Source organism: Ctenopharyngodon idella, chromosome 18 (genome assembly GCF_019924925.1).
Source record: "Ctenopharyngodon idella isolate HZGC_01 chromosome 18, HZGC01, whole genome shotgun sequence".
Lineage (NCBI taxonomy): Eukaryota > Metazoa > Chordata > Actinopteri > Cypriniformes > Xenocyprididae > Ctenopharyngodon > Ctenopharyngodon idella.
Genome location: NC_067237.1, coordinates 18,037,580 through 18,181,758, shown reverse-complemented (window position 1 = coordinate 18,181,758; position 144,179 = coordinate 18,037,580). Strand labels below are relative to the sequence as shown.

General features: G+C 36.2%; 6 protein-coding genes and 1 long non-coding RNA gene across 8 annotated transcripts; 4 read left to right on the top strand and 3 right to left on the bottom strand.

Annotated features, from left to right (window-relative positions):
- Positions 1 to 28,521: 28,521 nt before the first annotated feature.
- nucb2b (nucleobindin 2b) lies at positions 28,522 to 38,568 on the top strand. The gene is made up of 13 exons (XM_051871329.1): positions 28,522 to 28,685; positions 30,797 to 30,922; positions 31,249 to 31,356; positions 31,446 to 31,578; positions 31,822 to 31,925; positions 33,586 to 33,771; positions 34,971 to 35,061; positions 35,141 to 35,199; positions 35,307 to 35,399; positions 35,494 to 35,583; positions 36,215 to 36,385; positions 37,555 to 37,615; positions 37,715 to 38,568. Exons 2-13 carry the CDS (start codon positions 30,797 to 30,799, stop codon positions 37,804 to 37,806), a joined length of 1,314 nt encoding a protein of 437 aa, XP_051727289.1. The 5' UTR covers positions 28,522 to 28,685; the 3' UTR covers positions 37,807 to 38,568.
- On the bottom strand, positions 38,553 to 47,019 carry si:dkey-10o6.2 (uncharacterized protein LOC100124608 homolog). The gene is given in 7 exon segments (XM_051871332.1): positions 38,553 to 38,750; positions 39,773 to 39,883; positions 39,971 to 40,116; positions 40,203 to 40,356; positions 40,832 to 40,898; positions 40,990 to 41,114; positions 46,774 to 47,019. Coding segments are annotated over 7 exon segments (903 nt in total). The 5' UTR covers positions 46,882 to 47,019; the 3' UTR covers positions 38,553 to 38,558.
- On the top strand, positions 42,599 to 44,872 carry LOC127500269 (uncharacterized). The gene is made up of 2 exons (XR_007926291.1): positions 42,599 to 42,766; positions 43,757 to 44,872. It is a non-coding gene; the product is annotated as an uncharacterized LOC127500269 (long non-coding RNA).
- A 1,649-nt stretch (positions 47,020 to 48,668) lies between the features above and the next one.
- nat10 (N-acetyltransferase 10) lies at positions 48,669 to 64,489 on the bottom strand. 2 transcript variants are annotated; one of them, XM_051871327.1, is made up of 29 exons: positions 64,362 to 64,489; positions 64,004 to 64,127; positions 63,830 to 63,921; positions 63,286 to 63,457; positions 63,084 to 63,206; positions 62,934 to 62,995; positions 61,094 to 61,208; positions 60,906 to 61,013; positions 60,691 to 60,824; positions 60,478 to 60,571; positions 59,235 to 59,333; positions 58,875 to 59,011; positions 58,667 to 58,791; positions 58,373 to 58,523; positions 57,837 to 57,933; positions 56,738 to 56,854; positions 56,549 to 56,650; positions 55,842 to 55,916; positions 55,581 to 55,697; positions 54,307 to 54,440; positions 54,156 to 54,204; positions 52,860 to 52,956; positions 52,595 to 52,705; positions 52,332 to 52,504; positions 51,113 to 51,232; positions 50,845 to 50,943; positions 50,314 to 50,387; positions 49,046 to 49,126; positions 48,669 to 48,958 (listed from the first exon to the last, which is right to left on the bottom strand). In XM_051871327.1, the coding sequence occupies exons 2-29, from the start codon at positions 64,115 to 64,117 to the stop codon at positions 48,853 to 48,855; spliced, it is 3,078 nt and encodes a 1,025-aa protein (XP_051727287.1). In that variant the 5' UTR covers positions 64,118 to 64,127; positions 64,362 to 64,489; the 3' UTR covers positions 48,669 to 48,852. The 2 variants fall into 2 exon arrangements, with proteins under 2 accessions (XP_051727287.1, XP_051727286.1); XM_051871326.1 differs by having other exon boundaries at positions 64,254 to 64,404.
- A 704-nt stretch (positions 64,490 to 65,193) lies between these two features.
- caprin1b (cell cycle associated protein 1b) lies at positions 65,194 to 81,219 on the bottom strand. The gene is made up of 18 exons (XM_051871328.1): positions 81,052 to 81,219; positions 80,352 to 80,531; positions 78,005 to 78,067; positions 77,832 to 77,918; positions 77,251 to 77,489; positions 75,996 to 76,078; positions 72,803 to 72,952; positions 72,650 to 72,702; positions 70,979 to 71,062; positions 70,518 to 70,685; positions 70,321 to 70,429; positions 69,140 to 69,201; positions 68,912 to 69,019; positions 68,654 to 68,797; positions 68,136 to 68,289; positions 66,194 to 66,397; positions 66,003 to 66,109; positions 65,194 to 65,720 (listed from the first exon to the last, which is right to left on the bottom strand). Exons 2-18 carry the CDS (start codon positions 80,529 to 80,531, stop codon positions 65,634 to 65,636), a joined length of 2,082 nt encoding a protein of 693 aa, XP_051727288.1. The 5' UTR covers positions 81,052 to 81,219; the 3' UTR covers positions 65,194 to 65,633.
- A 7,821-nt stretch (positions 81,220 to 89,040) lies between these two features.
- lmo2 (LIM domain only 2 (rhombotin-like 1)) lies at positions 89,041 to 94,559 on the top strand. The gene is made up of 3 exons (XM_051871076.1): positions 89,041 to 89,546; positions 91,079 to 91,294; positions 93,953 to 94,559. Exons 1-3 carry the CDS (start codon positions 89,506 to 89,508, stop codon positions 94,173 to 94,175), a joined length of 480 nt encoding a protein of 159 aa, XP_051727036.1. The 5' UTR covers positions 89,041 to 89,505; the 3' UTR covers positions 94,176 to 94,559.
- Positions 94,560 to 110,434: 15,875 nt separating this feature from the next.
- Positions 110,435 to 136,344, top strand: alx4b (ALX homeobox 4b). Its single transcript, XM_051871312.1, has 4 exons — positions 110,435 to 111,855; positions 121,279 to 121,592; positions 128,822 to 128,950; positions 130,918 to 136,344. The coding sequence occupies exons 1-4, from the start codon at positions 111,525 to 111,527 to the stop codon at positions 131,233 to 131,235; spliced, it is 1,092 nt and encodes a 363-aa protein (XP_051727272.1). The 5' UTR covers positions 110,435 to 111,524; the 3' UTR covers positions 131,236 to 136,344.
- Positions 136,345 to 144,179: the final 7,835 nt, after the last annotated feature.

The window sequence follows — 144,179 nt, the reverse complement described above, 5'->3', positions numbered from 1 at the left end:
ATAAATATATTTATATATATAAGTATAGTATAGTATAGTATAAATAATATAAACATTTTTCCATGTGGCACAGATCGGATGACGACACACAAATGTGTAAGCGGGGAAAAAAGCACATGGATTTTGAATATTTTCAGTTCGGTTTCATTCATAATGGAAAAAAAAAAATCTGATATGAATTGGATACGTGCATTTTCGTCTGACGTGCAAGCGAACAGATCGGATATTCCCGTCAATGCGAGTCGTATGTGATTGAAAAAGCAACTGTGGGGAATGACATCAACTCAAGTGGACAGACACCAACCGCGATCACATGACTCTTACAATGGGGCAATGGAGGACGAAGTTTCAACCCAATGTTTTGCTGACCTTTAAAGATGATGTGGAAAGCAAAAGCTTGTATTATCATTTCCGTTTTTATTTCTTTTCGGCCTAAGTTTTTCTATCTTGGGTTGTTTCGCCTAGTGTATATAGTGTAAATCCAGATATCTATGGAAGCTTGTTTCCACCACTAAATAAATAAAAAAAAAAAGGTAATTGTGACTTTTTATCTCAAAATTCACTATTGCGAGAAAAACAAGTCAGAATTGCTAATTATAGCCTCAGAATTGCGAGATATAAACTCACAATTGCGAGAAATAAAGTCAGAATTGCGAGATATAAACTCACAATTGCGAGAAATAAAGTCAGAATTGCGAGATATAAACTCACAATTGCGAGAAATAAAGTCAGAATTGCGAGATATAAACTCACAATTGCGAGAAATAAAGTCAGAATTGCGAGTTATAAACTCACAATTGCGTGATATAAACTTGCTATTCTGACTTTTTTCTCGCAATTTCAAGTTTATATCTCGCAATCCTGACTTTTCTCAGAATTGTGAGATATAAACTCGTAATTGCGAGTTATAAAGTCCAATTCTGAAGAAAAAAAGACTAATTGTGACTGAGAAAAAAGTCGGATATGGGTCACTTTTAAAAGAGCATGTAAGCTGGTCATCAAAAAAAAAAAAAAAAAATGGATGTAGTCAACAAATCGGATTTGGGCATCAAGACCTGCAGTGTAAATGCGGCCTAAAAGGTTCTATAAAGATTTTAGAGTGTTTTTTTTTTTGTCTGAAGAAAACGAAAGGATGCCCTCAACCAACCATTGTTCATTGTTCATTGTTCTATATCAGGGATTTCCAAAGTTATGTCAACCAAACCCCTTTGACCTAAAATATTTACTTGAAGTGCCCCTTGATTTGAAGTTAACATTTCAATAATTTAGTAACACATTTGCATGTTCACAGTTCTCTGATGGTGGTTAATGGTCACATGACATGCAGGTAAACAAATAATTTCATATTTTTTTTTAGTAGGTGTTTTATTTTGAATGTTATTATTTTAGAATTACTTCATTGACATATTTATGATTAAATTACTTATTAGCTTTTTATTAAACTGATGAACCCTCAGTTTTCTATATGTTGAAAGCGGATCTGTAAGGGTACGAGAAAGCATGTTGTTTTGCTTTTTATAGAAATAAAAAACATTTAATTCAGTTGGATAATGGTCGCTTCAATTGTAAACTGTTGTGAACGTCTGCTCTGCTCATCCAGCACGAGCTGCAGAGTCGCACACAGTGCAGCAGGAATCAGAGTTCACTGATCACACGGCGAGAGTAAGGCGAGATGACTGACAAGACCATGGTGGAGGATTTGTTGCACATAGCATCTGATAAATGTCTTATCTTGTAGAATGCCCGCTTAGCACCGCCAATCCCTATTCACAGAGTACAAGCGATCACGAATTCGAAAGCAAAAGTAAAACGCGAGCTCCCTGATGAACGCAAATAAGGCTACATACAATAGCCTGTCTCCCAGTATCAAACCTATCTTAGGCTGGGCTGTGTATTTGTAACCACCTCTTAGCTCTGGTCTCTGTTTGCACTTTGAATATTGAGAAAGTACTTTGAATATGGTTGCACTTATTGTTTGCATTTAATAAGACTAAGAAAAAAACTGTTATTTATTTTTGTTATTTATACTGTTTTTATTTCTCTGTCCAATTTGTGGAAAGGAGTTGAATTAGGAGGTCACACACAGCCTCAGTCAGAAGTTCTGTAAGCTCATAATTCATGTACAATAAGGTCTGAAGAGACTCATATGAAATCATACAGAAGAGAAGCCAGTCAGTTGAGTTTGTGGCAAAACCTTTTACAGTTCTTGTATATTGTTGTCTTTCAATGCATATGATAATTCATACTCAACATTCATTACAAGATGATTAGTTAAACATTTCAAAATGCACCTGCTGACTATTTAACCAGTCATGAACTTTGTCATTGAGGATTTCTTAAAAATACTGTGCAAAAATCTTGTCTCATCTCATTCTCATGAATCCAATCTCGTGTCTCGTTTCGTGAGCTAAGCGTCTCGTCACAACCCTAGTGGTTGTAGCAAATGGCACCTGACAGTTTCAAAGTGAAAGTAAATAATATATGGGAAAGTAAATGTCACAAAATCAGTTTTTTCACTGAAATACAACAGAGCACTGCACTTCAGCCACTTTAAGCATTATGTGTCTTAAACTCACAATTGCGTGATATAAACTTGCTATTCTGACTTTTTTCTCGCAATTCTGACTTTTCTCAGAATTGAGATATAAACTCGTAATTGCGAGTTATAAAGTCCAATTCTTATGTGTCTTATCCTCTAATGATATATTGTCAACATGATACGATACATTTAATAATAATAATAATAATAATAATAATAATAATATGATATATTACTGATATATACTGTATTGTCACCTGCAGCATGTCATATTGTTGTCAGAGGCAACAAACCCATCAGACTGAATGAAGTTACGGTTGCTATATTAATTAAATTTGCAAAATAGGATCAGCTGCAGACATTTAGATGAGTGATCCTGCGGGTGTCACTATCACCTTGTCGCTGAAGAGCTTGTATTCACAGCTATCTACTTTAAGCTTCTTTTATTCATTTGGTTGGCATAAAAATGCTATTTGGGATTCTTGGCTTTTTTAAGGTGCAAAAAAAAAAAAAACCCTACACAACATGTAGGCATGTTATTCTTTCTAAAAATACCTAAATCTACTGGAAATCCTTGATAATGCCCTATTAAATTTGGTTAAAAAAAAAAATAGTCAAATGCTTTCCTGAATCATTAAATAGATTCCACCTCATCATTTACTCAAGATATATTTAAAAAAAAGTGTCTCCACACAATGAAAGTCAATTCTTCTTTTTTTCCCCCTGAACAATAGTTTAGAATCTCAACACACAGCAGAAACTTTTCTGACTCTTCAGCTGGTTGACTTTAATATATTGTTAGAGTATACTTTGTTTTCCTGTGTACATTGTTACTTCCAGATCCATTATTGATTTTAAACACTTGGTATGTATGAGTAATTTAAAAACACTAAACTATTTTTCGTTCAGGGGCTCATGACTGCTTGGGGGTCTAAGTTATGCTTGTTAAGTTGAGGGTAATCACATATTGATCACTGGCTATGTAGCATTTCATTAAAATTGCACTTGACACTGCCATTAACCCTGGATCCCTCAGCAATCTGTGTAAATAGGCTGGTGAAGTGCTGTACTTCTGTTGAGTGGCATTGTGCCCGGATAGCTACAGTATGTTGTCTGTTTTTTGTTTATGTAGGTGAACTGCTGCACTGGTGAAGAAATTACTTAAAGTCCCCCTGAAATCAAATTTTAAGTTTCTTAGCTTTTAGTATGAATATGTTAGCCTTAAGGTTATGAATAAGCTGGTCTGTTCCAAAATCTCCATTTAGGAGATATAAGCATTCAAAACTTACAGTCTCTCACTTTCGCTAAAATGGATCACAGATTTTCATGACGTCACCACGCACTTCAGCTTCTCATCAAATCTTCTGTCCAATCAAATGCTCTCTAGAATCTGAAGTCCCGCCCCCTCCTACACTATCAATAGACACTGAAGCTGCGGCTGAAATCGGTCACTTGTTCACACATTTACTATATTTTTTACATGGTGAATGGCACATAGTGCACTATAAAGAGAATAGGGAACGATTCAGACAGTGTAAATATGCTTTCCATTGACGCAAATGAAGTCTGTTTTCGTGTTAGTGTCACGTGAACCGCCGCAGCGCCAGCACAGTCAGCTGTGGTCCAGAGACACGAGAACACAGAGCGGATCATATCTGCGAGTCGGCTCAGACCACAAATGGTATCGGATCCATTTGAATTCTGCACAGAATGCTGTATTTTAAAGCGATATGGAGGAGATTAGGAGGAGAAACGGTTAGAGATTAGAAGGAAACTGAGGTTTTACCGAGTTTAACGGCTCTGGCCGAGCTGTAGTATAAGCAAAACGCTGTTGGCTATTTAAAAAAAAAGGGGCGGAAAGTGGTAACTAAATACATTTACTAAATACAATACCATCTCATGCCAACTTTAAGTAGAAATCAAAGAGCGATGCCTCGCAATACAAAAGATTTTTTTTAGCTGGGCAAGACAGCCAACTTTGTCCTCAGTTGATTTTCTGACAATGAAACATGAACAATTTACAATTATATTATGTTTTATCTTGTAACTAATTACCCTAACTTGACCAGATTGGGTTATAAATACTGAGCTGTTTACGGAGGAGGGAGATAAAGTTCTAATGGTGGCAGTAAAAAAGACAGGCAGAGTGGGCAGAAGAAACAGATGGTTAGTGCTTTGGAGAGTTGGAGAGGAAGGTTGGCATGTCTGAATCTAATGCCATGCAGTAGAGAGAGGCGGCGCGTCAATGATTTAATGAAGTCCTCTCCTCACCTACTCTAGAGAACCGCTTTAATCTAAAGCCATCGCTGCACAGCTCTTCTCTGACAGGTGCAGGAAATGCAATCAGCATTACATGCTGCCCCTGAGAGTGCTCCACTAGAGTAAAGCCATGAATTAAACGCCTTTTCCACTGTTTCCATCTGAGGCCTTTCCCCGTCTCTCAAACTCAACATACATGGCAGATTACAGTAAAAGAACATGACATCCTGAATAATTAATTTCCTGAAAATAACAATTATTTTGAGTGGTTTTCAAGAACACGACTGCTAGAAAGGGAAGAGTAGAGTAATAATCTATCCCAGCTGTGAGCACAAGTCATTTGGCAGTGTTGATATTTTGGCATTTTGAATAAATATTAATTCTTTTGCATGACTGTATGCACTGACTAAAACAAAGACGAATAATGTGCCATTATGCTTAATGCACTGCTTGCAATTTACTAATGGGTGAGAATTTTAATAGAATAAATGACTCAGTTACTCATTAATTTGTTGTGAAACAGTTTGTAAGGAGGAAGTCAGCATTCTTCCCTCTTGCATTCAGTGTGCATTTACTGATCACAGCTATAAATACAATCTTTTTTGGCAGCAATTGGCCAAAGGCAAGATTTATGCGGCCGAAATCAACGGATGGTGTTATCTGTGCTGGACAGTGGGGTGAGTTGGCCAAATAAGGTTATGTCCCCCAAAATAATGAGCCATTTTTCCATTAAAGTTGTTATATATTAATGTTTTCTGTCCTCCTCGGTTATGGATTATGGTTTCCTTTTAAGTTCCATTTCAGTAATATTGCATATTAATGTTATTTTTATTATAAATAAATGTATGCATAAAATGATATTTATTTGTCTGTTGTTGATCCTCTTTTGATTTTACAACATGTCTTCCCAAAGGGAAACACTTATTTTCTTAAAGTAAAAAAGGTTTTGTTAGTGTAACCGTTTGTGGAATTTAAAAGCTTCCTTCACCCGTATGGGGAATGATCATCCTTCACACTAAACATGTTGAATTACCTAAGGGAGTATGAAAATCACCAAAAACCTGGGGATTCAGTGGTCCAATGTAAACCTCAGTTATGCTATCTTTCATTGCTTTAAAGGCTCTGAAATGCATGAAATATAAATTGTCTTGGAGTCAGAGATACACACGATGGAAGGCTATAACAGTCAGGGCTATTCAACTGAAAACCCAGAGGAAGATAGAGACAGGGATAAAGCAGATCACAGGAAGAGCTCTCTCCAAACAAGTGCACTGAAATCCCATTATCCAGTGTAGATGGTAACCAGTAGCAACACATTTACTTGGTTGTAAAACAGTATTTGCATAGGATACAGTGAGCACATTCCACGAAAGAGCACAAAATAGAGCCTGAAATGCATAAAAATGTTTCTTTATTTAATAAAGTTTGATCAGTGCTTTTCAAAAAATACCAACTTCAAGAGGTCAAACAAACATTATCCATTTTATGTTCTATATTAATTTTGTCACAAAATGCAAGGCCAAATCTTATTTCTCTAATAAAAGATAGTGAATAAGTCCAAAAAAAAAAAAAAAAAAAAAGTGTGAAAAGTGTTTCAATAATAGATTATGCATAAATTCTAACATTAATTATTTTATTTATCTAATAGGTCTTTCAAAATAACGGAACTGTGTCTCAAATATTTAAAAAAAAATTAGTAATAAGTACCGTATTTGTACTGTAAACATACTAGCACCATTTGACCTCTGATACAGTGACCGGACTTTGGCCCAAACTGGCCTTTAATACACCAAGAACGATAACTATAAAGATAACGATAAAGATATACTTCTAAAAATTGCACTGTCTACACCACAGCTATAACGATAACGATATAGAGAAACGATATCGTGGGGATCTCTTTCAGAATTTTTTTTTTTTTCCAGCTGTTAACAATAAAACACTGACAGCCAATCAGAATCCATTCAAACTTAAGAACTCGCGCATTTAAAATGGTGGACGACATTGCAGAGAAGTTAATTGCCAAGGTCCAGAAAAAGCCACCACTGTTTGACAAGTCAAAACTCGTTTTCAAAGATATTTTAAAGAAAATGGATATATGGAAAACAATTGGTCATGCCTTTGGAATAAATGGTGAGAAGTATTAATAATGAGATCATTATGCCAGGCTAGCAAACAGTGTAACATAAAATTACCTCAGGTATCCAGCACTAGTTTCGGCAACATTATTGTCTTGCTTCCTTTGAAGTTGAAGTGAAAAGGTCTAGGCGTTGTTTTTATTACACTATATTGACTTCATCAGCTAAATTCACTGTTAGATTAGATCGATTACACTAGCTATTAACTCGAAACATAGCATATTGAGGACATCTGCTGGTTAAAGCCGTGTAAACGCAACAAGAACTGCAAAAACATGTTGTAAACACTATAAAACCGCAGCGCTTGAGCTTAGAATAAACAGACAGTTATTGTTCGCTGGTGTGGACGCAAATATAGTTATCATTCTTGGTGTGAACAGGCCTTAACACAATAATTGCTCATTACGATTCAAGAAAATCCCTATTTATATCGGCTCCAGAGTCCAGACTGAGCCTTTGAAAGTTCCCCATTTTGTTTGAGTCCATCAGTTTCAGTCAATAAATCAATGTCAGACTGAGATTTGTTTGCCCCAGGAGAATGGGACACCACTGACGTCCTGTAAATTGAATGAAAATAAATTCACAGCATGTCAGAATTTTCTAGATTAACTGCACGAAAATTGCATGCCAGCAGAATGCTATATTTTCAAACACATTTTCGAGTACGCTGACTGAGCATCATACAAAGATAATTTAAAATGATTCATTTATGAGTCATTAAGTTTGATCAATTATTCATCTATACAGTATTTCACATTTTCCACTTCATTCATAAAATATGTGACCCTTATTAGTCGCAATAAAGTATTAAATGAAATTGTCTGCCACTTTACTTGAATAACATTGACTAATAATTGTATTTGGGTCAAGGTCTGGTCACTGTAGGCCCATCAGAGGTCAAAAAGGTGCTTAAATTTGACTGCTCAGTCAAATAACAGAGCACGCTGTATGGTTGATTACAAAAAGCTCTGCTCGATGCAGGATTGTTTGTGCCATGTCAGCTTTGAAGAGGAAGTTTAATTATATCCCAGAGGAACACTCACAGTATCTCCAATACAGTGAGGTCAGTTCCTGCGTTCCACTCTTCCTGTTATACTTGAGGTAAAAGATCATTAGCATTCAACTCAGCACAAAGCAGCAAAAGCACAGGCTTATTTGGCCAATCTTTCGTATTCTTTTGAGCAAGAGTCAAGATGGTAAGATAGATTCATCGGCATTTTTATTGTGCGAGTTCTGAGAAAACAATTGTGTGAGAGATCCAACATCCTGAACTAGGTTTTTCTAATCATAGCGGGATACACTGTACAAACATTAGATTTGGTATTTTATCCCAAATGTCACTGCAAACATATTTATGCCATTAAAATTCTCTAGCAAGAGCTGACATGCCGCAATCAACTCTCTCAGAGAAGTTGATGTCACAGAGCATCAGTTACGACTGCTAAAGCGAGACGTATTTCAAAGACGTCTGAGTCACTTCTGTAGCGCTGGGACTTGCAGCATTCGTTCGGCTAGGGTCAATTGGAAAATCGTGTTAGGTTTACGTCTAGATTTGAATGGCCCTGCTTACCGTGTCCTTGCAGCACCCTCGATTTATTCATCTGTAGTATATTGTCACCTCCTCCCCCAAGGTAGTTAGAGAACTTTTGTTTACGTGAAGTCAGAGGATCTAAAAGAACATTTTGCAAGTGCTAATCAAACAGTCTAAGAGGTTGTGATACCTACATATGAAACTGTATCAAAGCATGAGTCCGTGTCTCTGTTCTTCAAAAAGACCACTGGCTACCAACGGCACCTCATCAGCCAATATAAAGTGGAGCTGTACGCATCAGTTCACATTTAGGTATTTTAATTAACAGCATCGCTGTCAATTAATTTTTCATTCTCTAATTAGCACAAAGGAACTGCATAGGATTCATCACATTTGACAAATTTATCAAAGAGCCTGTAATGACCTATAAGGTAGTGCCTTGTATGGAGAAGTGGGGGGGGGGTATTATACATTTAAAAAAAATAATCAGTTTCAGTGTTTTAATGAGAGCCTGTTGGAGATGATGAAAAATGTAACTGATCAGGCCCACACAGAGACTGTGAAATCTAAGCATTCATTTTTTTTTTTTTTTTTTTTACACATCCTCCACATACACATCTTTCTTTCTTCAGTCGAAAAGATATTAAGGTTTTGAAAACTAAAATAAAAATGTATGTACTTTTTAACCACAAATGCTCGTCTTGCACTGCTCTGCGATGCGCCACGCATTACGTAATCACGTTGGAAAGGTCACGGGTGACGTAGGCGGAAGTACCGATCCAGTGTCTACAAAGCGAACGTGCAAAGACTAAGTCAAACTGCCTTTACAAAAAAAAAAAAAAAAAAAAAAAAAAAAAAAAAAAAAGGTAAAACAACAGTTAGATGATTTTGAAGTTAGAGGAGAAAATGAGAGTTTTTCGCCCTACCGCGGTACTTCCGTCTACTTCACACATGATCTTTCCAACGTGATTATGTAATGCGTGGCACATCGCAGAGCAGTGCAATATGAGCATTTGTGGTTAAAAAGTATACAGGTGCTGGTCATATAATTAGAATATCATCAAAAAGTTGATTTATTTCACTAATTCCATTCAAAAAGTGAAACTTGTATATTATATTCATTCATTACACACAGACTCATATTTCAATGTTTATTTCTTTCAATTTTGATGATTATAACTGACAACTAAGGAAAATCCCAAATTCAGTATCTCAGAAAATTAGAATATTGTGAAAAGGTTCAATATTGAAGACACCTGGTGCCACACTCTAATCAGCTAATTAACTCAAAACACCTGCAAAGGCCTTTAAATGGTCTCTCAGTCTAGTTCTGTAGGCTACACAATCATGGGGAAGACTGCTGACTTGACAGTTGTCCAAAAGACGACCATTGACACCTTGCACAAGGAGGGCAAGACACAAAAGGTCATTGCAAAAGAGGCTGGCTGTTCACAGAGCTCTGTGTCCAAGCACATTAATAGAGAGGCGAAGGGAAGGAAAAGATGTGGTAGAAAAAAAGTGTACAAGCAATAGGGATAACCGCACCCTGGAGAGGATTGTGAAACAAAACCCATTCAAAAATGTGGGGGAGATTCACAAAGAGTGGACTGCAGCTGGAGTCAGTGCTTCAAGAACCACTACGCACAGACGTATGCAAGACATGGGTTTCAGCTGTCGCATTCCTTGTGTCAAGCCACTCTTGAACAACAGACAGCGTCAGAAGCGTCTCGCTTGGGCTAAAGACAAAAAGGACTGGACTGCTGTTGGGTGGTCCAAAGTTATGTTCTCTGATGAAAGTAAATTTGAAAGTAAAATCAGGGTCCCAGAGTCACACAATCCACGTTGCTTGAGGTCCAGTGTAAAGTTTCCACAGTCAGTGATGGTTTGGGGTGCCATGTCATCTGCTGGTGTTGGTCCACTGTGTTTTCTGAGGTCCAAGGTCAACACAGCCGTATACCAAGAAGTTTTAGAGCACTTCACGCTTCCTGCTGCTGACCAACTTTATGGAGATGCAGATTTCATTTTCCAACAGGACTTGGCACCTGCACACAGTGCCAAAGCTACCAGTACCTGGTTTAAGGACCATGGTATCCCTGTTCTTAATTGGCAAGCAAACTCGCCTGACCTTAACCCCATAGAAAATCTATGGGGTATTGTGAAGAGGAAGATGCGATATGCCAGACCCAACAATGCAGAAGAGCTGAAGGCCACTATCAGAGCAACCTGGGCTCTTATAACACCTGAGCAGTGCCACAGACTGATCGACTCCATGCCACGCCGCATTGCTGCAGTAATTCAGGCAAAAGGAGCCCCAACTAAGTATAGAGTGCTGTACATGCTCATACTTTTCATGTTCATACTTTTCAGTTGGCCAAGATTTCTAAAAATCCTTTCTTTGTATTGGTCTTAAGTAATATTCTAATTTTCTGAGATACTGAATTTGGGATTTTCCTTAGTTGTCAGTTATAATCATCAAAATTAAAAGAAATAAACATTTGAAATATATCAGTCTGTGTGTAATGAATGAATGTAATATACAAGTTTCACTTTTTGAATGGAATTAGTGAAATAAATCAACTTTTTGATGATATTCTAATTATATGACCAGCACCTGTATACATTTTATTTTTTTTAGAAAATGACAGATTGTTTCGCTAGATAAGACCCTTATTCCTCGTCTGGGATCATGTAGAGCCCTTTGAAGCTGCACTGAAACTGAATTTTGGACCTTCAACCCGTTGGTAACTGTTGAAGTCCACTATATGGAGAAAAATCCTGGAATGTTTTCCTCAAAAACCTTAATTTCTTTTCGACTGAAGAAAGAAAGACATAAACATCTTAGAATACATGGGGGTGAGTAAATTATTAGGAAATTTTAACTCTGAAGTGAATTAATCCTTTAAGGCATTGGTTCTCAAACATTTTGACTCCTAGGCTTCCCATTGTCCACAACAATATTCAAAGGCCCTCATGTCTTTTCCAGTTGTTTGATTCTCTGGATAAGGATTAAGGGTAAGAATTTAAAAAATATTTTTATTCAAAGTTTATACCCTATAAAATATTTCCATTATATTCATAAAATGCCCCCCTGGTTGAGAACCACTGCTTTAGTACCATCTCTTTAAAGGGATAGTTAACACAAAAATGAAATTTCATTCCAAACATGTAGTAATCTCTTCTTTCTTCTCTGGAACACAAAAGATGATACTTTGAAGAATTTTTTTTTTGTTTTGTCTATACTCCTACAATAAAAGTCAAAGCATTCTTCAGAATGCCTTCTTTTGTGATTCACAGAAGCACGAAAGACATGCAAGTTTAGAACGATATGAGGGTGAGTAGATGATGATAGTTAACCATTTAGGAGCTCATGTTGACATGAGTTGCCACACACATGTAGTGATAGCAGAGCTTTGTGCATAGTAATGAGCCAAAGTTCATGTCTTGAAAATAAAAAAGTACAACAACCTAAATAATGTTACTGTGAAATGTGCAGTAAACTGTTTCAGAACACACACACAACGCACACAAATTCTAATACCCAACTATTCAAACTCTCGGAGCTCTATCAAGGACTCCAACCAGCATTCCAGTGCTTTTTCCAATATTATTATAAGCACTTTTTTGTTTCTCTCATTCAAACTGTTTACCATTTTTAATTTCAGATTTCAAAAGGAGTATTTATCCATCTTACTATACATTATATGTTTGTTATGTTGTTTTGAGTGTTTTAATTCAAGTAATATAAATTTATATCAGCTCTTTTTCCAAGTATTTGCTATAAAAGGAATATTATTTGATTTGAATTTGTACTTTGAATATAATTTGAAGTATATTCTTGAATCCTCAGCTGTCATGTTTAAGTCCAGATTTTCCCAGAAAATCAGCACAGAATAGTCCTGTTACCCTTGTAAGAAAAGAACTGCACTTAATTGTACTGATTGTGCAGACAGTATAATATTAATTAAATAAAAGGCCACTTAAGTGTTCCTAAAGACAGTACACTTTCACGACTGTTTTAAAAAGTGCACTGTTTAAAAGACAATAGAAGCAATTATGAAATTACATATAAAGATGCACTTCAATCATTTACTCGCCTTCAAGTTATTCCAAACCTGTATGAATTTCTTTCTTCTTTCAATGTGTAATGTAACTGTCTGTGAATGTAAACGGTCTGCAAAGTTGTGAAGCCGAAAGTGCACGATAACTAAAGTTATCGTTTCTCAAAAGAAAGAATCGACTCTGAACAGCTTAAACGAGTCATTAGGACTTCGAATCCCACTTGGCTACACATCACAAAGTAACACATTTGCCTAATGCCCGCCTATGGTCTTCATTGGCTCCCTGCGAACGACATCTACTCAAACGCTGTAGCTGTTGGTGTTGTATACATGTCGAGAAGATGCTGTTTTCAGCTCAGCAAATTCTCTTTGTAAACACTTCCAAAGGATGAGGATGTGAAGAGTCAGTGGTTAAAATTACCAACAGCAGAATAATATTTTCACGATTGATTCTCAAATCTCCATGAAGTCTAAATGGGATTTACAAAATGCCATTAAAGATAGGACAGTAGCCACTTTATATGGACCTACTTGCTCCTCAGAATCACTACCTGTAAGTATGATTAATTATTGATGTATATATTTTCTACTGGGTGTTCAAAATACGTAGTTTTGTGTTTTACATTGTGCTTGGTCTCCGGCTAACCAGCTAACTCACGTTATCACTGTCTTACTGAAATACTTCTGCTAATCATCTGTGGCTCACTATTACCTAAAATTGTGTCCATTAATACAGATTGTCTGTCGTTCTTACTACTCTGAGTAACGATAAAGGATGGAGCAAGATTTGTTTTACAAACTTTAATGTTAAAGGGATAGTTCACCCAAAAATGAAAATTTGATGTTTATCTGCTTACCCCCAGGGCATCCAAGATGTAGGTGACTTTGTTTCTTCAGTAGAACACAAATGATGATTTTTAACTCCAACCGTTGCAGTCTGTCAGTCGTATAATGCATGTCAATGGTAACAAAATCTATGAGAGTAAAAAAAACATGCACAGACAAATTCAAATTAAACCCTGCGGCTCGTGACGACACATTGATGTCCTAAGATGATCGGTTTGTGCAAGAAACCAAACAGTATTTATATAATTTTTTACCTCAAGGCAGTTTAAAGGATTAGTCCATTTTCAAATAAAATTTTCCTGATAATTTACTCACCCCCATGTCATCCAAGATGTTCACGTCTTTCTTTCTTCAGTCGAAAAGAAAATAAGGTTTTTGATGAAAACATTCCAGGATTATTCTCCTTATAGTGGACTTCAATGATCTCCAAATGGTTGAAGGTCAAAATTACAGTTTCAGTGCAGCTTCAAAGGGCTTTAAATGATATCAGACAAGGAATAAGGGTCTTATCTAGCAAAACGATCGTTCATTTTCTACAAAAATACAAATGTATATGCTTTATAAACACAAATGATCGCCTTGCACGTGCTTCCGCTTTCTGTATTCTTCAAAAAGCTTACACTGTATGTCCTACGCCTTCCTTATTCAACTTACGTAACGAACGCGGCGCCAGTTTGGAGAGGCCAGTCCACTATAAGGAGAATAATCTTGGAATGTTTTCATCAAAAACCTTAATTTCTTTTCGACCGAAGAAAGAAAGACATGAACATCTTGGATGACATGGGGGTGAGTAAATTATCAGGAAAATTTTATTTGAAAGTGGACTAATCCTTTAAATTACGCCAGACGCCTCACGCACCGGATGCCATGCGCTCAAGGCAGTTGGACATAGTGGTGTATTAGAGGTAAAAAAATTATATAAATACTGTTCAGTTTCTCGCACAAATCGATCGTTTCGTGTCTTAGGACATCAATGTGTCACGAGCCGCAGGGTTTAATTTGGATTTGTCTGTGCATGTTTTTTTGACTCTTATAGATTGTGTTCCCATTGACATGCATTATACGACTGACAGACTGCAACGGTTAAAAATCATCATTTGTGTTCTACTGAAGAAACAAAGTCACCTACATCTTGAATGCCCTGGGGGGGGGGTAAGCAGATAAACATCAAATTTTCATTTTTGGGTGAACTATCCCTTTAAATCAGTCATTCACGTTAGAGCTTGGATAACATTAGCACTATTATTGATACAGTTAATGATACAGTTCCCACATGTGCACCTCAATAAATTAGAAATATACACATCAGTTTGTTGATGGACATGCACTTGTTAATGCTGATGCAGAGGAATTACAGTTGCAACATCTCATAATATATGTCAAACTGAGTAGTGCATCACTGAGAAACGTCCTGCTCAAGTCATCCTTGTGATGGAGGTTTGGGTTGAATAACTAGTTCTTCCAATATTTCATCATCGGACTCGCACTCGATTGATATGGTAAAATCGACGCCATCATTACTGTCTTTTCAGTGTGTACAATCGCTGAGCTCCGGAAGCCTCAGAGCTGAATCAGTTATGATAATGGCCATTTGTTTCTGTACGCGGTGTAAGTGGTAGACTAATCACAACAGACTGGGCCATCTGGCCAATCAGAGCAGAGCAGACTTGTGGAAAAGAGGGATTTAGAGAGACTGATTCGACGAGTTGTTTGAGAATCAGTGAAAAATGTTGTGATGTGCAATGTATATTACGAAAAAATAAAAGCATTTTTTGACCGTGTTTGCATGTAAACCTGTTATAGGAGACCTCCAAAACAAAATTAAGAACCTTTAAAAAAGCATAATGGGGCACTTTAAATTAAAATAGCAGCATATGACCCCTTTAATTGCAAATGGCATGCAATGACATGTCTGAAAACATTACATTAGGTTCGCCCTTAAGCATATTCTTTTAAAGTATATTATTTTCATAAATACTGTTAATGTGTACTACTTCTTCCCAAGGGTGGGCATGCTGATTGTCTGCAAACTTTCTCTCACAGATGAATTACTCACATTTATGAACAGAACTACTTTGGATGAACCAATATGTGGAGTTGACGATGTCTCGAGTTTCCTAAATCAAACTTGCGACTCATCTGCACCCTGACTATGACAAACTACATCCCTTGAGAGTTTCACAAAGACACAATGTAATTTTTTACACATCATTAGGCTACCCAAGCAAACCTCCTCAACAATAAACTGTTGCTCTACTGTCATTACAGTCTTCCATTTCGTCCCCCTCCACGCAGGAGAGCACACCCATTCCCTGTGCATTTCAAAACAGATGGTGAGAGACGGATATTGATACAGTCATGTGAACTGACTCATCATGGAAGTAATTTATCTTAATTGAGAACGGAACCTTCCCGGGGTGAAAAATGACATTAATTTACTATATGATTAAGTGAATAACCGACTAAGGTGGAATGAAGATCAAGAGCCACGAATATGAGCCGTGAATATCATTTTTAAAAAATGTACTATGCAATGTAGGCCACAGGGCCTGTTACAAATTTGCTTTCTACCATCACTCTTTTATACGTTCCTCTAAAGTTCTGCCAACCAGCAAAGTTCTCTGATAGAGCTTCATAAAATTACATGTAGATTAAAAAGGAAACTTAATTAATTACGGTGCCTGCCAAGCTACATTCCCCTTATGCTAGAACCACTCTGGTGTTCAATGCAACTCAAAGCCTGTTCAAACGGTCAGTTGGACAGCCAGAAAAGTGCACAGGCAAATTGCACTGGGCAATACTGGCAGTGCAGGAGAGAGACTAGAACATGGCCTCCCATTTACGAAGCCTGACCCTATTTTGTAAGCTGACTGGCTGTGTATGAAGGGAACGATGTGAGGTCGGTGTTGTTTTTGTATGGAATAATAATGAGCGGAGCTGTGACCGCTACTGCTGATCCTGCATGTGTTGCCAGCATTTGGGAGGAACAATAATAAATAGAACACAGGTGTGTGTTCGTGTATGTAAGCGGCCATGTCCGCCGCCCTTTACCTTGGCAAATGGTTTGCAATTGTTTTATTGTCTGGAATAATCAGGATTCACGCTGTGATGCGCTGCGGGTCTGAAATCTATTTCTAGAGGCTAACAAATAACTAACACGGAATAAAAGCACAGCCAGACTGTTTAAGAGGCCTGACCCATTTCGAGAGGACTTAACAATGCACATGCTCCCTCCGTCTCGCTCTTCCTCCACCCACTGCTAACACTGCAGGTCTAATGTAGCATGAGTCAAACGTTACAGTCGGTGCTCTAGGGCAGGAGAGCTTCAGCCCATTAAGTTAACAGAGAGCCACACATCAAGATGAGGGGTGATAGAAAGCATAAAATGTTGGACAATTTGTTGAAAGGATCAGACGACGTATACGCCATGACAATGCTACAGAGATTTCTCATTGGAAACACAAGCAACTGCTGTATTGGTGTTAAATGGTGCTGAAATTTGGGTTTATTTATTTATGCACTACTTAAACAACAGTCCATTGACCAAAGTGCTGTACGTTTTAAGAACCACATACAAGGACAATCAACCATAAAAACATAACAATAAAACCACAGATAACATAAAATAAATAAACCCCACAGATGGAATATACAGCCAGTTGTGATTACCCTGCCGCATCAAACGCTAATGCGAGGAGATATTCTTTTATCTTGCGCTTAAAAGTGCTTAGTGTGGGTGTCAATCTGAGGTAAAGAGGTAAATCATACCAAAGTTTAGGAGCTGCCACTGCAAATGCTCAAACGTACTCATTTTTCATCTGGTCTTAGGAATTGTTAAGCCGAAAGTATACTTCATTTTTTTACGTGTATGCAAAAGCACAGCCTTGCAAAGTATACTTCATTATAACAATCCATGTAAATATATTTGTATTCTTTCATGCTAGAGTTGTACAAGTGAGGGTACTTTCTAACCTCTTCGCACAATCTCTCGTCTATGTAGGGTGGTCCTCAAGAGAACACCAAAACTAAAAAGTGGACTTTCTTCGGGTGCTTTTTGATAAAATAAAATGGTCACGAGTGCTGCAAATATTAAACGAAAAAAATAGTCAAAGCTGGAGACACCTGGGCCATAACAGATAAGGGAAAACAACATACACGTATTAGAATGTCACTGTTCGCATGTCTACAATCCCAGATCTCCGATGAGTGAATGACTCAAGTTGACTGTTGCTTTTTCGCATCCGGAAATTGGCGATGATGCAACTCAACCACTTGGGGTAGATATTGGAATAGTGCAACAGTGAAACCAACAAGTTATGACCATCCATCTTCCTAGAGTTATTCCCGCTCATTTGCAGGGTCTGCTTAATACACAAACATTTGATTTGGCACAAGTTTTACGTCAGATGCCCATCCTGACACAACCCAGCACTGAGAGTGCTGGGACACATTCACACTCACACTCAATTTGACATATCCAATCCAGCTAACCTTCATGTTTTTTGGACCGGACAACCGGAGGAAACCCATTACCCAACCGGAGGAAACCCATGCTAACACGGGGAGAACATGCAAACTCCACACTTAAATGACTCCTGGCTCAGCCAGGGCTCGAACCGGGGACCTTCTTGCTGTGAGGTGACAGTGCTACCCACAAAAACACAACTGAGTCACAGGAAATTAATTACTTACTACAATGGAAGAGAGTGAAGGTGCGTCATCCATCTTTTTTTTTTTTACAGTCTATATGAGAAAGACGTGTTCTGACTGCTGTTTTCAAGTACTCAAGTCACTTGCACATGCGCTATTGTACGCAGACCGTCCGCGTGGCCTCAAAAAAAAATGGGCTGTGCGGACGTCCGCAGACCCACCTATTGGCGAAAATTACATCATGTGGACCGTGCACGGACGTGGAAAGCCGAAGTATACTTTGTGCTTTAAGAGTACCTGTTAAGAGCCTCACAGCAGCATTTTGTATCAATTGTTAGTGGTTTAATAATGATTTGTTAATACCCACGTATAGTGAGTTACAGTAGGCTAACCTTGTAAAAAAGCATGAATGACTTTTTCTAAATCACGTTTGGACAAAAATGGTTTTACCTTTGCTATTAATTCCAAGTAATAAAAACAAGATTTAACCACAGACTAAATCTGCTTCTCAAATTTAAGATCATTGTCAAAGAGCTCCCCCAGATTTTACATACTGGCTTGCAAAAGGGAGCTAAGCTGCCCAGATTAGAAAAATTACTTACTCCTGGTTCTCCAAACCATACTACTTTTAATAAAAAATAAATAAATAAAAACTACCCACACAAACACAATAAAACGTTGCACATGAGCAGAAAGGCAAAATTACATTCGCCTCTTGTCTGACAAAGCGAACTGTCAGTTGGAAAAAGGGTCAGACTATTTTCCTACCAATTTCCAAGTGAAATCACTCTTCAGCAGAGTGTCAAGGCATGTATTTGAAATGCACTGCGGTCCTTTCCTGGAGAGCAGAATTCCAAGTCACTTGAATTTTATTTGAAAGCCAAGTGCCATATTTGAACAGTGACACTTCAAAAGCTTCTCTGTTTTATTGTAAGACACCAGATCTTTTGGGAGAGTCTTTGATATTCTCATTGAAGCTGTATAGACACCTCTCTCGGCTCCACATGATGAATACTAAGGTAACTTGGAGACATCGATATGAGAGTTTGTTCCTTTCATCCAATCATGTCAAGTCATGAAGGGTAAAGCTTCATTTAAAGGGTTAAATAAAGAAATCAAGCACATCTTAATGTACTTTTGTAGATTTGAACTTTTTTGTTGAAGTTCATCCAGTTCCTCCAACATGATAAAACTTCTTATCCTTGGGAATCAAATGCAAGATCATGGGTTCAATTCCCAGGGAATGCAGAAACTGATCAAATGCAATGGCGTTTTAGTGCGTTGTTATGCAAGAAACACATTCACGACATGACTTACACGTTCATGTAACATTTACTTGTGTATTTGTGTCTTTTTGCGCAGATGCTAGCTGTAATATTACGTTTATGTTGTGTATATATCTGATAACTTAATCTCATAAGATGTTTCTAACCTGCTAGCAAAGCATTTCAGGTTACTGGTTTTCATGGTATGTTTACTGTTTATTGCCAGCTTTTTTCACAGTCTGCTGATTAAGCAGCCTAAAATCAATTACCTCAAATAGTCAATCATGGGTTGGCACAAACTGAAGCAGCAGCATCCACTGTGGCTCTTGTATATTGAGTTTGACTTGTTTAAGGTATCGCTTGGGAAAGCAGAAGTGGTGTACTTTAAAGGAACACCAAACAGAACAGCAAATGCATGATGGGAAAACAGACCTGTTGGCACACAAAAGAAGTCCATTAAAGACAGAGACCCCATTTCATCACAAGAAGAGCTCTGCAGCACTGGAAAATCTAGACGCTGAAAATTAACATCCGTGGCTCTGTGAACACACATCAAACATCAAAACACCTTCTGACGCCTGTACTAATATAACAACACTATACACACACCAACATTCACAAACCAAACCGTATTGAAAATATAGAAAAATAAAAATGAAAAAACAGTCTCCTTCACCAAACACACAAATTTTAGGGGGTGCTTTGATTAAATGACTAACGATATGGTGTATCGATGCAATGTGTATATATATATATATATATATATATATATATATATATATATATATATATATATATATATATATATATATATATATATATATATTTTTTTTTTTTTTTTTTTTTTTAATATTTAAAATTTTAAAGATGCACCTTTATTTTGACAGTCTCATAGCCACATCTGCACACTATGGAAGCTTGTTTCCGCCATGAAATTAAAAAAAAAAAAAAAAAAAAAAAGATTTTTTTTTTTCCTTGCAGTTTATATCTCACATTTTTTACTTTTTTTTCCCCTCAGAATTGCGATATGAACTCACAATTGGGAGTTATAAAGTCAGAATTGGGAGTTATAAAAGTCAGAACTGTGTGAAATTAAGTCAGAATTGTGTGATATAAACTCTCAATTGTGTGTTATAATGTGCAATTGTGAGGGAAAAAAGACTGACATTTTTTTCTCAGAATTGCGAGTTTATATCACGCAATTCTGACTTTATAACTCGCAAATGCCGGTTTAAATCTCACAATTCTGAGAAATAAAGTCCGAACTGTGAGAAAAAGTCACAATTACCTTTTTTATTTTTTTATTTAGTGGTGAAAACAAGCTTTTTTTATAGTTCTTCTTCTGTATAAATGTATTTTTTCAACAACTGGAGTACTTAAAAGGTACACTATGTAAATTTTTAAAATGGTTAAACAAAACTGCATGCATTTTGCAAAAGAACATTATTTTGGCTATGCTCCGGCTCTGCGTGACTGTGCGACTGAATATGGTTATCCCTGAAGACATAACTGTAGCTGAAGACATTACTGTATCTTTACCCATTAATAGATACGGTACTTCCTTGAAAATAAATTCCAGCACAGCGCTACAACAACCTTAATGAAATGACCCTTCACAATAGATAATGCTTTACGATGAGCTCTGTTAGAGAGAAAATTTAATCTGTTCAATAAAATATCTTACTCACCTGTTGAGTAATAAAAACACCATCTACACGCCACTTTTACAACATTTCAAAACCCTCAGTTCTCGCCATCTCTGAAAAGCAAAGCCAATGTTGATTCTTGTTTTATTACGAGCTCTGTCTTGTTCTCTTTTTGCCAGCAGACTCTCCTCTATTCGGCATTTGTTTAAAACGGGTTATTCTGCAGAGGTTTGAGATTTAGCTGCTCCATGTCAAACTTTCTCTGTGACAACTAACCTCTGCACTCTCACACCAGACTTTTCTCTATTTACGGATATGACGCAGACATGCACAGACGAGTAACGTATTTACACAATTTCCCACGATAACCATCCTGACAGGTCTAAAATATCAAATATAAAACACTTATAACAGACTTAGCATAGTGAATCAGGGTAAGACAAATGATGTATTGACTCATTATTTAAATGTTGTTCTTTTTTTTTTTTTTTTTTTTTATAAATGTTAGGCCTAGTGTACCTTAATTTTGTTTTGTATGTATGTCCTATTGGGGATAATAGATTTGCACATTTTAGAGAGCACAGAAGAAGGCTAAAAGTGTGTGTGTCCTGTATCTCTTCAGAGAAGCTTGGGGGGAAAAACAGTGTTTGTCACATCAACCATGGAAATCAAATCAGAATCCATAAATCTCACTCATAACAACACAGGATCCACATAAGCGCACACACACAGACATAAAGATGCACGGTCTCCTCTCAGGACCTATAAATCAAAGCCGAGCTGAAGCAGTACTCCTCCTCTATCCATCTGCATTGTGAAGTTCTTGCCGGCCGTTTGGCCCCACAGCCTTGTCAGCACTTCACACAGAAGTAGGCCTACTCCTGCGACTCCTCGGACCCACATGTATATATTCATTCCGATCACAAAGGCTTATGCCTTATTTATACGCCTGCACAGACGGCACCTTTAGCATCTGTGTGGGGTGTTTAGTTGTAAATTGCTACAGCCATGCAACATCACAGAAGCCGCCTAGCTATGGAAATATGGGTTGATGCCTGCACCTTAAAGCACTGGAGTGTTACTGCAGGGATACGCCACACTTTTTGATCTTCGGTGTATTAGTAAAGTATGTCAGAACAGAGACTTAAACCTTCCCACTACTAAACTCTCACTATTTTTGCTCTTTGGTTCAAAATGTTTAAGAAAATGTTTGAAGGACTTTATTCTATTCATTTATAACTGGTAGATTTCTGAACTTCTGAGATGCATGATAATCATACATCACTATATAGTCAACAATACAATAGGGTTAAAAAAACAAACAAACATGAGATTAAATTAAAATTTTGTGACATCTAATTTAAAAAAAAAAAAAAAAAAGTTTTAGGATTTTGAACATTATTAAAACTGTTATGATATGAAATATTACAAATATTTCAGATTCTGCATTGTTTTTCACTCAAATTATTATACTGAAAAATGTATATACAAGTGGATATAAAAAGACTTTTTGTAATGTAAAAAATGAAACAAATATAAATCATATCAGAACTTTCCACTGAAAACCAAAGTGAGCCCCCACAGATTTTCTATAGGATTCAGGTCTGGGCCATTCCAAAACATTCATCATGCTATAAGTTCTCATTTTCGATAAATATATATATAGTATTCTCTTGTCTCTCGTTATTTCTTGACTTTTTCAATGTTTAAGTGCTATAATCAGGTCCCCGGTGCATCTACCAACCTTTCTCTGCAAGCCTTTCTCTGCAAGCATGTGAAAAAAAAAGCTGCTCAGATTTAGCTGCCCTAGTGATGTAGGAAGGGGATCTTATTATAATATTACCGCCCCTTAATCTGTTTGTTTCCACCCACAGTGCCGCCATTTTGTTTTCGCAAGCGACAACGGTGTACCAGTTCATATTTTTTATGAACTGGTCCATATTATTCTCTATATCAGTAAGCACTGTTTCTGAACTCCCCGAAATGCATTGACTGTAGTATTGAGTTTTCTTCCGGGAACAAACACATCACAATATTCCTCATTTAAATAATTCCCACCCTAGGCATAAACAAAAAAGGGGGTGAGGGTTGAGTTGCATTAGTAGTGTGTTGAAACTCATGGTTATGGTAAGAGGCGTGATATTTCCAAAACATGCTCGAAGCAGTTGACCAATCACAACACACTGATCCAGCCAACCAATCAGAGTACATTGTGCTTTTTGGAAGGAGGGGTTTCATAGAGACAGGAAATAAACAGAGCAATACTGACAGACTGGGAAGAGAGGTGAAAAATAATGTGCTTTTTGAACATTCAAACATGAAAACCAGTGGTGTAGTCTATGTGACATGCAGGTATACGCCGTATACCCACTAGGAAAGGTCAAGAATTTCAATATACCCACTTAAAAAAGCATGAGGATACGTAACCATCCAATAAATCGCAATGAGCATTGTGCTTTGTTGCTTCTGACCTGAAACAAAGTCTCAGATTTCAAATTCTGCCCATTTTACTATGGGAAAAAAAAACAAAAAAAAAAAAACATAAAAATCGTTTTGGCACTGTTTAATGTTGCGTAGTGAAGCGCACGTGAACTGATCATCTCCTCTGCTTTAATACCAGTTACAGCATGAAATAAATATGAATGAACATCTGAAGGGCATGTTAAACGATACAGTACAACTTGCCGAAATCCGTATCATGTCTCGTGTAATCGCTCAATTAGTGTTTTATATAAATATATAAAACAACCGTGGCAAGACGTTAATAAAACAGCTTGTAAACAATGTTACGTAACGTCACATTTACCTCAGAACATATTCAGTGACCATAAACTCATTAGTCAGCTAGAAAAATTAACTCTAGAGAGGAGCATTTAGCTAAATATGCACCATATTACATATTAATTATAATTTTTAATGTTCTTCAATAGCCTATATAATGCATGTTTGAATTAATCCATCAAGTTGACAGCCACCATTTAAATGTTAATATTTCAAAAAATGAATTGGAGTAGAAATAATTTTAAAGTTAGTAGGGCTATTATAACTGTATTATTATCAAATTTTGTGTCATTTAAGTTTGTATACAAATCAATTCATTTTAACCTTCAATATTAATGTAGTACCAACTGATTCCATGTAGATTTTACAGCATTAGTTGAGATTTTTTTCTTGAGAAAATTTGCCTTATACCTGATATACAGTACATCCAAAATAACTGATATCGAATCAAATTGCAAGCTTGTGAATCTTGTGAAATGCATAACTATCATATATGATGACAGACTGGCAGGAAATGGTGCAAAACAGGAAATAAAGTACAAACAGGGTGATATTGTGACATACTGATAAGCTTCATCTTTCCATTATTGTTAAGTTGCAACTTGCACTCTTAAATGTGCATTGAAAATGGCCAGCTGATAAAACCTTTGCTCCAGGGACCATATTCATATAACATCTAAGGCTAAATGTAGATCTTAACTGGCTGAGTTAGATGGTGATTGACACTAAACAGTAGAAAATCAGCCCAGTCTCTCCAGCTGTAGATGTCATTATGGCCCGAGCACCGATGGTGTGACGACCCTATTGTAATTGCTCTGTCTATTATTCTTCTTCTCCATCACATTTTTGAGGGCCTAAATATGCTCGAAAACTCATGAAACTTTACACACACACCAGAAGAGGAGAAAATTACTTCTGATATGGGTTTCAGAATTAGGTGTGGCAAAATGGCTCGACAGCGCCACCAACAAAATTTAAATTAAGCGCCCTTCGCGCTACGTTTCACGTACAGGTATGAAATTCGGTACACACATGTAACAGCCCGATACCTACAAAAAAAGTCCCGGGAGCAAAATCTGAAACCCAACAGGAAGTGAGATATTTTGAAATTTCTCTGCAAAATGTTTGCCATTTCCAGACATACTTTAACGAACTCCTCCTAGAGCTATAATCAGATCAACAACATTATATTTGGTCAGTCTAATCTAAAGGCCTTTGTGACGTTAAATTGCGAAGATCTAGAGTTTTCGTTGAAGGGTGTGTCCATAGCGGCCTGACAAAATTCTATGTTTCACCATGAAACAGGAAGTTGTTGTAACTCGGGCATACAATGTCTGATCTGCCCCAAACTTCACATGTTTGATAAGAGTCCTGACCTGAAGACATCTACATGCCAATATTCAGTTACAGTCATAGCGCCACCTGCGGGCTACCTACAGTGGTTCAATATTAATATTACAAAGCGAAGAGAATATTTTTGGTGCGCCAAAAAAACAAAATAACGACTTATTTAGTGATGGCCGATTTCAAAACACTGCATCAGGAAGCTTCAGAGCGTTATGAATCAGCGTGCCGAATCAGCGGTTCGGAGCGGCAAAGTCATGTGATTTCAGCAGTTTGGCGGTTTTACATGCCATCCGAATCATGATTTGATACGCTGATTCATAACGCTCTGAAGCTTCCTGATGCAGTGTTTTGAAATAGGCCATCACTATATAAGTCGTTATTTTGTTTTTTTGGCGCACCAAAAATATTCTCGTCGCTTTATAATATTAATATTGAACCACTGTACTCACAAGAACTGATTTAAATATGTTTTAAGTACATTAATGGATCTTGAGAGAGGAAATGTCATTGCTGGCTATGGAGGCCTCATTGAGCCATCGGATTTAATAAAAAATATCTTAATTTGTGTTCCGAAGATTAACGAAGGTCTTACGGGCGTGGAATGCCCGTATTTTTTGGGTGAACTAACCCTTTAAATGCATGTCACCCACTGTTGCGAGGGCCCTTTCAACACTGTTTACAGCTATAATTGGCTGTTAAAGTCTTGTGTTGCTTATAATAAATTGACATGTTGATAACACATAAGCAGTCATTCAGAATGCTCTCAATTACATGTAGCTTAGATCAGATGCATACTACATGCATTAGTGAGTGTGGTGGTGCTTATGGGGTATCGCTCTGGGACGTATGAGTCTGGGAGGGGAAAAAAATAAAATAAAAAATTACAGTAAACTTACTACAAAAAAACTAGACTACACCACTGACTCCCTGACCAGTTTTCTGTCTTCTAATCAATTTTGGAGGGACGCCCTGTTCACGATAATGTCGCTGTGCCATACTTTCTCCACTTGTTGATGACTGTCTTCACTGTGTTTCTTGGTTTATCAAATGTCTTGGCCCTCACCTGAGGGATATCTTTCAACAATGAGATCCCACTGATGCTTCGTAAACTCTTGTAGTAGCATGCAACCAAGAAGACAACTGAACACAGCCATATATCCAATTATAAAAGGGTGTGCACACTTATGCAGTTATGTTATTTTAAGCTTTTATTTTTATAGTTATTTTCTCTAAAATGTGTTACTTTGGGTTTTCAGTGGCTTTGCATAGGTTGTAATTTTTACACTGAGATGCAAACATTTTTCACATATGAGTGTGTAATAAGTCTGCAATTAGGCTTAAGGCTGCAATTATTTGATCTAAAATACAGTAAAACTGTAATATTTTGTGAAATATTAAAAGCAGCATAGACAAAAAGATCATTTCTTGGGGTTTATAATATTTTTAGAACCAGCCCTATTACATATTTATATTATAAAACGACTACAGAATTGCAATAAAAATATATAAAATTAGAAATATGCAAAACGGATGCATTTTACTAGTGGTCTCAGAAATTATATTGCATTATTTATTTTATTCAAATATTTCCAGGCACAGGAACAGCCAGTTTAATTATGTTGCTCAAATGTCTTTGTTGTTTCGTAGATTAAATCTACGAAAACCACCAGATGGCTCTATTGACTATATCTTTAGATAAGGTTCTTTAAACAGCAGCTGTTTTCAGGAGGTTATGAGAACAACATATGCTCAGGGTTAGTCAAGGTGGGGAACAAATAAGAACGGTGACACTGACCTAGATGACGCCGTTCTGCAGTATTACAAAAGCAGTACCTGAAATTATCTTTCTAACTTTTTTAAATCCAGATATAATGGAATTGGGTGGTCTGCACTTAATAAAGCTGATTTTCCTGACAACATTACCTAGAAAATACAGCATATAAAATCTAATTAATTCATTAACTAAAAAAGAGCTCAGCAAAATCCATCCAGATGGCATCAAATACACAACCAAAAAAAGTATTATCTTAAATATGTTTAAAAAAAAAAATAAAAATAATAAAATAATTTAATTTAATGAATTTAATAAGCAACTTTCCAACTAACCTACCAGGTCTTATTCTTTATAGCTGTTAGAAAGTTAGAAATGCTTAAGCTGGACAGCTGACTGCTCACAAAACAACTATAGAGGTTTAAGACAAAACGAGTAAGAACAAATGCCAAACACTCAGCAAGCTCAACCCAACAGAAGTAAACAACAACAACAACACAGCAACCATTGCTAAACAACATTAGACTGCAGCAAAGCAAAAGCAAACTTCAACAACCTGACAGCTACAGCAGTCTTCTTACAATGAAACATCCAACACAGTTTGGCAGTGGTATGATCACAGATACAAAGACATCAAAATGAATTGATTTGTTCATTAAAAAAGCAACTTAATCTCGTATATGTCTTTGTGTTCGGCACTGTTACATGAACAGTGACTCAAAAGCACTTGATGCCTGCTAAATGTTTAGGAAAGGGCTGTAGTATCCCATTGGTAGACTTTAAGTGCCATCTAATGGGTAGATATGGACATTACAAAGGGATAGAGAATATCTTTTTACTAAAATGTTTAAAAGCCAAGAATGTGTAGTCGATATTGTAAAGATATGATTTACAACTAACCCTACCACAATTATATTTACTACAAAGATACAACAGCAATCTATCTCTAATCTAAAATAATCTCTTTCTTTTTTTATCAAAATGTAATTATGAACGTCAAACAAAAATAAAAAATAAGGCTTCATTCCCTACTTCAAATGCCTACATTTCAAGGCATTCACCATGTGCATTATTGTCTAGTTTTTGGGAAATATACAGACATTTAACAGACTCAGAGAGGAAAGATAATGAGGGAATGGACAAAATGTCTGAGGAAAAATATTGAAAAGAAGGCCTTCAAATACTCAAGTGAGCAGGATTTTTTTAAATGGTATCAACTAACCGTCAAGTGTCATATTACTTGACACATAGAGATACAAACTGTAAAATAAAAAACAATTTTGAATTGTTTTATTTGAGCCCTATGAGCCCAATTAATTTCTGAGGTAAGTTACAAGTACGTTATGTTCCTAACTATTTGATTGTTTACGCTAAACCAAAGAGTGCCTGTGTATATTTGTTCCGTCTGTGATGTAGCATCATAACCCACCTTAACAAACACAACCAAGATAACAGTTGAGTCACAACAGTCGTTGTAATGGTTGTGTCGTTTTGCCAAAAGAAGCGTGAATGACACTCAGCTGCGTAAACGGTGGACTAGTGAACGCCACGTACCTCTTCTAACAAGTGTACTTGAAATGTTACCATGGAAATTTTTGACAGACAGATTACATGTCCAATAGCAGACCAGCGCTCAAAACTCAAAGGAAAAGCGCGACGGTTTCTCCAATCACGAGAGCGAGGGGCGTGGCTCTCTCGCAGAAGGCGGGGTTTACATTAAGGAACTGCGTTTAGGACACATCAGGTAAAACAAGCTGAAATTAATGAACTGTCAGGGCGGTTAGCTGAAGGCTTGATCCAGGCGAAGACAGCTACATTGAGTTTGCGAAAACTACTCTCAGGGGATCTTTTAGGGTAGGTGCTCACCTGTTGCGTCTTACAATGTCAGCTGCTGTATGCTGTTACCACTGATGCTTAAAGACATATGGTGGAGTAATATAGTTTTGTGGTCAAAGACATTAGTACCTAATGATTGCCGATATGATTTCAGTCTGAACACATAGTTTGGATTTATTTGCTCGTGATTATTGAAAATGATGTCTTGCCTGTTACAGGGAATGACAGGGCTTATCTTACACGTGCTAGTGACGTCACGCTGTGGTTGTAGGGAGTTGTTTGAAAACACACTTATAGCCGTAATGATAGTGATTTAGTGTGTATATAATTGTTCACTTTAGTAATGATGATTGGCCGTTAGTGATGACACCTGCTGTTAATGTGGGTGAGACTCATTTATTTATTTATGTCTGGAACATTAATACAAATTGAATTGTATTTTGTTATATTTGTTTTTGTACATGATACCATTGATTCTAAAAGTACAATTGCTTTTGTTTATACAACTAATTATTTTACTTGGAAAATATCATATTCATGTAAAGAAATGGGCTAAAGCTTAGCCAAATTGTGGACATTTTATAAAATAAATTAAACGATATGGTGCTACTTTACACAATATTATAAAAAAAAAAAAGGCTTATGTCATTTTAATTTGGTTGATTAATTGTTTTACAATTTTACAATATTTTTTCTTTGTTTATGCACGTTTTTTTTTTTGTATATTTTATATTTTTTATATTTTGATATTTGTTGTGAGATGTATATGTTTGTACTAATTTTGTACATAATTGCATAATAATAATAAAATATTATTTCTAATTTTTAATTTTATTTATATATAAATAAAATATAAAAATATAAAATATATATATAAAATTTTAAAAATATATATATTTTTATCTGTGTGTGTGTGTGTGTGTATGTATATGTATATATATATATATATATATATATATATATATATATATATATATATTATACTACCATTCAAAAGTTTATAAAAATGTTAAAAATATATATATTCTTATCTGTATATATATATATATATATATATATATATATATATATATATATATATAATTATACTACCATTCAAAAGTTTGGGATCTGTAAGATTTTTAATGTTTTTAAAAGAAGTTTCGTCTGCTCACCAAGACTGCATTTATTTAATTAAAAATACAGTAAAAACAGTAATATTGTGAAATCTTAATACAAATTGTATTGTGAATATATTTTACAATGCAATTTATTCCTGTGATCAAAGCTGAATTTTCAGCATCATTACTCCAGTCTTCAGTGTCACATGATCCTTCAGAAATCATTCTAATAGGCTGATTTGCTGCTCAAGAAACATTTATGATTATTATCAGTGTTGAAAACGGTTGTGTACTTTTTTTCAGGATCCCTTGATGAATAGAAAGTTCAATAGAACAGCATTTATCTGAAATACAAAGCTTTTCATTATACAAAAGTTTGGGGTCAGTAAGAATTTTTATTTTTATTTTTTTGAAAAGAAATTAAGGAAATTAATACTTTTATTCAGTATGTATGCATTAAATCAATTAAAAGTGACAGTAAAAACATTTATAATGTTACAAAAGATTATATTTCAAATAAACGCTGTTCTTTTGAACTTTCTATTCATCAAAGAATCCTGAAAAAATGTATATATTGTACACAAATATTTTGTACAATTGTACACAATAAATGTTTCTTGAGCAGTAAATCAGCGTATTAGAATGATTTCTGAAGGATCATGTGACACTGAAGACTGGAGTAATGATGCTGAACATTCAGTTATTTTAAATTGTATTAATATTTCACAATATTACTGTTTTTACTGTGTTTTTAATTAAATAAATGCAGCCTTGGTGAGCAGACGAAACTTCTTTAAAAACATTAAAAATCTTACAGATCCCAAACTTTTGAGTGGTAGTGTATATATTAATGTAAAAAATTCTGTATTTTTATCTATAGTTCTTGATAATTTGAGATATAATTTTATCATAAAATAATATACTAATAACTAACAATAAATAAAAAAATAATAATAACAATAAAGATAATTCATTCTACAATGTTATCAACATCAGAAATGACAGTGGTGATGTTCTTGTCTTTCACAGATGTGGGGACCGTCACACTGCTGTTTGATACTGTGTCTGTGGGCTGGTTTGGATGCACTGCCAGTTGCTGTAGATAAAACCAAAGTGAGCCCTTCAGTAGAGGAAATGCAGCCGCCTAAAAATGAAGTAAGTAATATGATTTATTACATTATTTATTATTATGACTTTATAAAGTTAACTTTATACTAGTATACAAGTCTTTATACCAATGTGAGACATTCAAGTCTAGTGTTAGAATGGGTGTGACGCTTCTCTCTGATATGCAGTTTGAAAACTTCAGACAGGTTTGGTAAGCATGCATTATATATAATGTGAGGAGTGTTCAACCTACACAGGCTGGCTTTATTGCTCAGTCCTTTTGCAAACATTCATTATCATGTAGATTTAAAAAGATTTAGTTCCCCTAGTCTCCTTTTTACTTCAATGTGTACATCTAATTTTAATTCATTTAGGACACTGGATTGCACTATGATCGATATCTCAGGGAGGTTATTGATTTCCTGGAAAAGGACCCACATTTCAGAGACAAACTTCATAACACAGACATGGAAGACATCAAGGTACTGCAGCACTTTATTTCCCAATTTTACTTTGCAGAGGTTAAATCAGATTATCTAAACACCTCTAATTCCTTATTTGGTGAAATCAGCAAGGGAAGCTGGCTAAAGAGTTGGACTTTGTCAGCCATCACGTGAGAACTAAACTTGATGAGCTGAAGAGGCAAGAAGTGAACAGACTGCGCACCCTAATCAAAGCCAAACAAGACATGACTGGAGATAAAGGTAGCACAAAGCACAACTGTTTTTGTTATTGCGTAGTAGCATATTGTGAAATGTCCTCCACCATCTCGTTTCTTTGTTTCATTTACGGCCGGCAGGCTCAGAGAGCACAGATATGGAAGGATAGTGTCTGAGAGTGTCATTCATCAAACTCTCCATATCACAGTTTACTTTATAAACCAGTAACTCTAGCCTGCTGCAAAGACAAGAAACATGAAAAATGAGATGCTTTCAATTTCCCTCAAGGTATGGCAATGGACCACCAAGTCCTTCTGAAACAGTTTGAGCATCTGAATCACATGAATCCACACACATTTGAGGTGGAAGACTTGGATCGCCTCATTAAATCGGTAGGGTCTAAATCTGACTTCCTGTTGGTTTCATTCTACACTCACTAATAAATGTTGTCACACATTTGTGCTTGGGGCATAAAAGTACATTTTTGGCAGGTGAAAATTTACTGGTTATAAATATTTACTACCAGATTATATATTTAAAAATAAAATATTTTCCCGAAGTCAAAGGGATTTTATTGATTTAGCTGTTTCTCCTTCCGTATTTGTGACAAAAAATGCAGGTAATTTATCGCAAACAGCATCATACGAGAAGAGCCAGTCTCTATCTCTCTGTGAAACTGCACTTGTCACAGAAATCTTTTAATATTATTCCTGTAGCTCAAACAGTACAGCATGATGCTAGCAACACCAAGCTTATGGGTTCGAATCTCATGGAATGCATAAACTGTATATAACATGTACACCCTGAATGCATTGTAAGTTGCTTTGGATATGAAAATGTACATTTTCACTTTGGTGGCTTAAAGGATTACTTTTCTTCAGAATTAAAATTTCCTGAAAGTTTACTCACCCCCATGTCATCCAAGATGTTTATGTCTTTCCTTCTTCAGTCGAAATGAAATTAAGGTTTTTGAGGAAAACATTCCAGGATTTTTCTCCATATAGTGGACTTCTACGGATCCAAATTGCAGTTTCAGTGCAGCTTCAAAGGACTCTACATGATCCCAGATGAGGGATAAGGGTCTTCTCTAGCGAAACGATCAGTCATTTTCTAAAAAAATAAAATAAAAATGTATATACTTTTTAACCACAAATGCTCGTCTTGCACTGCTCTGCAACGTGTCACACATTACGTAATCATGTTGGAAAGGTCACGCGTGACGTAGGAGGAAGTACCAATCCAGCGAACGTGCAAAGACCAGTCAAACACCCTTTACAAAAAAAGGTAAAACAACAATTTCTAATGATTTTGAAGTTGGAGGAGAAAAAGAGATGGGAGTTTTTCACCCTATCGCGGTACTTCCGCCTACGTCATGCGTGACCTTTCCAACGTGATAATGTAATTCGAGGCGCATCGCAGAGCAGTGCAAAACGAGAATTTGTGGTTAAATAGAATATACATTTTTATTTTTTTTAGAAAATGGTTGATCGTTTTACTAGATAAGACTCTTATTCCTGGTCTGGGATCATGTAGAGCTCTTTGAAGCTGCACTGAAACTGACATTTGGACCTTCAACCCGTTGAACCCCAGTGAAGTCCACTATATGGAGAAAAATCCTGGAATGTTTTCCTCAAAAACCATAATTTCTTTTTGACTGAAGAAAGACAGACATAAACATCTTGGATGACATGGGGGTGAGTAAATTATCAGGAAATTTTAATTCTGAAGTAAACTAATTTTTTAATGTGTCCAAGATTAATTTCTGATGATAAATAAAAAGGAAAAAGTTGTAAAGAAGACTTGTAACAAGACTCTTTTGATGTCTGAATTGCGCACATCACTTCTTCAGCTAGGGTCAGGCAATAATTCTTACATTTCAGCTCCAATCATACAATGTTACAGGTGCTAATAAAGTTACTAGTCAAGTAGCAAGTTTTATTTGCCAAGTGCAATTCAAATGCCGATTTTGGATGGAGATTTACACAGTGAGCTGTTGGTCTCCACATCACACGTTTACATGTTCCTTTCTACTTGTTTCCTTTTTTTGTTAAGGCCACTAATGACCTGGAAAACTTTGACAAGGACCGACACGAAGAGTTCAAGAAGTACGAGATGATGAAGGAACTCGATCGGAGGGAACATCTTAAGAAGCTGGATGAGGAAACACGCAAAAAAGAGGAGGAACAATATGAAGAGATGAAGAAGAAACATGCAGACCATCCCAAAATCAATCACCCTGTAAGCTAAAGACACACTCCTTGAGCTACTATTATAATCAAATGAGCTAGTTTGTGATATTGCTTAATTAGAAAACTTAATTCTATTATAATTGTTTAATTCTATTATAAATGGACGCATTTTCACTAGTGGTTCAAATGTTTGGAACCCTCTCTATGTTTGATGATGTTTAAAGTTGTATAAAATGGAAATTCACCCAATCTATTTTCTAAATGCGTGTTATTGATTTTATAGAGTGCTGCACGGACGATGTATTTTTGTAGGCCAAAACCCAGAAACGAGTTAGTGTTTTAGCACTATGCTTGAAATAATGTCTGTGGTGAACTCCAGATATTTTCACGTTTTATTCTACAATGAAAAATACATCAGTAATATCCACTTTTACGTGTGGAAGTTGCTAACATGTGACTAAATGGGACTACAGAGGTTGTCGGCCATCAGCCGAACAGATAAACTCATCTACTCCGCTTTCATAGCCTCGTTATGTTTATAATCACTCTTGCAAACTATTATAACTCTATAATATAATGTTTAAAACACTATTATATAATGTTTTAAACAAAGACTGAAATAGTTGTCGGAAGCTTAGTGATGGTGACGTTGAAGTCATGTGTAGTTCGTTTATAGCCTACGTTTAGCTTTTGACTTCTGCCGATTGTATTTACACTTCAAAATTCATAAAAGTTATGTTCATTTGTGAAGATTTTCATGTAAGAATCATAAGCTTTTGTTAGTCACAGACCTTATTTTCTGCAATAATCCAAAAGCCAATGGAGAAATCCTATTGAGTTTTGTCGAGGGAACCAGGGTGATGCTAACTTGGGTTGACCTACAAAAATCTGGCATCGCCGCACCACTCTATTGTGAACGATTCAATCATTTTTTCACACTTTTTGTTTTCTAACTTGTCATTTTTAATCAAAATGTGACGTATGCAGGACTTCTCCAATCATTTTGTCCGCATAAACCCCTCCTTTCCTACAATCGGCTGCAAGTTTGCGTTCCCTGTTTTTCTTTTCGATAATACGTTTCACTTCGTCACAATATGAAAGAAAAGATCTGTTGCGTTGTGTTAGTATGTTTCTGTTACATTTCATTTTTAAATGCTGGATAGTTAAAGGTTTTAAGTAAATAGCATTTTAATCATAAAATCTAACATTAAAATATGTCATTGTTGAGGATTTGGTCTGTATAAATAGGGTAGTCAAGACCAGTTGAAAGAGGTCTGGCAGGAAGCCGATGGTTTGGATCCCAATGAATTTGACCCGAAGACGTTCTTCAAACTACATGGTGAGATCACTGAGCCTCTCCATTCTGAACACAGTAGATTATACCACATCACGACTCTGACATCTGTTTGCTCTCGCAGACACTAATGGAGATGGCTACTTTGATGAGCAAGAGCTCGAGGCGCTGTTTACCAAAGAGGTTCCACTTAATAACCTTTCCATTCAGAGCTATCACAATGGTGAATCTTTGAGAATGACGTGGCTTTATGGGGTGCTAAATCTGATGTTTGTCTCCACCATGTTCAGCTAGAGAAGATCTATGATCCCACACGTGAAGAGGATGATATGCTGGAAATGGAGGAGGACAGACTTCGTATGAGAGAGCATGTGATGAATGAGGTGGGAGCATCATAGCAGGGGAATGGATTCGCTAATGATATTATTTCAAAGATGTTTCACTTGTAATTATTTTTTATGTATTGTCTGTTTATAGATTGACACTAACAGAGACAGGCTTGTTTCACTAGACGAATTTATTACTGCCACAGATAAGAAAGAATTTGTAGAGCCAGATGGATGGGAGGTAATTCTTTAAACATTTTTAGTCAATATGAAATTAAAATCGACCCTATTTGTGAAATGCATTTCATGATCTAAAATGTTTGAAAGTTTGGGTCAGTAATTTTTTTTTTTTTTTTTAAGAAATTAATACTTTTATTCAACAAGGACATACATTTATTAAAGACATTTATAATGTTACTATCTCTTATCTTTCTTTATATTTCTTTATAATGACTTCTATCTCATACAAATGTTCTTTTGAACTTTCTATTCAATAAAGAATCCTGAAAAAAATGTATTATTGTTTTAATAAAAAAAAATTAAGCAGCACAGCTGCTTTCAAAATTGATAATAAATAGGACTGTTTCATATTAACATATTAGATTGATTTCTGAAGGATTGTAACAAGGCCTGAAAATTCGGTTTTGCCATCACAGGAATAAATTACATTTTAAAATACAATACAATAGAAAGCAGTTATTTTGAATAATAATACTATTTCACAATATTACCATTTTAACTGTAGTTTTGAGCAAATAAATGCAGCCTTGGTGAGCATAAAACATTAAAAAATCTTACCGACCCCAAACTTTTGAGCGGTAGTGTAAAATTGTCTTCTTTACATAAATGTCTTTTGTCTTCTTCCTCTTGAGACTGTAGACCAGAATCCAATCTACACTGAAGAAGAGTTGAAAGAGTTTGAGGAGCATCTCGCTCGAGAGGAGCACGACCTGAACCTGAAGACAAATGACTTGCTGAAACAGCGGGAGGAGCTGGAGAGACAACAGGAACAGCTTAACGCCCAGAAAATGGAACTACAGCGGGTAGGAGATCAACAGAAACTAGAAAAGACTAACTTGCACACAGACACTGAGTGAGAGATACACAAGTTCCCACAGTCCTGGGTAAACCTTGTGAAAAGTGTGATTTCCAGGCCTGGAAAAGTCAGAAGGGGATTTCGCACTGGGTAATTATATTTTCCTGGTTGTATTTGCACCACCAGTAGGAACTCTGCCATGACTTTAGCCTGCCGACAGCGACGTCATTTAAGCATGGCATTCGTGCGCTCGTGAGTTCGAGTCATGTAAGTGGTTAAATATACTTTCACCTCGGCTCAGAATGCTTTTATGACGTGAGATTAATGTAAACACAGCCCACTGCAGACACCCTTGTTATTCGCTTCAACCTTTTCAAACTTTATGAATGATTATTTTAGGTTTAAGTGGTGTGTGTAAAGGAACCAGAAGCAAGCAGAGTAACGTTACATGTGTTTCTAAAGCACGTAGTGCCATCTGCTGTTAAAAACTAAGCTCAGAATCGATTCGAGAGAGAGTTGCGATACATTCAGAAAATATCAGAATCGTTCCAGATTCATTGTATTGTGAATTGATAATCTATGTATTGTCCCAGCCCTATTATCAACTACATCTACACACTTTGTGTGCGTTTTGGCCTTTCATTTACACAATAACAGCGTTTTGGGGGCCTGAAAATGCTAACTTTTGAAAACGATACCGTTATCATCCCTACAAAAAAACGGTAAAGTCACGCATATGTGTATTACATGTTCAGTCTATAGTCATATAATGTTTACAAAGTGACATTGCCATCTAGTGGCCTGGCATGCATAATACAGCATTTTTAGACGTTTTTGCGGATCTGTGTGAACAGGGATCATTTTGACAACATTGTCATCTGTACACTTTCAAAAACGCAAAGGAAAAACTTCTGTTTTTAATTACAATGTTGTCATGTAAACGTAGCTTTAGTGATGTTGTTGCTATCTGATAAGAGTAAATCTCAACTTTTGAGTGTCTATGATCAGTTGTTGCACTGCATTTATCTTATTCTGATATTCTTGTAACTAAACTATTCCCTTTTTAAAACATAATGGAAATGTCTTTAAGCTAGTACTGCCTCATCGCAAAACTTTCTAACATATTAACCTCATTCTATTGATTATTCGCCTATTCAACCTGTTTGTTTTCTTTAGGCAGTAGAGCACATGGAGCAGTTGAAAACACAGAAAACAGAGCCTCTAGTGCAGGCCAAAGGTTGGTGCAGTTCTTTTAAATTTTGGGGGTCTAAGGCATATGCCCTGTCATATGGAACAAATTATTGATTTTCTATCATAATTGTTCTTTGTTTTTTAGCAAATGCAGTACCTTCCGCTGTGGAGATACTACCTGGGGACACTCGGCCGATGTCACAAGGTCACCAGCAAGATCTTCCTGCACATTCTTAGCAGCTCAAGCTCTTCTCAGTGTCTGTATTGTGTATGTCTGTTGTATTTAATGTCAAATATTTTCATCCTCACTTTCAAAAGAACCATTTACTGTCTCTTAGCAAAGACCTTGGCATTCCTTATTGTCAAACACAAAACAATATTCACCAAACTTTAGCTATGGTATCCCAAAGTATGTAATTAGTTAACTATTCCCACTTTTGTCTACATTCTCTTAGCAAATGTGCAGATAGTTTGTGAGGACAGGGATTGTACTTGAAACTTTTGTTTAGAGAAGTTAATTGTTTTTCTGTATTTTTATTTTTTGTCTGATTTGCACAGACATGGTCATATTTAGTCATATTAAATGCTCAGCATTCCTACTGTACTGCACTTCCAGTACTAAAAATATAGGTGTAAAATTAAGTTGCAGATTAATATCCAACACAGGATAACAATAACAACATCACCACATATTTAAAAAACAAAATCTGGCCTGTATTTAATTCAATGACAGGTATGTATATGTTTTTGCTTTAGCTTCAGTTCAAAGTCAATCTTAGATGTACATATTCTCTTAAAATTAGTATGAATTGCTACTGCAACACCAGTGATTTATTTCAAGCTGTTTAACATGCTTCTTTATAGTATGGAATTAAACCAGTATTCCACTATATAAAAAAGTATGCATTTATAAAAATGTCCAGAAATCCAGTGAATCATGTTGTTGTTGTTTTGTTTTTTGTTTTTTACATACAATTATAAAATTCCACTTAAACCAGATTCGTTTTTTTGCCGTAGGTATCATTAAACCTTGACGTAAAGTAATCAAGTGTCTTAATAGGAGGATATTTATTGAATCCAACGCAGCATTTAATGATGGACTCATCCTCTGGTTGTGCAAAGAAGGCCAAAGACTGACGTGTTCTGGAGTCACCTGCAGGGGGCAGCAAAACCCTGTGAACCTGAGGGTTTAATAAAAGAAGAGAATAACAGAAAAGAATTAAACAAACATTTGCCAGTGCAACAGAGTGTATTAGTGCCTGCTCAGTTTTTCAGTTGCGTTGGTTCCGGAATTATTTTTTCTATTTATTTTTCCAAATAGGGATTTTTAAGTCTTAGTTAAAACATTTTAAGCCATGAAACAAACCAACCAGCTACGAGCTGAATCACAGCATTACAAACTTTGATTTGAAGCAAAAAAGTATTAGTAGAAGTATTGTCCAAAAATTGGACAAAAAGACAAAGGTGCAAGACTATGTACTAAACGGTCATTGCTCCGTGGTTCAGTTCTGATGCTCACATACCCACTGTTGGTGCTTTCAGTGGTGGACAGGGGTCAGCATGGGCACCCTGACTGGTCTGCAGCTATGCAGCCCCATACGCAACAAACTGTGATGCACTGTGTATTCTGACACCTTTCTATCAGAACCAGCATTAACTTCTTGAGCAATTTGAGCTACAGTAGCTCATCTGTTGGATCGGACCACACGGGCCAGCCTTCAGTGAGCCTTGGCCACCCATGACCCTGTCACCGGTCATGGGGTCAAGGGGTGTCAGTTAATAATGTTAGGTACATTGTTATGGTTTGCAAGACATTTATGATTTTATTTCAAATGAATATTAAAATGTGAGGTTAACCTGATAAAGAAAATAACATTTGGTTGGCCAGAAAAGCCATTTTTAAATTATGAATTGAATATATATTGCTTCATGGGAGCGTAACCTTCTGTAGAGCATCATGGGTAATGTAGTTTTTTACCAAGAATTCCACTGTTAAACACAGTTATTTTAAAAATAAGAAATAGAGTGAATAAAGTAAAGATGGCTTCCATGAACAACTTCAGAGCTCACAACAGGTCTTGTCTTTAAAGGTTTATTGGTTATCATCAAAAATCTATTTCCCTATGGAGAAAATGAATGGAGTTTTACTTCCGGAACCTGTGGCACTATTAAATGAAATGCCATATTAAGTAAAGAAACTTACCACAGACACATACACATCGCTGGTCCACCTTTGCATCAGGTCTGCTGTGTTAACTAGAACTGTTCCAGGAATACATGGAGCTGAAACGAATTCACCAGCCCGGTTCTGAACCTGGAAAACCAAACATACTGTCACATGCATACTAAATGATAAAGGACCACATTAAACACTTTCCTTTTGTCCTATATTGATATTCACCTGCAGTCCATCCTCAGTGCTTTGGAAGAGCAGAGTGATGCTACCATAATCAGAGTGTTCACCACAGCGCACCTGATTTTCCTTCACATGTGTGCTGTCCACCGGAGGATACTAGAGACTCCGTAGTGTGGTTCCATTCCCAAAACCTTAAAACAAACCACATCATGAAGGTCTTGCAGGCCTCCCAGCCGTTGACTCACTGGGATGAAGAAGTGCATATAATTGTACGTACTTCCAATATGCTTATGTTCGTTGACAAAGACTTCAGAGTCCAGGCCCAAACCAATAGCCATCAGTCGGAGCACTCTGAGAGCGAGTTCCTTACAGCGCAGGAAAAATGATACCTTGGCATCTCGAAAATCACCTACTTCTTCTGAAGGCCAATTCTGAGCGCATTGAGAGTGGAGGAATATAAAGTTTACAATCACAGATGTTATAGGGTTACATTAAGTTTCTTAATGTTAAAGCTAAATACATTTTTTCCTCCCATTTCATGTATTTATTTATTTATTTATTTTACTATCATGCTGTCTATTTAGAGGCTCCTTATGAAACAAACATAGAAAAACCACGGCTGCATCTGAAATTGCATACTCTGTCACAGCTCTAATTACGTAGAGGAGGGGCGGGACTATCAGACTCCGATGCTGAATGACAAAACCTTATAAAATTCTTACAAAAAAATACTTCAAATAAGTGCTTACATAAGTGATTTCGGATGTCTAAAGAAAACACAGCTTTTGTTGCACTTTTGACTCAGAAAATGTAGAATTATAACCCACTATTGTCAACATCATGCTATGGTTAAATCTTTGAGAGACAGAAAAGAGATGAGGGAGATGAGAAGAAATGGGTATTTACAATATCCTCTCTCAAAGATGTTGTATTAAACGCCTCCTTCAGATCACCGGGGCAACGAGGATTCAAACTGTGAAATGACAGGATTTAAAACCATTAAAATGTTTCTCCATCACTCGTGAGTTTTGCAGTAATGCTTCAGAATGCAGAGACTGACGTGCCTTTCAGTTTCTATCGAAACCCAGCCATGGTTTACATTACATGTGTAATTTCCCCTGCTGAAAGGCTTCTTCTTGTTTTCTGGCAAACAGAAGAACTTCTTCGAAACACTCATGACTTTTTCCACCTAAAACAGTGAACAGCGAAATAATAGACAGTCAGCTATTTCAACTATAGAACTTCTCTTAAGGCGGCCATACACTGTGCGATTTTTGCCCAATTTTGATCCAATTTCTGAGTCGTACGACCAATGTAGCAGCACCTAACCCTGGTTGTAAGCCTAAACTTCACATAAACTGTAAACTTGTCCCTCAAATCTGATTGGTTGATTGAAATGTTGTTCCAGGATCAACAAAGATGTGGTGATGCTCTATGAAATTATTGCAGGGTAAATCAGGGCCGGTGTTGTAGTGAATTCTGACCCCTGTCAGATTACTACCCCCTCTAGTATAGTTAAGTTTATATGGAGCAATTAATGGGACATGACAAAAAGAAGAGATGGGATGAAAAATAACAAGTCAATGTTTTAGCGTTCTCACTCAAAATGTTTGTGTTCCCTTGAGAAACTTTGCGTTTACTCGCAAAACCTTTTGTGTTTTTGTTTTTTTCTCGCAGAAACGCAAAACATTTGCGAGAGAATTCAAAAGCACTGACAAACAATTTTTCCAATTCTTTTCTCCGTCATTTCCCTTTAGTGGCTCCTCCAATCAGGTACTGGGGGGGGGGGGGTCCGGCGTCAATTCCCGCTGAATTCTGAGGAATTTGAAAACGAAAGTGAAAAAGAAAAGCGAGCGATTAAAAAGCGATCATAAATGCGTTAAGTGCACCCCTATTGCGCGTATTTGAAATACGATACGAATACGATGTGAACGGTCAAGTCGCAGCTCGAGTATCGACCTTACGTAAGCACTTTAACTAGTGATGGGACAGTTGATACCGGGGCTCCGATGCTTCGACGCAGTTTTCAAAGCACTGTTGTATCACACACTGTACCGAAGCTTGTATATTGAAATGACAATACCACGTGATTGATGACGCTTGTCATCAATCAGCTGATTTGAAAAAAAAAATGGCACTTCACCTGATGCATAAAAAGAAAATGCATTTAATCATGTTTTATTGCTGGGGTTTCAGAGACCCCGAACAGAACATAAGGGTTAAACGGCTCACCCAAAATATTTTTTCAATTATGATCACATCATTGTATATTTTATATTATTGATCAATATCAAAGTCCCTTTAAGACAAGTCATTTCACTCGGCGGCCATCTTTGGGCATGCAAGTGCAGCTCCTATCTTTTTGAATGGGGAAACATCAAATTCTCCAAAGCTGTTTGCCAAGCTTTCGATTAAATTTCATATTTGAAATCACCAATGAAATCTGACAACAACAGTCTCATAAATTTTGTTTCTAAACCTTTGAATCATGACAAAAAAAACTGTATTTTTCAGGCTGGATCGAGCTTATGCGCATGCGCGGTCCTAAATGCGCAGTCTCTTGCGTCTCATTTCGGAGGCGCGCGTCTGACTGTTTCTATAGGAACCGGAGCTAACGGCCGCTGCAATGACGCGATAAATTTACCCATCGGCGATTGGCTCTTATTAAGTAGGGATGGGCCAGAGCCGTTGAAAAACAGAGTTGCGACACTCCCATAGACCTCCATAGGAACTTTGGAATGCGGAAGTAACGCGTGTCGTGGAGCAGCCGATAGTTCCAAACACTGATAGTTCCAGCACTGAACCCCATTCATTTGCAGTGACTCTGAAGTTCGCTCGCTGGTAAGTTGATGAAATTACTGCATTTTTGACATTTGAACGCATTACCTGACCTCATGAATCTAGTCAATAGTTGTATTTTATGTAACCAGCTTTAGTTAATGTTTATTGGAAGATAATAACGTTTGTTAGACTCTAATTGCAGCTAGCTTAAGTGACCAACACTTCACTAACTTTAACTACCATAACCTGAAGTCAGTTGGGCTACATTCCTACGTACCTTTACAAGTTCGTTGTCAAACAACGTTTATCTTCGGTTATTAGATTTGTTGTTAATGTTAGCAACACTTAGTTGCCAGTTCATTAAAGTACCAGAGAATAACACCGTAAGAAGGCTGCATACACTTAGTGGCCACTATATTAGGAACACCTTTACAATCTAATGTAATTCAATACAACAGCTTTGCCAGGAATTCTACTTTAATGTGTATAATCAGCCAGAAATGTGTAAATTCAATACTGAGGTAATAGTTAAAGGTGATGTTGCTCTACATTGTGTTCAGATGGGTTTCTTATTTACACACATGAGGTGGCCAGAATATTAAACGCATCTGGATATGAAGCAACAAGTGCAAAAACACCCCCACAAACTATGACCTCAATGCTAAATCACCATTAAATTTACACCTCTATGACAGCATAAAAAAATTTATCTTTTCCCTTATTTGCATAACTTCTTGGATTAGCTAAATAATCACCCAGCTTCTTCCATAATGTTATTGTGTGGAAGAATAAATTGAATAACAATAGTGGTTTGTATATAGTTTTTTTTTTTTTTTTTTTTTTCTCATTTAATTTCAAAATCTGTACTAAAGTACAGAGCCAAAATAACAGAAATCATGACAAATGTCCAAATAGTTATGGACCTAACTGTAGGTGTGTGCTCTCACTTCTGTAATGTCAACCTCATGAAAATGTTTGGGAAAAGTGTATTTAATCTGTCCTTCAATGTATTAACCTTAATACTGTTTCCTCTTTCTTTACAACTCCCAGGTCTGTCCAGCAGCAACAGGCTTGACTCAACTCCAGACCCGGTCTCCTCTGGGCTCTGACACAGGCTGTTTCCACCTGAAGTTAACATGCATTTTGGTCGATCGAATCATAAGTGGACGACGGAGACACATACATGTTTACACCTGGTGTTTTAATCCATCTGTTTTGTCCTCTTTCAACCACTTCTGTCCTGATTTCTTTGAGGGGGTGGGTAAATGTATGGGTTTTTACAGATCTTTCAATCTAATGGACAAAATAAGCTTAAGCAGTTTACATATGAACACACCCAGAGATGACAGGAAAACATATTGAGAGCATCAGTGTTCGCTTCTGCTCTGACAGCCGTGAGACCAGCCGAATGCTGTGAGTGTGTGTTAGAAATCAGTAATGGTGAGAGAACATTGTGCTTGGTACGTTTTTCATCTTTGAACCAAACTTTGGTCTTCAGCCAACAAAGTTTAAATCCTGTCTGACTCGAGTGCTTCCCATAATGTTTACACATTAGGTCAGTAGATGGAGAGTAGAGTAAACATGAGCGTTTACACTACGAAAGCAGTCCGGTCGAATGCATTTGAGTCTACTTCTGGAAGTGGTCGAAAGTGGATAAACTTAAACCGTTTTAGACCCTGTTTACACCTGTATTTAATGTTGTCCACTTGTGATCCGATCAGCCAAAACGCATCTTAATACCAGGTGGAAACAGGCCCACAGTCTGCTTCTGGCAGTGGAATGCTCTCACCCAAAAATTCAAGTATATAGCATTACTATAGTGTGGAGTTTGAATGCTTTTGTTATCAATGTATGGATAAGCATTTGACTGATTCTCGATTCACCAGCAGGTCTCCAGATCATCCTACAGCTGCGCTGGAAGAATGTAATGGATATTGTGAACACTTATATTCCTTTTCTGGCCTGCTTTCTGCCATCTTTCTCTCCCTGTAGGAAGTCAAATGAGTTTCTTTGAAGACAGAACATTCAAGGAAAACTTACCTACCCTCTCCCTGGATATAATATATAATTAAATGTTTTGTTGAATGCAATTGTTTGCCTTGTATATTTTTCACTGTTGACCAAACTTCTTTCTTGACTTAAACTGAGCAGCTTCATTCATTGATATTCACTTGTTGTGCATGTTCATTTGAATGTATCTTAACATAACACAACATTAGGATGTTAGTAATTATGACCTTAGAAGCACGAGAAAAATATATACAGTACATGCGGTAAATGTATACCTTATGGGAGCAGCCCCCCTTCCCTCTAAAATTAAACAAAAAATTAATTCAATTCAAAGGGCTTTATTTGCATGAGATATAAAACATACATACAAATGGTTTAGCCTATAGGGAAGGTCAGGATGAAGAGGTACATTAGCCATACTGAAATGAATCCAGTTAACAGAAATGTTAATGTTATGGATCGTATTTAGGAACATTGTTAATTCACTAAGTAACCATCTCTCCAGTTACCTGTACATTTTAACAGACCACACTGTTAACGATAATGCCGTCTCTCTATCACTCTCCAGATACAATACGCTACTGTAAGTGTACACAATGTAGTAATCAATTTTATTCAATATTTAATCAATATTATGCGTTAATATTTACCGAAAAAAAAAAATGCTACAAATACAAGTAGTTGCTGTATTTTACGTTATGGGAGCAGCCCCTCTTCCCTTCAAAATTAAACACAAAAACTGATTAATGCTGTGTTTCCGCCACTCCCCAGGAAAAAAAGGCTATTACATGTATGTAATGTAAGTGTCAACGTAATAATCAATGTATATTATGCGTCAATATTTACCGATAATTGCTGCAAATATAGCTACAGCTGTCTGTCCCGCTTAAAACCCTTCAAACTGGTTGACAGCGCGGATTTGTTTGGAACTATTGAGAGCTACACGAACCACGTGACAGCGTGGCGGCGAGATCAAAGAGTGTCGCAACTCTCATATTTAACGGCTCTGGGATGGGCGATATCACTTATTTTGTTTTCGATACGATACCGATACTTTCAAGGCCAATATCGCCGATAACGATATCGATACAATATCTCTAATATGAATTTATAGATTTTAACATTCAATTATTGAATTAATAAGAGTAAAATGGGTTATGATACTTACTTAACATTATATTTGAAAGGCATTTTAACATTCATTATGCCTTAATTGCAGTTTATTAGGTTATATTTTTGTTTACACATAGTTAAAATGTTTACTTGGTAAACCAAATCTACAAATAAGCCTACTATATCCCACTGTAGTAATGGTTTATTTTCATAAGCTGCTAGTGACAGGCTGTTGCACCCATAAAATAAAACATTTGTATTCTGACAGAACATCAATATGAACTTTTATTTCTGACTTGCAGTATTTGCGTGTTCAGATGAGCAGGAAAACTTCTGCTACAAATTATTCGCTAACATAGGTTATTTGTCCAATTCAATGTATATTGTATGCATTAAATTTATTGTTAAATAAACAAAATAACTGGTAAAAAAAAAAACACACTTTAGTATCGATATTTTAATTTGAGTATCGATACTTTCAATACTCAACGTCAGTATCGATATATCGATACTTCATATCGATCTGCCCATCCCTATTATTAAGTAGGCGCGGACACGGACTTCACGGACTTCAGACGCTTTGTTTGGTCACGTGCTTTTTCAAACCGTAGATCTGCTCCGCGATGATTTTGATATGGTGGAGAAAACAAGTCAGACCACCAGATGTCGCTAATGTGCACACTGTGTTAAAAGCTTCGAGTAATGAACCACTTTTCGGCACAATTTAATGAAAGCCTCGGTTTCCCATCACTAACTTTAACCGTAAGCTTTTGTTTTACATCCCAAGCGATTTACTAGCACAGTGAGAGTTAGTATTTAACAAAAACATTGTATAAATCGCACAGTGTGCCGGCTTTAAGTATAAAAAAAAAGAAAAAGAAAAAAAGAAAATTACTAACCTCTTCCTGATTTATGCCCGTGTTTTTTAGATAAACAAATCCCACCTCGGTAAAGGCCCTTCTCAATTCTTCACTTAACTTTTCCAAGTCAGCTTCCGATACATTTTCCTTTCCCAGTTCGTAGACACTGAAATCCAACACAGGTATCGCCATACTTTCCCTTGAGACAACAAAACTTGTTTGAAAATCCTTTCGGATATCCGTCAAAAAATAAGCCAAGGACCTTTGCTTCTTTGATCAACACAGCAGTCCTTTAAAAATATAGCAGGGTTGCCAGGTTTTCAACAAAACCCGCCCAATTGCTCCTCAAAACTAGCCCAATCGCATTTCAGGGGGGTCCCGCGGGCATTTTCACGTGATGTTACGCAACTTCCGCTTTGATTTGAAGTGGGGTATTCTTAAATTAGGGTGACCAGAGGTCCCCGTTTTCCAAACACCCGACAGAATCAGCTACGGGAAATGGGTATAGTAGTATAATATTAAAAAATATAGTAACATATGGAAATAATGACCAAGGACGGAGATATTTGTTTAATTTTCTAAGGAGGACTGGAGTAAGTTAAAGTGAGACAGCAGATGGCAGTAATGCAACACTATGGATGCCAACTGCCGTAAAACTCCAACGAAGAAGAAGAAGAAGTCCCTGTTTTCCGGGGACAGTCTCGGTTTCTGGTTTTCTGTCCCCGGAAATGTTCCCGTTTTACAGATCGTTCAAAACAGCTCGCAAATACATTGCAAAAAACCCCGACCAACATCCATATACAGCAGCCTGTTGGTTTTCGAAGCAATACTGTAGTGATTATTATGTTCACCAACAGAGGGGGCTATCTACACTTGGTCGCGCGCGCGCCGCTGCTTTATCAAGAACGTAACCTGGACCAGAGCAGAGCGCCATTATCATCAATTGTCAAAAGAAACATCGTTATCGGTTGCAAGGTAGTAACATACTAACTATTCATGTTAAATTAAAGTAATACTGTTTATATGTGTTTTATAACAGGGCCTCAACATGGTACGAGTTTTTGTTTTGCACAAATAATAGTTAAAAATAATAATAAAAAAAAAAAAGTTGAATAGGGCCTACGCATGAACAGTGAAAATGAAAACATTAAATTCAATAATAAATGTTAAAAATATTTATTAAATGCCGCTTTATTTATCTTATATTTATGTTTTTATTTTTGTAATGTGCTTCTGTAAAGTCATACTTTTTTAGGCCTATAACATAATAGGCATATTGGTTTGAACTGCTTTTACAATGGTTACTATTAATAGTGTGATAGTTTTTTGGTGAATTGTCCCCGTTTTTTAATTATTAGATAACAAATTAGATTTTGGTGATATTTTGACCACTCAAATAGGAAATGTCCCTGGTTTCCATTTAAAAAAATCTGGTCACCTTATCATCTTAGTTGTTGAGCAAAGCAGGATCATAGTTCCACCAGTGAATGTCTAAACAATCAGAGCACAAAGATCACTGCATTTCACCATATTCAACATGCCAAGCATAACAATACTACTGTTTTGCAGTGTACTGTTTAAACTTTGTAATACATAGTACACTGCACGTAATATCATTTCCAATGGGAAATCAATATAGAATATGTGCAGTGGTATTGAATCATACTGGTTACATATGTGTGGCACTCAAGTACATTAATTTGCACCATTGTGATCCTGAAAACAGAATGCGACCCATTTTGACCCAACTTCCAAAAAAATTTTCCTGTTGATGTTGTCTCAAATTTAACATTTTTACTCACTAAGTTAAGCAAACATTGAAATCTTAATGATTTTGAATGCAAGCTATGCACAATAAGATTATTATTATTTATTTTACAGATGGCAAATTGAAATTTATATCCTGAAATCAACTTTAAAGGAAAAACATGAGCTCTAAACCATGGAAATATTAATGTCTGAAATGTGGCAACAAGAAAAAACAACAATGTACAACTTTATTTTGTTGGTTCACTGAAAAAAAAAACTCAAACAAATAGGCATTGACTATAAAATCCTTTATCCAAACATATCTTCACATTTGAATAAATCTATTGGCCAGAGAAACTTAAAAGACGACAAGCACAAATACATTTCAAGTTTTAATTTTAAAGTCCATTACTTTCATGTTTTCTTTCCAAATTTGCCCCTTTTGTCCTTATTTTTCTTCATCTTCTTGTCTTGCCGTGGTTCTTTCTGGTTCAATCCTTCCAGTTTTCTTTTTTTATCACTGAGGGGAAAAAAAACAAAGATAAAGAGCAGTTCATGATCCCAGATAAAATCCTCCCTAACCCGAGCTCCAAACATCTCTGCTTACCTTTTTATGCTAACAATAGCTGTATGTCCGGCTTTCTTTAACACTTGGTCCCATTCCTCATCATCTCCTCGGATCATGTACCTTCATAAAATGTCAGAATGGAAAAGGAGGGTCAATACAGCTATATGAGTGGGAAAATCACATTAAAAAAACTATCATTTTAAAGGGGACCTATTATGCCCTCTTACAAGATGTAATATAAGTCTCTGGTGTCTCCAGAAAGTGTCTGTGAGTTTCAGCTCAAAATACCCCACAGATCATTTATTAAAGCTTGTCAAATTTGCCCCATTTGGGTGTGAGCAAAAACACGCCGTTTTTGTGTATGTCCCTTTAATTGCAAATGAGTTGCTGCTCTCGGCCCCCTTTCCAGAAGAGGGTGGAGCTTTAACAGCTCGCGCTTCGGTTGCTCAACAACAACACAGCTGGAGAATCTCACGCAGCCAAAATGAGGATTGTCAGTAACGGTGTTCAGCCTTACATTGTTCAAACCGGAGTCGACACTGATGGAGAGACTCAGAAAACTCGAAAAAAAATAAACATTTGCAATTTCAAAATTTCCACATCTTTCCAGACTCAAATTTTCAAACCTCTCTGTAGATTTTTATAGATCATATTTAACAAATTGTTCATACAGCATTATTTTCAGCATTATATTTGGTATATAGTACAGTCATCTGTCAATATTTTTTTCATTGGTTTTCTTAAAAATGATAACATGCACTTATATGAGAAGAAACCTAAAACACTTTATAAGCTGCATATATTTACCTCTGACACATCAGTTTGATACTGTAAATGTGGTTTGATGTTGCACGATCAGCAAAGAGCAAAGTACAGTCTGATTTAGCTAATCGTTTGCTCCTTTATCTGTTGCTGGTTGCACATTCATTTAGTGAAGATGGAAGTTCAAAAGAGACTTGTTTATGGTAAAGAAACAGTTTTGCATAATGAAAATATGTGTCTTGAATTAATTTAGTCGTGTTGGACAATCACTAAAGGATCACATGAAAACACTCTGCTTGTATGATAAATGTATTTTTAGAAATTCTTAATTTTATAGTAGAAAACTGAATAGGGGCAATAGTCTGGAAACACATGTTTTCCATACTCCGTTTTCTTTTTTCCCATGCATATCCAGACCTGGAAATGACTCAAACCGAAATTCCATGCATTTCCACACTTTTCCAAACTGCGTAAGAACCCTAAATAAAAAAAATAAAAAAACCTCTTTAAATAAAAATAGTTTGGACTGCATTGGGAGTACTCACTCTGAAAGATTCATGTCTTTAATCTTCTCCATTTCCTGTTTGTGTTTCTCCTGGATCTCTTTGCCTGCATCATCCTAAGGGATAAAATTATATTTTAATATGATAAACTTGTTACAAAAATGTTCTATTTCAAATAAAATGCTGTTCTTTTGAACTTGCTATTCATCAAATAATCTATTTACAGTACTGACTGTTTTCAGCATTGATAGTAATCAGAAATGTGTCTTGAGCTGCAAATTAGTATATTAAAATGATTTCTCGAGGATCATGTGACACTGAAGACTGGAGTAATGATGCTGAAAATTCAGCTTTGATCACAGGAATACATTTTAAAATATATTAAAAATAGAAAAGTTATTTTAAATTGTAAACTATTTCACAATATTACTGTTTTACTCATCAAAAAATGAAGCATTTGCAAGCATGAGACTTCTTTCAAAAACATTAAAAAAAGTCTTATCGACTCCAGATTATTCTGATTATTTTTAGACATTTTTTTTTCCCACAAAATAATAATCTAGAGTCTCATACCAGATCTTCAGTTAGTGTCTGCACAGTTGGTTCCATGCTTATGTCTTTGGTGGCCACCATCTCTGCTTCAACTGCTTTCTCCTGAAGAGTGTTGAAGAACTGCAGAAAAGATGGAATCAAACAATAGCTACAAACCAAAACATTACAGAACAGTAGATCCATGCAGTGTTTTCCTCACTCTGAAAAGAAGGTTCGGTTCTAGTCCTTCTATGCTGTTTTAATCAGTGCGTGTATGAAAGACAAGGAGAGAGGGCTTGTTTTGTCTCACCTGCACTACTTTACGGATGACACGATTGAACAGGCCCATAAGCTGAGAAGCGGGCAGATCAATCGCCTTCTCCAGCTCATCTATACTCTTGTGTTGAAGCCCAATTCCCAACAGCAGAGCCTGAAGAAAGAATCGATTATGTAGTACACACACCAGCGATGTAAATTCAGCCTCAAATATAAACTCAAACTAATGAAATAACTTAATTTTAATTTACATATACAGTAGTGGCCAAAAGTACAAAGCCACTAAGAGGACATGGTGATAGAAAAAATATGAGATGGGAGGAAAAAATATTTCAATGCTTCTGCGTTCCCCCGAGAAACGTTGTGTCTCGGGGGAAATGCAATATTTTCTGAGCGAGCACAAGGTGTTTCGGGGGAATGCAAAACGCTTTGCGAGTGAATGCAAAGTTTCTCAAAGGAACGCAAAACATTTTGCAAGTTAACGCAAAGTGTCTCAGGGAAACAAACATTTTGTGAGCAAACGCAAAGTTTCTTGGGGAAACAAATATTTTGCGAGTAATCAAAGTTTCTCGGAGGAAACGCAAATATTTTGTGCGTGTACAAATATCTCAGGGGAAACAAACATTTTGCGAGGGAACGCAAAGTTTCTCGGAGGAACGCAAAACATTTTGCGAGCGAATGCAAAGTGTCTCAGGGAAAAACATTTTGTGAGCAAACAAAAAAAGTTTCTTGAGGGAAAGAGAAACATTTTCAAGAGAATGCAAAAGCATTGACCATTTTTTCCTTCCATCTCATTTTTTTTTTTTCCTTCATCATGTCCCTTTAGGGGCTCCGTACAAAAGTGATGTCTGGAAGGAATATTTGTTTTTAATAACTCTACAAGTTCGATTAAACCATCAAAATGTGAGAAAAATATTTTATATATTTTAAATACGAGTCGGCAAAACACTTGGTTAAGGTATTTATCTGACAAAATTATTTGCAAACTACAGGTTTGATTTTACTATGCAAAAAAAGGAGAAACAGGAAGTAGTATACTTCAACTACAAATTTGACGTGCGTTATCACAAATAAAACAGTTGACTCCCAGCACAACTATGCAATATGCTTACAAAATCTTTAACAACTTTTTAATAATATTCTAATAAAGGGTGCATATGTCAATTATACTTGTAAATAGATAAATTTTGCCCTTAAATAAAGAAAATTCTTATACTTGGACTTAAACTTAAAAGCACACATAGCTGACTTACAGACTGGGCAGCAGAAAGCCCCATGTTTCCTAACTGTTTGAGGAAATACATGCGTGCAACAACAGGGATCATGTCCATGATGAGGTGATAGTCCACCATGTTTCTTGAATACATCTCCAAACGCTTCAGGTCATATGGAGTGAATGTGGCAGCGAGCTCAGCACTGGTGAGAGCTGAAAAGACAGATGCATGAAAGGTTATCTTTAACCAACACACACCCACAGAGCATTTAGTCTAATGAGGTGGCAGATGTGGGTCTGTACCTGCTGGGTTGTCGTCCTTAGCGCTCTTGTTCTGCAGTATGTTGAGGGCCAGGGTTGGGTTAAATTTGCTGAACTGGAAGGACAGCAGGGAGAGGAACCGCCGCCGGAAATCTGTCCAACACAAGAAACGTTAGTCTTTGAAATCAGAAATATATAGCTGAGTGAGCATTATATGTATTAATACACAGCCCTCAGGAATAATTGATTCTAACTGGTCAAATGCAGCCTTCACACTGGATTATTCTGAGAGATTGTGAATTCTCACCCTTCCAAAAAGCAGAGAGCCAGTGGTCCTGCTCTGTTGACTCCTCAGTATTGAGCTCCTTCAGCATAATGCAGGAGTGCTCTCCTGTCAGGTCATTCTACAGGCCACAATATAACAACATTCCACTTACTACAAAGTTACAAAAAGAGAAACAGTCCTGACAATAGTGTTGTCAAAAGTAAAGATTTCGATACTGAAATTTTAAGAATCTGACAATACCAGCATTTTGGATTCTTAAACACCTCTGATTGGCCATTGTGTTCACGCACTCAACAGATATGTCTGTGATTGGCTACAATGATCAATGCTTCAAAAATATTGTAAATAGCCATGTGACGCTCTTCACCGAGCGCTTACGCAGATACACATGGGAGCGTTTGAAAGCAGGCGTATTATCAGCGAATATATTATAGACTAGGGCTGGGACAATAAATCGTTGAATCGCGAAGCGAGAAATGATTCTGGATCGATTCTGAGATTTTCCGAATGCATCACGATTCTCTCTCGAATCGATTCTGAGTTTAGTTTTTAACAGCAGATGGCACTGCGTGCACCGTACTCTGCTTGCTTCCAATTCCTTACACACACCACTTGAACCTTCTATAAAATAATCATTCATAAAATTTGAAAAGGTTGAAGCAAATTACAAGTTAATTAATCTCACATCATTAAAGCATTTTGCAAGTACATTCTCAGACTCAGCCGAACACACGAGCGCTCTTCTTCATTTGAGCGTGCAGTTAAAAACTAGCATAGAGCGCCATCTGCTGTTAAAAACTGAGCTCAGAATCGATTCAAGAGAGAATCGCGATGCATTCGGAAAATCTCAGAATCGATCCACGAATCGAGATGAATGGATTTATTGTCCCAGCCCTATTATAGACAAAAACACTCCCGTGTGTATCTGTGGAAGCGCTTGGTGAAGAGCATCACGTCTATTTACAACATGTTTTTGAAGCGTTGATCATTGTAGCCAATCACAGACGTATCTGTTGAGCATGTGAACACAATGGCCAATCAGAGGTGTTTAAGAATCCAAATTGGGGCAGTCGTGACCTAATGGTTAGAGAGTCAGACTTGTAACCCAAAGGTTAGCACAATTTCCGAGTATGGGACACCATACTTGGCTACGTCACTTCACTTTCACTTTTTTTTTTTTTTTTTCCAAAATGCTAGGGGGAAATGCTGGTATCGTCACATTTTTAAAATTTCAGTACCGACTTGGCACCGAAGTCTGTACTTTTAACAACACTACCTGACAATACAGAGAGAAAAAAAAAAAAGTGGTATCCTTACCGGGGTCTGTCTTAAATAAACAGGAACAAATCCAGCCTTTTTCCAGAATCTGGATGGGAAAGAAAGCAGAGAGAGTAAGGAGTTAAGAACATGTTTTGTAATAGTATTGCAATGCAAATATCAAAAAATCTGCTTGCACGAAGCATCTTACTTGAGCAGTTGAGGAGTGAGACCGTAAGACACTCCCAGGTAGTCCAGCCTCTCGGCTCTCCTCTCATTCAGCTTCAACAGCAGCGGTGGCAGGTCTTTCCTAGGAGACACCACCTCCTCTAGAAGACTGACAGCCTGAACATGGACATGAATGAAAAATATATACTCTTTTCAGAATCCATACTTACATTAGGTAACACTTTATTTTAGGGTGACGTAGTTATATGTTACTACAAGTACTTGGTAATAACAGTAAATTATGCATAATTACAAGTAACTAACCCTAAATCAAACCTGTAACTTTATAGTAAGTACATGTAGTTAATTAATATTACTCTGTACTTATTTAAGTACAATGCAACTACATCACCTTTAAAAAAAAAAAAAAAAGTGTATCCTTGCATTATTCTTATTTATCACAGCTTTTGATCCAGATAATATGCTACTTTATCAGTGAAGTGGCATTTATAACTACTGAATTGCATAAAAGAAATCTTGAATTATAATCTTATTGTACACATTGCTGCACAGAGGACTATACTTTAGTTCTTATTTTGTACAAAAAGGTCAAATCTGTCACTGATATAGTAGTATATCAATTTTAATCAATTCTGCACAGAATAAATCAGCGCTGAGTGATAAACAGTAAGAATGAAAAGAAAAAAAATGAATTCTTTAGCTAGGACACAAAAATTGTGTAAAGTGACAGTAAAGACATTAATAATGTATTTTAAATTTTCTATCTTTTGAATATCAAAGAATCCTAAAAAAAAAAAACGTTTCCATAAAAATAACTGTTTTCAACATTTATAAAGTTTCTTGAGCATCAAATCAGCATATTAGAATGATTTCTGAAGGACCATGTGACACTGAAGACTGGAGAAAAGATGCTGAAATTTCAGCTTTGACATCACTGGAATAAATTACTTTTAAAATATATTAAAACAGAAAGGGTTGGGGTTATTTTAAAAGGCACAATATGTACATTTTCGCCACTAGAGGTCACTTATTCAAAACAAAGGCCTTTAACAAAACTTTTGAAAAATGTTTCAAAATGTTTAAATGTAAGAAGTAAAATACAGAACAAATCTTGATAAATATGATCAAGTGATTATCACTATATGAACACAAGAAAGGATTATTTAATTTAATATTTTCTAACTACATGGATTAATATAATACAGCCATGTTTACCTACAGAAATGTCCACTAAAAACATGGTGCCACACACACTTCCATGAACATTTCTGGGTGATGGTGCAAACAGAGCATTACCTCACTGCTCACAGACGTGATTGCGCTGGTTGATGTCTGTTCTTGCTCATCCAAGAGAGGAAACTGGCCCTCATAATATTGCTGCAGCAGTTGCAAAGCACGACTGCCGTAACCCATCTACAGAGTGGCACAATGAGTCACACATGGGTAATGACATAACTGGGCAAACAAGGCAATAATGAAGCAACTTCTATATGTGAGCTGTTCAATGAACATAACTGAGGCTGTATATAAACAGAGGAGGAAAAGCAAGTAATTTACCCCTTGATAATCAGGGTTCACAGCAATACGGACGATCCTGCCACCAGAGAGACCTCCGAATTCAGAGTCTTGAAACTAAAAGCAAAAACACAAGAGCATCAGAGTCATTTCAGAGTCACTCACTGAAACATTTATTTGACAGTATGACATAAATAATCTATGTACACTAACTATTTTTCAAAAAATCTGGGGTCAGTAAGATTTTTGAATGTTAAATGCTTTTAAAGAAGCCTCTTCTGCTCACCAAGGCTGCATTTATTTGATCAAAATACAGTAAAAACAGTAAAATTCTGAAATATTTTTTACAGTTTGAATAACTGTTTTCTATATAAATATATTTTGAAATGTAATTTATTCCTGTGATCAAAGCTGAATTTTCAGCATTATTACTCCAGTCTTCAGTGTCACATGATCCTTCAGAAATCATTCTAATATGTTTTGTTGCTCAAAAAACATTTCTTGTTATTATCAATGTTGAAAACAGGTGTGCTACTTAATATTTTTGTGGAAACCATGATACTTGTTTTGCATTTATTTGAAAAAGAAATCTTTTGAAAGATAATAAATGTCTTTACTGTCACTTTTGATCAATTCAATACATCCTTGCTAAATAAAAGTATTAATTTCATTATATATATATATATATATATATCTTAGTGACCCCAAACTTGTGAACTGTAGCTTCATTTTAAATTCAGATATGTTACCTGTTCCGAAACAGTCCAGGGAATGAGATCTCCTGAAGCTTTCTTCCCTCTGGACAAGCTGGTGAGGATGGATTGGCGTGAGATCTCTCCTTCCAGACACACCTGAAATTACAGAGTTTACAGTTCAGAGTTAACAACATACTTCAACACAGATTTAGCAGTACTGGAATTAAATAGCTTTGGCCGTACTTGCACAACTGCTAGGACCTCTGGGAGTGAATTCTTTGTGGGTGGAACAGGGGGAAGCAGGCAAAAGAGATGGTGAGCAGGAGCATCCGAGAGCATCTGAAGGTCATTGGGTGAATTCTGAGGAGGGAGAGGAGATTGATTCAAATTTGGTTTAGAGTTTGTGACATTATGTAATGCGCTAATACAGTGGTTCTCAACCAGGGCCCTGGGGTCCTCAAGATGACTAAAATAAGTATTAAAGGGGTCATGACATGAGAAATCAAATTTGCCTTGATCTTTTGTCATATAAGACGTCTTTGTACCATTAAAACATCCTGCAAGTTTCATATCTTAAAACGTCCTCCTCATTACAAACAAAGCATTTATTTAATCAGGCTCCAAAAACGGCTTATTTTGATATTGTGGGATCTGTGACGTCACACGGGCAAATACATTTGCATATGACTGCCCCCAGAGCAAGACATTGACGAATAATTATACATCATCGCACCATAGGCCCTGACCACTGGCATTCAGTCGCTGACATTTGTCTACACTGAATGTGAGCGTCGCGTCAAACGCAAATAGAAGCCATTATAATCACTGATGCTGTCTACACTGATACAGTATACAGATGTGTGTTCAGTTTCTGACATACTCCACACACTTGAGTCTGTCGACAACAGGACAAATGGAAGAGTGAAAGAACGTTCGATTTGACACGTCCAGTTTAAACAGCTTGTTTGCGTCTCTGAACAGACTTCAGAAACAAGTGGATAGTCTATTTTAATGGCTAATTTCATGGATAAATTGAAAAAAAATGATAATTTCAGAAGGAGGGTCAAAATGAAGGTTGAAAATAAACGTTTTCCCACGTGTTCTTTAGTTAAAAACAAATTTAACCTAAGAACACGCAGTTTGTAAAACTTCCGAAATCACAAAATGAATTGTGGTTAATTAAATCTATCAGTACTCCCAGTTTAAAAAAATTTTTGGAAACAAACAGCTTTGTCATAAATACGGCAGAAATACTAGAAATAGCCTTCAAATATTGAGTTGGACAACCAGAGGCTTTGAGTCAAAAAGATTAAGAACCACTGGTCTAAAAACCAAGATTTACCTTGTAATGTGATGCTACGTAAAGTGCCATGAGACGCTGAAGGAAAGTCTCCGAAGCTTTGTGATAACAAAACAACGTGTCTCGATTCACATAATAACTGGAATATGGGGTTAAAGAAATCTAATGTTTAGGCAGATGGGTGAATCTAGGGTAAATCTAAAGCAGGTGAGAGATGTTTACACACAGTGTTGTGTTATTTTGAGAAATCAGGCATGTTTTTACAGGTCTGGTGGTGATGATAGTAAATAAAATCATGTGAAAGACAGACAGGCAGCCCACATAAGAGAAAAAAAACTTAAAATTGTCAAAATTCTGACAAAGTTAAAAAGATAAATCGTATTATGACAGAGTCAAAATTATGAGATAAAATGTCATGATTATGACAAAAATAGACTTTTTATGTCATAATGATTTTGACTTTTTAATCTCATAATTATTCTTTAACAAAACAAGTTTTTTTTTCTTATGTGGCGGGAATGGGTTACCATACTAGTATGAAATTAGCATGAACATAAAAATCGACTTTTAGAGGATACAGGTCGCATGTCTGGGGTAAAGGGCAGCCGGAAATGATGCGTGGTACACTCAGACAGTCCAAGCACAGCAGTTCATTCAACCATTTCTCCACATGATCCCCCTGGCCATAGCGGATAGACTCGTGGAGGGTCACCTCATGAAGGCTTCGTGCTGCAGAGCGCATTTACACATTAAACACATATCATCAGTCAGGAACATGTTTTAAATTCTGGTTATCTTGTGGCAAGTGAAGAGATGGGCAGGCACTGTTGCACTCTATTATATTTAAAAAGCAAAAGGACATTGGAGGATACCTGCTGCCAGTCTGGCTGTGCTGGTGTTTCTGTTCTCAGCCGAGAGGTTCTGCTGGCTGTCTGCGCTCTGCTGCCTCAACTGCTGAATCAGCTTAAGAGACAGAGAGCGACCGGTGCCCTCATAGCTGCATGGTGACATAAGGGTTAAGGCATTGCTATTATACCATTGTAAAAAGATCAAAATGTAACAGCTCTTCAAAATACACACCCATTGATCGTAGATGCCATAAACACAAGGTATGGTCCTAGTAGTTTCTTCACTAAAGGCAGTGGGATAGCAGCAGCCTCGTCGATGACTAGCAGCTCTGCCTGGCCTAACTTCACCGCATCAGCTGGGTGAATGTACTGCAGATCAAAAGAGTTCAAGAAAATTTTTATTATAATTACTATTATAGTTGTGAATGATGCAAAATGCACCATATGAACATGTTGTTTCTAAACTTCCAAAATATACTAAAGTGGAATAAATTAACTAAATTAAGCAAAGACAGTATCTGAGACTCCACAACTCAACAAATATTTGCATGAAAAATGATGGAAAGAAATGCAGAGATGGAAGTCTGTATACCTGAATGGTCTGTCGATGTTCTTTGAAGATGTTCACACGAACCACAGCTTTGTTAAACTCTGGGTTCAAAGACTGGATTATTTCATAGTCCAGATGTTCCTACAATTAAAAAAATAAATAAATCTGGTTTGAAGTAGTTCCCTCAGATGTATGCATAAATGTCTGATTTATATTCTCCTACTAGTAGATAACATATTTACCTATAATAATATTTTAGCAAATGTTAAAGAAATGATCAGGGTTTAAATCATTTAACTGACACGGGTTATCATAGTTAGCTAAAACTAAAACTATTTAAAAAAATCGTGTTAATTGAAAAAATAAAATTAAACAATAAAAAAAAAAATATATATATATATATATATATATAATACAAAAATAAAATATAAAAACCAAGGCAACATTTCTCATTTACATTTATTTTACTAGAACAACTAAAACTGAAATAAAAAAAGAATAAAATCTCTATAGACAAAAACTATGAAAGCTTGTCTCCGCCATTAAATAAAAAAATAAAGGTAATTGTGACTTTTTATCTCACAATTCTGACTTTTGTTCTCAGAATTGCGAGAAATAAACTCACAATTGCATGATATAAAGTCAGAATAGTGAGTTATAAAGTCAGAATTGTGAGATATGAACTCGCAATTGCCTGTTATGTCCAATTGTGACGGAAAAATTACGTTTTATCTCAGAATGGTGAGTTTATATCTCACAATTCTGACTTTATTAAATGCAATTGTGAATTTATATCTCGCAATTCTGAGAAAAAAAGTCAGAATTGTGAGATATAAAGTCAGAATTGCGTGATATAAACTCACAATTGCAAGAAAAAATCAGAATTGTGAGATAAAAAGTCAGAATTGGGTGATATAAACTTGCAATTTCCAGAAAATTGTGAGATAAAAAGTCACAATTACCTTAGTGGCGGAAACAAGCTTCCATACAAAAACACACAAACTAATCTTAAACAAAATCACTAAAACTTTATCTAAATTAAAATGAAAACAGAAAATATGCAATAAAAACTATTAATAGTATATTAATGACACTAAAATACTAACTCAGTTTATTAAAACAATTACAGTCGTAAATATCCATGTGTTGCCTTAGAATTGCATTACTGTAAATAACATTTTTATAAGTGCTATTTACAGTAATACACTATTTTAATATAGTCTGGGTCTGGCTGTGATTAGGTCATATCTAATGATGTTCATTGATGATGTTCGTTGATAATTACCTGATACTGGAGGGCATCAAAACCTTTAAATACGAACTCAAACAGCGTGTGCAGATTGTCTGGGCTGGGCGATGTGACAAAAATATTTGAATAGCTGAGAAGAGAAACACAACACAAGGGCATTAAGTTATATATATGTATAAAATCCAGTCAGGAGGCAAACGTAACAAGAAAACAAGAGCTTATTCATAATCATAACACTGTACTACATACCCAAATGCAACAGCTCCGGCTATAGCCAATCCCAGAGCAGCAGATTTACCTCGACCGCGGGCAGCCGTAAGAGCCACAGTGCTCCTCAAGGTCTTCTCTGAAATAGCCTCAATGAACTTCAGCACTGCTTTGGCCTGAAGACATAAACACAGGTTAAATAAACACTAGTTGTGCCACATGAAACATATCAGCATCAAGAGTTATTTAGATTATACCTGGTCCATAGTTTTACAGCCGTCTACTAGAACGCCAACCGGCTGTGTGTCCTGTAAAGACTCCTTCAGGTCCTTCAGCTCTTGTTCCCGTGGAGACAGTCTATCATCCTGTTGGCAAAAACAAAGATTATGGAATTCATATACAGTAATTAGCAAAGAAACACTGTGCAGTTATGAACAAGGCTTACCTGTGATTTTGGAGGGACAGGTTTGATGTTGGCAACGTGACTGGAGATTGGCAGAATGTTGAGTTGGTCATCAATCACAACACATGTCTTACAGGAAGTAAGAGACAGGATGAATCTGGGAAAAATATGACAAGCATAATTTTTGCATTTTTTTTTCTTTCTTACAGGATAGTACAAGATAGGGTATGTACTAGGGATGCACCGATACCACTTTTTCCAGAATGAGTCTGATACAGATTCTTTCATTTTTGGTACTTGTTGATACTGAGTAGTGAGTACTTGTTTCCGCCACGGAATAAAACATTTTAAAAGATAATTGCGACTTTTTAATCTCACAATTCTGACTTTTTTTCCTCGTAATTTTGAGTTTATATGTACTGTATCTGAAAAAAGATTTTTAAAAATGTACTATTTGTAATTTGCTTCTTTGTTCTTTTTATATAGCCTAACAAAAATAACTGTACATACCAGCTGATATACAATGTAGTGATTTGGGTGGTCAATCTGCATTTGAAAGTTTGAAAGAGTTTTAAATCTTGTAAATCAAGTAAAATGACTCAATCAAGTAATTTAAGCATGCCAAAGTCAACTTGAATTATATAAAATGTAATTTCCCAACAGCAAAATTGTGGCCAGTGAAAATGCTGAGTGGCTAGTAACTTTGGAAAACCACTAGCCACAGTGGCTGGTGAGCAAAAAAGTTAATGTCAAGCCCTGTATGTATATTATATATATATATATATATATATATATATATAAAACACTTAAGCAAAACATGGTCAGGTCAAAGTGTCCGAATATTTTTTTGGTGGCAAGGGAGGCAGTGCCTCCTCAAAAAAAAAAAAAAAAAAAAAAAAAAAAAAAAAAAAAAAAAAAGGATGAGAAAATAATCCATATTACATATAAAACAACACAAATATTACAAATTACGTCATTAAAAAGAGCGCAAGTCACTCGTATTTCTTAAGGAACACTGCCCAACAGCGACACCCACAGGTAAAGTTACAGCAGGAGTCATGCCTCCCTTTGCTCTCATAGAAAACCATTAGACCCCTATAGCGTGCGGTGGGTTTTGTGGGGGGTAATTGAGAATGAATGGGGGAAAGTCACGTGAGAGGAGGCAATGTCTCCATCGCGCTATGATTGGATTTAATTGGTTATGATTGGATATGATTGGTTTGTGCGATAAATCCCGCCTCTTGTTTACATGCACGTTCTGCGCGTCAGTTTGAATGAATAAATGATGGTGTCAATGGGAAGACTAATTGAAAAGTAAGTAAACAGATCACCCAGTTAGATACCACCGCTTTATGTCACGTCAAAATCAAACTTGAAATGGACTGAAAACATGATTTTTAGTGCAATCAGCTTGGTGAAATTAAAAATGCATCTTCGTGTCTGTGACAGACGGTGTTTACGGAGCATGACTGATGATCCAAAATAGCCTAAGTTGACTATTAAAAAGAAAAACATCAATACACAAATAAAATATATTGTTTAAATTGTTACTGCCTTTAGTTATTATTTTGGAATGAATGTAGAAATGCTTAAAACACTAACTGATGATGATGAGATTGACTTGGTTTTGATAATTTATTACAATACATTGTTAATGTAAAATTACAAAATAGAATTGTATTTGGTTTCTTTTTTTCTTTTTTAATGTAATGTAAAGTAATGTTCATTTAACAAGGAAGATGTGTCAACGTTAAGAGTAATGCACATGAATTTACATTTGATTCATAAATAAATAAAAAAATGTGCCTCCTCATTTCAGAACACCACTGCACGCCACTGATATATATATGGGGGTTTTGTAATTAAATGTCAAAAGACTGACCTTTCATTGAACCTTCCAACAACATCCTGGTGAGCCTCTGTCCTGTATCGAGAATGAACATCCTGAAAGAAAACACACATTTTAAAAAATATATTCACACGCAGATTACCAGCTTCGTATTGGCAGAGAAGCATTTAAGAGGCCATCTACCATTGTCATTGTGTACAGCTGCTTCAGGGACTTCACAGTCCTCAGAAGAATGACCACAATGCCTCCACCTTCGACAGTCTCAACGGTCCGAGCCAAGAGGTTGGGAGTGAGAGCTTCAAAGTCCTGAAACAGAAAGTGAGATGAACTTAACCCTACTGTAGCCTACTGGATCACATTCTGAGGTGTGTGTCACTGACATTACCTGCAGAACGCACATGCCGTAAGTGTTTCCCAGGATCTTGTGAGTTTCATTGTAGTAGCAGTAGCGGATGTTGGTTGCAGCAATGAAGAGCTCAAATGGATCGTCCTCTTTTAGGTTCAGCGTGCCTGTTTTGATCTTCTTCTGCAGCTGTCGCATCCTCTTCTTCCGATTGCTGTAAAACGACAGATTTATTTCTATCAAGTGTACCTGGCAGCACACAATTTTAAAGTCTAGTCAGATGAATAAGGGTCTGGAAATAATAGTTAATATTGTTCGGGGAGCTATTGATAATAAAACTAAGCATTTAAAGACATTATTGGAAGATATAGAGTGACAGTTAATATTGTGTACTTAATATGTGCACTTTACTGTGTAATAAATATGTGCACTTTATGTTAGTATGCTATCAAAGATCTCATTGATTTACATTAAAAAGATTACATTCTGATAGCTTGTAAAGTACTTATTCAGTGCCTCTGAATAAAAATGAGGTGTTTTTGTCCTCCTCAATGAATTAGGTGTTTTGTTTTTTGAGTAATCATACCTGCTAAAGACAAGCTCCTTCTTGTAACACCATAACACTGATGGCCGGGCCCTGACGGTTGCTTTAGACAGCATGTGGTGGAGAATGACAACCTGGAGGCAAAGTGCACAAATGAGTGAGTTTCTGCAAACGTATTACATTATTATAGCATTATTAAACACAGTTTTGCCTCACCTGATCTCTGCCACGATCACCAACTATCACGAACATCGACCGGTGATGTTGTGCGACACCGTTTTCTATCTGGACACGAATGCGATTGTCCACCTTCTTCCTAAAAGTCGCCATTGCTCCAAAACTGCACCGAACATCAAATAGTCAGTTTTACATTGAGAAATGAAGGAAACACGAGCAGACATTAAACACATTTTACATAGCGCACAGACAAAACTATGAGCATGTTCATTAATATTATAAGACATACCTTAAATGTTGTATCGATTAAGCAAAATACTCTGTAAATATTAAATACCACCTTTGAGAAATAAAACTAAGACTCATTTACAGTACACCATCATGCTCGTACACTCACGTGGGGAAGCCTCAGCGGAAGGACCCTGGCGTGATGGACCCCAAAACAGACATGTTCATGATAGCGCCTGTTCAGAATTACAGAAAATCGCGATTTTCTTTTTTATTTAGTAAATTAAGGTATGTGGTTGACATTACCTAAAAAGATTACATTGACATTACCTCAAAACGTGAACCGTTGCCGTTTTTAAAAGTAAGTTGCTACATAACCTTTGTCAGATTTGTCAAGCAGGCAAGGATCATTGTGGGAGTTGTAGTCCTTCTGTATAAACGGAGTAGTTTCTGGAAAAAAATTAAAGCTAGATTTGTTTCTTGATTTATATGGATTTGTGCCATTTTGTCCTCATAGTGTGTACATATGTGGTTACATTTGTGTTTTTTGACGTGCTGAACGTATTTATCGCATTCAAAATGTTGTGGATGTTTTCTTGAAAAGACTTGTCTCTTATTTTCTTTTTTAGCATTCAACTCCAATATCAAAATGTTAAAGTTTCATACCGTAGACCATTAATGGTCATGAACCCTACAGAGAAGAAAATCCAGAGTATTTTCAGAATGTTTAGGACATTTTATTTATGTAAATACATCTACAAGAGAGCATTTGCTTCAAAATTTAATTGTTCATTTTTGTCTTCTGAAGGATGTCACCAAATGGTAGTGCTTCTATGGTCTTTTGGGATTGACTGTCATCTAATAATTGCGTTAGGATGAAACAGTTCATTAGAATGCCAAATATACTGACATTAGCCAAATTTATGACTTGATATTTTAATTATGACTTTGAGGAAAGGAAGAAAAAAAAAAAAAAAAAAAAAAAAAACACTACACCCAAGTATAGAACAGTTAATGCAACACATCTTTATTGAAACTTTTGAAGCAATCACTTTATAAACTGAGTCTGGGAGCATCTTTAAAAAAAGAAAATGTACCAAAAGAACCATTTTTAGAACCAAAATGAATTAGTGTGAACAAAACAGTGGGACAGAAAGAGAACGCCCAATCTTGGACCAGCTGTAGCAGGTATTTGAGTTTTATTTCATACAAAAAAAAAATATATATATATAAATTACGTCTTTCAAGTTCACAGGTATCTGTTAGAAACATGGGGTAGCTTTAAAATCTTGACAGCAGCTTTTCAGCTTGCATTCTGAATTATTTTCTCCATTTTAACATGTCAGAGTAGGCATTGTATGATCAATTCCAAGGAGGAGAGGGGGGGGGGGGGCATATGCACTTCAGTATTTGAATGTTCACTGTGGTCCAAATGTAAGACTTAAGATCGCATGGCTTGAGCGTTTCCTCGACTGATCCCTCGAGTCCCTTGGCCAGCGCCACGTTTATAGTTCTGTTGGTAACCATCCTGTAAAGAGACAAATAAGGATTAACAAGACAAGAAAATCTCATATGTCTCAACAGTATGGACCCTTTTCACAGTTCTGGGGTTGGGAAGGGAAACTACAACAAATATAATTCCTGCATATAGGGGGGAAATTTTGTTTTACTAGATTTATGATGTTAATTGTGGAAATGTGTCAATCTGTGAAAAGGTTCATTTTTGAGGATGTGTTGAGAATAAAGCTCAAATGATACAAGGAGAAATTCACATTTCTCACTGTACAAAAGCATCAACTATTGGCCTTACCCGCTGATAGTTGCCGTTGGAATAGTCGCGCGGCGTACTGAACTGGGTTTGTCCATATCCAGAGTTTGCAGAGTTTGAGAAGGATGGCCGATAACCTTCATATCCACCTGAAATTAATAGAATGATTCATCCATGATCTAATGAAAACCACAGTATACAACAACTGCAAAAACAATGTTGTTCTGTACTACCTCTGAATCCATTGGATTGTCCTCTGTAGCCATTCATCATACCACGCGAGCCACGAGGACCGCCACGAGACATCCCTCTGCTGTTGTAGAAGGACTGAGCCTGGCGGCTGAAGCCGTTGCCCTGGCCTCCTGGTTGCTGGGACATGGGCTGGTGGCCAGTGGAGTTTGCGAGCGACTGGTCTTGAGAATGGAAGGGACCAACCACTGTTAAGACAGGGATAAAACAGCTGAATCAAACATGATTTTTTTTTTTTTTTTTTTTTTTTTATATTATATATAATATATATATCTCTCATCATTACCACTACTTGCCACAAAGACATGATTCTTGCCACAGGAAATAGTAAAAGTTCATATTATTGGCTCCAGGGCTGCTTGCTTCCATGGGCCACATGTTGAGTAGCGCTGATATAAAGGGTTGGGTATCGTTTGGCTGCTTTTTTTTTTTTTTTTTTTTTAAAACAATACCGGTGCCTAAACCGATACCCAAAAGAAAAAAAAGAGCCCCAAACGATGGTGGATGACATTAAAAGAACAACCTTTTGTTGGAAAAAAAAAATTCTTTAAATTGAATAATATATTAAGAGTTTAAATATATGTAAATACAAAAAAAAAAATAATAATAATAAAAAATTACATAAATTTACAATAAAACCTAAGCCATCTAACCCAACTACAATATAATTTAATACTTAACAGTTACAGTACTAATAACAGCAAAGTAGTCTGTATTTTTGGTATGCTACAAACCAGCTTCAAATAGGTGCTGTATGACAGATGTATCGCTTTTATTTTGTTTTTTCCTTTATTCAAAATATTCACAAACTTATGTCATGAACTGTCTGATATTCCATTCTCAAATGTCTAAGTGAGCCTTTATAATGATCACGTTAGTTGATCTGTTATAACGTTAGCCATGTTAGTTAGCACCGCAGTTCAGAGAATCAAATCTGTATTTATTTCACGTAAATTCACCCACTTCTCCTGAAATACATGAAAGTGACCGGTGAACTGGGAGAAGAATAGAGTGAACTATATAGTTACCTATACAATGTGTATCTGATATGAATAAAACACATAGTCAAAATTATAATTGAAAGGATTATTATTGCCGCTTCCATAGACAGTGTGTACTTAAAGAGTTAGTTCACCAAAAAAAAAAAAAAAAAAAAATATTCTATCATTAATTACTCACCCTCATGTCGTTCCACAACCATAAGACCTTCGTTCATCTTCAGAACACAAATTAAGAAAATATTGTTGAATAAAGTTGTCATTTTTGTTTTGTTTTTGTGCACAAAAAATTCTCGTCGCTTCATAAAATTAAGGTTGAACCACTGTAGTCACGTCGACTTTAACAATGTCTTTACTACTTTTCTGGACATTGAATGTGGTAATTTTGTTGCTTTCAATAGAAGACAAAAAAAAAAAAAAAACCCTCTTGGATTTCATCAATAATATCTTAATTTGTGTTCTGAAGATGAACAAAGGTCTTACAGGTTTGGAACGACATGAGGGTGAGTAATGACAGAATTTTCATTTTTCGGTGAAATAACCCTTTAAACTTTAAATGCGTTTTTGCTAGTACTTGTGTGTATTTAAACGTCTGAAACCTAAAACAAACATTATGTGGTTGAAAACACAGCATGGTTGTGATATGTGACAAGCGCTGAGTGCCTGTCTCTGGCTCAGTGCCAGCCAAAGCGTGAAAGCATGTTTGAATTTAGAAGTTGATCACGTGATGCACTGGATATTTCAAATCGACAGCTCAGGCATTTAAGTGGCACTGAAATGAGGCACAGAAATCTGCGTTCTGATTCGGTCTGGTACATAGTCATCATATAGGTATGGCACTGGGTTTCAGTACCAAACCCTACTGATATACAGGATTATATTGTGGGTATTAAAATATGATCTGAGGGATTCTGAAGATTTTCCTCACCAGACTGGAGCTGCTCTGGTGGCATGTCTGTCTGCTCCACAGGGTGTTGCGTTTGGCTATTAAAACCCTGGCTGTAGCTATTCTGGTATTGGCTGGCCTGCTTTATTGAGTCCGTATCATTAACTGGTGGGACAGGCGCATTAAGGTTGAACACCTGTCAGGAAGAACCGATTGAGGATAAATGAACATGTAATATTAGATTATTGCCAGGTTTCACAGACAAGGTTTAAGCCTAGTCCCAGGCTAAAATGCATGTTTGAGCCGTTTTAACTGAAAGCAACTTGCACTGACATATCTTAAAATTGGCATTGTTTTGTCTCAAGATGCACACCAATAATGTTTTTTCTAAGGCACGTTTATAAAAGCTACTTAAATTGAACTAAGACCTACTCTTGGCTTAATCTAAGCCCTGTCTGTGAAACCAGGCCAAAGAGTATCAAACACAGAGTTTAAGTCTTACTGATGTGACCATTTTACAATGTTCTTCACATCTAGTAATCTTCATTCAGGCATATTACCGTTTGCATGGACTGGAACGGGGCTGCGTTGACATTGATTCCGCTGCTGTGCAAGGGTTTGGATCCAGGCTGGATCACCTGGGTTTGGGAGGCAGGAGGGAGCGCCGTAGATGGAGGCGGCTGCTCTGTCAGGGGTATGGAGGCCTACAGAGGACAAAAATAATTTTAAACAACTATAGGTACACTAGTAAGCTCATATTCTAGCTACGTAGTAATAAAATAAATTGACAAGAAACGATTGGAGGTTTGACAACTTGCCTGAATGGGATCCATGGAGTCAGTCTGTGGTCGTGGATCAGCTGTGTGAGAGGACTGGTACATTGGGGGAGGTGTGGAGAAGGTTTCTGGTGGAGAAACCATGGGGATCTGCAGAGAAAGTAAAACTGTCAAACTTGTCTTTACACAGACAAAGTCATTGATCTCATCTTTAATTTCCAGACAGTTCAGCAAACTCATTTTCATCCAGAAAAACTTGGCTATACTCACTTGTGTGGGTTCAGGCTGAATGCCAACAGCTGGAGGTTGTGCGAGACGAGACTCTGGGTGAGCTGTAAGTTGAGAAACCAAAAGCCCAGTGCATTAGGGTGATTAGAAACACTTAAACCAGGAAGGCCCTGATATACTCCTGGCTAAGTTCTTTTTCGTTGTTCGCTTGGGGATAAAAAGAATTGAGTTTAAGCAGGATTTAGATGAATGTAAATATGTGCTGCACCACATCCTTTCAATAAAATAAATTACAGCGGTGAGAAAACAGCAGTTAAAGCGATGCCTATGTTTGCACAAGCTCTGGATTTTCAGCACTCCAGTCGAATTACATCACGTTTATTCATATATCACTTTATACAATAAATTGCTTTAAAGCTTTACAGTATTAAACATTGAAGTGTGAGTGTTGCTTTCATTTAGAATTACAACTTCAATTTCTACTACAAAGTGTTCATGTTTTTACTCGTGCTTGACCATGACAGACTGAACATAAAAAAAATAAAATAAAAAAAAATAAAACTGGAGAAGATTTACAGGTCAAAGGTGACGGAGCTTCGGATCACACCTATTACATAATCAACACGGCCCAATGGTAGTTCAAAAGGCATTTACCAGCCAAACAACTTTGGCAAGCTGTTTCAATCTCCTGAATGAACTCCATTTTGGCCTGATCATCAAAATTATGTCACACCAGTTAAATTTAGGGCTCTCGCTAACGATTATTTTGGTAATAGAGTCATCTATCGATTATTTTGATGATTAATCTGATTTTTTTGTGGTAATAAAAATAGAAAAAGCTTCAAAGCTTCATGAAGCAGTGTTTTGAAATCGCCAATCACTAGATATTGTTGAATAAAGTCGCTATTTTGTTATTTTTGGCACACAAAAAGTATTCTCATCGCTTCATAACATTACGGTTGAACCACTGTAGTCACATGAACTGTTTTAAATACCTCTTTAGTAGCTTTCTGGGCATTGAACAAGGAAGTGTTATTGCTGGCGATGCAGGCCTCACTGAGCAATCGGATTTTATCAAAAAATATCTTAATTTGTGTTCCGAAGATGAATGAAGGACTTACGGGTGTGGGACGACATGAGGGGGGAGTAATAAATGACAATTTTCATTTTTTGGTGAACTAACCCTTTAACTGTACAACCATGTGGTGCAAGTAATAACATACCTGGTTGACACACCATCGGAGGCATCTCCATATTTGAGGCTGGCTTCATAGGTTGTGCAGATACAATAGCTGGATCAAGAGACTGTCCATCAAATTCAAGCATGGAGTCCTGGGGAGGGAAAAAAAAAAAAAAAAAAAAGGCTGTTTAGTATGCATACAAACATATGGAAAAAGAACAAACCTGCAAAAGAACCCACCTGCATGAAGTTGTATGGACCCTGCATCTGTGCCATGAGATCCTGAACCACCTGCTGTCTAATCACGGGGTCTGAAGGGGGTGTTGGTGTTATTGTGGTCAGTGGGTGGGGCTCTGGGACAACAGGGCTAGGGGTGGTTTGAACCGGCTGCTGCATGGAGTTAACCACCTGTTACAGACCCAACAGACTTGAGAAATGAGCCCATTTACACGCTAATCCAGTGGTTCTCAACCAGGGCCCATTAAGAATATATACATTTCTTAAACTTCCCCCAGTCTTCTGGAATTTTACAAATTAGTTATGTTAATTTGAATTATTTTAGTTACTAATCTATGGACACAATTTTTGTACATTAAAAAGGCTTTGGACTCCAAAAATACACTAATGATCCATACTCAAAATATGAAAAAAGGGAAAAATAAGTCAATATAGGTTGGAATGCAATTTCTAGCGCAGCCTACCTCAGTTTCCGCACTCCATTCCTCTATTTGCTCCTTATCACCAGTGCTGTATGTGCTCTCCGAAACAAACTGCCTATTTACAAACTAGAGAGAAAAAGAAAAGGTCAAGAAAATTATTGGTAATCAGAAGGAAATTGAACTTAAACCTTTTAACTGTACCCCTCAGATAAAGATAATACAATTATAGGGTTCATTCATACAAATTCATTCTGTCCCTGAAGCACTTACGTAAAATGTTTTTGCACCAAAAACAGCTGTAATTTAGTTTTCACAACCAGTTTGTCCATCCTAAATCCTGGTTTATTCTTGTCCATGAGAGCATGTAGATGAATTTGCAAAACAGTGTTATTTTAGAATCATTAAGGGTGTTTGCTACCTTGACTCTGAAGAGTCTGTTCAATAGAAAGCTTTTAATTAAGATAGGCAAACAACCTCCAAAATTAATTTGGTACAAATCCTTAAAAATTCCATGTTTCCATGTCATGTCATAGGCTCTCTCCAAATCTAAAAAGACTTGTTCTTTCCTAATAAAAGCATCACAAATATAACTTAAGACAGACAATGTGGTCTGTAGTGCTTCGACCTTTCCTGAATCCACATTGGGCATTACTTATGTGATGTTCAGATTCCAGTATCCAGACCATGCAATCATTAACCATCCTTTCCATTGTTTTGCATAAGCAACTGGTTAAAGCTATAGGGCAATAATCAATGGGATCATTATGGTCTTTTCTTGGCTTTGGTATAGTTATTTCTGTTTCATGCCAAGAGGACAGAATTTTTCCCGATATCCAAGTAAGGTTAAAAATTCTAAGAAGCATTTTCAGTAAAAGGTGAGGTAGATTCTTTAAAAATTGGTAGTGAATTTTATCTAGTCCAACAGCTGTGTCATGGGATTTTTTTTAAATGGCTCATTGTCAGCAGCTTTGTGGCAGTGCATATTGCCTACCCAAGGGTCATGCTTGGAACCGGTTCGCACCAAGATGAATGTTTGGAGCAAAAAATAACTCAAATTAAAATGTTTATTGCACTAACAAGTGTTAAAGCATCACTTTTTTTTAAAGGAGAGGCACTCTTAATTCTTTAATAGTGAAGAAAATGGCCAACCAATAAGATTTGAGCTCTTGAACATGCCCAGAGATGCTGATATTACATAAAACTATGACTTTGTGGCACTCATGAGTCACAACAGGATATTATGCTCAGAGACAGTGTATATCAGAGGAAAAAATCCTGCAATTCTGTACTTTTGTATTTGATGGTGTCTGATAAGCAACATAGTGAATACAAAAATCTGAACAGCTGTTTTGGGTCTTGAAGAAATCAAAAAAGGAAAGTTGGGCAGCGCTGTTTTGTGTATGGGGTAATTGGGGTATTTCTATAAGCACCACCTACTGTTAAAGAGAATTTGCATTTTTCGTTCAGCCCATCTGCCAGTTTTTTTTTTTGCATCGGTCTGAAAACTTTCGTTCTGAACATTTGCGTTGGTGTGAAAAGGCCTTCAGTTTCAATAAATGTGCTTTTTGGACTGGGGAGGAAGGTTTGAGTCCTCAAAACTACATTTACATTTTCATAGTACAATGAGCAGCCCTGTCAGAAGATCCAGTAAAATGATTCCACAAATGTGAAGCTTGCATTTCACAAGGCCTGCATTTAAGCAACTTGTCTCACCTCTGTTGCCTCAATTGGAATGGGTTCTGCATACTCTTCTGTCACTTCAGCCTCTGTTAGGAGACATAAAGGTCAATCTCTCAGAAATCAGTCTGGATCGCAGCGGTTTCAGAATGAATGTCACTCGACTGAGCAACATGAAACGAGATTTACCCGCATCAGGAGGGTGCTCCTCTGCTTCAGACACTTCCACCGCAGCGGTTTGCTCCTCTTCCTCCGCGCAAACTCCGTTCTGATGAGACTGCACTCTATCAAAGTAGCCGCTCTGCAAAACCCGCTCCAACGTCTCATTCAGTGCTTTATCTGAGAGAAAAGAAAGCATTTACTCTTTCAAAGGTTTAGGGTCAGTAAGATTGAGTGCTTTGAAAGGTCCAATGCTCACCAAGACTGCACACACTTGATTAAAAACACAGCAAATAGTGAAATATTACAATTTAAGATTATATTTTAAAATGTAATTAATTCCTATGATGGTAAAGCTACATTTTCAGCATCATTACTCCAGTCTTCAGTGTCACATGATCCTTCAGAAATCATTCTAATATGCTGATTTGCTGCTTAAGAAGCATTTATCATCATCAATGTTGAAAATGGTTGTGTTGCTTAATTAGTGTGGAAACAGTAATACAATTTTTTTTTTTTTTTTTTGGAATCTTTGAAGAGAAATCAGAATTTATTTGAAATATAAATCTTGAGTAACAATATAAATGTCATTACGGTCACTTTTGAACAATTTAATGCATCCTTGCAGAATAAAATACTTAATTTCAAAGTCAAGTTCTGCCAGAAAAAGGCACTACATTTGAAAGCAGACAGTTACTAAATAGCCTAAATCAATGTAGGAGCACCATCATACTGCATACTTCCAGCCCAGCTGGTGCATAGCAAATGGATGTATTTATATGCCATGAGCCACATGATCTTCCACTGAATACCACTGAAGGAAAGTGCTAGAGGCTGGAAGCTTTCTAAAGCAGGGTAATACAATATTTATGATATAATTACATTGGTTAAAATTAAGCATCCCTGTGAATATAGAAATATTGTAATGTGCTTTTTATATAGCCATTAATATGTTACTAATATTAAGCTATCCACCTTATTTTGCAATGCGAAAGTAAGCCACTTTCTGCAAATATGCGAGACTTACGATTCATTAACCACTATAGGTATATAACTAGAAGAATAACTATACAGTACAGTAAAGGGTAAAATGATTTGTGCCTGTTTTTACTGTGTTCCCGTGCATTTTACAATATTTATGTGGGGTTTGCCAATATTTATGTGGGGTTTAAGGCAGCCGTCATTAGTGGAAGGGAGGAATGAAGGACGGATCATGGGATTTGAGATGAACAAGGTTATCGAAGTGCTGCTTGAGCACACTGAAACTCTGGCCTTAATTGTTGGTGAGGAGAGTTTGTACTGTTTTAGTACATAACAGTTCTAGTTTTTAGACTGTTTTTGTTGATAACCCGTTTTTATTTCTCTTAACCAGTTTGCATGCTATATCAAGCAGCAAAACAAACATTTTGTTCAGGTAAAATAACGAAGCAAATGACACCAGAAGCCTCGCACATTCAATTTACTAATGGTCGCACCCGCTCTTAGGATATCCACCTTATTTTTAACCTGTCTCATTAATAGGCCTAAATGAACATTTGACCTATTGATTTCCTTCATTCATAAAGGGATCTTTCAGTCAATGGATCATGTACACATTCACACATACACATGTGCTTAATCTGCATACAAATGTTTTCACAAACAAATCATGATTCAGCAATAAAATTCATAATTTATAAAACAAAACAAAAAATGGATGGCCTTATAATCATGTTAAGAATACATTTTATACATTGATATTTCATCATACACAGTTAAAGAAGAAAAGCTGCATTCTAGCTTGAGCTGCAAGATTTCTCTGTATAACACAGATAGGCATCTGTGTTCTGGGTCTGTATAAAAGGTGTTTGAACTTGTTTTAAGGATGGCACATTTGGCATTGGCCGAGGATCTTGCGCCATAGAGCGTGTCATGTTTGCTGGGAGTGACGAAAGGCTCTCAAGGAAAGGAAAGGAACCGAACCATGAGCATGCAGTCGCTCATTTAGAGTACTCCAAATTCATTAACATTAGTGAATTCATGTGCGTATGCACATGTTGTGAATCAGGCGAATGTTTTTGTTTTTGTGAAGTACTTCTGTGCGCGCACATACAAAATAAACCATGCAATTAGTGAATGAATGTCCTTAGAGAGCTGCCAAACACACAGCTGCAGGACAACTCTGATACAGAAGACAGAAGATGGATCATGAGTCAGGATAGCCATTATGGCCACATGCTGCAGTAAATGCCACCTTTGCTCATATCCATGACTTTCTTTGATAAAACTTTCTATAAACTATTTAACAACGATTTTTGCTACATTCTTTAATCAGCACATACGTTTTTGGGAACTTAATGCATGTGAAATATTAAAGGGTTGGTTTACCCAGAAATTAAATTCTGTCATTATTTACTCACCCTCATGTCATTCCAAACCCGTAAGACTTTAGTTCATCTTCAGAACACAAATGAAGATCTTTTTGATGAAATCAGAGAGCTTTCTGTCCCTCCATTGACAGTCTACGCAACCACCACTTTAACGCTTCAAAAAAATTCATAAAGAGATCGTAAAACTAACTTTATATGAATTGAGTGGTTTAGTTCCGTTTATGTTCACTGAACAATATATGAATAAAAGCCTAAATTAAATCTGTTCATCATATAAAGCGATCGAGTCTCTTCAGAAAATTTGGACTAAACCTCTCAATTCATATGGATTAGTTTTATGATCTCTTTATGAACTTTTTGAAGCATCAATGTGGTAGTTGTGTAGCTGTCTATGGAGAGACAGTTATTAAAAAGTATCTTCATTTGTGTTACGAAGCTGAATGAAAGTCTTACAGGTGTGGAACGACATGAGGTTGAGTAAATGACAGAATTTTCATTTTTGGGTGAACTATCCCTTTAAGCATATTACACCAGATTTCCTGAAAATGCAAATATTAATTTCCTTCTGCTAACATGCCCAAACACATAACTGGATCATGAGGAAACAGTTGGTTTCCAACACAGCTGCAAACTTCTTCACATTTTTAAAACAATGACTGTATTACTGCACCCTTTAAAACCCCCCCCAAAAAAAAAAAAAAAAAAAAAAAAGTAACTTAAGCATCACAAAATCATAAAAATATTACTTTCAAGATGTTTAACTTCTTTTGCATAAATGTTACCTTGAGCTATCAGACTCTATAGACCTAAAAAGGATTTATAAAAAAAAAAAAAAAAAATCCATTTTGACATACATGTTGTTCCTGCTACAGGCTTGTCCTTCCCCTCCAAAAGTTCCCGTAAGTGCTGTGATGCTTCTTGATACTGGTCAGTCAACCTGCGTGAGAAAAGCATTCCATTATGAATATACTTTATCCAAGAGATGATCAAAAAAAAAAAAAAAAAAAAGAAAACAAATTCTAATTAAAAGAGCAGCTCACAAAAAACAAAAAAAAAAAAAAGCCAAGATTTTGAGAGAATGACAATGTTCACTTTTGGGTAAACAATCCAAAAAAGCAACAATTCACCTAAAAATTATCATTCCATCATTTACTTACCCTCATGGTTTTTCCAAACCCATAAGGCTTTTGTTCATCTTCGAAACACATTTTTTATGAAATCTGAAAGAATTCTGTCCCTCGATTGTAAGTCCACACCACCAGAGCTTTGACACTTCAAAGTTAGAGTAATCAATATGAATCAAGCTTGCTTGACACACAGGAACAAACCTCACTGGTTCTTGCAGAAGCTCAGACGTCCTTGCATGTTTCGCAAGAACAAACCACATTGATTCTCAAGCTTGTATGTGCGTTGAATCAATGTTTATACAGGAATAAATGCCTAAATTAAATCGGTTCATATAAAGTTAATCACATCTCTTCATAAGACTTAGATTAAACCGCTAGCTTCATATGGATTTTTTAAAGCACCAAAGTTATGATAAAATCTGGACTTTCAACAAAGGGATAGAAATATTTTATATCTTCATTTAAATATCTTCACTTGTGTTTCAAAAACAAACTAAATGTTTGCAATGACATGAGGATGAGCAATTGATGACAATTTTAATTTTTGGGTGAACTGTCCCTTTTAGCCAGTGTTTCTCAAATCCTGTCCTCGGGCCCAACCCCCCAAAGAATGTTTTAGATGTCTTGCTATTAAACACATTAAAGAAGCTGATGAGTTCAATAAGGTGTTTTAATTAGTGAGAAATCTAAAATATTCTGGTAGGTTGGTCCAGGTTGCCTGGAGTTGAGAAACACTACTTTAAGCTTCTTTAAAATCTTGCAGGACACAAATTGGCTGGCAAACTTTAAAACATGCCACTGTTGAGACCTCAAGCTGTCTGAAATGTGTTCCATGATGCATTCAAGGAAACTCTCAATTCAAGGATACTTCATGTTGCAGTTGGTAGAACACCAAGATTTTGTTTGTTTGTTTACAGCATAGTTTACGTTTGCATGCAATTTTCAGAAAGGTTGTCAGGATTGAATGGACAGTCTATTTCACCTGATGTTTTGGTCACGTTCGGGCCCCACAAGCTTGTAAAACTCATCCAGGGAAGTAAGGTCACTCTCCGTAAGCAGCGAAGGCCCTCCGGCTCCTTGCAGCAGCTCTTGTCGCACGCTTTCATCCCCGAGTCGGTCAAGGAGGAACTGCAGCTCCAGAACCCGTTTCAGCCTTTTTTGTTCCACCTCTTCACGCTGGAGCTGCTCACGACGTGCCGCTTTCTTAACGGTCTTCTGGATCTATCCAAAGCAATGGATTGTTGGAGACATTCTCACCAATTCATATAAACCAGGGGTGTTCAATCCTGCTCCTGGAGGGCCACGGTCCTGCAGAGTTTAGCTCCAATCCTAATTAAACACACCTGATCCAGCTAATCAAGGTCTTACTAGAAACTTCCAGCGGGTGTGTTAAGGCAAGTTGGAGCTAAACTCTGCAGGACAGTGACCCTCCAGGACACTCCTGATTATTATAAGCATTCCAGTGAGTTTTGGATCTATGCACATTCTCAACACAAAAAAAAAAAAAAAAAAAAAAAAAAAAAAAAGATATGAAGACAGCAAATTCAATTTTCATGTACTCACTTCTTGACCCAATGCCAAAAAGCTCTTCTGCAGCTCCCGTGCAAACTCAAGGTTATGGATTACTTCCTGGTACTTAGACAGGGCTTCCTAAATTGATTAAGGAAAAGAACAGATTTTAGGAAATCTGAAAGACAACTGAAGGACAACAAAACATGCATGCCTTGTTTACCCACCAGCTGGTCCTGGTTGAGACGTTCCCCTTTGCTGTTCCTGGCCTGATAGTCATCAAGTTTGCTCTGCAAGAACACAAGTAAAAAGAATATATAAAACTTGAAAAATAAACAAGTTATCTAATAAAATAACAGTACTCAAAACCATCTGATCAGGTCATTCAGAATAAATTCTCGCCTCTCATAAAAGCAGGGGTGCGTAGAGGTTTGTAAACCATACCGTTCAAAGTTTAGGGTCTGAAAGATATTTTGGCCTGGTTTCACAGACAAGGCTTAGATTAAGCTAGGATTTGGCCTAAGTTCAATTAGGAGATTTTATAAACATTTTAAGTTATAAACAAAAACATTCCTGCTGTGCATCTTGAGACAAAACAATAGCACTGACATATTTCAGTTAAGACAGCTCAAACATGCATTTTAGTCTGGGACTAGTTTAAGCCTTGTCTGTGAAACCGGGCATTTAAGTTTAAGAAAGAAAGGCATTTAAGTTTAAATAAGAAGAATTCCCTGCCGTGTTTTCTTTTTAAATAAAAAATACAGTAAAAACACTAATATTGTGAAATATGACAACTTAAAATGTCATTTATTCCTGTGAGGGCTATTATATCCTGTGAATTTTCAGCATTATTAATCCAGACTTTAGTGTCACATGATCCTTCAGAAATCATTCTATGTTCATTTGATGTCTTAAAAAAAAAAAAAAAAAAGGTATTCTTCATGTTGAAAACACTTGTGCTGCTTAATATTTTTGCGGAAAATATAATACTTTCTTTTTCAGGATTCTTTGATGAATATAAAGTCACAACATTTAATTTAAATACAATTTCGTAACATTATAAATGTCTTAACTGTCTTTTGATCAATTTAATGCATCCTTGCAGAATAAAAGTAATAGTTTTAATTAAAAAAAAACAATAACTAGGAACCTGAAACTTCTGAACGGCTGTGCACATAAGGCACATTTGCAAATATGAAACCAATTTTCCATTCAACATGGATCAAGACAGAGGACTTTATTCCATAAAGCTCCAGCATGAGGTGGAGTTGTGAAGGGATTATCCCATTCCACTAGGTCAGTGGGAGAGGTCAACAAATGCACAATTTTTGGAATTTAATTAAAGATTCTTCTAATGCAATTCATTCAAGTCCCATAACTGCAACTTACTAAATAAATTCCTAAAAAAGCAATGAAAGTCGCAGTCACTATTCACTTTATGGAAAAAATTATGACTGTCATCCTACTTTTGTGTTCCACTGAACAGGTTTGAAACCTCATGAGAATGACTGAATGACTTCTTTTTCCTCTCATTAAGTAAATAAATAATTTTTTTTATGAGCAATAATCAATAAGCTAACAAGTAAACCAATATAAACGCATTTTGCTGCACCATGTCACTAAGTTAAAAGTCTCTGCTGCGAAGCTCAGAAACCCGCAGGATCCAAAGGCGCTTACTGCATGTCCTGAGGACACACCTGACTGTGACCCACTAATCTTCACAAACCCACGCCAAAAAGCCGGAGACCATCCAAAACACAAACAACTTCTTTACAGGCATTTTTTGCGCCGACAGTTTCCCCATTTTTTTTTTTTTTACATGCCGAACCAGTTTTAGGACGCCATGTTAGCTTTATCTCCATGTGCGTGCGAAACGCAGTGATCAAAACAACTGACAAAACCGTCAAGAAATAACTTTGTGTTGTATCGTGGATTATATAGAAAAGATAAACAAGAAATCACGTATACATTTGTCGAGAAATCTGCAAAGTAACGTCAAAAGTTGACCGGATAGCATGTGCTGAAACTACGAACACTAGCCGGTTAGCATCTGCGCTCGACGATACAAAGAACAGTGAAAGGGGCAACATTATATAAACGTACCTTTCGTTCATACAAAATTACTTAAGTGGCGTATTAATGGTTTCATAAACGTTCAATGTGCCTGGTTAACTGCGTTAGAGAAGGTTTCTCTCTGCTTTTAAACGTTTAAAGTTCATATAATGCATTATTGACATTAAAACATAACATGAAAATTGACACCCATTTTAAGTTGCTAATAGTTAACACCATTGAGGTATCCAAGGATACTATGCGTTTTATTAAGCATCCAAAAGAAATATATATATATATATATATATATATATATATATATATATATATATATATATATATATATATATACACACACATAAACTAACGTCAGATTGTGTGAAATAACGGAGTAGAAAAACAACAAATGGCCTGGATTTGTGGAATGAACTCTGAGGAGTGTGGGACAATTAAAACTAACTTTATCTACACATTTCTGTGATAATATCAGTTATGCTTGGGACTTGTAAAAGAGACGGGTACCTTTTTCTTCTCCATATTGCGCACTTTCTTTTCAAGAACCACCAGCACCTGCTTCATGGCCTCTGATTGGGTTCCAGTCAGCTGGTTGCTGGCTGTGATTTGGTTCATTGATCCGGGAGCAGATCCCAAGTCTGGGCTGGCAGACTTCACAGTCCTGGTGCCATTTGTTGCCGAGGGCATCTAATCATGGATAAAAGACAGGTTTTAATTTCTGAACAAACCAATAACAATGTGGAATAAAATATTGAAATGCTGAAAACAGCCATTTTGAAGCAGAACATGTGTGATATAGATTGCTGTGATCGATGATAGTTTCATTTTCGATCATATCACATTCACTTACTCTTTCGATCAGACTGACTCAAGTCTTCCAATTGTGATACCAATACGGTAAAAAAAAAAAAAAAATCATATATATTCAAATATTTAGGTAATCATATATTCAATTTATCCTTATTATATAACGAAAATATACAGTCAAGATGCTTCAGCTGGTCATGACAGGGCAGTAGGGCATCTAAATACCTCATATATTGGTCTTTTTTAAAATAAATAAAGCTCATTAAATGTAAAGATGCAAAATTCCAACACATTGTCATAGCAACCCATTGTCCACATTTCAGACAGAAACAGTCCAGCATATCATCACAGGATCTAGATAACATTCACCGAAGTGATTTAAATCCATATATGTGCTCACCTTTATGCGCAATATGTCCACAAGGGGAAAAAAACAATAGTTTAGAGTCAAATAAGCCGAAGCGTTGATTGTGTTGCTTTTATTTTCTCTTCTAATTTACTATGGGATACGCCCCGCCGGCCTCACCGACAACTGAGAGCGACTGAAAGGCGAGGAAAAGGTTTATAATGAGGAAGGTCCCCGTTTTGAGACGACCGCGATTTTGCCTGTGGCAAAATTACATTTAGATGCAGCTTATTATAATGAATACTGCGCATCCGACCAATATACAACTAAAAAATATATATAATTTATGGAACGTATGAAAAGCAATCGTGGAATGATAGAAAATATTAATATTTTACTCAGTTGGAAAGCAGGCATACGATGACCTCCTCATTCGGATTTGTCACTGAACGCGTGTGAAAACGACTTTATGTAAAAACTAAGATAAAGGAGAATAAAAATAGATTATTAAAAATGTTAAATTCTTTATTTTATTGTAGGAGTGTGTTTTATTTGATTTCGCTGATAAATGACAAGTATTTCAAGGTGTTTTTAACATAATGCTAAATCATCACCCCTTCCACGATTATGCAACTCTTAACTCTGATACTGTTTTAGTATCTTAACCCTGATTTTAAGCGTCTATTTTTCGGCTAGATACCTAAACGACCAAAACTAATTCTACGTTACATCATTAGAAGAACACATTTATTTAATGTAAATCAAAAGATCGGTCAGCAGATGGCACCAGATAGATTCAGTTAAATACATTTACTCGAAATTTCTTTCCACCGCCATCTAAACAGGAAGACCAAACCTGCAAAAATAAATAAAAATAATTAATATTTAATCATTCACATTTTCCCTTATTATCTGTATTGAGTTAAGCATATGTAATTAAGAATTATAAGGCTATTTTTCATGCAAAATATTTTTAAGCTTATGAAGCATCTTTATTCCTTATTTCTTTACAAGAAATTCATATTGCAGAACTATGTATGTTTTAGTCAGCCTTTTTTCAGTGCAATTTAATTCATAATTTGTAAGCGAGCTTCTTTCTGGTTTCCATGTGAATTCAGTGGCGTGTTTGGCAAATACAGGAAGCAGTTAACATGGTTGCTCTGCTCTTTGATAGCACCGTTCTATTGAAAGGGTGTTTTCTTTCAGGAATAATACTGATTAGAGGAAGATCTCATGGGAGAATGAAGCTCCCTTTCAACGAGTGACTCATTTCCGCTCTCTGTTGTGTTTAGTAACAGCGGTCCTCAACTTAAACATTTAAAGTCCTTTAATATCTCTATCAGTGTCACATGGGCATCTTCTTTGATCACCGGTCATCCTAAGTTTACAACAAGTCACCAACTTGTAGTCACAACAATGTCCAAATAAGAGTGTTCACACACAAGCTTCCAACAATAGTTAAAGCTGAGATTGGTCAGGAAGCAGTAGCCTGGCTATTGCTTTTCCAGAGTATATGCTATCAGAGAGTCAACAACAAATCCAGGCTCTCTCCTTACAGGAAATACGCCTTACTGTGATTACTCAGCCTGTGATGGATCATTTCTCCAGTATGCCAAAGGCAGCATGGACCCTAATTAAAACAGAACATGTCAAACACGTGCAATAAGAGAATATGTTTCAGTTTTTTGTTATTGAGACAAGGCATATTACATGGCAACGATGAGGCAGTCCAATGGCACTTCCGATTAGGGCCAGACTTGTATAAATAAATCATAATAGGAATTAGTAGGAATAGGGAACTGATCTACATATTTATGAAGTTTCTGTGGCTGGTTTCTAAATCTTAGCCTTGCAAAAAATCAAGTCATTTATCAATACTAACACTATAGCTACATTATTTCAACACTGTCACAGTAGGTTTAGAATCCGTGTCAAAATTGTAATGGATGACTAAATGAATTCTGGTAACCTTCAGTGTACTTATCTGTAATAAAAGCAGATATTTCCTTTAAAAAGGAATATCTTTTTCAAAACATGTCTTGTGCAACAACTTCTGGCTTTAAATCTGGGTTGAATGTTACAGGGATAAAGGTTATATACATATTATATAGTATTATGTGCTCTTTTGATGTCAGTAAAGGCTATATTTAGGTCATTTGATGTCATGCTATAAAAGTTTATTGACAATCAATATAAAAAATACATTTAAAAAAAAAAAAAAAGTCTGTTTGTTTTTCTCCTCTATTCCAGTATGCCAAAAGCTTAAAAACTTTCAATAAATCCAGACTCAAAGTACCACCATCAGACAATTTCATTTCTATGGTCAATTCCTAATTTATTCACAACCCTAAATATGTGGTTACAGCCTTGCAAAGTATTAATAGTCATTTATCTATATGCTACATTATTTCAACACTGCACAACTGTTGGTAATTCATAAACTCAAATATTTTAATATATAATTGAGTGGAGTTTCCCTTAGTGTACCTTGTAATAAATCAGATATTTTCTTAAAAAAGGAATACCCCATAAAATATCTCTTTCAAAAAACATTTGTGCATTTACTGTAAACCTGTTGCATTAAAGGATTAGTTCACTTCAGAATTAAAATTTCCTGATAATTTACTCACCCCCATGTCATCCAAGATGTTTATGTCTTTCTTTCTTCAGTCGAAAAGAAATTAAGGTTTTTTAAGGAAAACATTCCAGGATTTTTCTCCATATAGTGGACTTCATTGGGGTTCAACGGGTTGAAGGTCCAAATTGCAGTTTCAGTGCAGCTTCAAAGAGCTCTACATGATCCCAGACGAGGAATAAGGGTCTTATCTAGCGAAACGATCGGCCATCTAAAAAAATGTATATATGTATATATTTTATTAAATAAAAATGTATATACTTTTTAACCACAAATGCTCATCTTGCACTGCTCTGTGATCCACCACGCATTGTGTAATCACGTTGGAAAGGTCACACGTGACGTAGGTGGAAGTACCGATCCAGTGTCTACATAAAAAGTTAAAACAATGATGTCGGACGATTTTGAAGTTCGAATTGGAGGTTTTTCGCCCTACCGCGGTACTTCCGCCTACGTCATGCGTGACCTTTCCAACATGATTACGTAATGCATGGCGCATTGCAGAGCTAGTGGAAGATGAGCATTTGTGGTTAAAAAGTATATACATTTTTATACGTTTCACTAGATAAGACCCTTATTCCTCGTCTGGGATCATGTAGAGTCCTTTGAAGCTGTACTGAAACTGCAGTTTGGACCTTCAACCCATTGGTAACTGTTGAAGTCCACTATATGGAGAAAAATCCTGGAATGTTTTCCTCAAAAACCTTAATTTCTTTTCAACTGAAGAAAGAAAGACATAAACATCTTGGATGACATGGGGGTGAGTAAATTATCAGGAAATTTTTAAGTCTGAAGTGAACTAATCCTTTAATTCTGGGTTGAATGTAAGAAGGATAAATATCAGTGCAAAACATTATTCACAGTAAATATTTTCTACTATTTTTCCATTTCACATTTGAAATGTTATGCTATTATGCTATTTTGATTTTTGGTCATTTGATTTCATGCTATAAAACATACAATTTGGGACATGCAAATGTTTATATTCCTATGAAAAATTTTAATTTTAAAAAATAAAATGGATGTTTAATTTGAATTGTTTTTGAATTGCATTTTAACTCATTTTAAATTTATTTCAGTCATGGTCTCACTTTATTTTGGAACATTTTGCTGTGGCTCTCAGATTTTCTTTGCACAGAGGGAATATTGCATGCATGACATGCATCATTTTTAGAAAATAGCTAATAACATATCTACCATACAGAGATGCCATTAGCCATGTTGATATGTTCACTACATCCCTAACCATTTTTGGAAGCCTACCCTGAGTTAAGAAAGCTTTTCCTGCCACGTAGATGAGTTGACAGTCAGTGGTTTCCGAGGCACTGTCTCAAAAACCCTTCTCCTATCAAGGGGAGCCATCTGGAGTTATCCGACCAATCAGAGTCCAGCAGGGTGTTCAAGTGAAACGAGTAGGAAGTCAGCATGGCTTATACCACCCCCTGCCATGGTTCATCTGTGCTTATTTCCTGTACATCCTCTGGGTTTGCTGTGTCCAATCCACAGGAAACAGTGGACGCCTTACACACAGTGTTTAACAGTTATTAAAAAAAAACTAAAACTGTCGAAGCAAACAAGTAAATGCTTCAAATATGGAAACATCTGCATTCTTGGGTAATCTGTTTCCCTAAATATTGTATATTAACTGTAATTATAAGTAAGAATATATCTGTGTGTGCAGTGCTGGGTAACTGATTACATGTAATCTGGATTATGTAATCAGAATCCAAAAATCAAGTACTTGTAATTAGATTATATTACATTTCAAAATACTCATAATCAGACTACAGATACTTTTTTATTGACTACGTGATTACGTGTTATTCTCACAATGGCAGTAAACTATTCATAATTCATTGATTCTCCCTACTACTTTTTTATCTTTTAAATTTTCCTTTCTAAAAGTGCCCAAGGTCTTCCAGGTTAGTTGAATTGCACACACAGACCAGCCACTAGTCATGTGACTATCACTGAAAACTGCAACCCACAGCATTTGATCACTGGATTTACTGAAATCATTTCGCTTTTAATGGTCACATTGCATGTATGGATGTAGGTCGCTGTGCATGTAAACCTCACTCTTCTGAACTCAAGAGGTGATCTAGTGACTGACGCTAGAGACAAGCATCCTTGTTAGAGCGCCCGACTCCCATGTCGGCGTACCAGGGTTTGAGTCCCACTTAGAGCGGGCGATTCGAACAGGAGGGGTTACATTGGTGCCATGATCCAGATGCGAATGAGGTTTAGGGGGATGAGTGTGATGGACGTTGGCCGGAAGGAGCTGTGCGTGTAAACCTCACTCCCCTGAACTCAAGAGGTGCTCTAGTGACTGACGCTGGAGGCGCGGTGTTTAGCCTCCTTGTTAGGGTACCTGATTCCCATGCTGGCGGACCTGAGTTCGAGTCCCGCTTAGAGCGGGCAGCTTGAACAGGAGAGGTTATATATGTAATTTTGATTGTTTTTAAAATTTCAATTTAAAATTGTTATGTTTTAATTAATTAATAGCTTTTCATTAAGCTCACAAAACCCCAGTCTGGGAAACCCTGACGTAATGTAATATTTAATGTGCTTCATGTTGTTTAACAAAGAATGGAATATATTTTCTTTCTCTTTGTATTTCAATATGGTACAAGATTATACTACTCAAATCAATGTAATAAACGAGTTAGGTCAAAAGTAATCTAAAAGTAATCAAAAAGTAGTCAGATTATATTACCTTAAATGTGTAATGTAATGGATTACGTTTCTAACTACAATTTTTGTCATGTAATTTGGAATCAGAAACTACTGACTAAAATTTGTGAGCGATCTACCCACCAGCACTGTATGTATGTGTGTGTGTGTGTGTGTGTGTGTGTGTGTACGCGTGTTTTTGTGACATATCAGGACACAAATTTGTATAATGACATGGGTATGACATAGGTATTACAAGGAGAGGGTGACTTATGAGGACATTACCCCATGTCCCCATTTTTCGAAAGGCTTATAAATCATACAGAATGAGTTGTAAAAATGTGCACAGTTTCCTGTGATCGGTAGGTTTAGGGGTAGGGTTGGTGTAGGGCGATAAAAAATACAGTATAAAAACCATTACGCCAATGGAATGTCCCCATAATTCACAAAAACAAACATGTGTGTGTGTGTGTGTGTCCCTACTTAACCCTATTTTAGGGACAAATTTGTACCCAGAAGTGAGCTAAACCTGACAAAACTCACAAAACCTCCTTTTGGGGACATACCCATTTCTAAAAACAGCATAAAATTTCTGTGATGGGTAGGTTTAGGGTTATAGTTAGGGGATACAATATACAGTTTGTACAGTATAAAACTCATTATGTCTATGGAAAGTCCCCATAAAACATCAAAACCCAAAGTGCGTGTATGTAGGTGTGTTTTATGTCAAGTCAAGTCAAGTCACCTTTATTTATATAGTGCTTTTTACAATGCAGATTGTGTCAAAGCAGCTTTACAGTGATAAATGGTATATAATTTTGGCTGCACAGCAGCTCTTAAAGAAAATGCTGTCAATGTAGGCAGACGCAAAGCACTGTTCAATATCAAATGTCAAATGATCAAGTTTATGTGTATGTGTATAAAGGTTCTTTATAGTGGAAAAATGTTTTTTAGACTTTTAAAATGTTCTTATACCTAAAATGGTTCTTCACGGTGAAAACCCCCCTTTTGGAACCTATACAAGAAATGTTTACTTCAAACTTAAATTTGTAATGAACTAAAAAAAAAAAAAAAAGAATTTGGACACTCAAATAAGTATTGTCTGTTACATTTGTTAGGATGAAATGAAGGTTGCTTAAGTTGTAAGTGAGAAAGGGTGATCACTGATTATTGTACTTCAGGGCTAAATTGGCACAGCCATCTTTTGGCTGAGATGCTGCACTGAAGAGCCCTAAGCACGGATGATATCTGGGACCCATTCAGTGTCCCAACAGTGTTGTGCAGGGTGCTTTATCTCCCGGCCCAGTACCGCCGCTGCCACGACCCCAGCAGCTCTGGCAGGAGATAAGAGGAGTTTTCCCCAACGACATCAAGCAGAGATAGATCAGATGTAAACGGCTCATTTGCTGTTCCTGTTAGCTTCATGGCAATTACAGATGATTGTGTTTTCATACGATTATGACTTTAACAATACTTTATCAAGGTTAACATTGTGTAGCCTATTAGGGTAAGTGAATATGAACTCATGTGTGACCCTGGACCACAAAACCAGTCATAAGTCACACGGGTATATTTGTAGCAATAGCCAACAATACATTGTATGGGTCAAAATTATCGATTTTTCTTTTATGCCAAAAATCATTAGGATATTAAGTAAAGATCATGTTCCATGAAGATATTTTGTAAATTTCCTACCATAAATATATCAAAAATGTATTTTTGTGACTGGATATACATGGCTAAGGACCTTATTTGGACAACTTTAAAGGCGATTTTCTCAATATTTTGTTTTTTTTGCACCCTCAGATTCCAGATTTTCAAATAGTTGTATCCCGACCAAATATTCGGACAAACCATCCATCAATGGAAAGCTTATTTATTCAGCATCCGGATGATGTATAAATCTCAATTTCAAAAAATTGACCCTTATGACTGGTTTTGTGGTCCAGGGTCACAAATGTGCTTTTAACATACTATCTCTGTGTTAAAAAAAATGTATTTAGTTACACTAGTATGAAAGATGGGTTCAAGCGTACTACAAATGGTAAATAAATGCATTTTTTAATACAGAGATAGTATGTTAAAAGCACATTTTAGGTCATATTCATGGTGTCTCAAAATAGCACAGTTGAGTACACTTAGATGTTCTTAACATTATCTTAAAAAGTACTGAAGAAGAATTTTATAGTATATTAAGTACAAAATTAGTGCACTTTAAGTACATTATGGAAGTGTACTTTCTTTTCACCTGGGCAATTAAACAGCTAAAATGTAATGTACATACATTTACCCCCCAAAAATTAATTTTTATAAATGTATAACATTGTGATAACTTGTCTCAAGCTTGAATGTGTGCTAATATGGTAGGCCTAATATTAGAATACCTTGGAGAAAATAATTCAATTTAGTTCTGATCTTTAAAACCAACATAGTTTACATCTGACTAGCCTAGTTATTGACATGCATGCATACAACCTTTGTGACAACTAGCCCCGCACTCCCTTAATGTTCTAGCTTTGTCTTTGGCATTTGGTTCTCCCAATGCTTTCATAAACATTATCGCTCTTATTTAGTTGTTTGTTTCCAGCTGAGCTGTTCCTAAATCTCTTTATTGTTTTATCACAGGTAGTCCATTTGACGAAGAGTCTGCCTGTTTGAGCTCGTGACCCCTTCAGTCACGAGTCGACGGGTTTATAATTGACTGACTAGTGGCATGTAGGAGCGCTATTTCCTCTCATTGTCGAGCAGTCGTGAGCAGGAAGTCGGAAAAGAAAGCAGAAACTGAGGGGGCAGGGCCATTTAAAAATACCTGCTCCACTACAATAACGGGACCACAGACAAGCAGCCTTATGGGACAGTGCTGTGGTGACTTGCAGCACAAAATGCAGCACAAACGACGCTACATTCATCACCTGGAGTAAATAAACAACGCGTCTGCTTGTGACCACGTATCATTCAAAAACAACATACAGCATGAGGATTGAAAGCTTGGAGACAGAAATCTGATGTACAGCCAAAGAAGCTACACTGGGTGCACTTGGAATTTGCCGTACATAATGTGTGATCTTTAGTGCACTAAGAAGGCAGCAAAGCAGGTGCATCTCTGAAGCGTTTTGTAAGGCAGGACCGCAGACGGCGAGTGTGGGACATATTTGAGGGTACATTTCAATGTACTGAATTATTGCTGAACCATATTTAATATGGCATCTACAATTGAACGGAAGACACTGGAGGCTAACGAGTAAGTAAGAAATTAATCTTATTGTTTAGGTTTCCATATGTATAGCTATTTAGTTTGATTGGATATTGACAACTAAAATAAGCGCACTACATTATTTGTTATTATGCGCAGTAGTCTCTAAATGTATGACTGTAAACGGACACAACACAATCTTGCCTCTTTTTTTTTTTTTTTGACACTTTTTAAAAATGTTTAGTCAAAGTATGTGTTTTATCCCTCACCACAATTGGATCTGGTGCACTCTAAAAAATGCTGGGTTAAAAACAACCCATGTTGGGTTAAATATGGACAGACCCAGCGGTTGGGTTAAATGTTTGACCATCCTGTTGGGCACTTTTATTTAACCTAACTATATTTTAAAAATTACTATATGACTGGCTTAAAATGAACCCAAAAAAAAAAAAAAAAAAAAAGATAAAAAAATCAGACATAATTACTAGAGGCAACAGTAATAATCAAAATATGAACATTTATGAATAATAATTTAATTTAATAAATGTTTATTTTATTATTATTTATTAAACTTAGTGAGAAATGTTCAATTATTAAACACATTAATAAATGTTAATTTCCAACCTATTTTGGGTTCATTTTAAGCAAGCAATATAGTCATTTTTAAACAATAGTTGAGTTAAATAAACATAAACATTTAACCCAACCGCTGGGTCAAAACAACCCAATTTCTGGGTTTGTCCTTAATTAACCCAGCATTTTTAGAATGTGGAAAAATAGGGGAAAACGCTCTGTTTTTAAGACCCAAAATAAATTTGCAAACAAGAAGTAAAATTTTATATAGCCCACATTTTCCTATTATTTGTTGTATTTGTGGGGGGAAAGTAATGATAATCTAGAACAAATGTGTATTTCTTTTTGTGTATTTTTATATTGTGAATTTATTAGAACGGGGCACTAATATTGTGATGATTATATGACAGTAATATGTGTGTGTGTTTACATATTGTAATGATTTATATCTTAAAATAGGCTAATACATTCATAGACCCTTTAAATATTATATGTAGGCTACCAAATATGGCACTCATATCTGTATCATGAGGTGTTTGCTTCTTTTAATTAAGCTTTGTCAAACATCATCCTTCAGACTCAGAGGGGTTAAACACTTCCGGTCATGTGACTAGTAAAACTGTTCACATTAAATCAAAACAGTCTGAACTTTTGCTTATACGTAAAAAAAATTCTGTATAAAATACATCAGGAAATCTTTTTAAACATTTAGTCTCAAATGTTAACCAGTGGGAATGTGGCTAATTTAAGTGTGCAGTGAACCAAAGCGCCTCATTTGCCTACTGCACTTACTTTTCTCCCTTGGGATCACGTGTCAGTAGTTACAGCTTAAGCAAGCGGCTATTTATAAAAACAAAAAAAAGTAGAGCATTTGTTTGCCAGTTTTATCTAAATTGAACACGATTTAGTTTTATAGTGTTTTTTTTAAATAAATTAGCCTACGAGCTAGTGACACCTGGTGTTCATAATGGTGCATCGCATGTTTTAATGGAAACGCTAATCCACAGGGAACCCGTCGACGAGGTGCTTCAGATGCCGCCGTCGCTGTTGACCTGTGGCGGCTGCCAGCAAAGCATCGGGGACCGGTTCTTCCTCAAGGCCATAGAGCAGTACTGGCACGAAGACTGCCTGAGCTGTGACCTCTGCGGCTGCCGCTTAGGGGAGGTGGGCCGCAGGCTTTACTACAAACTTGGCAGGAAGCTGTGTAGAAGAGACTACCTCAGGTAAGACTGCCAGGCGTGCGTTGAGCGTTTAAGTCGGCATAAAAACGGAAGTTGTGACAGTCTTCTCTTCCCTATTGTGACATATATCTGAGTGAAACGGCTTCTGAAACAAGAAAAAAAAATTAGGGACTTGATTTTGTACATTGGAAATTGATTGGATGGTTGTGGTTCGCTATTGCTGTGATCTCATGTGAGTGACAGGTTTCCCCGCCCTCGCGCCAGTAAACACGTGATCCGAGAAGAGGCGTTGTTGCAAGAGGGAAGGAAATTTATTTTATTTAAAGATTACAAGGGCACATGAATTTTAAAATAATGATATTCACTGATAAATAATTTATAATAAATACTGCAATATTAAAAAACAGCAATTGTCCATTTAGATTTTATGGTGACTATAACTCTTTCATTATCAGCTAATCATAATTTACATCTAATACGTAAATAAATAAACATGCTTGCACGCATATGTCTGTATTCCCTGGCATTAAAATGAATGTTCTTGTGAAGCATCTAAGATTTGCACATTACCGTATAAGCTGTAGGTGACTTCACTGAACATTACCTAGTTCAGTGGTCAAAATATCATTGAAATCTCATTTGCCATTTTCTATGAATCAAAAAAATAAATAAATAAAAAATGGGGACAATATTTTTTTTATGCTTTTGTTTTTTTTTAATTGTTGTGGGTATACTATTATTATAATTAATAATTACAAACAGACTAACTGGTTTTAATGCATTTCATCAAAAATTACACTATAAAAAATAGTAATCATTGCAAATAGCAAACAGATCGAAACACTCTAAAAAAAAAATACTGGGTTGAAAATGGAAAAACCAAGCAATTGGGTTGTTTTGACCCAGTGGTTGGGTTAAATGTTTGCCCAACATGCTGGGCAGTTTTATTTAACTCAACTATTGTTTAAAAATTGCTATATTGCTCGCTTAAAATGAACCCAAAGTATGTTGGAAATTAACATTTATTAATCTGTAATAAATAAACATTTAGTAATAAGTTTAATTAATAAAGATTAAACAATAAACACTGATTAAATTGCTTATTAATAAATGTTCACCTTTTGATTATAATTGTATTGTTGCCTCTAGTAATTATGTCTGATTTTTATTTAATTTTTAATTTTCAACCTATTTTAGGTTCATTTTAAGCCAGCCATATAGTCATTTTTAAACAGTAGTTGAGTTAAATAAAACTGCCCAGCATGTTGGGCAAACATTTAACCCAACCGCTGGTTTAAAACAACCCAATCACTGGGTTTGCCCATTTTTAACCCAACATGTGTTGTTTTTAAAGGGTTAGTTCACCCAAAAATGAAAATAATGTCATTAATTACTCACCCTCATGTCGTTCTACACCCGTAAGACCTTCGTTCATCTTCAGAACACAAATTAAGATATTTTTGATGATGAGAAAACTTTTTGTGTGCCAAAAAAAACAAAATAATGACTTTTCAACAATGTCTAGTGATGGCCGATTTCAAAACACTGCTTCAAATCTTTTGTTTTCGCTTCGCGTCAAAATGCCAAACTGATGAAATCATGTGACTTTGGCGCTCCGAATCACTGATTTTGTTTTTTTGGCACACAAAAAGTTTTCTCGTCGCTTTATAATATTAAGATTGAACCACTGAACTCACATGAACATGTTTTGAGTACCTTTCTGGATCTTGAGAGAGGAAATGTCATTGCTGTCTATAGAGGCCTCACTGAGCCATCGGATTTCATCAAAAATATCTTAATTTGTGTTCTGAATATGAACGAAGGCCTTACGGGTGTGGAATGGCATGAGGGTGAGTAATAAACTAACCCTTTAACCTTTTATTTTTTAGTATTGTATTATTACAAAATTATGACTTTACAAAAACACATTACAAAAATAAAACAATAAATATGAGATAAAACTGTATTTAACAAATATTTTTAACATTTTCTAATTTTATATTTACATTTTCACAAACTGAATATACATTTTTCAGATGCTTTTACAAGTGGATCTTTACTATCCCTAATTAGGCTTATTATTTTGCATGTTAAGCTCATTTTAAGCACAAATTTTGTGTTTTCTGCAAGTGTAACTGTTTGAAAGTGTAATTCTTTGGTTGATTTTTATTTTTTATTCATTACATGGTTGTATTTTCACCCACATGGTATAGTAAAGATGTGTGTGTGTGTGTGGGAATTACCGTGTTGTGATTGGGTGAACGTGATTCACTGAGTAGAACATGTTCCTGGACCAACATTCCAATCAACCAATCAGATTAGAGGGATAGGTTTACAGATAATGTCAAGTTTAGGCTTACAACAAAGTTTGGGGCTTCTACACCATTCATATTCACCTATAATTTCCCTCTGATTTTAGGGATAAGTTATAAGTAGGGTTAGGTTTAGGGATAGGTTTAGGACTATGTTTTTGGAGAGGAATGTTGTTCCAGGATCAACAAAAGATGTTGTTCTAGGAACATGTCTTACTTGGCAAACATTCAGGAATGCTGAAAATTGTGTGTAAATCAATCCCTCACCCTGTTCAGGCCCTGTTTATTGTACATACAAACAGTATTACTTTAATTTACCATGAATAGTTGGTATGTCACTACCTGCTACCTTTCAAGTGCATAAATAAGTCTGTTTTCTTCTCTGCAGACTGTTTGGTCAGGACGGACTCTGCGCTTCCTGTGAAAAGAGGATTCGGGCCTTTGAAATGACCATGCGTGTCCGTGACAAAGTCTATCACCTCGAATGCTTCAAATGCGCTGCCTGTCAGAAACACTTCTGCGTTGGAGATCGCTACCTGCTCATCAATTCAGACATTGTGTGTGAGCAGGACATTTATGAGTGGACCAAACTTAACGGCAGCTTAGTATAGTGTTCTGCTTCAATCATAAACAAAATGTAACATCCTGTCAACATTTGCAAACAACCCCTTTACTAAAAAGAAAAAAAGAAAAAGAAAGAAAAGAAGAATTATCTTTCTGGCTCCAGGAGCCACCGCCATGTATATCATCTCTGTATTTTTTATTTAAACTTGAGATAAATTGCCACCAGCAACATAAACTTGTTTTTCTATTAGTGTATTTTTAATAACAGCATAAATACAGTTTGTAATGTTAATTGCAATAAAAACTGATTCCCTTTGCTACTTTCACAGAAAGTTAGATTTGAATTATAGTGTTATTTGTAACACAACTGCCATAAAATGTGAAGACATCTTTCTTAGAGCCTGAATAAATAAAATGACTCATACTCTGGACATACTCTGGATTTTTCCCACCAAAACAAATGGATGTGAAGCAGGAAAAAAAAAAAACTACTGACTCTGTACACACAGGAGAGATGGTCACCAATAACAACATATTAAAAACAGTAATAAGTAATAAATGCTATTTAAAATACATACTACAAGCAATAAATTATTAATATTTTAATGAATTGTCATATGTACACTACTGTTTGGTGTCTGTGCTCACCAAGGCTGCATTTATTTAATACAGTAAAAACAGTAATAATGTGAAATATTATTACAATTTCATAAAATGGTTCTCTATTTTAATATATTTTAAAATGTAATTTATTCCTGTGATCATTACTCCAGTCTTCAGTGTCACATGATTCTTCAGAAATCATTCTAATATGCTGATTTGGTGCTCAAGAAAATTTATTATTATTATTATCAATGTTGAAAACAGTTGAGCTGTTTCTTTTAGGAAAATGCTTATGTTTATGCACTTTACTTAAGTAAACACCACTATCATAGTTTGAAGTGAGAAATGAGAACAACTGGTCAGATAGTATCTAATCACATCAGCCAACTTAAGGCCTGATACTATAGAGGGAAAATTCTCATTTACATCCAGTCATGCAACAGTTCAAAAGGCTTGAAGCAGTGACAAATCCACCACAAAAAAACAAGCAACTGAAAAATCTCAAATAATTTATGTATGCAGTATTGCCCATTCTATTCATACTTTTCTGGAGGTCACAGGGTTCAGGAGACCTGCATGAGGGGGAGAAGTGACCAGACTTGTCTTGGCGAAGGAACACATCTGAAAGCCACAGGTTCTAAACAGAGTTTGAATCCTATTACGTGTTTTCCATCCCACTGCCCAGCTTTGAAAGAGTTCTGATGCTGAGCTTGACCAGAAGCCAGTGTTGAGACGGACTTAACAGAGCTTTGGGTAGACTGACCACATCCACTCCACGTCACAGACATTTTTTTGTTAGTTGTACCACCTCTGCTATGTGCCTCCACTCATTCATAAATAAGACGTAAAGAGACCACCATGCCACTGATGGAAACTGTAAGACAATCAATGTTGCAGTTGTCTTTATAAAGTCTGTGGAAGTTGTGTTGCTCGTGGATCTCTTGATCCTGGCCTTTGGTGTTCTCGCTGTAAACAGAGGGGGGCGCCAAATATCTAAACAAATGGGCAGTTTCCATTAGGTTTTTATCTTGAGTTTACCAGAAATTGCATAACCTTTGGTATAATGATTGAAGATGTACACACATGTACACATAGACCTATTTATCCAATAATTTTTTATTTTATTTTAGGATTTATTTTATTCTTAAATGTAAGTGCCTCAAGACAACGATAATGGGTTTTTTTGTAAACATTTTTACTGTAAATCATTAAGTTTTACAAAAATGAAAAGTGAAAGAAGATTGTTTATTTAAGAATTTTAATTCATCAGAAGACCTCTAAATATATAAGCTGTTGTTTTCATTCATTATTTTGTGTTAAAGGCGCTATATGTATAATTCAGAAACTATTGCAATCAGCAACTTATTGCTCGTGCTCGCGCTCCTGACGTACACTGAATAGACTGAACGTGATTCAAAGCATCGATACGGTGGTCATTTTTCGTTCTTTGCTTAGAAGAAAAAAGAAGTTGGAAATACCTTTACTGTTAACGAACATCCGGACACCGTCCACGCTGCTGAGAGCAACGTTTAAGTTTAGAATATCTAAATTTGTTCTGCGCGCTTTCCTCAGTAACAAAATAAACACAACAAAGATGATAGCGGCGAGAAAACAGTTAAGAAAGCAGCGATGTAGATATGTTTGCACCAGCTCTGCGATTCACCGATATCATGTTGACAGATGAGGTAAGAAAATTACACTGTTGTGATATGAGACTATATCTGGCCATGTGAGTAGTTTGAATTAATCCCTTTTCTTTGCATTACACATTAACATTACAGTACAGAATAGCACTTTCGGCATTATAGCGTTAACTTTCATGTGTCATTAAACGGAAGAGAGGCTCTCGGGAGCGCGCGTAACCGTCACATCCTTTTGATTTTCCCGGCGAAACCGGCCCGAGTCCTTCACATTAAAATTAATCAGTCTAAAGGTTTTCATTGACAGCCTAGGAAGTTGGGGAAAGTCTCGTTTTTTAAGTTTACAAGCTGTTCACACATTGGCAAAACAAAAAGCGATTCATAAATGAACATTCTTACATATAGCCCCTTTACTCTTAGCCTAGTTGTGCTCTTTTCTTTGGCCCCCCTATTTTGTTCTTGTATGGTCATATTGTAATTCTGTTTTCAGCAGTAAAACATGTCACATTACATATTTGTTATTATTTTAGTGGTCTAAAATGTGTCATTTACAATAGTATATGTAAATTTATATTTATTATTTTAGAATCTAATGATTTCAACATCTTTTTTTATTCTCCACTATTTTGAAGATATATATATATATATATACACACACACTCACACTTCAGTAGTAAATGTTTTATTTTTTGTATTTTTAAAAACTAAATTTTAATATAGGGAAGACTGGGGCTTTTTGTCACATTTAGTTCAGTCAATATTTCTCAGGGTTGATTCATTTTTGATAATAAATATAATTCAATCATTATTGCCCATTAACAATCTATAGATTCAATATACATATGACAACATGCCCCAGTAGTGGTAGACATAGATATATCCCCTGAGGCAACTTTTTGACAGCTAGCCCCGCTCTCTTCTATATCTCTTCACTGCTGTAAGATGTAAACCATGATCAAACTTATATTATTTTCTTTGACAGTAACACAACATAGGCTTCATTACTTTAAACCTTCATCAAGATATCCACACATCCACAGAGTACTCTTTACATGAAACAACTGTATGAGAAATTATTAGTTGAGATGCTGATGCAGCTCTACTGTGTAACATAAATCTTCTTCCATTCCATCAATGGCTTTTACACATGTTTCTGAAGTTGTAAGTTATTCCGAAATGCTTCCCATATGTAAGTGTTTCTGGATTGGACTGACCCAACAACTGGAGTTTCTTCTGTAAGGCCCTGCCTGATGGTGAAGATTAAAGGTTTTAAAGGACCACATGAACATTTGAGACACAGAATTCCTGTTGGACTTAGAAGAATTTGAATCTTGGGTGCATCATCTAAAAGGTTTGCATTTAGTGTGATGGCAGATGATCAAAAAAAAAAAAAAAAAAAAAATTGAAGAAGAACACTTGGTCTGGAGGCCAGCTGTCTAAAGATTGAAGGCTCTATCAGATCTCAGCTGCTGACTGAAGATACAATACATCAATAATTATGAAACTGAAGTCTAAAATAGTTTCAATCTGATGAGGAACTTAAACTTAAAAGTATATCTGGTCTCATACATGTGAATGTGATGTGGATTTCAGTCAGATTCTGTAGATAGACATAATATATAACATATAAAGCATGAATGTTCTTTTAAAATTTCAAAACTGAGATCAAATCTACATTTAAAGTATAAGATAGCATAGATTGCACTGGTACTCTCTTTAAAAACCCTAAATCTGGAAATATAGAACATCCACATGTGCATCTGCAGTTCATTATATCTGACTGTGCTTTGTTCAAAGGTGCTGTCATATAGTCTTTTGAAACTCCATATTGATGTGCCCATTGTGTTCCGTAGATTTGTTATTTGCAGCAATTATTTTTGGCTGGTAACCTCTCGGGTATCATTTTTTTACATGTGGATTAGGGAAGAAATTTTTTTACGTGACTATGAAACGATTTGACAAAGCCTATAATGACAGGGTAAATGTTCTGCGAGAAAACTGGCTCAGGTCAATATGTTTAGAAAAATATGATAAACAGACGGGTGATAAAACATCACTAAACCAAACCCCGTCCAAAACTAGGGAAGATATGTTTTTCATTATCTAGGGAATTTTCTACGATCTATTATTTATTCCATCTGCATCTTTCCCTCCAACTTTCTGACTCCACTTTATCTCCATAGCTCATTTCTGATACCAGAATCTGCATGGATTGTGTTCTTCTGTGTTGTCTTCTAAGCTGCACAATACGTAATTGTTTACAGAAACATTACTCTAGACTTTACAGCTTTCACCCTCTTATCTATGATGATTTACAGTTAACAGACTAGCCCATAATATAAATCTAAACCAACAGTTGAGAAGTATGTGTCATTTTCAGTGGTGGCTCCATATTGCAGTGGAAGAGTGAGAAGTGCTCCATTTTGCATTATTGCACACAACTATATTTCAAATATTTATTTGATGCTTCAAAGGTTAAGCATTTCATTATTTGAAAAAAAAAAAATGGTAATACTTTACAATAAGATCTCATTTGTTAACATTACTTAAAGGCACAACATGTAGATTTTTGCAGCTAGAGGTCGCTTATTCAAAACAAAGGCGTAGCTTGATGATGCCTTGATTTCGCGGAATCATGGGAGGTGTTGTCTTCATGTCTACAGCCGGTGGAAAAGAATCCGATGGGACTCGGGCAGAAATCATGTTCATGGATGAGATTATTAACGTTACTGTAGTATGAAGCAGAGCAGGACCAAGTGCTGTGCGAGCATAAACGAGGCTGCTGGAGCGATTGCTAATGAGAGACGAGTGTGACACACGACTCGAGAGCAGAGGAGCTTTTATAATGCTGCCACTTCTGCTTCTTCTAGTCAAGCGTATGTGGGGTAACTCAGCGCTGTTTTATCATATTAGATCAGTTTTTGTGTTGAAAGTTGTTATAGTGCTACTCTGCGTTGGCTCGGCAGCTACTATGAGACACTTGTTGCACACTGAGGTAAGCTAGATCAATATTAGGCATGGTAAAACATGGTACTCGCTGTAATTTAAAAAAATTTGATATAAACAATAAAACTTACTGTGTTGAGCTGTATAACATGATTCATTTTCTGTAGATGATTGTATCCAAACAGTTGCTCACCTGTTTATAAAAACACATAATATATTAAAGCGTCTTTGGTGTTTCCATGGTTTCTACAAAATAAAACCGGAAATCGAGGGTAACGCGGGTATGATGTCATTGATAGGCGACGCACAGGAGCGTTATGAATCTTTTGTGTCGAATCATGATTCGGATCGCGTGTCAAACCGCCAAACTGCTGAAATCACGTGACTTTGGCGCTCCGAACCGCTGATTCGACACGCTGATTCATAACGCTCCGAAGCTTCATGAAGCAGTGTTTTGAAATCGGCCATCACTATATAAGTCGTTATTTTGTTTTTTTTGGCACACCAAAAATATTCTCGTCGCTTTATAATATTAATATTGAACCACTGTACTCACATGAACTGATTTAAACATGTTTTTAGTACATTAATGGATCTTGAGAGAGGAAATGTCACTGCTGGCTATGGAGGCCTCACTGAGCCATCGGATTTCAACAAAAATATCTTAATTTGCGCTCCAAAGATGAACGAAGGTCTTACGGGTGTGGAACGGCATGAGGGTGAGTAATAAATGACATTACTTTCAGTCAACTAACCCTTTAACCTTATTGTAAAAAGTGTTACCAAGAAATTAGTAATAAATGTAAACAAAAAGCATCTAACTTAGGTGTTTTCTACTCCAACACACTGCAAAGATAAGGATATATTTTTAAAAAATATATAAAATATTAATCATTTTAGATTAAGAAGACTAAAATGATTAATAACTTAAAACTTTGATGTTTTGAATTTTGAACAAAATTATGTGTCTGTGAAATCGTATTGTTTGCTTCGACTCTGAAAATCCTATTCTAACATGATAGATTCCATCTCTGTCATTCCTTCAAATAAAGGCAGAGATGAATTTATACCTGTTAGTATTCATAAAGTTCCTGAGACAATACTCACAGCCACATAGATCTAGGGGTTTGAAGCCTGATTTGAAATTGTTCATATTCCTCCACACAATACAAACCCATATAGCTTTGTTAGCTTTTATAAATACAAAGGAAGGGATGTTGTACATGTACAGAATATTTTAGAAAAATGAACTGCTATATATCCTTGGTCTTATGGGTTCATGATAACAACAAGTGCTGCTATATCCCATAATCCTTCTCTCCTCTGTTTAGTTGTGCCACAGTGAAACCTTTTCTCTTTTGTAAAAAGGACAGAACCTTCTTTAGACTCTACAGTAAAAGTCTGTACAGCTCATATAATTACATATGATAATTACATTATTGAACTTCTCCCATATACAATAAGCCAGTCACTGTCCCTTACAGTCAAGGCCTGTATGTATCAGACTTATCAGAACAGCTGGGAATCAAGACTAAAGTTAGTTCATATCATCTAAACTGAACTCAAGGCATTTGAGAGCCAGAGGCGTGACTGAAAAACGTTTTCGTTCCATGTGATATCAATTGAAATATTAGCTGTAATTCAATAAGCTGTCAGTGGGCAGGGCGCGTGAGCCTAAGGCGTAAAGTGAAAAAGTGAATGTGAGGGTCTTTTGTCTGCGACACTTAGCTTTAACCAGTAGCCTACCTAAAAACCTGACTTACGAATCATAGACCAAAATTGTTCTTTGTTTTAATAATTATAAAATAGTTTGGGCTTTGTTGTTCGTTTTAACCTCTAATATTATTGTGATATACCAAATGAGAGGGTTCCTGGTATAATTTAGTTGGTAGAGATTTTTTTTCTTAAGAAAATGAAACTCTTTAATCGGTATCGGCAGATATAATTGGCTATCGGTATCAACTGAGAAATTTAGTATCTGTGCATCTATAAAATAAACACACATAATTCTTACAAACCAATAATATTCTAATGGTTTAATTAATATCTATAATATACACACACAATAAAATCCCAATTAATATCAGCATGAATGTAAAAATCTGTAAAAGTGACTTAATATAAAAATTAATCCATTGAAAAGTGAATAAATTATATATAAGTAACCTAAGTCATTAAATGTATGTGCTGATTAATAGCGAGAGATGGGTTGGACCCTATGTGTCACCCTCGCTGTCTTACCCTCTTCATCCTCGAATAGTCGAATAGAGACATGGCACTAGTTTAACAAGTGTCCTTTCCATGTTAAGACAGGGAGTATGACTTTCATTAGGGTATGAAAGAGCCTCAGTCTTGTCTCTGTCAGGACATTCCAGATAATTACTGGCTGAGAAGGTCTTCTGTTCCTACTTCAGTATGACCTCAGACCCAGCGGTCAGTGCTGCTGAACCACCTGTAGAAGTGCTGTGAGAAACACAGTGCTTAAAATGACATTATATCAAAAATATGCTTAGAGTCAAACCATGTCCAGAAGAACAACCCGGAAAAACTGCACTGGTGTTTTGATATTTGAAATATGATGTTGTTCTTGTAAAACTGTTATAGGAACATTTTATATTTTAAGGAACACTCAAAAAAAATATGTTTTTTGAAATATTTTAATACATAAAATAAATATAATAATATATTTAATTATAAAATATAAAGTATAATTATAATAATAATATTTTTTAGTAAGGTCTTTGCACACTTTCGTCCGAAATTTTCGCACGTTAAAATAAATACAGACTCGTGTTGTGCCAATCACGTTTACACACTGCCTCTGAAACTTTCGTCCGTCATAAAAAAATTCGGATCGGGTTCAATTTTCTGCATTTTTCGCATCCGTAGCAAACATTTTGAGAGGTGTTTTGACAATTCAGAGCTACAGTACTAGCAAACGGCAAATCCAGAATGGTCTTGTCCCAAATGGCACACTTCTATGCACTTTCGGTCTTGTGGACTTACAATGGCTGCCGCGTGTCCGTTAAGTCCACAAAACCATAGGGTGTCCCATTTGTCAATTTTAGGCTTCAGAAGAGGGCCCCCTTTGCGGCCGATATGCACTTTTGCTGAGCCCGCAGCAGATATCTTCCCGACAGTCAAAGCGGCGTTGCGTCACGAAAGTGCGGACTCGTCGGAAGACCGCAAGTATTTAGGGTGCCATTTGGGTCAGGGCCATTGGCATCTGACAAGTTGATCCACTTCATCTCGCAGAACAAAGCACTGTATAACAAACAAAGTATGGAAATACATATATATTGGTGGTGTTCTTTTTAATATGTGGCTCCAGTATCACTAGCAAAGCATCCAACTGAGCCACTGACATCCTGAAGTAAACTTTGAATCGCTCGGGATAATCCCGCAGTCTCTCTCCTTCCTCTCTACGCTCTTTTTAAGATGAGAGAGGACAACAAAATCATCCTTACTGCTTGAGGACTCCATTTTGCATTGTTTTGCAAATTTTTTCACAACAGATTAATGAATACGTATCAGACTCAGTGTGCATGGTTTCTGTGCGTGATGATTGGATGACGAATACGAAAAAATGCATGCGATACGATTCGGATTCAGTGTGCAAAGATAGTCAGTAGTTTTATATTGTAATGTTGTTTCTCATTATATAACATTTAATGTTATGTTTCATACATTTAATTTTTTTCTCAATTTTTGAATAAATCTTTGCTTCATGATGTTTCAATTTGATTCGTTTTGGAAATGATTTGGTTTGGTTCAGTGTTTAAACTTTAAACAGCTCCTTCTCTTCAGTTCACTCCATATTTATAGGGTTCAGGTCAGGGAACTGGGATGGCCATGGCAGAAGCTTCGTTTTGTGCTCAGTGACACATTTTGGTGTTGGTTTTGATGTTTGATTTGGAACATTGTCCTGATGGAAGATCCAGCCACGGCCCATTATTGGATTTCTAGCAGAAGCCATCAGGTTTTGATTTTTTATCTGTTGGTGTTTGATAGATACCATGAAAAAACACATGCTAAAATTCGGATTCAGTGTGCAAAGTCAGTAGTTTTATATTGTAATGTTGTTTCTCATTACATAACATTTAATGTTATGTTTCATACATTTAATTTTTTCTCAATTTTTAAATATTTTTGCTTCATGATGTTTCAATTCGATTCGTATTGGAGCTGATTTAGTTTGGTTCAGTGTTTAAACTTTAGACCTCTTTATTGCAGTATTTTTGAAATATTTATAAAGGAAATTAATGGGAAATCTACAGTACTTGAACTACACTCTATTATACTGATGCCTATTGGCTATTTGATATGGACCTGATTGATAACTTAGCGCAGAGGTACAAGATTCATTATTGAGAATTAAAAACTTTACACTGAAGTGGTAGGCAATGTTTTTCATAAACACTTTGGTAATGCTTTATTTTAAGGTGGCGATGTTACACGTTACTATATGTACTTACTATAACAAACAAACAAATAAATAAAAATACAGCACCTTTAACTGCTCCTATGTTAAGGTATACAGTAGAATACCTTATTCAAACAACTGCAGCAGTAAAATGATTCATAGGACTGTTTTTGATAAAGGTGGATTTAAAAATCACTTTTAGGAAGCAGAAAATTGAGGTTGACCTCTGCACTTGTTGCTGGGAAGGAATATCAGGCAAACCTCTGTCAAACTCATCCTAAATTCCATAGTCAATCTTAGTTTGTTTTCAAAATGTTCCACTTTTTACCCAGCTGAAACCTAATACACACCTCATGTGAATAGATATTCCATTGAGGAATCTGTTGAAACAGACTAAGGCCAATCTAAAGAGAGCAATCAGGGGCTCTCTCGAAACACATCATGATGTCATCACTCCTGTTTCAGCCTGAAGATAAAGTTAACTAACCAATTCTTGCTGACAGACCCAATCAGCACTATGTTTGATTCCATATTTCTTGTCTGTGTCTTAGTAATTGAGATCTCCATCATTCTGTGATCTCTAGAGCCAAAGAAAACCACAAAGTGCATGCAGTATAATTACATCATATACTTTTTTTATTGATTGGCTATATTGGTTAGTTTGTGTTAAAATTGCTTGGTCTGTGGGGAAATGACCTAAGCACAAGTGTCTAAATGACAAATTAGATTGAGTATTGTTAACTAGTACCCCATAATGTTGGGGTGAATCAATCTATCTATTGGGGTGTGCGATATTGACAAAAAAATGATATCTCGATATTTTCTGGGATTTTCTCGATAACGATAATTAGACAGTATTTTGCTGAGTGTGTTTATTGTATTTGGTACCTTGGCAGGTTTTGGGCAGCTCACTCTTAAAGTTTTTGATATCTTTATATTTTGTGCGGTGGTTAGTTCACAGCAGTGACTTGAAAAATTATCTTTTTCAATAAATTTAAATAGATTTTTAAATTTAAATTTTATAAAGCCATTTTTTAATCTAATTAAATGTATGCCTCATTTTTTGTGTCAAATTCTTAACTTTAATCAGTAAATTCAGTTAGAACATAAACAGAGCAATTCCAAGAGGGTCCTCACACCTTGGTGCTCGGGCCCTAAATAAGACACAATAGGGCTGTTACCAATCAAATGAAATCAGAATCAACAAAATTAATCTTTGCAATGCAGAGGAAACACAGGATCTGCATCTGAAGTGCCATTTAAATGCATGTACACACGTGGTTTAATGCAGCTCAGAGCTGACAAATGCATTTTAACTGCAGTTACAAACGCATAAATAATGTTTTGATGTCAACATAAAATGTTGAATATTGATACTTTGAAATTATTTAAAGAATAAAAAGATACTTTAAATGTGAAATTAAAACCGCCAGTAGGTGGCAGCAAGTCAATGTTAATGAGTGAGTCATTGAATGTAAACCGATTCATTCAAATGGTTGATTCATTCAGGAACAAAGCATTTGACCGTTTTAATGAGTGAGTCATTGAATCATTCATTCAAAAAAATTTTTTTAATTCACTGCAGTTTGCTGACAAGAGACGCAAATCAGTCCTGTGGCTTTGTTTGGAACTATTTTTGTTGCCGAAATAGAGCGAAAACAGGCAATATTGTGTCTAAAATGTAAGTCACTAAATATTAACTTCTTGTTTATTGAACTGTTGTGTAAAATCAATATCACATTTGTAATCATTGTGATATTTGGAGAAAATGTGATATTGATTAACTATATTAAATACATATAAAAATACATACAGATGTACTTTTACCCCCTTATCTTGAATATTGGGTGCATTATAAATGATTTTTAATGGACTATATCACGAGGTGAAAGCGTGCACCACTAGTCTAACCTACTAGACTACAGCACGTAGTGTATGCGTGCAACTCTCTATGTGTTTTTGTAAAGTGAGGGACATACTCAATAATTTCAGATCGTATATCGTTAAAACAACAATCACGATATTATCGCAGACGATACATATTGCACACCCCTACTATCTATCCATCCATCCATCCATCCATCCATCCATCCATCCATCCATCCATCCAGCCAACCAACCAACCAACAAGTATCACATAAATAATTCATGATTAAGGAGTGTTTTTCAGTTTAATATGAAATTAAGAAAAGTAATAGATTCTATTTTTTATTTTTATTTTGTATGGCGTTCTATTATTAATAGCTGTGTTCTACACTGTTATGTACAGTAGCTAGCAGATTAATAGTAGGCTGAAACCTTTCAAAGCAAAGAAACCAATTCTATAATACGTTCAAGCGTTTGCGGTGGAATGTTTAGATGGAGCGTCAGCATTCAGAAAGTGGAAGAATAGTACCCATTTTTGTCTCTTTTGGTGCTCTTATTCAATTAGAGATCAGTAGAACTACTAGTTCTAGAGCTTAATTGAATCAGCTCATCAGATGACAGAGTTCCTGCCCATCTCATGTGAATTCAATTACAGATCTCAAAGAGACTCCCTATCAGACACCTCCATACTCCTAGACAACATCAGAATGACAAGGATGTATTTTGTAATGTGGCCATTTGTTTCCAGCATTATTATACTTCATGTGGATCACTTTAGTGCTATTTTGTAAATACATTGCTGCTTGAAAGTTTGTGAACCCATTGCAGAATCTGTGAAAATGTGAATAATTTTAACAAAATAAGAGGGATCATACAATATGCATGTTATTTTTTATTTAGTACTGTCCTGAGTAAGATATTTTACATAAAAAATGTTTACATATGGTCCACAAGACAAAAAAATAGCTGAATTTATAAAAACGACCCGCTCAAAAGTTTGGGACCCCTTGATTCTTAATACTGTGTGTGGTTACCTGGATGATCTACGACTGTTTTTTGTTTTGTGATGGTTGTTCTTGAGTCCCTTGTTTGTCCTGAGCAGTTAAACTGCCCAGAAAAATCCTCCAGGCCCCGAAAATTCTTCAGATTTCCAGCATCTTCTGCATATTTGAACCCTTTCCAGCAGTGACTGTATGATTTTGAGATCCATCTTTTCACACTGAGGACAACTGAGGGACTCAAACACAACTATTAAAAAAGGTTCAAACATTCACTGATGCTCCAGAAGGAAACACAATGCATTAAGATCCGGGGTGTGAAAACTTTTGAACAGGATAAAGATTTTTTCTTATTTTGTTTAAATATATTTTTTGTAATTTAGTACTGCCCTTCGGAAGCAAGAGAAGACACTTAAATGTTTGCCATAAGACAAATTAAGTACAATATTCCTTTATCTTCAAATTCAAAAGGTTTTCACCCCTGACTCTTAATGCATCGTGTTTCCTTCTGGAGCATCAGTGAATGTTTGAACCTTTTTTAATAGTTGTGTTTGAGTCCCTCAGTTGTCCTCAGTGTGAAAAGATGGATATCAAAATCATACAGTCACTTCTAGAAATAGTTCAATTATGCAAAAGATGCTGGAAAACTGAATAATTTTTGGGACCTGGAGGATTTTTTTGAAGAATTTTGGGCAGTTTAACTGCTCAGGACAAACAAGAGACTCATGAACAACCATCACAAAACCATCATAAAAACGGTTGTAGATCATCCAGGTAACCACACACTCAAGGGTTCATAAACTTTTGAATGGGGTCATATTTATAAATTCAGCAATTTTTTTTTGTCTTGTGGACTTTATGTAAACATTGTTTATGTAAAATATCTTATTCAGACAAAAATTATTCACATTTTCACAGGTTCTGCAAGTGGTTCACAAACTTTGAAGCAGCACTGTATGTATGCAAAAATATTCACTGAGAAGTCTTTTAACTTAAATTTTGACATTTTAATAGCAATAAATCTGGTGTGTTAAGGAGCTCAGTAACTGAAATAAGTATAGAAGAGATTGTTCATATCCCTCCTTCCAGATACGTGATAGAGGGATTTGGCTGGGGTGCCATCTTTGATATTGGCACAAAATTTAGGTGTTTTTCCCCCCTGTTGCTTTCACAAATTCTTAACATTTCTGTAATTATTGGTTTAGGCTATATAGGCTGGCCAGGCTTCTAGGGATGCAGGTCCAAATCTGATCTGGTCTTTTTATAATTCCCCCTGTCACTTCTTGAACTAGACAGGAAGGTCAAAGATGTAATTAGATACACAAAATTTTTTTTTGCTGATGGATACTTGGTCATCAAACTGTGACCACTAGGCTCACTTTGGCTTCTCTCCTTGCAAATCATTTTCTAAATGGGGTAGATTTGATGAAATAGTCTTTTTTGTTGTTGTGTATTTTATGGTAAACCAAATTTAAAAAGATCTTACTCTTATAATTTTACTATTATAAATGGTCTTGGGACTTTTGCATTTCAAAAACTGTCAAGAGAGTTGAGTTTGCCAAGAAATTACTCATCGTTCATATCCCTCCTCATTCCAAAAAGGAGAGACCACACATATAGCTTCTTTTTTTCTAAAATATGCCACTTAAAAAAACACGCACTTGTCACATATAGCCTATCGCTATTATGTGTGACAACAAATATACTGCATTATATTTTATTGCCAGTGGATATTGTACTATCCATTTGAGAAAATGTGAAATTGGTAGCTATATGTTTTGCAGAAAAATCACAGCTCTGTATCGTTTAACTGTTCACAGAGCTGCTGAGCAGTTTTAGTGAGTTGCAGATGGATGCCGTTATTCAGCTGTAGCTGTCAGATCTGCATACACTATTGTGTCAGATATTTGGATGCTTGTGATATATATGATTAAAGCATATTGATTAAAACATACAAAAACTTAAAAAAAAAAAATACAGCTGTGACCTCAAGTGGTAGTTATGTATGACAGTGTTTTCACCCATTTGTAATTGGTTAAGCTTATTGCGTCTGAATAGCCGCCAGTAGCCCAGTGAAGATCACAACAGTAATTCAATTGAAATAGTCAAGTCACCTTTATTTATAGCACTTTCTACAATACAGATTCAAAGCACAAAGCAGTAATAAACAGGAAAATACTGATCAATGATGCAAATAGTGTCATTATTCAGCTCCAGTCAGTTCAGTGTTGATTCAGTTCAATACTGTGTAATGTTCATCAGTTATTAAATGAGTTAAATTCAGCTATAAGCAGCTGCTCTAGTGTCATTATTTAGCTTGAGTCAGTTCAGTGTTGATTCAATTCAGATTAATGACAGTGGTCATATTGCATAAAAAGTAATCTTGCATAATTACAAACATTAGATGTTTTGGTTACACTTTATTTTAAGGTGTCTTTGTTACAGTGTAATTATACATTTAAAGGGTTAGTTCACCCAAAAATGAAAATTATGTAATTAATTACTCACCCTCATGTCGTTCCAAACCCGTAAGACTTTCGTTCATCTTCGGGAACACAAATTAAGATATTTTTTATGAAATCTGATGGCTCAGTGAGGCCTGCATTGCCAGCGAGATAATTAACACTTTCAGATGCCCAGAAAGCTACTAAAGACATATTTAAAATAGTTCATGTGACTACAGTGATTCAAGCGAGAATACTTTTTGTGCGCCAAAAAAAACAACAACAATCAAAATAACAACTTTTCAACAATATTGATTTCAAAATACTGCTTCGAATCTTTTGTTTCGAATCAGTGATTCGGAGTGCCAAAGTCACATGATTTCAGCAGTTTGGCAGTTTGACACACAATCCGAACCACTGATTCAAAACAAAAGATTCGAAGCAGTATTTTGAAATCGGCCATCACTAGATATTGTTGAAAAGTCGTTATTTAGTTGTTGTTTTTTTTGTGTAAATTAACTTGCTGGCAATAGAGGCCTCACTGAGCCATCGGATTTCATCAAAAATATCTTAATTTGTGTTCCGAAGATGAATGAAAGTCTTATGGGTGTGGAACGACATGAGGGTGAGTAATTAATGACACAATTTTCATTTTTGGGTGAACTAACCCTTTAAGTACTATAAATAATATTAAGTAACTATGTACTTACTATCAGTTTAGGGTTTGGTTTGGTTTAGGGTAAGTTGCATGTAATTATGCATAATTTATAGCCTAGTTATTACTATAGTAACTACATGTAACATATGTAACAATGACACTAAAATAAAGTGTTACCGATGGTTTTTATTTCTAAATAAGACTTTTTACTTTTGTTTTTATAGGCCTAATAATCTCTGTTTTCATAAACTGTCATCGATTAAACACTATTTTACACTAACATTTTTCAACATCCTTTAATAGAAAATTTAACCATTTTGACTGAATAATGAAATTTTTTCCCCAAATATTTTCGTTTAGGCCAGGGGCGTTTATCCTGAAGGGGGTGTATCCTCAAAAATAGTTAAATAAATAAATAAAAACTGGATGAGATAATAATCGATATTACTGAAATATAACAATGCAAATATTACAAGATGTGACATTAAAAAGTGTTAAGGTCACTCGTTTTTTTTAAAGTAAGACTGTCCAACAGCGACACCTGCAGGTGAAGTTACAGCGGGAGGCTTGCCTCCCCAGAGCCCACTGACTTATAACAGACCCCCTAAAGCACGCGGTGGGTTTAGCAATCTCACGGCAATTCGTATGTTTTCTACGAGTTGACAAATTCGTATGAATTCGTACGAATGACATACCCCTAACCCCGCCCCTAAATGAATATACGTATGAATTGGTCATGAGATAACGTTGGTTTAGTGGGGGGTAATTAAAAATGAATGGGGGAAAGTCACGTGAGAGGAGGCAATGCCTCCATCGCGCTATGATTGGATATGATCGGGTATGATTGGATATGATTGGTTCGTGCAGTAAACCCCGACTCTTGTTTTCATTTTGCGTTAGCGAATCGGCCTGAATAAAGACAATGATGGCGGTAATGGGAAGACTAATTAAAAAGTAAGCAACTAAGATATCACTGCTTTATGTCACATCAAAATCAAACTTGAAATGGCCAGAAACTTGATTATAGTGGGAGTTTTTAGTGAGCAATCGCTTGAGGAAATTAAAGGTATCTTCGTGTCTGTGACCAGTGTGTACAAGCTTGATGACTGCAAAAAAAAAAAAGCAAATCTGAACATTACTTCACAAATAATATATATTGTTTAAATTGTTACTGCCCTTAGTTATTGTAAAAAAAAAAAAACACTATTTGATGAGATGTATACTTGGTTTTAATAAACAGAACATTACATGGTGTAAAAATATAATTTAGAGTTGTATTTGGTCTCTCTTTGGTCTGTAATGTTTTATTTAAACAGGAAAATTAAGTGTAACCGGGACATATTTACATTATATATTTAAAAAAAATTGAGGACTTTGGCTCCTCATTTTAAAATATAGGCCTATGACGTTTGCTTGCTCCATTTGCCCGCTATTCTGCCAGTTGCGTCTTAAATTACATTAATGTCATGCGTTGTGTTTCTCACGTGTTAGTTAGAGGGAAAGGCTCCCGTGCTCCACGATCTGACCTCTTATCATGACGGGACCACGGACTCTAGTGGACACCAGGACATCATCCTCCGTTCATGCATTTCTCTCTCTCCTCTTAACCGTAAAGACGCTTTAGCATTTGCTTTTGCCTAGTCTCTGGAAAACATCTGAATCATTTTAACCAACTCCAGCTGTCGCCCTGGTGTGGGTGTGTGAGAAAGTGCATGGCCGCCTGTGAATGAGAGGAGACTCGAGCAAGGGTGACGTTTAGATTTAACAAAAAAAAAAAAAAAAAAAGTTAGGATATTTTTGCGTCTGTTTTTTGTCGGTATGAACGCAGATACGTGCGTCTCATACTGCGATATGACCTCCATGGATTCATATTATTCCCCATCATCAGGGCAAGGAAGAGTCCAGCAGGCCAATCCTTACAGGACGTTCCAGCCGAGCGACGCCAAATACAGTCCCACTTTTCTGCCTGCTAAAGGTCAACCTTACGGGGACAAGCCGCGGAGTCCATTCCACCAGGAGTGTCCGTCACTGGATGATAGCTCACCCGAGAGCGCGTACAGCAAGTATCATCTTTTTATGCAGAGACCCACATGCAAAACTCCCTCTGAAGACAGCAAACTGGAGGACGGCGGGCTCCTCTCGTGCTATGGTGAGTGGCATCATGTGTTGTGTTCATTTATCAGGAGCCTGTATGTCTAGAAAATGTCCACCTTATGTTTAGGATATAAGTGTATTTTGATAGCTAATTGGTCCATATCACATATTAAGGTTGAGGCTAAAAGGAGGCCTTTAATGAGTAGCTTCGATTTGTTCTCATATTTGTTCTATAATTAACGTATTCATTTGCATTTCTCACTTTGATATTAAAATTAGCTACGTTTTACGTGCTTTAAATTTGTATGTAAAATCAGTCAACGTAAGTTTTTTTAATTACGGACAAATAAAGTTAAGTTGAAACTTTGAATGACTATAATATTATACTTAATTGCTTTAGTTATTTAGTCAGGATGTAATGATTTTAAAAATCATAGCCTAAACTAAAACTAGCCTATCTGCAAAAATATAACACGTTAGCTAGGCTAATCGTAAAACGGTAGGCCTATTTGTCGTATAACTGTTTTTTTTTTTTTTTTTTTTGTAAATAGGATAATAATAATAAATAAATATTTATAAATAATAATCTATATGATTATTATCTTTGCATTTATTAAATCGAATAAAATTTTTTGGGGTTTTTTTTTTATCGGGCTCATAATTGTGTGTTGTGTTTTAGGATTGAAGAAATATGACTTTTCTGTTTATTGCACTGCAAACGAGGAAGTGTAAATTCACTAAATAAATGTTAAACATAATTAGGCCAGTTTCATTTATTCATTCACGTATATTAGGCTTACTTTGCCTTAGAGTATCAACAGAGTGATTTACCGGATCATTACAGCTCGTTCAAGCACTTTCTGAAGGCTGTACCCCATCCAAATCCACACATTCTCGCCTGTTATTTGTCAGATCTAACATTTTTACGTTTACCACACGGACGTTGCCGAAAATGTAAATTTTTTTACTCATATATACATTTATATATATATATATATATATATATATATATATATATATATAAACAATTCGTCTGGTGGTCTCATAAACAATCAAAGCAGAAGTCATGAACAGACCTACAGATGTTGCGATATGAACACAGTGAATAAAAAGATTATCATCGTCTTCTGACTTAAAAATAGCGGCATGAAAATCCATCTTTGTGGTTGTAAATCACGCATGGGCTATTTACGATGTGTTGATCGCGGGCCAGTGAAAATAGACAGCGACTGTATCTTCAGTGTCGTCAGAAAAACCTATTACATTCATTCAGTTATTTCTTTGCTTCAGTTAACCTACTTCATATTTAGATATTTTTTACTATTTAGTCTGAACTGTCAGTTTATGACGACAACCTAAGACAAAGTTGTGTCAAAAAATATATATTAACGGGCGGTTTTGACGCGAGTTAATAAATAAATACATAAATAAACAATTAGCCTAGCAAAAGGCTGTATCTACCCGTTGTCTAACGTTACTTATATTTGGTTACATTTTAAAAATGCTTTTAAAAGAATTACACTGTGATTAATTCTATCGAAAGTAGTCTTAACATCCAAAGCAAGTCATTGGGAAATTAGCATGCATCCAAATTATTATTAGAAATGCATCTATACTTTAAATAAATCAATTTAAAGTATTCAAGAGCTCTTTTTACATATATAAAATGTTTATTGTCTTCTGTAATAATAATCAGGAGACAATAATATACATGGGACAGGCTAAAACACAATTATCAGATCTTTTCTGGGTGTTTAAATGAATGGATTCATTAAAAATAAAGATTTTACATTTGTTTTTAATTAATGCTATCAATCAGGTGATATTTAGGGCTATTTGTAAATGAAAATTATTTTCTAAAGAGATCACTGCGGTCCAACTGGACATATAATACATATTTTCAGAAAATAGTTTGTCAAATAGTCAGTGTAAACAGGCATGAAGATATGAGATAATCACTAAGGATCCCTTTCATGGACATATTATGATGCACAGGCACAGACAGTGCTGTACTTGTAGAGCGTTTTTCCTGTCTGCGGTTTGAAGAGAAGGAACACTGCGATTCCCACACCATTCTAGCAGCGTTTGTGGTCTGCGCTGTAGATGTCAAGGGTAAGATCTAGCCTCAAGGACAGCCTGATTGACCAGTCGGACAATATTAGGAAGCCAAAAATCGCTTTTCATCCACTATTCAACACAAAGAGAAGGGAAGATGTATGTGCTCTGACTCAAGTTTACACTTTTTCAAGTGTGGGTTGTAAACTTGTCATGCGATTAGATGCAAAATATAAGAGGGTGGTTAGCTCTTTCCAGCCAATCACAACCCTGTAAAACTACAGAGTCGGTAACAAAGTGGGTTTGTCACCGGTTTGAACCGTTAAAAACAACTTTTTTAAGAACATTTCTAATTGAACTTTGCCATTGACTTGAGTATCTAGTTATTTAAACTCACCAGTCTAATTGTATTGATAAACTACTTCCAAAAAATGGGAATACCAGGGTTAATCCTCAACTAATGCTGTAATCTGACAGTGCATTTAGAATCAGTTTAAATTTGGATACATTATTGGAAATGTTAATGAATGAAACCTCTCCAAAAACCTGAGTAATTCATGACTTGCAGCAGTAGGGAGTATAGGGCATTATTCAGAGGCAGATGTGTGGTACAGACTCCCAGAGATATTATTCATGCTTTTATGCTCGGCACGATCAGCACTGCTGGGAGGCCTAAAATGACGAGCCCTGACTGGTTTACATAACCTTTCCTTACAAAATGACATGTGCATATAAATCAGCATTCAACAATTGATGGGATATTAAGTCGGCTATCTAGCGAGAAAGTATCTCTGTAGAGCTTGAAGGTTTTACACATATGATTAATTCTGCACATTATTTCCTGTTTTGGTAGTTAAAGGATTAGTTCACTTCAGAATTAAAATTTCCTGATAATTTACTCACCCCCATGTCATCCAAGATGTTTGTCTTTCTTTCTTCAGTCGAAATGAAATTAAGGTTTTTGAGGAAAACATTCCAGGATTTTTCTCCCTATAGTGGACTTGGTTGAACGGGTTGAAGGTCCAAATTGCAGTTTCAGTGCAGCTTCAAAGAGCTCTACACGATCCCAGACGAGGAATAAGGGTCTTATCTAGTGAAACGATTGGTCATTTTCTAAAAAAAAAAAAATATATATATATATATATATATATATACTTTTTAACCACAAATGCTCATCTTGCACTGCTCTGCGATGCGCCACGCATTACGTAATCATGTTGGAAAAGTCATGCGTGACGTAGGCGGAAGTAGGGTGAAAAACTCCATCTCTCTTTTTCCTCCAACTTCAAAATTGTCCTACATCATTGTTTTTCCTTTTTTTGTAAAGGCCGAGCGTTTGTGGTTAAAAAGTATACAATTTTTTTTTTTTATTTTTTAGAAAATTTTGCTAGATAAGACCCTTATTCCTCGTCTGGGATCATGTAGAGCCCTTTGAAGCTGCACTGAAACTGCAATTTGGACCTTCAACCCGTTGGTAACTGTTGAAGTCCACTATATGGAGAAAAATCCTGGAATGTTTTCCTCAGAAACCTTAATTTCTTTTCGACTGAAGAAAGAAAGACATAAACATCTTGGATGACATGGGGCTGAGTAAATTATATGGAAATTTTAATTCAGCCATTTGAATGCACTGACACTATTAGATGAGAACTGAACTGATCTGGATGATAAAATGTTTTCTCCAGAGCTGCTTTATAGATGAATTGAACTCATTCCATAATTGATGAACTTCACACAGTTATTGAACTAAACTGAATCAACACTGAACTGATTTCAACTGAATAATGACTGTTTACTATTGTCTTTTTAGAGCTGATTTACAACAGAATTGAATTCTGTTTGCATCATTGAATCATTATTTTCCTCTGACTATCCTTTTTGAAACAGTCCATATTGTATAAAGCGTTAGATAAATAAAAGTCACTTGACTTGACTATCCCTAAGCTATCATGAAGTTAATTTTTTAACTGGTGTTTCCCTTACAAGTTGAGATACATTTTGTGTATTTGGAGATAAAAGGACAACAGCTTTTACTCATAAGACACGAGTCATTTATCACATAAGATTAAAAAAAAAATCAACATGTACAAAAACCTAATATATTGATTTCTTTTAATACCATGGCCTAGACAAGTTGATGTACAAATTCAGCCAATGTGTAAAATACTCTACTCTTCAATGCATGCAATGAAAAGAATATTTACATCCTCTTCATGAGCTATTTTAAATTATAGTGAGCATATGGGAGTGAAATCTTGGAGACAGAAAACTGGCTCAGTTCTGCAGTATATGGAAGTCATGTGTGAGGTCATTTATCAGGAACTCAAATTTAACGGAAACACTGTCCTGGTTTCCCACAGAATCCACATTCCTGTGCGGCGTGCAGGCATTGATCTTCTCACAGGAACATCTGGAAGTTTTGCTTCTGCACAGATACCTGTATCTTCAATGTTTAGTAGTGTAAATTGGCAATTGGAGACCAAATGCTAGAACTCAGATTACAGCATTTCACTATTAAAAATAAAGGTTATTTATTGGCATCTATGGTTCCATGAAGAACCTTTAATATCCATGGAACCTTTTCATTGCACAAAACGCTCTTTACAGTGGAAAAAGTTTCTTTAGATGTTCTTCACATTAAGAAAAGAAAACGGTTCTTTTAAGAACTGTTCACTGAAAGATTTATTGGGCAATCCAGAATGTTTTTTTTTCTATTGCATTGATGCAAAATGGCATTATTCATTATTAAATGACATTTAATGTCACTAAATGACACTGTTTTTGTTGATTTACAGTGTGTCTTATCTGGAGCTGACCCAAACCGTCACATTCTATAAAAGCTAACGGGTGCCCTGCTGCTTTACAGCCAGTTAAATTACACTTTGATGTTTTTCTGCCTGTTTCCTGCAGTGATTAAATAGCCGTTCCTAGTAAGCATCTGACCTCTGCTAATTCAAAGACACAGCCAACTCCTTCAGGATGGAGTCAGTGTTCTCAGGGGAGTGACTGCTTGGACTCCAATTATACATTTTGCCTTGGTGTTAATTGATTTTCAAAAAAGTTATTACTTTAAACAGCGGTTTACAGAAAGGAAAATACCAGAATATGTTTCTAGGCTGGAGGGCTTTTGCAATGCCAACATCAGTACTATAGTACACCTGTATAAAAGATGTGATTTTTACATTATTACATATCTTTCCAGAGGGGAAATTTGATAGTATTCCCTCAAGAAAATGAGAATAAAAATAAATGTTCTTTATTGGCATATTTGGTTCCATTCCACTTTATAGTGGAAAAGAGTTCTTTAGATTTTTAGAAAAAAATGGTTCTTTTCACTGGTAACTTGTCACTGAAAGGTTCTTTGGGGAACCAAATATGGTTCTTCTATTGCATAAACACCCTTTTGGAATCTTTATTTTTAAGATTGTATGCTAAAAATAAAGGTTCTTATTGGGATTGATGGTTCCGTGAAGAACCTTTAACAACGATAGAACCTTTCCATTGCACAATAGGTTCTAGATGGGAATTCTTTACACTAAAAAAAGTGGTTATTTTAAGAACTGTTGAAAGAAAGGTTCTTTGGGGGACCCATAATGTTAGAAAGTTCTTCTATTGTATTGCTACAAAAACTCCCTTTTGGAACCCTTATTTTGAGTTTATAGTTAGGATGTGAGCATTTTGGTAGTAGTTATTCCTGTAGCTCAAATAGTAGAGCATGGTGCCAACAAAGCCATGCAAGATCATGGGTTTGATTCCCAGGGAATGCATGAACTTGTTGAATTGTATATCTTAAAGGGCTACTTCACAGCTGGCAAAATGGGCTTTCAATAAAACTTGTCTGCCTATACAGTAGAAAGGTGAAAAAATTGAAATCTGCACTACCTGACTAGAGCAAACAGACAAAAATGGCTGTTGTTTTCCCTTTTGCCTAATAGGTAGGAAAACTACAACACCTATAATAAACTGGGCATGTTGCCATTTAAGGTCACTCGCACCAGTCTGCTATTGAATACGCTTACCAGAGTCAAAGAGCGCCTTGCTTTAGTAGGAAATACTTTTTAGCAAACTTTTAGTCATAATGGTGTTGACTTGTATTGTTCTCGGGTGTAAGAATTTAAAAAGTAAACGTTAAGCAGGATTGAGTTACTTTATGTTCTGTCAGTTCCGCCCAACCGCTCGTTTCAAAATGCCGTCACATACAGGTAAAAAAGCTGTTGCCATAGTGTTTCATTTTTACCATAATGCTGTTTAAAGAGTAGACATAGTACGATACAATTCTCAGTGATAAACCTACCCTAACAATAACTGTTCTGTTAATAACCCTCTGTCGATCCGACTGTCCGTGGGCGGGGATACAAAAAAGTGGAAGCATAATCTGTACTTTTCACGAAAGCCCTTGAGCTGTCAAAAAAACTGACAAATAAACATGAATTTCTCACTCCAGGTAAAACGGAGAATGAGTAAACATTGTTTATTTACATAGACCACCAACATTGTAACAATACAAAGCTGGTTGAAAATCGGCGAAGTTAAACTTTAAATGCAATAAGTTGCTTTGGATAAAAGCATCTGCTAAATGCATAAATGTAATGTAATAAGTGGATCTGGACTTGATGCTTAAAAAAAAGTAACAGGTTGAATCTTCATAGGAGGAGATCATGAACTTTAGTGAGCCCTTGAGCAAAATATTTTATCCCAGGCTACTACAACTGGACTGTCTCTTACTAAATGTGCTGTAAGTCACTGTGGCTAAAGGCATCTGGTAAATGACGAGTAACCATTGTGCAATGAAGCTTAGTCATGAGGTGGGGTATTGCGTCAAAAAGTGCTGTTATATATCAAGTGTAAATGGCACCAAATTCTGCAATGTTTCTAGCAGTGCTTTCATTTTAAGAACTGTATCTGATGAAATTCCATTGATTAGATTCTGCATTCTAAATGACAAGCAGAAAAAACACAGAGCATTGCTAAAATTGCCAAACATTTGGACAGTTATCAAACCCAGACTGTTGCTGTCAATGCAAAAATTGCAGCCAAAACCAAGGAGCTTTGGCTCCAAGATGCAAAACATGCAATGGCACTGTTTAAAAAATTTGGTGGTACGCAGATTCAGCATAACATGGGCTACAAAGCCAAGGAAAGACAGCAGGGTGGGACTGAAAGCACTCACCACAGCAATTATGATTATTTCTCTGACAAACACAGAGAGACAGAGGAACTGTGTTATCACAAAATATGATTACATTTTAAACAATCTGATACTCTAAACAAAGTATTAAATAAACCGTTTGAATAGTTATTGTGTGAAAATTGTTTATATACTTTGTTATACAAATGATGACTACCCCTTAGTTGTGTCACATACACCACAATCAACAATTTTCCTCTAATAAAGTTTTAGGTTAGAGTTAGAGTGCCTGGTTAACAAGGAGCATGAGAGAAAATATTAAACGTGAGAAGAAAACAGAAAAATCAAGGTAAATATCACCTGTGAACAGAATATTTGATCCTACTTTATATCAGGTGTCTTTAACTACTATGCACTTATTATTTATTATTATTATTATTATTTTAATAATTTGTTTTGGTATAGTGTATTTATTTTGTTCATGATGTATTGTAAAACACATTTAAATAGGGAAAGGTTTCATGGTATGATTAGGTTTTAAGGTGGTTAAAGGGTAGGAAAAGGGTCAATACTGTAAGTATAGATACATAAATCATTACATGCAGGTATGTTTTAAATACATGTACGATTTAAAAAATATGTATGGACAAAATAAGTGCATTGTATAAAATTATTAATTTAAATGGTAGTGCATAGACTCAAAAAAAATATTTAGATCTATATTTAAGATTTATGTATTTGAATATAAAATATTAAATTTCCATCCATTTGGATTATACAGTTTTAACACAAACTAATAAACTTAATGTGATGCATATTTGTCAGTCACACTTAAATTAAGCATATATTTCTGTAATAGTACTAATAAACTAATGTGTTTTAAATACACAATAACCAGATTTATATATTTATCATAACAAGTAAATCCAATTTGTTTCAGTCTCATACATTTTAACTAACTGAATATTGCTTGTCCTACAGCTAACTATATCTTAACTATCTTCATACTTTTTAACTGAATAAATGTAATCATTTTCACAGGGACAAGGTTTATGCTGATTTTAAGCAATCTGAAAATAATGCATTTTAAAAAATATATAATTATTCAAATAAAATCAAATATTTAATTATAAACTATGCCATGCTTTTTTGAGTACAGAAATCTTACCCGTTTCATTTTTGTATGACTGACAATATCACGTTAAGTTTTTGTTGTTGTTATTTTAAGACTTTGTAATCCTAATAGATGGAAATTTTATATGCAATTCAAATACATAATTCTTAAATTCAGGCCTAATTTTTTAAGACATTTAATATAAAGTGGATCTGAATGTTTTATTGTGCATCATTTCCAATCAAGCTGTAATTTTAAAAAGTGTGAAAACAATAATTGTGTTAATTTGGAATACATAAAATGCTAGCTATGAAAATAGTCAGCAATACAAAGGAATCTGCCATTTTATCAAACTTTTTATTTTATTTTTTTTTAGAATTTCAACATATAATACTATTAAATGTTATTTGACTTATGAATGAAATCCAAGTCCAGCATCCTGCAAAGTACATCAAGAAATAAAATGAGCGAACAATACACTGCTTGTTTGGTTGATTTGCTCTAACATGAGCTGGAAAAAGTTACTAAAACTGAGCCTATATCACCTGTGACATTGAAAAGATCGTGTAACTGAGAACCTCAGTGTTGTTTGCTTTGAACAGGCATGATTTGATTATTTACTTACAATCTGGGCATGTTTGTGCTTTCATCAAGATACTGATTCAGGCATCCAACATGGAAAACATATTTTCAACTAAGATAAAGAAAGGCTTGTTGTACATTAGAGGTCCTTGAAATGTAAGGTGACAACAGAACCCTCTTTATGTTGAAGTAAAGAATATTTGTATAGGAGTAGAAAATGTTCTCTTTGGGACTCTTATGTTGTGTTTCCTTTGTTCCCTGTTTATTAATTAGTCTGTTTAAGCCTGTGTGTCCAGTTTTGTCAGTCCTCGTCTGTGTGAAAGTTGATTTGCTTAGTTCCACTATTGATTTCCCCTAATGAGTATTGTTGATATGCTTAGATAAAAAAGTGTGTAAATGTGCTTAATTTTCCTTGTCTGTGACAATGAGAGTTTTTGTGAATGTTCATTTCCCTCCATACTTCAGATACGTTATTTGTCTGTACGGACGGTAATGGGTTAAGAAACGGGTCAACATAAACCCTCTTTCTCCTCAGTATTTTGCTTATAGACACAAACACAAAAACCACAATTAATCCATTGAAATATGTCTGTTCCCAGGTAAAGATGGCACTGGACTGACAGACACAGAGATGCCTCAATCTGCTGATCCTACAGGTATGGATGGTAGTTACATCAACTTGAAAGACCCTGGGGTCAAAGGTCAAGCAGAACGCCCTGTCTCTGAACTTGGCAGTTCTCTAGACAAGAGTGAGGCTGAGAGCAATAAAGGCAAGAAGAGACGGAACCGCACCACCTTCACCAGCTATCAGCTGGAGGAACTGGAGAAGGTTTTCCAGAAGACGCACTACCCTGATGTCTACGCCCGCGAACAACTAGCGCTCAGGACGGATCTCACAGAGGCAAGGGTGCAGGTAGAACTGGTCATCCCATTTTTGAAAGAACTTGATCGTTTTGCTGCGTAAATTACATTAGAATAGGCCTATATTTGAGATTCATACACACTTCAGTAGAGCTGCGGTATAGTTTTAAAGGGGTCCTTGATTATTATTTCACTCTTTTAACTTTAGTTAGTGTGTAATGTTGCAGTTTGAGCATAAACAACATCTGCAAAGTTACGACACTCAAAGTTCAATGCAAAAGGAGATATTTTCTTTTACAGAAATCACTTTTTAAGGACTACAACAAACAGCTGGTAGGGACTACAACAAAATTCTTCCGGGTTAGTGACATCACTAACCCTAAAATTTACATAAACCCTGTCCCTGAGAACACGCAACAAAGGGGGTGAGGCCATGTTGGGCTGCTTTAGAGAAAAGGAAGAGTTGTTATAGTAGAGTGTTGTCATTTATGCCGGACCGCTTCACAAACGAGGGTCAATTCAATGCTGGATTTGCACAAAAGATTAACATGACTTCACATGCTAGTCGATGAGTTGATTCAACTCTACAGCAACTACATAGATTTATCCACTAACCATTCAGAAACGTCCAGTTTCATTCTAAAAGTTGTAACTTCTTCCTGAGTCTCTCCATCAGTGTCCGACTCCGGTTTAAACAATGTAAGGCTGAACACCGTTACTGACAATCCTCATTTTGGCTGCGTGAGATTCTCCAGCTTTGTTGTTGTTGAGCAACCGAAGCTTGAGCTGTTAAAGCTCCGCCCTCTTCTGGAAAGTGGGTCGGGAGCAGCAGCTCATTTGCATTTAAAGGGACACACACAAAAACGGCTCACGCCCAAATAGGGGCAAATTTGACAAGCTATAATAAATGATCTGTGGGGTATTTTGAGCTGAAATTTTACAGACACATTCTGGGGACACCAGAGACTTATATTACATCTTGTAAAAGGGACATTATAGGTCCCCTTTAAAATGAATATTCTAAGTTATTTAATTTCTATGTATAACATTTGCAGGTTGTCAGTTGCTACAAAAATAGTGACTCAGGGGCCATTTACACGACACCGTTTTTAACTAAAAACGAAAATCTTTTTGAGTTGTGGCCATTCATTTACACGACAATGGCGTTTTGGGGGCCGGAAAAATGCAAACTTTTGAAAACAGGTTTCAAAGTGCAAGTTTTTGAAAATGATACCGTTAACATCTCTTTTGTGAAATTTGTGAAAGCAGTGACTTCATGCTACTTCGTTTTTAGTCCTTTTCGCTGATCTGTGAACTGGATCGTTTTTTAGTACATTGTTGTCATGTAAACGTACCCTCATTCTTCAGTTTGTAAAACAGCAATATTATTATTATTACTATTAATAATAAAAAAAATTATTATTATTAATATTATTTGGTATTATTCTCAGTAAATCAATAGCATGTATTTTCTAGTAGCTCCATTTAATACACTACATTTGTCAATTTTTAAATCTATTCCTCAGAATTCTACAGGTTTCCCCCACAAGTCTACAGAATCTGCTCTGCTAAAAAGAACAATAGTCTCTGCTGTGCATAACACAGATCTCAATTCTCACTTCATGACAGAAGTTGGACTCACATATTTTTTCCAAACTTCAAGTCCATGTTTAATGTACCTCTCTACACCACAGTGTTTAAGGATGTTAAGAAGAGTTAGGAAGGAAAAAACACATGCTCTCTGGCAGTTGAAGAAAACACAGTTTGAGATGCCATAATCAATTTCCACGCAGAGAATGAGGCATCGTCAGGAACCCGGCCATGTTTTTGAAGGTATAGTGCAGTAACTGCATTCGTTCCGAGTCCAAACAGAACCAACTATCGCACACACATGAGTCTAATTACCTCGTAGGCTGACAACACAGTGCAGACTCTGTTGAGTGACTACAGGGTTTGACCCGTTTTTCAAAAACATACCTACAGACATACGCAATTGTGATGAGCCCCTCCCGCTTTCCTCCCCAGCGCTGTTGTTTAGCGCTGGCTGTTGCTCTGTCCTGCTCGCTCTCTCTATCAAACAGGACTTTTTCCCTCAACACACTGTAATAGAGGATGTTTTGGATGATATCATAGTTTTAGTCCTCGGGACATACTTGGAACATACATTTTGGAATATAATTTGGTATCTTTTAAAACCTTGTGTTATGTGAGCGCATATGTGTAGTGATGCACTTATGCATTATAAGTGTCCTTATACAATGAGAGTATGTGTATGTGTGTGTCTGTGGATCTGCACAAAAGGTCCACTGCGCTAGTCTGTGGGTCTCTGAGAGGTCAGAGGGGGCAGCTCTGGAAAGCCGGGGGCTTAGGCGTCAGGAAATTAAACATGAAATGTAAACAAACTCCAGCCTGAGCATTCTCCCCTTTCACTTTCTAACATCCTTATTTCCCTTTAGAATTTGAGTTTGAAGAAAAGAAAGTGCAAAGGAGAAAGTTTGTATCAGAGAATGATGAAAAAAAAAAAACAGAAAGAAGCAGAAGACATAAACTCAGAATTCTGAGAAAAAAAAGTCAAGTTGTAAGATGTAAACTCACAGTTCTGAGAACAAAAAAAGTCTTAATTGAGATGATAACTCAAAATTGTAAGATATTGTAAATTGTAATTTGTAAGCCCCTAAAGGGACATGGTGAAGAAAAAATTTTTTTTGGCAATGCTTTAAAAACTTTGCATTCACTCGCAAAGTACACAAAAGTTTTGTGAGCGAACGCAAACGTTTTTGCTTGGGAACGCAAAGGTTTTGCGAGCGAACGCAAAGTTTCTTAGGGGAGTGCAAACATTTTGCGAGAGAATGCAAAAGCATTGCTAAATATTTTTTCCTTCCATCTCATATTTCAACCATGTAAGATATAAACTTGTGAATGCAAGAAAAAAAATCAGAATTGTGTTATAAACTCGTGATTGTGGGGAAAAGTCTGAATTGCAAGATGTTAACTCACAATTGCAAGATATAAACTCACATTTGCAAGAAATAAAGCCCGAATTGCAAGACGTAAATGTGCAATTTTGAAAAAAAAAAAAAAATTCTGAATTCCGAGACAAACATGGAAAACATGGAATTGTAAAAAATAAAGGCTGAATTGTGAGATAAAAAGTCACAATTACCTTTTTTATTTTTCTATTCTGTGACACAAAAGGTGCTTCCCAATCAGATCTCTAAGGGAAGATTTTACAAGGTATCAATTTCGTATGATTTTAGAATTTAGAAAAATGTAAGTGAAAACGTCCACCCCTAAACATAACCATCACTGCATAAGGTGTAAGCAGATCGTACGAAAACGTATGATTTATATAAATTAGCCACCAATTCGCGAAAATGTAAAATAGTTACGAATTGCCATGAATATGTGTTGGGGCTTCCATAATTCTTTCTGTCTAAGTGTACGTTTACACGACAACGATGTACTAAAAACGTAAACATTTTCGTTTTTTTACGTACAGACGACGCCATTGTCAATATGATCCCTGTTCACAAGAACCTGCGAAAATGACTAAAGACGCTAAATTATGCTGCCAGGCCAGTAGTTGGCGATGTCACTTTAAATAAAAACTGAGCACCTATAGACTGAACACAGAATACACGTGCATGACATCACCGTTTTCACAAATTCACATTTTTGTAGTTTACACAGAGATTATAATGGTATCATTTTTAAAAACTTGCACTTTGAAACGCGTTTACAAAAGTTTGAGTTTTCAGGCCACCAAAACACTGTTGTCATGTAAATAAACGGCCAAAACGCATAAAAAGTTTTACGTTTTTAGTTGAAAACAGTGTCAGGTAAACGGCCCCTAATTTAATGCCTTGCAGTCTGCTCAGCTGGTTTAGATTAGTTATTGAACTAAATGTTTAACTCTTTTCCCACCATTGACGGAATTTTCTGACTTTCTGTGTTTTCAGTGTTATACGGTAGGGGTCGCTATTACTCATCTTCTGAAAGAGTACAGAATCTCCCGATCAAAACACATGCAAAAAAGAAGCAGAAACAAACGATAAAAATATTGCTTATGCACGTTTTAGTCTTTGAAATAAAAAAACGCAATTTTCTCAGCTTTTTGTTCAAAATGTTGCTTTTTTTTATGAAACTTGCCCACATTTAAGTGTTGATAAAAAAGAAAGCATGAAGCTAGAATGTAAAAGCTAGAAAGAGTTAATGTAAAAAAGCATTTACATTGTACATTGTCCTTCAATTCATCTTCAAAACATTTCCACCCATGTAGAGGAAAGAGGAACAACATAAACTAAGAATACAGATGCTGCTCGACTCATTGATCATTGGTCATTATCTCTGATTACACTTAATTTCGTAGACCAAGGAAAAACAACATAAATGTCCAAAGAGACAAGGATTAAATTACAAAGATTCTCAAAACAGATGACATGATCATAATGGCACTTGGAGGTCAGGAGCAGGCCATGACATCGGCCTGAATGATCGAATTACTTTGTATACAATTGGCCCCTATAGGACAACTTGAGCTAATTCAAGCAATATATTTTGTAACTCAAATAAAGATAAGTTGAAATCCATTGTGTCTTTTGTACCTTTTATGGTTCCCCATTCATGTGAACTCAGTGTGCCATATTCCGTTACCCTTCCATAATATTTCTGGGGTTCCTGTGGGTAATGGAAACTGTAATGTGATTGGACAGGGCTTTACTTCTCACAATCCAAATTGATCTCAGTGGTATGGACAGACTGACACTGCACTTTGAAATAGTCAATGAAAGCCTGTGCATTTATAAATTCATAAGAGCTTAAACATGGGAGTCATTTTCCTTCCTAAATTACACACCAGAGACAAATCCATGAGTATTTGTGGTAATGGAGAACACATATTCACTATTAACTATGACTTTTGCCTCAATAAACTCTTAATTTACTGCTTATTAATAGTAAGGTAGTTGTTGTAGCATTTAAGTTTAAGTACAGGGTAGGATTTAGGGATGTAGAATATGGTCATGGGTCATTGTCGAATAAGGATTTTGTAAAAGTAATTTAACATAATGGGGATATAATTAATTTTTAAGTTTTATTAAGTGTTAACAATGAAATTATGTGGTATTTATAATCAATTAACACTGCTTTTGTCATTTTTTACAAGATTGACAAAATTTGTGACCAAAAAATGTCCTTCAGTTTAACCAAAAATATCGTTTTTTGGTTATACCGAATGACGATATTTTCAAACAATGCTAACAGGCTGATAAATAGTGCAGTGCGGACAGCACATTAAAGACATCAGCTGGCAGTGCTTTCATGTGCCTCACGATTTATGGCTTCGCATGGGCTCAGTTTTTCACTACAGGAAGTCACTACAGGAAGAATACAGTTCTCTGTAGATTTTAGTAATATTGTTCAGTGTATAAACGGCATTGAGAGTTTGTATTTCTAGTACCAAAATAGAAACAGCATGAAGATTTTACAGAAGAATACACTACCTGTATTCACTCCAAATCTTGGGATTTTGCACGTTTCAAATAATCAGATATTTGGTTCATTTCCTGCAGGTGTGGTTTCAGAATCGCCGGGCCAAATGGAGAAAGATATCTAACAGGCTGATATCTAGCTAGCTAGCAAAAGGACAATCAAACAATTTATATTTAGTACAAGTTTTTAAAATATTACAACATTTTCCATGTTTTATAGCGGTTGTACCAAATGACCTGATGTTTTGGGACATGAGTATGAGCAAGTGAAAACATGAATTTTTCAAATAGTTAAGAGAGAGTTAGTTACTTTGCTTCACGACCATGTGGTCCTTTGCAGGTGTCTGAATGATGTCACATCCTGTCACATGATACTGACCACGTGACTTGATCCAAAATGGTCCCTTTATATTGGTTACTCCGAATGACATCAATAAAATTCATTTTTCTGGATATTCTTTCTCATAACAAAGCAACGACTTCTACACATAATTTTAATACCATTTTGCACTATGTTGATGTATGATGTTATAAAATCATGCCAGAATAAAAAAATATATATACATTTATTACATTTTAAGATATTTTAATCACAATGGCTGTTTTGGCCTTTGGACAGTTAAATCGAATGACCTTTTGACACTTCAAAATCTTTATAATACCTTTATATGTGCAGAATATAATTAAAACCTTTTAGAATCATTAAAAGAGATCTAGTTGCACTACCTTACATACTTTGGATGACATATCTTTGTTTTTTTATTATTATTAAGGCCTTTGGACAAAACAATGACCCTCCCCATTGACCCCATTGTCCATTGACCTTCAAGCAGAATAAGGCATTAATATGTGCTTTATAAGTACTAATAAACAGCCAATATGCAAACTAATAAGCAACTAGTTAAAAGTGAGAATTGTTCTGAAAAACGTGTTTTTTGGGTAGAAAAGAAACAGACCTTTCTCTGTCATACTGTGAAGTGATGGAAATGGCTGAGGAAGAAACTTGACAGGATCATACTGAAAAGCAAACATCTATAATATAAATACAGGGAATCTGAACATGTGCATGTCTGTTGCAGACTTTACTGTGCAGATTACAAGTCAATAATGAGTAAGTAAATAATGAATGAGATAATGTAAATGTCAAAAAATGACTTTGTTCCACTGAAATATAGCAACCGCAAAATAAAACATTGCATCCGGTAAAATTTAAAAGTAACAGACTGGATTCTAAAACAATTACATGTATTTACAAATCATAAAATATCAAAACATATGTTGAGGTCTGACAGCACGCAGCTGTGGTTCGGGGTTGTTGGTTTGTGTCATGGTGCACTAACAGCAGATCAGAACTGGCCTCATTGTGATTGATGAGGTGGACCTGCTCCAGACATGAGCGAGACTGGACCCGCTGGCTGAGGGGAGACAGACAGAGGAGCAGCTATCAAAGTGTAGAGCTCCAACCTGTGCTGGAGTTCAAATCCATACATAAATAGTGCAGTGCGGACAGCACATTAAAGACATCAGCTGGCAGTGCTTTCATGTGCCTCACGATTTATGGCTTCGCATGGGCTCAGTTTTTCACTACAGGAAGTCACTACAGGAAGAATACAGTTCTCTGTAGATTTTAGTAATATTGTTCAGTGTATAAACGGCATTGAGAGTTTGTATTTCTAGTACCAAAATAGAAACAGCGTGAAGATTTTACAGAAGAATACACTACCTGTATTCACTCCAAATCTTGGGATTTTGCACATTTCAAATAATCAGATATTTGGTTCATTTCCTGCAGGTGTGGTTTCAGAATCGCCGGGCCAAATGGAGAAAGAGAGAACGCTTTGGTCAGATGCAGCAGGTTCGGACACACTTCTCAACGGCCTATGAGCTTCCTCTTCTTACACGACCTGAAAATTACGCACAGGTAAAAGGAAAATCTGTACTACTGATCATAGATTTCTATTTATATATCAAAATGCTATTTGACAAAGTTTAAAAACTACCAGCGTCAGTTGCATCACTTGACTGCCATTCACAAATCCTCTCCCGTGGCCTCATGGGATAGCACTTCAGAAGTTTTGGGTCATTCCGGTATTTATTGCTTACTGTTTTATGAATACTATGAATTGGTACATACTACTAATACTTAACACAGTGTTTTTCACTTACTATATAGTAGGGAAGTATGAATATTAGGATGCAGCCAGTCACTTGTTTCATTCCTGAATGTATCAGTGTTATGAACAAATCGCTTGAGTGAATGATTCAAATGACTCACTCATAAAGACAGTCACTTGACACCACTGTTCATTCGAAAAGAGTCTGAATACCAGTGTTGGGGTAACATATTACATTGCAAGTTACGTAATCAGATTGCTTCTTTCAAGTAACTAGTAAAGTAATGCATTACTTTTAAATTTAAAATATCTGAGTTACTTTTTCAAATAAATTACTCCCATTATTGTAGTTCTAGACTAAATGTTAGCATACATTTACTTATCTCACTTGCACAAAAACAGATTCAGTATTCCTCAAAATAAATAAAAAGAGTTAAATGAAAAATCAGAATATTACACAAACCTGCAATAGTTAACACAAATATACTTTCCCCCGGTTTCACAGACAAGGCTTAAGCTTAGTCCCAGACTTAGCTTTTTTAACTGAAAGCAACTTGCACTGACATATTATAAAAAAAACATTGTTTTGTCTCGAGATGCACTTTTTTTTCTAATGCATGTTTATAAAAGCTACTTGAATGCCCTAATTGACCTTCGATGATCCAATTTAATCATACTAATAAGTAGGGGTGTGACGAGATCTCGTGTCACAAGATTAAAATGTGACAAGATTTTTTTTGTCGAGGCGAAAAGCTGTCTCGTGGTATTGCCGTGGAAGTGTGAGGGTGAAATTAGGATAGAATATGCCACTGCTACGTTTACATTACGCCTCCACTGTTGTTTTGCTTTTTGTAGAAACAAAAACCATTTAATTCAGGTGGATAATGGTTGCTTCAGTCCCATCCACCTCATCCAACACAAGCAGCAGAGTCGTACGTAGTGCAGTAGGAGTTCACTGATCACGTGACGAGAGTAAGTGATGAGATGACTGACAAGACCATGGTGGAGGGATTTGTTCCACAACAGAGCCTAGTGTCTGACAAATGTCTGATCTTGTAGAATGCACGCTCAGCACTGCCACCCCCTATTCATAGAGTATGCGCGATCGCAAAATAGAAAGCGAAAGTAAAACGCGAGCGCATTCAAACACGATTTCAATACCCGCAGCTCCTTGACGCATGCAAATATCTCCCAATGTGAAAGCTATCTTAGGCTGGGCTGTGTAGTTGTAACCATCTCTTAGCTCTGTATCATGCTTGAAGGAAAATTTGGTCTCTCTTTGAATATTGAGAGAGTATTTTGATTATGGTTGCACTTATTGTTTGCACTTAATAAGACTAAGAGAAAACTTATTCATTTTTATTTATGCTGTTTTTATTTCTTTGATCAATTTGTGGAAAGGAGTTCAGTTAGGAGGTCAAAAGTTGTAGAAGCTCATAATTCATGTACAGTTCTAAGGTCTGAAGAGACTCGTATGAAATCATACAGGAGAGAAGCCAGTCAGTTGAGTTTGTGGCAAAACCTTTTACAGTGCTTGAGTTTTGTTGTCTTTTACTGCAATTCATACTCAGAAAGTAGAACTGGAATGACAGTCATTACAAGATGATTAGTTAAACATTTCAAATGCACCAGCAGGTATTTTTTAAAAATTAGTACAATGTAAAACATGTATGTACACAATAAGTTCATTGTATCAAATGATGAATTTAAATGTTAGTACATGGTATAAAGTGGGATCAGGATTACATATGTTTTCTTTTGTATTTTTCTTTAGATTCAGAACCCATCTTGGCTCAGTGGCAGCAGTGCAGCCTCACCAGTGCCTGGCTGTGTGGTACCTTGTGATACTGTAGCTTCCTGCATGACCCCTCACCCTCACTCCGCTAGTGGCATGTCTGATTTCCTCGGTATGCCAAGCCCAGGTGGGAACATGGGACAGACACACATGGGCAGTCTTTTTGGCAACTCTGGAGTGGGTGGAACCATTAATGGTTTTGATCTCAGCGTTGAACCAGATCGCAAATCCTCCAGCATCGCCAGCCTGCGCATGAAGGCGAAGGAGCACAGCGCCGCAATCACATGGGCCACATGATGCCTTCATCTGGGACACAGAAGACCAGACAACCTCAGCCCTAAGCTGTCAGCACTAATGAGGTGAAAGTCAATGCCATCTGGAGCCAATATGAACATGAGAAATGGAGGCTCGAAGCTTTAAAACACTTGGAGATTAAATTTTGAAGTTTTCTAGAGGAAGTGGATTGTGCAGTGGGAGCTTGAATGTGTGGAATCCGATGGGCCAGTTTCAAAATAGAGACTGATTTATTAATATACTGACTTCCCATGTATTAGCATTGAGAGAAAAAAAATCAGTATGCACTATTTTGTCCTATCAATTACCAGACATATACAATACCATTCAAAAGTTTGGGGTTGGTAGGATTTTTTACTTTTTTTTTTTTTTTTATGTTTATGTTTATGACCGCCAAAAGTGCATTTATTTAATCAAAAATACAGTAATATTGTGAAATATTATTACGATTTAAAATGGTAATAATTGTAATAATAATTAGAAAATAATTGTTTTCTATTTTAATATATTTTCAAATGAAATTTATTCCTGTGATCAAAGCTGAATTTTCATCATCATTACTCCAGGCTTCAGTGTCGCATGATCCTTCAGAAATCATTCTAATTATCAATGTTGAAAATAGTAGTGCTGCTTATTATGCTTATTTTTGTAGAAACCATTATGATATATTTTTTTTCAGGATTCTTTGATGAATAGAAAATTCAAAAGAACAGCATTTATTTCATTTTTATAACAAAGAAAAAGTATTTACTGTCACTTTTAATGGATACTTGCTGAATAAACGTATTAATTTCTTTTGAAAATCTTGCTGACCCCAAAATTTTGAACAAAATTGTTTTTTTCAAGAGATTATGGATTAAATGCTATCAGTTGTGAATCTTAAAGGGATAGTTCAACCAAAAAAAAAAGAAAGAAATTTTTTTACACTCTCATTTTGTTCCAAACCTGTATTACTTTTTATTCTGTGAAACACACACACACACACACACGAAAGTCACTAGCTGCATTTCCATTACCCTTCAAATTGCACAAATTGAAGTTGCAAATTGAAAATATGCCCAATGGAAACACGTCAATTTCGCAAAAAAACTTATATCACAAAAAAGTTTTTACGTTCACATGAGGTGGTTTTTCAGGCAATTCAAAAAAGGAATATTTTGCAAAACTGCAATGGAAACTGTTTTTCCGCATTTACAGGTTACCTGGCGTTTGTAAATGTCGATCATTCTTTAAAGATGGACACAAAGACGAGACAGAGTTCTTTATTAATCTCATAAAAGACAAATTTATGGGAATACTGGATTCTAAAATGCCACAATTTATCAAGACCATAAAGCAGATAGTTGGGAGAAACACCCAGAAACACCTCATACGTGGCTGCTTCCAAGTATAAGGGGCTTTCCTTGCCATTAATGCTTGGATAACATGCCTACATCTCCTATTTAGAATGACAAGAGAGTAAGTAAATGATGACAGAATTTTTATTTTTCGGTGAACTGTCCCTTTAAGTCTTCTAAATAAGGGGTAAATATCTAAATATGCTTTGTGTAATCAAAGTCACAGCAGTAAAACTGCTCTACATGTGAAAATATTATTAGATAAATAGCGAAAATGCACTCAATCTTCTTGTCTGAATTATTTAAATTAAATACCTGAGCAGGACAAGCTTTTAGTAAGGCTTAAGAAGACATCTCTGGCATCAGTTCATATGCACTAGGCTTAAACAATTCAGTCAAGATGGAGCAGAATACAGAGGCATAATAAAACATTAGAAGAACGAGTGCTTCCCACCCATCCAATGTGGGACATTTTGCAGGGAGTAGAATTCTTACTCAGCCAAAGAGCTCATCAAATAGATCCAGATAGGGTGAGAGCCATTCTATATTAGCCAGTGAAGTACCAGGTTTGGTCCGCTTCATTCTTGATATGTCAAACAGGCAGATTCTGTCCAGTTCAAGCTCCAGAAATACTCCCTTTAATCACAGCCACATTCTCGAAACCAGAGGTAATAGGACATTGTTTCCAGATAAATGGTGGAATGTTGTGTTTGTTTTGTGTTAACGGGACACAGCTCTATCGGTTGGAACATAAGCCTAACTTCATTAATTTCCTGGCTCCATGCAGCATCAGTTCCTTTGCACCAGCAAAGGGTCTAGTTTCTCCCGCTGCAGGGTGGGTCATCACCCAATAACTCTGATTATCATGAAGTGTGAGAAGAGACCTTAGGTTTGGCGCCATTAGGGTTCGTAGCCAATAATGTGCTGCAAACTCAATTATTTTTTTGTCATTTTTGAGAAAGGTATTCAGGTTGTAACTAAATTTATGACTAAACTGATCATCTAAGGCCTGTTCACACAAAACACGATAACTATAATGATAACGATAAAGATATAGTTCTAAAAATCGTTCTAAATATAAAAATAGCGATAAGACAAATAAAGAGAAAGATATCGTTGGAATCACTTTTCCAATTGGTGAACGATAAAAACTTTAGCCGCTTTTCCAACATTGGGTCAAACCGTTCTCTTTGCTTAACCGTTTCCATTCCGTGCCGATCCGGTGTGGTGAGAAATCGAGTCCCCCCAGGAATCGGGTCTCCTTTAGGACTCCTTTGGGTAGCATTTTTAGCATCTGATTATAATTTCTGCAAAATCACGTTATGATTTAAATAGTTTAAAATGCGTTATAATGACCATTAAGGTCTTTTAAATGACATGGTTCATATACTAGTATATGCTGTAACTGAAGCTGTAGGTTGTGAAATCAAGCATTTCTCGTTCTTACTGTTTTTTTAGTTCTTTAGTTAGCTTATGTACTAGCATAGCATACATCTACCCGATTAGCCTGCTAGCTTAGCTTATGTTATATTAGGTATGATTTTTGCTTCCAATATAGTTGCCAATTACATTTCAAATTTGTTTGTGTGTACTTAGCATGACAATTAATTTATTACAAATTTATTATATTATTATATACTGTACCACATTGCTATTGTGTAAAATTAATATTAAATTACTTTTACAGAACATAGTATATTGCAATAATTCTTATCCTTAAAAAAAAAAAAACATTTTTAGGCATGGTTGTGTTTCCAGTTTGTTTTATTATGCAATACATATGCATTCATTTTATATTTCAAGCCTGTTGTTTGTGCACATAATGTAATAAACATCATACAATAGTGAAATAGGTTGTAACAAAGTCCCTTAAAGACAAGTCATTTCACTCGGCGGCCATCTTTGAAACGCCTCTTGGGCATTCAAGTGCAGCTCCTATCTCTTTGAATGGGGAAACATCAAATTCTCCAAAGCTGTTCGCCAAGCTTTCGATTAAATTTGATATTTGAAATCACCAATGAAATCTGACAACAACTGTCTCATGAATTGTGTTTCTAAACGCTCGAATCATGACAAAAAACTGTATTATTCAGGCTGGATCAAGCTAATGCGCATGCGCAGTCCTAAATGGGCGTCTCTTGTGCCTCATTTCGGAGGCGCGCATCTGACTGTTTCTATAGGAACCGGAGCTTCTAACGGCCGCTGCAGTGACGCGATGACTTTACCAATTGGCGATTGGCTCTTATTTAGAAGGCGGGACTTATTCCGCCATATTGCGCGTTGCACTTTCTCCCATTCAGAACAATACGAGTGACGCGTCTTGTGTTATTCTATAGTCTCTGGTTATAATTAGTCAAGACAACAACTTTTGATCAGGCATTACCGCCTGGGTCCTAAAGGAGACCCGATTCCTGAGGGGGAATCCCAAGTGAAAATACAACTGGAACCATTCTTTACCGTTCTTAGAATCGTTTGGCCCAGCGGTGGAAAAGTGCCTATTGACAGCCAATCAGAATCCACCTGCTTTAAAGAGCTTGAGAATTTAAAGCTGCAGGAGACAAAACTGCAGCACGCGCTTAGAATAAACAACAATATCGTCCGCTGGTGTGGACACTAACAGTTATAGTTATCGTTCTTGGTGTGAACAGGCGTTTAGTCCCGTTTTGAGACAGTTTTAAACATATAATTAGAGCTGCACGATTAATCGTAAAAAGATCGCGATTCAAACACCCACGTGATCATTTTTTATTAATGACAACGATTCACCCGTATCTATTAAACCTTTGACAAAATCATACTGGAACATTTAAATCATGTTCGTGCTGCCGCGCTGAGCCAGAGAAAGCAGTTTTGAACCACACAGTAGTTATTAATGTGTTACAAATATTCAAATTACCATAGAAGTACTGAGATAAAAGTTTAAAGTTAGGATATAAACACTGATGTCTATGATAGCGATCAAAATAGAGCAAAACGCCTTTTGAAACTAACTTGGCTTTTTCAAAAACGGTGTTTTATTTACATCTTACGACACTAGGTGGCGACAAGTGACTGTTAAAAATGTATCGTTCATTCAAAAGATTCGTTCAACAACACTGATTCATCCAGTAATGAAACAAGTATTTATTAACGAGTCATTGAATTCATTCAAACCATTTCTTTTATAATTCATTCAAATTAATTAAACATTTTTCCATATTTTGTTACAACCTCTAGTAAGTTACATGTTATTTTGTTTAGCTTTATATTCAGAATTTGTGGGAGAATTGTGATTTCTATTTGATTCTCATTTTATCCAGAATTGTGCAGCTCTACATCTCATAGCACAGTATATTAAATCGATTATAATTAAAGAAATCTCATTTTGTAAATCAGTGGAAAAAAGCACTTTACAGACTTCCTGATTGAGATTAGCTAGAGCGTCGTTCAATTTCGAGTTCAAAACTCACTTGGTCTTTCCACTTCTAAATGTTGGAGACAGAATGTAAGAGAGAGGTCATTGTATTTTCTATATTCGGAGAGGGCATAACTGTGGGTTTTTTTTTTGGTCCTCTATTACTTCCTCAGTTTAAATACTACTGAGACATGCAGTTAAAATATATTATCATCAGTTCTTTGTGTTTGTACAGAATGCACTTTGAATAATACAGTGATTTACTTACTATGTGTGTTTGGATTTAATGAGTGATATAGTTTTCCTGGTTTGGTTGTTATTCTTGATAACATAACTAATTTTCTTTTGTAAAATTGTCATTAAATTCTGTCCTGAAAATACTGTACAAGTTTGTACTGTATGTGTCTCATGAAATTCAGGCAATAACAAGCTGATATAAAATACGAACATACCATGTTGTTGCTGTATAATAGTGTCTATCTTGAAAACAAATTAAATTAAAATGATTATGGGAACACTTGTAACCAACCTTAACACATTCAAAAGCTTTTACAAACATGGCTGCTTTATTTTATTCTAGTTGAGAAGACAGTAGTTTGCATTTTAAACTCAAAAAGTCTACTGTTGTCAAGTCAAATCATCCCTTTTTAAGCAGTTTGAGCTAATTGTTTATGCATAATCTGCATAAAAATACAGACTAGTTAATCACTGGAATGCATGGATTTCAATATACAATCATTTCACATAGCAAAAAAATGTCATTAGTGATCATCTGCACCAGAGAAAGGGTGTGAATAAAGGAAGAATGATTTACATGCAAATTGCTCCTCAGCGAACGAACAGTTCCCAACAACATGTTAAACTGCTTTCCAATAGGATCATATTTTAATCCATTATATTTATATCCATACAGAGGAATTCAAAATGTGTGCCTGCATGTCAAGTAGGTCATCTACTGGCAAGGATGCATACTGGAATTTAACAGACAGCCAAAAATTTGATAGATTTGCAGGCCGCGGTCCCTCATTCCATTCTTAAAAGTTGTTAAAAACATGGATAAAATGGATGCACTACATAAAATGAGCATTTCACAGGCTAAGTTCCAGAGTTCTGCATATTTCACAGGGCTAAGGAGCAAACTTTGTCGTCTTCTGCATTGAGCAACAGTTTTGGTCTGCATCCAGAGCTGTAAGGAGACAGCCAACACAATGCTTGTCACCCAATAAAACCTCCAGTGGGACCTGACAGCCTTCCAGATGAGGCTGGATCTCTCCCAAATGAATCCATCAGGGAAGATGTCTGGCATTCGCACAACCCATTTTTACTTTCTCACTCCCTGAACGGTCCGATCCCTTCGCTCTTCTTACATTTCTGGCAGAGTTTTAGTCCCTTGGGCTTTGCTAAACTCTCTCCATCTCACACGCACAAACAGAAAACCAAACGCAGACAAAGATAAAGGAGTTTGTACGACTTAAGACAAAGTGTAGGGTGATAGAATGCAGAAAAGCACTGCGTCAAAAACTCTCTGTAAAATAAATCAGGCAGGTTCTGTACCTGGAAAATACTGGCACTTTATTGGCTGTTTAATCCGCTAGATCACATTATTGAAATCTTCCTTGCACACACACTGTTCATGGTGTTTCATAGTCAAAAAAACATTAGGCTGTGAAAGACTGCCCATTTCTTACTTTTCAAACACTTTTCAGATGTAACAAATCTATTTTTCTTTCTTTTTTTACGAAATACTATTAACATTTCTATGACCTGCCTTGATTGATTGTGTGTGTGTGTGTGTGTGTGTGTTCTTGTATACATGCTTTATGAGGACACAAATGTGTCAGACAATGTGTATAATGACATGGGTATTACAATGTAAACATGGTTTATGAGGACACTTCCTCATGTATTTTTGCATGTATACTGTAAAACATTTTCAGCTGGTTAAACTTAGAAATGAAAGTTCACCTGCTGCCTTAAAAATGTGAGTTAACTCAACTTGAATAACCTTTGTTTCAACTCACAAATAGTCAAGACAATGGATTACTTTTTTGGTTAAAAATTAAACTTAAAATAATGCATTGTCTTGACTATTTGTGAGCTGAAACAAAGATTATCTTCAAGTTGAGTCAGCTTATGTTTAGTTGAGTTCACTCACATTTTTAAGGCAGCAGGTGAACTTTCATTTCTAAGTTTAACCAGCTGAAAATGTTTTACAAAAGCGTGCTGTAAGAATCCCCAGACAAATGCTTTCAAGGAAAATGAATTTCCAGAATTTCCATGAGATCCATGGGCCATGATCTCTCAGAAGAAATCCAAAAAGATCTATTTTCCATTTCTAACAGTCTGCAGAAGTATGATCATATTACAGGAATAGCATTTATTATTTTATTTTATTTTATTTTATTTATTTTATTTTATTTTATAAGACTTTGCTAACTGCAATTTACCTTTTAACGGTGCTGTGAAATAATTGTGTTTCATCTCATAGCCACATGAGGGCAGCAGACATCTCCTCAGCAAATTTACAGGCAATAAAAACAAAGAATTTATATAAGCAACAAACCTGGGCTGTATCTACACAGAATATCATTATAATTCTGTTGAAGTGTTAACCACATGCTTTTTACCCATTTGCCACAGCCTAGCACATTTTTTTTCTGTCTCAGAAAAAGCAGATTTCAGAAACATGCACAGCACAAGCTCAATGCAAGAACAATAGCACTTTTTTAGTGACTGATTAGCTGCTACGTGTGATCAGTTTTGTACTAAGAGTTTTGAAAATATACCACTTACCTGTGAAAACAGTACCTAAGCAATTAAAAGAACTGTAACTTAGTCCTCACATCTAGTTGCTTCTGCATAAATATCAAAATGGCTAGAAACATTCAAACATACTCTTACTCTAGGCCAAATACTATCACTCCAACACTGAAATACTGACGACATTTGTCTTAATGTGGCCTGTTCACTTCATTGAAACGTGTATGGATTTCCTAAAAGTACTCTAGAGGAGCAAAGACATGCAGGTCAGGTTAATTTATATAGAGGTGGGTTTTAATGGCACAAATGTGCCTTATAGACCCTTTTACTGTTTGTACACAATGATGACGTAGCAACGTATGCGCGCTCATTTTGGCAACGAAACTATGGCGAGAATCAGCAGCATGTCAAGCTACGCGAGCGGATTAAGCAACACAGACAGAGAAAGTTATTTTAAAAGTTGACTTTATCAAATGGTATCCGGCTACCAGATCCGTGTACTATAGTGGAGTGGATAGAAGACGTTAGCAGATGGCCAAATATACAGTGGCCAAAATATATATACGTATTTAGTTGAGAAACCGAGCGTGTACACCCGAGAGAAATTACGAGCATATAAATCACTGGATGCTTATGAATACGTTAGAACCACTGGGGAACAACACCATTTCCGTTGCCAAAATGCTATTTGATCACATGGGCTGTAAAAGGGTCTATAAGCTCCCTTTAGATATTTCACATTTGCAATTAGATAAAGGTATTTAATGCTGAATGTATATGTCCAAACCTGAATATTTAGATCTTCTATTTAATACCCACTTTGGAAAAGAAGAAAACATAAGACGTGGCGTGGTGTTAGTAGGTTCACTTGTCCTTTTCTCAAATAATTAAAAGACATCAGTTTTTTTGTTTTACCACTTTTTTCAACTGCTCACTAAAGCATTTCTCTATTGATATTATGGTCTCTGTTCATATAATCTTTATTACCATACTTACCTGCTTCCAGGTGAGCTGCATGCTTCTCTGAGGGTGAATGTTTAAAATGCCAGACAAAAATCTTTTAATTGAGCATTTTACCAGTAATACTGTTGTTATAGAAACAATTCAGTTTATGCATATTATCTGTTTATTTGCAATAAAACCCAGTGCAGACTTGGGGTGGCAGAGACAGGGAACTGTGGAACTGTGACAGCCAAGATCTCTGAAAGGAGGAAGCTGTGATTGGACCTTTTGGGATCAGGATGGCCCAAAAGAGAGAGAGAGTGCTCTTGGACTGGAGTTGTCTTCATGGGTACTGGCTAGTTGCTCTGGGACTGGAGCTCTGGGACCAGGTGGCAAAGAGAGGGAACTCTGGGGCAGTTGAGGCAACAACTCAGGGACCATTCATACTCTGATGATACACCAGACGTTAATGCCACTGGCGTTTCTTTGGGGGCAGTGGCATTAACATTTGGGGAGGCCAGATGGATCCTTTGGGATCTAGATGGCAAGAGAAAGAAAGAGCTTTTGGACTGGGGAGGTGTTGGGCATTGGCTAGTTTCTCTAGAACTGGAGCTTTGAGACCAGGAAACTGAAAGAGGGAGCTCTGAGGATGGTGCAGCTGAGACGGCACCTCAGGGAGCAAGCTGACTGTGACAAAGAACTCTGAAGTTGCCCTAGATGTTACTGCCACTGCCGTCATGATAGCCATCATGAGCGATCTGGATGGCACGAAAGAGAGAGAGCTCTTGGACTGGGGTGGTCTACGGCACTGGCTAGTTTCACTGGGACTGGAGCTCTGGGTCCCAGTGGCAAAGAAAGGGAACTCTATGGCAGTCAGGCTGACAATTCAGGGACCATTTATACTCTGATGATACCCCAAATGTTAATGCCACTGGCGTTTCTTTGGGGGCAGTGGCATTAACATCTGGGGAGGCCATCATGAGGGATCTCGATGGCACGAAAGAGAGAGAGCGCTCTTGGACTGGGATGGCCTTCATTGGCACTGGCTAGTTTATCTGGAACTGAAGCTCTGGGACCAGGTGGCAAAGTAAGGGAACTCTGGGGCAGTTGAGGCAACAACTCAGGGACCATTCATACTCTGATGATATGCCAGATGTTAATGCCACTGCTGTCTATTTGGTGGCAGTGGCATTAACATTTGGGGAGCCCAGATGGATCCTTTGGGATCTGGATGGCAAGAGAAAGAGAGAGCTTTTGAACCAGGGTGGTGTTGGGCACTGGCTAGTTTCTCTAGGACTGGAGCTTTGTGACCAGGAGACTGAAAGAGGGAGCTCTGAGGATGGTGCAGCTGAGATGGGAACTCAGGGAGCAAGCCGACTGTGACAAAGAACTCTGAAGTTGCCCTAGATGTTAATGCCACTGCCGTCTCTTTGGGGGCAGTGGTATTAACATCTGGGGGGGCTATCATGAGGGATCTGGACTGGGATGGTCTTGGGGACTGGTTAGGTGGCAGCCATTAAAGGGAGCTCTAGGCCTGGGGCAGCCAAGACAGCAAATGGGATAGGGTGCAGGGTGCTCTGGGACTCCGGAAGAGAGTTGTACTTGGGCACTAGCTTTGACAAGAACATCTGGAGCAGCTGTGAAAGGAGCAGCCAGAGAGGTTTCTGTCATTTTAATGACCCTATTTACAGAGCCTCCTCCACATCTGTGACTTGAAACAAAGTTTATTGTGTAAATATATTACAGTTAGAACAGATTTGAATAGACAACTTTAGGTTTCGCAATAGAAAAAGGTTTAATACCTTAAGCCAGTCGTGAAGGAGGATCTTGTCTAACTGAATCCGCTGCTCAGGATTACATTGCAGGAGACAGCCAATCAAATGGCAGCACTCTGTACAAAAGATGGGAGAGATTATTAATTTAAACTTCACTTCTTCTCTCTTTGATAATGTTATTCTCAGTGATGAAAGATTTTGTATGATTCAGAATTACAATTGGCCATTTAGCTGTGTTAAAGTGCTCACCTTTTGATAAGCCAGATTTGGACCAGAGGTTTGCATTGATGACATCCAGGTCAGTGCTGGATGGATAATCCCCACACACCAATGCAAACAATAGTACACCAAGCGACCACACTGTCGCTGACTCGCCTGGTACTGTCCCTTCATTGTATACTCAGTACAGACCTGTGCCTGAATCAAAGAAATTTAGTCTGACGTGTAAGTGTGCATTACCAAAAAAAAAGAAAAAAGATTTGATGCTCCTGACTTGACACAATAGATTGAGAATTTGAAGGATAATATGTACCTATAAACAAATTATATGGTGAGTTCACAAGGAGATCACCGCACCCAAAGTCGATCAGCTTTACTTCAAAGGTGTCCTCGTTAAGACCATGATATAATCGTCGGGCCTATCCTGCCAGTCCAGGAGTTCGATGATCTCAGAAACTCTGGGACCTTCATTGGCAAGAATCAACAGAGCGACCTCCACTGGGAAGGGTTTGGGATGAGTCAGACCCAGAGTGGACAGGAGTGGGGAAAATGTTGGCGCTCCAATCAGATGGAGAGCAGACAGAAGCAGTGAAGACATCGGCGCTCCAGTCAGGCACAGAGTGGACAGGAGCAGGGAGAATGTCAGTGCTTGAATCAGATGGAGAGGTGAGAGGAGGGGGAAGGATTTTGACACTCAAATCAGGCACAGAGCAAACTGGAGTGGGTTTGACATCGGAGCTCCAGTCAGATGCAGAGCTGACAGGAGTGTGACAGATGTCAGCGCTCCAATCAGGTACGGAGTGAAGTAGAGTGGGGTGGACATCAGCACTCCAATCAGATGCAGAGCAGACTGGAGCGGGGAGGACATCGGTGCTCCAGTCAAAAACCGAGTTGATTGGAGTGGGGAGGAAGTTGTCACTCCATTTGGGAACAGGAACATGGAGGACATCAGCCTCAGGCTGGCCAGTGGGAAGGACTTTAGGGTTACTGGTACAAAGATCTTGACGATCATGGTTCTCTACAGTTAGGATCATATGCTGGAGAGAAATATGATCTAAATAGGAGAATGATACCAAAAGATAATATTTATTAAATATTGCAAATATTTGATACTCATCACTGCAACTAAGCTACTTATTGTAATTAATGAAAGGCTTTCATTAAATATTTCATATAGAGACATTAAGAATTTCATATTTAAAATAGTTATTTCTTTTTTAAAGTCTTGTGTCATGTGTCAAATAAATGTCATGTTTTTGAATTCTGTTAAGCAGATGTTAATTCAGTTTTTCAGTGTGTAAGTTACAGATTCTCATAACATAGTCATGTTATTTACCATCAGAACTTCTCGCAGATGGACCATCTGATGGTGTTTCGGCTGCCTCAGTGTCCTGGTTTTCTTCACTACCCTGACCTGAGGTGGTCTTGAGGTATTTTTTGCGCCCTCTTCGATGAGAAAAGGCCCACTTCCAAAACCTTCTCTTCTTTTTAAAAGTATCTTCCTTCCTTCCTATTTCTTTTTTACCATCCACATGCTCCTCTCCAACACCAACTAGATGTGGATGGTTTTCCACTTTACTTGTGGAAGATTGTGCTGGTGTACAGTGATGGTATTTGTACACGCTGTCACAATCCTGAATTGCGTTGTCCCATATTCGCTGTTGTGAGTGAGCTGCAGGATGAGCAAAGTAAGGCTAGTTTGCCCTTACATGCTTACACATATATTATGATGACATTATAGAACTCTGTAACATTCTGTGACTGCCAGTTCATGAACATGTGTTTCTATGCTAATTTCCACAGTACCAAAGCCAGTACCCCATTGGTTCGTTCCACTACGTGGGCGTGGCTTCTCCTCAGCGCTAATTCACAGTGCAAATGAGGGTAGCTACTTTTTGAAGGAGCTGAGAGCGATTCTTGAACTTTTGTGCGAAAAACGCAAAGATTTATTTGGGGATTAATCATGTCACGCCCTCTGTTTGATGAATAAACGATTTGTGATTCATTTTTTGTCGCTTCAAATCGGTTGCATGTAAGTGTTCTCATATTTGCATCATTAAAACTGTAAATAATGTCGCGAGCTTATTCTTGTATTAAAAACACCAAACCATAATTCATTACTTAACACATGAAATATAAGTATATAATCAGTCTTCTAAGGCTTTTGTCATTTCAAAAGTGTTACAACCTTGTTTCGAGCTCTATGTCTGGCTTGTACTTTAATCGAGGACCATTTACAAAACACATACTGTAACCAGTAACTGTCCATTTATAAAAGTTGGTACTGTACTGTCCTAGTTATTTTGAATAACTGTGTTACTAGGTTCACTGCCAACCAGCACTTCGACACATCCGTCGAGATGTATTGACAGACATACAATAAGGTAATAATATCAAAATGTATTTGAGATGGCAAATGGTTACTTATGCATATCATTACAGTAAACCAAATACTTAAGCCACACTTAAAATTTGAATGTCTTTCTACAAAATAAACACCTATGGCATAAAAAGAATATA

What these genes read in the sequence shown, in the direction of transcription:
- nucb2b (XM_051871329.1), top strand. Translation starts at nt 30,797, where the DNA reads ATGTGGGGACCGTCACACTGCTGTTTGATACTGTGTCTGTGGGCTGGT. An exon ending in TGCAGCCGCCTAAAAATGAA is followed by an intron (nt 30,923 to 31,248) that starts GTAAGTAATATG and finishes TAATTCATTTAG; the next exon opens with GACACTGGATTGCACTATGA. An exon ending in CAGACATGGAAGACATCAAG is followed by an intron (nt 31,357 to 31,445) that starts GTACTGCAGCAC and finishes TGGTGAAATCAG; the next exon opens with CAAGGGAAGCTGGCTAAAGA.
- caprin1b (XM_051871328.1), bottom strand. Translation starts at nt 80,531, where the DNA reads ATGCCCTCGGCAACAAATGGCACCAGGACTGTGAAGTCTGCCAGCCCA. An exon ending in CGTTCCAGTCCATGCAAACG is followed by an intron (nt 68,290 to 68,653) that starts GTAATATGCCTG and finishes TCTTCCTGACAG; the next exon opens with GTGTTCAACCTTAATGCGCC. An exon ending in CCAACGGCAACTATCAGCGG is followed by an intron (nt 65,721 to 66,002) that starts GTAAGGCCAATA and finishes GTCTCTTTACAG; the next exon opens with GATGGTTACCAACAGAACTA.
- lmo2 (XM_051871076.1), top strand. Translation starts at nt 89,506, where the DNA reads ATGGCATCTACAATTGAACGGAAGACACTGGAGGCTAACGA. An exon ending in AAGACACTGGAGGCTAACGA is followed by an intron (nt 89,547 to 91,078) that starts GTAAGTAAGAAA and finishes GCTAATCCACAG; the next exon opens with GGAACCCGTCGACGAGGTGC. An exon ending in TGTAGAAGAGACTACCTCAG is followed by an intron (nt 91,295 to 93,952) that starts GTAAGACTGCCA and finishes TCTTCTCTGCAG; the next exon opens with ACTGTTTGGTCAGGACGGAC.
- nat10 (XM_051871327.1), bottom strand. Translation starts at nt 64,117, where the DNA reads ATGGCGACTTTTAGGAAGAAGGTGGACAATCGCATTCGTGTCCAGATA. An exon ending in GTGATCGTGGCAGAGATCAG is followed by an intron (nt 63,922 to 64,003) that starts GTGAGGCAAAAC and finishes CTTTGCCTCCAG; the next exon opens with GTTGTCATTCTCCACCACAT. An exon ending in AAGGAGCTTGTCTTTAGCAG is followed by an intron (nt 63,458 to 63,829) that starts GTATGATTACTC and finishes GTCGTTTTACAG; the next exon opens with CAATCGGAAGAAGAGGATGC.
- alx4b (XM_051871312.1), top strand. Translation starts at nt 111,525, where the DNA reads ATGAACGCAGATACGTGCGTCTCATACTGCGATATGACCTCCATGGAT. An exon ending in TCACAGAGGCAAGGGTGCAG is followed by an intron (nt 121,593 to 128,821) that starts GTAGAACTGGTC and finishes CATTTCCTGCAG; the next exon opens with GTGTGGTTTCAGAATCGCCG. An exon ending in GACCTGAAAATTACGCACAG is followed by an intron (nt 128,951 to 130,917) that starts GTAAAAGGAAAA and finishes ATTTTTCTTTAG; the next exon opens with ATTCAGAACCCATCTTGGCT.